At 43.3% G+C, this 130,011-nt stretch overlaps 3 protein-coding genes across 6 annotated transcripts; 2 read left to right on the top strand and 1 right to left on the bottom strand.

The window, feature by feature from the left end:
• The first annotated feature begins 44,904 nt into the window (after positions 1–44,904).
• Positions 44,905–57,449, top strand: ADRB1 (adrenoceptor beta 1). The gene is made up of 2 exons (XM_082765307.1): positions 44,905–46,285; positions 54,524–57,449. The coding sequence occupies exons 1-2, from the start codon at positions 44,984–44,986 to the stop codon at positions 54,578–54,580; spliced, it is 1,359 nt and encodes a 452-aa protein (XP_082621433.1). The 5' UTR covers positions 44,905–44,983; the 3' UTR covers positions 54,581–57,449.
• Positions 57,450–69,298: 11,849 nt separating this feature from the next.
• Positions 69,299–101,993, bottom strand: CCDC186 (coiled-coil domain containing 186). Of its 4 annotated transcripts, none has more exons than XM_082765303.1 (18): positions 101,926–101,990; positions 94,562–94,715; positions 92,878–92,928; positions 90,065–90,754; positions 87,604–87,730; positions 85,546–85,674; positions 84,605–84,817; positions 83,246–83,365; positions 82,619–82,723; positions 82,176–82,274; positions 81,310–81,396; positions 80,401–80,543; positions 78,245–78,500; positions 77,453–77,642; positions 76,274–76,354; positions 75,021–75,231; positions 73,751–73,970; positions 69,299–73,021 (listed from the first exon to the last, which is right to left on the bottom strand). In XM_082765303.1, exons 4-18 carry the CDS (start codon positions 90,748–90,750, stop codon positions 72,938–72,940), a joined length of 2,751 nt encoding a protein of 916 aa, XP_082621429.1. In that variant the 5' UTR covers positions 90,751–90,754; positions 92,878–92,928; positions 94,562–94,715; positions 101,926–101,990; the 3' UTR covers positions 69,299–72,937. The 4 variants fall into 4 exon arrangements, with proteins under 4 accessions (XP_082621429.1, XP_082621430.1, XP_082621431.1 ...); XM_082765304.1 differs by lacking the exon at positions 101,926–101,990 and adding an exon at positions 95,595–95,670; XM_082765305.1 differs by lacking the exon at positions 94,562–94,715 and having other exon boundaries at positions 101,926–101,993.
• A 1,629-nt stretch (positions 101,994–103,622) lies between these two features.
• TDRD1 (tudor domain containing 1) lies at positions 103,623–126,465 on the top strand (the record flags this gene model as incomplete). The annotated part of the gene is made up of 23 exons (XM_082764640.1): positions 103,623–103,675; positions 107,390–107,460; positions 107,643–107,787; positions 108,196–108,301; positions 109,414–109,474; positions 110,825–111,007; positions 111,698–111,841; positions 112,785–112,956; positions 114,107–114,178; positions 114,590–114,766; positions 115,949–116,056; positions 117,479–117,649; positions 119,054–119,302; positions 120,034–120,156; positions 120,848–120,958; positions 121,171–121,341; positions 121,881–122,123; positions 122,598–122,714; positions 122,937–123,047; positions 123,956–124,123; positions 124,409–124,624; positions 124,834–124,880; positions 126,373–126,465. Exons 2-23 carry the CDS (start codon positions 107,398–107,400, stop codon positions 126,463–126,465), a joined length of 3,051 nt encoding a protein of 1,016 aa, XP_082620766.1. The 5' UTR covers positions 103,623–103,675; positions 107,390–107,397.
• Between the last annotated feature and the right edge of the window lie 3,546 nt (positions 126,466–130,011).

Raw genomic sequence — 130,011 nt, 5'->3', positions numbered from 1 at the left:
AACTTTTGTTGGCTGGAAGACTTCCAGATAGGAAGCAAACAAGCATTGCATACCTTACACCTATTTAAGATCTATTATTAGTGGCCTCAATCTATTCTCAGCAGCCATGTGGCCACCCTCCAAGAAAATGCCATCATCGCTAACATATTTAGACTGACTTTGTAGAAAGGTAAAATACTGAGAAAAGCGTGAAACAGAAGTGTCTTTGAGTGAGTCCTTCCAGAACTAACTTGAAGCACCATTCTGAAGAGACAGTATCAGCCATTTTTACGCAGTGCTTTCCATTTGCAGGTGTGGTTAATCTTGAATAGCTGCTGCCAGGACTGGGCCTGTTCTGTGGATATGAGGACTATGCTTCTCTATCCCAAACCAGAAAGAATGTGCAGAAAGCAAAGATACACAAAATAATCCAGCCAACATGTTCAGGACTTTATTTATGTTGGGAAGGTGAGAGACAGAGCAGACTTTCTAGACTATTTCGGTAATTAAAATGATTTAACAACGTGGCTAGGCAACACAGCGTACGGACCTTAGGCTGTTCTGCCAGCTCATTGAAGTTGTCAACTGCAGCATCGCTTTCTGTGTGGTTACTAGATGTTCCTGGGGTTGAGCACTTCGGTCATGCTGCAGGATTCTAAAATGTTTCAGTTGGTTTTGCATTTGCCATTTAAAAAAAAAAAAAAAAAAAAAAGTATTAGGTATTTGCCCACGGAGAACATGATCGGATGACCACCTATACTTGCCTTTGTGGTCTATTCTAGAAGATGGACCTAGGAGGCAATGACAAGCCAGTGCTATCTGCATTATCGATTACAAAGAGAATTCCTCAAGACCCGCACGGTTCTGCAGCTCATGATAACTCAGGCGTGCCATTTGTAGCTGAAAAAGTTGACTTCCACTACTTGGAATGAGTGGGTAACAACCTGGGATTCTAATTTTTTTTTGAGACACATTACACAATGAATGATATTTTTCCAATCTACTGCAGAGTAGAACAGGAATTTTTTGTCCATATGCTAAGTGTCTCTCCAACTCTCGGGGTATGGAAAGTGAGGAATGACACTAATACTGGCAATTAGGAGTGAAGCATTCAAGCTAAAGTGTCAACAGAGCTGAATGAGAGAAGGATCTGTGGAAGTAGGTTTTCAACAAACAATTAATGTAACAGTGTTAGGTTAAATGCTAGGCATGTGCTTAAAATCAAACTCTAAGAACTACTTAGATGATTTCTTCCAAGTCCTGCACCTCACCTTGGGGACCTATAATCCCTGAACTGCAGGAATGTCAAACCCCGTAACAGCAGATACCTACCCCTGTAAATTATTGAGAATATCTAAAGGGGAAAGAGAGAGAAAAAACTTCTCTAAGACTTCTCTATACAATTGTAGAAAACAACAATGAAAGACAAAGAAGGGGACACTCTTCTCTCCTTGTTGACTGTACAGGAAAGTTAAATGCTTACAAAGGCCTTGTGTGGGGAAAGTAAATTCCCTTTCTTCACTTGGCCATGAGCAGCAGTGAAGACTTCTCACCATTCATTTGTCTACTTGAGTTTATAGAGCATGAATGTGTTTTGCTGAGAGGACAGGCATGTAACTGAGCAAAGGCTCATCTTTATCCAGCCAGGACTTCCACCCATAAGCCCTGTGGTGGAACAAGAGTGCTCAAGATCATTCAACTGTAAAATCATTTAGGTTGGAAAAGACCTCTAAGATCATCTGGTCCAACCTTTAGCTTAGCACTGCCCAGTCCACTATTATACCATGTCCCTAAGCACCACATCTACACGCTTTTTGAAGTGCTCCGGGGATGGTAACTCAACCACTTCCCTGGGCAGCCTGTTCCAATACTTCACAGCCCTTTCAGTGAATTTTTTTTTTTTTCCTAATATTCAACCTAAACATCCCTTGGTACAACTTAAGGCCATTTCCTTTTGTCTTATCACTAAGATGGGCTGCTGGGCTTTCCCTGCTGTCCTAGAAGGAAGGGAGGAACTAGCACCTCTGTGCCTTAGCCGTTCCAACACATATGTGTGCCTGTAGAAATTTCAGCAAAGGCGGAGATGGTGTTAAAGTTTTTCTGGGGTTGGGTGTTGCTGGGGTGCAAGCAATCCGAATTGCTCTCCAAGACTAGACGTAGACACCACCTGAGTAAGCAGACTGAATTTCACTCTTAACTGTGTGCTCTCATTTCACTGTTGTCCAAAGACCATTTTGAGCTTTTAAATCCTTGCCTTTAGAATATTTTCTTTTGATAACATACATGATTTAATAGCCTTTTAAAAAATAATAAGAAAGAAAACAAGAAAATTAAGAGCCCAAGTTCTGCACAGTAAGGTCAAATACTCAATTCCTTCTCCAAGCTGAGCTCATCATGCTTGGAAAACTCAGGACATAGCAGCATTGGTCCAGCTTTTCTTTAAAGTGTTTTAACCTGATGTCCAAAACAAAGCAGTAAATTAGATGAACCTGTCAGCTGAAATTCAATGTCCTTAGCTGAAACTTGGCATGTAGCTTTGCCAGCTCAGTTATAGATTTTTTTTTGATGACTATTTGGCTTATTATTTCTCTCTCTGCCTTTTTTTTAATTCCTCCTTCTTCTTTTCTGATTTAAAATGTACTTTCCATTACAATAGTTGAGTACAGCAAAACACCACCTTACTTACATCTCTAATGTAACCATTTTACTTAAATATTCTACACACTAGAGCCATTTTTTATTAAACCTACAGATTTCTTTCTTGCTTGCTGTCATTGGAGCATGCTTTTAAACATAGATTGTTTTGTTTCTGAGGTGCACAGAAATGAATTTAATGTGGAAATTCACTTTGCTCAAACGAGGCTAAACAAAGCATTAATAAAGGTACAAAAGCATATGAGCCTGAGCAATGCAGGGACACATAGTTCATTTCCATTGCTCAGTTCTGTAATTCTAGGACCTGTGAAATTAGTTTTTCCAGGTAGATCTTAGTTTAAACACTGAATAACAGTGTATTTTGAAAATTTAATTTTTAATCACTGCACACTTTAAGGGTTACTTCACATGAAAGTTAATAGTGCATTATTTAGAATTACCAAGGAAATTTTTATATAGTCAGTTTGTTCCCTTTCCTTTCTCATCTGGACCTTGTTGTGATGATATCAGCCCTTTAAAAAAGCTATTCTCTGCCTGCTTGTAACCTTTGAAATATTATATCCTTACTTTACTTGCAGGTCATTACCATCTTGAGAGGGGCCTAAGCTGCCCTGGAGAAGACAGCTTGAATTGTCAACCTATTCTCCATCCCCAGTTGATTGAGAGCAATGCAGATTGCCAGGAATTGTCAGAGGTGCTTAGAAATTTTAAAATTATTGCCCTTTTTCTGGATCCTAGAGTTGCTGTCTTGTTGCTAGCAATTCTAAGGAAGCCACAGTTCTCCAGCACTGAGAATGATATTTATCCTCTTTTCATGAATTTACCATGATTTCTTCCCAAACTTCTTTCAATATGAGTAAAAGAAGCAGAAACAAACAAAACCACCTAAACTGAGAAGCTTACTGGGAGTTAAAATAAGCTCAGGTAGCTTTCTAAATAAGGAGAAACTGAGCTGAAAAAAGATGGCTTTATTAAATTTTGCTTTAAGGCTTGACCTTAAGTTCTACAGGTCATATGAATACCAGCAAGATTTCCATAGATGTTTTATGTATGTGTCCTGTTGCTGACTTCCTTGTGTTCCTAATAAACCCCGTAGAGAATGCCATCAAACTCTTTCAAATGGTTACAAAGGAAGTTTGAATCTCCCAGCATCATGCATTTGAAAACTTTCCTGCAAATGATATTAATTTATAGACATAGTTTTATCTATACTCCTGTACAAAGTGAATCAGAACACTGTCCAATCCTTTCATACTTACAGTCATTTCTTAGTTAAAGTGGAATCTCAGTCTTATGACAGTGAGAATCCAGAGTAGATCCACTAAACACCATGGGATTATTAGAAGTTTGTGCACAAAGAATAGGAATCACCATAATGATGATGTGCATATATCTTAGTTTAAATACAGGTCTATCTTTCGTACCTATTTAAATAGCCCTTCAAACATCGATGTATCAAACTTGATATGTGCATGGGTATGGCTGTCTCAGAACGACATGCCTCAGGTACTGATGTACAGAGAGAGAAAATAATTTGCTTTCAAAGAGAAAGAATCTAACAGAATTCAGAGTTTTATTCTGAATTCTCAGCCCATGCTATTATTGTAACAGCTTCTTTTTTCTTGAAGCATGGAACAGAAGAAATATAACCTAATGCAGATTTTATCTTCTGTAGAGGAGCTATGAAATAGCAGCTCCACAAAATCCCTGTCCTTTGTGCAGTGGGAGTGACTCATTGGCAGTGTCAAGGGTTGTTTGCTCTTCTGATCTGCTCATTTACGGAGCTGCATCTAGAAGCCCGCTTGTTTATGCAGAATTCCTTCTCTATGTTTATTCTTTTCTCTTAAGAAGAGTGCTTTCTCCCCCTTGCTCTTCACTGCCGGGAGCTGGTACATGCCAGGGGCTGGCTGCGAGGTTGTACCCAGCTCCTGGTGGTGGCCCAGCACTCACCAAGGCTGCAGCAAGAACAGGCAGATGGTCCGTGTAGGTGGGCTGTTAAAGTGGTTTTTGAGAATATCAACATTTATTAGGACTAATATCAACTTCTGTTTTGGAAGTGGGACAGACTCACTCCTCCCGTTTTCAATCTGAAAGCCGTCTGTAACTTTCCAGAGTTAGTTCATGTTTCCCTGGAAGAGCATCCAGCACCTGCCCACTCCAGGGCTCCTCGCCCCTTCGTCTGTGTGCAGGTGAATGGCAGGCTCATCAAAAGGAGCAGGCCTTCTCTTGCTGTCCTTGAACAACACATAGACACAGAAGCTTAATTTTTTGTTTTTGCCATGAGACATTTTCTACATAAATCAAAGAGTTAAGGATGGAATGACCTGACTCCATCTTTTTGCTCTATCAGTCTTCCTAACAGGAAGTATGAATCCCCACGAGGAAAGAGCTACCTTCATGGCGTTTGTAGACGGTGATTATTCAAGATCAATTTTGATGAGTAAGATGCATCTCTAGTTACAACAGCAAAACAGATGCACTAGCAACAAGCAGAGCTTGAAAGGAGGAAGGGAAGCACCCTCTCTCCTCTTCAGACCAACTAAAATTGGTTAAATTGTTTTTATTTTATTACAGATCAGCCTAAACATTAGAAGCACAAATACTCATATGGTCTTTCTCCCTTCTTTCCATTAAAAGTCTGGGATAGCTATTACATGCTATTTCTATTCTGGCTATATTTCCATAGAGTTTTCAGTTGGAAACCTCATGCAGCACCAAGTTAATTTATTTCTCTGTTCACAGCTTCTTTGTTGTATATTTTCCTTGTCTGGTTATTCTAAAGTTTGAAAACAAGAAATCAACTTCCCATTATACCTCAGCGTTCCCAGCTGGCAGAGTGTAAAAGATGAGATGTCAAATCACAGGTAATGTACAGAGGTTTAAAAGGGGAACATTTTGAGCTACATCTTAGTGTCTCACATCTGAAAACTAATGATAAGGATGTTTATTTTCATGTAAGCTGACCAATGCTTCTTAGAGCATTTGGGAGCCCAGAGCACTGTCATCTTCTTTGTGTTGAGAATCCTCTAGGCAGTTTTTAACAGTTTATACAAAAACCCATGTCTTACTGATTTTTACCTTTTTTGTAAGACAGTGCATGTCTTTTATATACGTCTCTTCATAACTGCTACCTACCACTGTTCTACAACTTTAGTATTGAAGAAACCTAAAATGAAAAGTTGATGTTTAGGTTCAACATTATAATTAGAAGATGGGTAAAGTTAAGTGCCTGATATTCCAGAGACTCCATCTTTTTTTTTTTTTTTTTTTTTTTTTTTTCTTTTCTATTCTTTCCATGGTTACAGAAACTTTCAGGTGAACAGAACTTTCTAAAGCAAATTAGCTTAATGATGGTGCCGGCAGTAAGTACCCCATGCCCTGAGCTGTCCTACCAATCACCCTCTTCTCTGCCACATTGAATTATGACATACATACTATATAAAACATGGGATATTACAGGTCCATTTTGTTATGTTGTAGAGGGATGTCTGGGGAACCAATGGATGTATCTGTGAGCAACAGAAGGAAATGTTTGGAAAACTAGTTCAATTGTTTCTTCCTAATGATCCGTGAGTCCCTAAGGCTTGGTAGAATATCATGTGAGGCTCTTTGAAAGTATTAAGCCTAATGTTGGCCAGCTTCAATTTGCCATAAACAGATCTGTGCATCCATTGGAAAACACTTTACAAATAGATAAATAGAAAAAAAAAAAAAAAAAGAAAAAAAAAAGATGTGAAATAATGATATTTTTTTTCTTTTCTGCACTACATATTTGATTTCATTTTATTTAGCTTTACATTGGAAAGCCTTCTACTGAAAATATTTGTATAAGCTTTGACATAGTTTTCAACATTCTTGACTGACCCCAAGGAAACTCCAGAACATTTTTAAATGTATGCTCACAAATCAAATCTGTTCTTGAAACCTCTTTTGCTGCATCCTTCTGAATCAATGTAGCATAGGGTTTTTGACTTTTTTAAGGGATAACAGAAGGACACGTTTAAATTATGCATTACTGGTGAAGCAAGAGCTACTCTGAAAAAAAATAAATAAATAAAACACAAATGTTGACGCTTATTTGGATGGATCCTAAGCTGAGGTAAACTGAGAAAACTGATCAGAAGTCAGTACTCACATCAAAGGGAAATCTAAGTCTTACACTCTACTGTCAGATTTGAGGAGCCTGATATACAGGATGAAGGTGCATGTTGATACCATCATTTTAGAAACATTAAAACTAAGGTATAAAGAATTTGTAGGTTTTCCCCACAGAATTAAAAAGTGACAGTCAGAAACAGAGACCAGGAGTCTCTTTTTATAAGCTCACAGTACTTTCTGTTGTAAGAGTTGGACTGTTGAGGTTGGGCTTGTAAGCCCAGTTTTGCTAGACTTTTGCCTCTGTGAGTTTACAAGTGGGCTTGAGGAGCTTTCTAACATGAAACTTCTTAGCAAAGGAAAACTGTGGTGTTTGTATTGCATTATGCAGTTAGTCCCAGACTCCTTCATCCTCAGACAGCACAGTCCATACTTGCAAAAATTCAGATTTAGATAAATTTGTCTGAGTAACAAAATAACATGAGGATTAGGAATTGCCTATAAAATGTGAGCTTTGGTAATAAACCAGTATGTGTGGGAGTTCTGCTCTAAGGCAGCAGTGTGTCTTGAGGCAAGCAAACTCAGTGAATAAAACCTTCCCAGCATGGTATTAAAATCAAGTTCTTACTAATTTTGGCTTGGCTTCACATGCCTGCACTAGATGAGAGTACATTCATTTTCAATAGGCAGGGAGGCCGTTTCAGTAGTAATGGAAATGACGATACATTAGAGGACTTTGAGAAAGCAGAGACAAAGAGTGCAGGTCTGGGAGTTCTTTTGCATTTGAGCTGCTCTCCAGGAGTCCATCTGAGATGTTGCTGCCCCTTCTTGCTCCAGGTTTCGTGTTCAGCAGAGGTAGGAAATACAGATGCCCTGGAACGTCTTGTGACAGCCTCCCCAAGAAAGAGATTGAAGTTCATGGAAATTAGTAGAAAAGACCAATACAGCTCCCTCGTCTTCTTGCACAAAGGCTTTCATGTTTCTGAGCCTCATCCATCTGCTATCAATAAGGGCATTCCAGATAATGTGATTTTAAAGAGAAAAAAGATCTAAACAATTTGCTTTGGTATGCCAGAAACGGGCCTAATTATCAGGAGATTTGCTGGATATGTCTATAAACTGTTACAAGCTGAGCTAAACCCTTTTGAAAAGCCGTGTCTTATTCCCCTTTACTCTTCCTTACATCTAAGCCCCCTGACAAGCCATACATACTTTGTTAGTTAGCCCAGAGCTCTGCGATCTCCTGTTCTGATTTTGTTTTGAGGAAGGCAGTGCAGACACACAGGGTGTCCCAGGAGGCCAACCTCTTCACACCTCCTTCCCCAGGAATAACACCGCAGCCAATTACAGCAGCCCCAAAACCTGAGCAAAGAAAATCGTGGTAAAGAAGCGAGATCTCAAAATATCTGTTGTCTTTCATCAAGGGATTCAGGGAAGAGTGGAGGTGAGGGAGTGCGTGGAAGAGGAAGCACACCCGCTGTCTGCTCTGTGGGCGATGACGAGCATTAGCAGGAGCGCTGGCACATGACAGTGCAATTCGACCTGACGGTTTGTTCCAGCGGCTGTGGAAGTTGACGCCTATCATGTTCCCTCTGTGCTTTCCCTTAAAATGGAGTTTAAACTTCTGTTTGGCAATTTGTATTCACAGTGTGTGCCTGTCGGATTGAAGTGATGCTTCCCTACCAACCTTCTTCTGGTGACTCAATCAGTTTCCAAAGAGTTTAATTTAAGTAATTGTTCACATCCTTTTGTGTTGTAAAGAAAACCTGAGCGCTAGTGGAGGGGCTTCTTTCTCCCCAAGCTCTTAGCTAAGCAGAAACACCAGAGTGAGCACCTGATACAGCATTTCTCAAGTTCTGCCAGGAAGAAACGAAGTTTGAGAAGCATGAACTGTCCTGCGCCGTCTCAGTTGGGCATTGATTAAAAAGCCTGAATAAAACTCATCTTTGCACACCTGTGGTGCTGGCCATCAACTTGTGGGACCTCCTGCTCCCGTGTGGTCTCTTTAGGGTGGAGACCTGCGTTATCAAAGCTGAAGAGCTCAGGCTCCTGGTCCCTCACAAGTACATGTCCACAAAAGGGACTCTGTGGTCCCATTCTGCTCACTCATACTGCCATTACCTGAAATGTCTGGGTTTTGATTCACTGCATAGGACAAAATCTGATTACCACCTGTGTTTTCTTTACTGTTTTGTCTGACACCTTTTGTATAACCAGAAAGAACATTTCTACAGCACAAGGGTGTATGAAAGTGATGCTCAAGCTCAACCTCATGTAAGAAATCAGCCTGAATTTTGAAAGGTAGTTTCTTCACTGCCTCTATTGCTGCCTATCTCCCACTCTTTGCTCTTTTCTTCTAGAATTTGTGGTGCTACTCACCAGCCTGACCTGCCTCCCACGGGCTCCCTCTGTGTGGGGACACTGCCAGGAGTCTTCCAGCGAACTCGAGGCTCAGCAAAGTCTCTGGCCTGACTGCCTCAGCTGGAAACGCTTTCTGTGGGTTCAGCCTTGTATCTGTGATTTAATGCCGTGCTAATATTAAACATCTAACGTAATGCAATGTTGATCTAAACCAGGGAATAACCTAGGAGTAGGTATGTGAAAAGCTATGTTGTTGTTTTATTTTTTTTTTTTTTTCCATTTTCAAGCTGGAGACAGGATGTAAAGTAAGACTGGGAACAGTTTGTCTCCAGGGTCCCAGCAGGAACTTAGAAACTAGAGACAGAGGTCTCCTTTTCACAGCCTTTTGGTAGAGTATTTCATGAAACAGCAGGGACAGCAGCTGCACTCAACCTGCTTGGTCTTTACCACGTATTCAAAGGGAGCTGGAAATGACTGTCTATACCACCCATTGCACTTCTCAGGGGCCACAAGATACCATTGTTGATTTAATACAAAACCTTGCATTTCTACTGCTAAATAGAAATTTAGGGCATAAAGAAGACACTGTATTCCAGAAGACAGCATGGCAGAACAAACTAATGTCAGAAACCAAGTCAGAATGAACCCATGACCATTTCCCCATTTATATCCTCATTTATGTTTCAAAGAGCTTCTCAGATCAGAATAGGCAGGTTTTGCCTTATTTTCTCCTTCATTACAGAAAGCAGGTTGCAAAATAAATCAATACAAGTATTCAGAAATCAAGATCCACTTGAGATACGATCTTAAAATCTAAGATTGCTTCTGCGTTAGTTTGCATACATTGAGCTGAGTTTAAATTCCAGGTTCTTGTTAAGGCTTCTAGAGAAAATTGTGGGACTTCACAAGCCTTGGCACTCGTGTACTCCCAAATTGCTTGAGTTCGACAAATGACAGAAGTGGGACCCACTCATGGCTTTGAGTCTGCTTTTACCTTAGCCACCAGCCAAAGTTCGTGCTGCTTGGTGGTCTCGTTCAGACCTGTCTGTGATCCAAACAGTGAAAATGAGCACATTCCTCTCAGGAAAGAAGACATCAATTAAATTAAACTCCTTTGGTTTCTGCTGGAGAAAGGCACACGCTCAAGAAACCGCAAACCGTTCAACTCACTGTGATCTTATTTCTTTACTCAGAAAAACATTTTAGAACCAGCTACTTTCCTACAATGATGGACATTGGCCATACTTAATTTTTCATTTTAAATGTGAGCTACTAATTATAGACCCATCCCAGATTTCCTGGTCTGAACTTAGTGCTCTCTTTAAAATACGGCATGCATAACCAGCCAGCTTTTACGGCACAGCCAGGCTGGTTGGCTCTGGAGGATTGCCCCATGCCCTGCTCCTCTCCACTGCCTTGAACTGTTTTGGGATCTAGCTCCAAGCTGTGCTGTAGACCACACCTGAGACTGGGTGTTGATCTAGGGTCAAATTATGGGGCTGGCCACAGAACCCAGAACATAGAAATAAGCATCCTCCAGCTTTTATGCTAAGCTGGCCAGATCGGGCATTCTTACTGACTGAACAACGCTGTCAGTAATCTGAATCCTAATCAGGCAGAAACCTAATCAAAGTGCCTGATGGATGTGGACTGGAAGCAAACTGATTTGGCAAAAAACAACCTGTCAAGCCAAAATCAGTTTGCCATTATCTTCAATGGTAACGCTAAAAAATAAAGCTGCTGGTTTCCTAAACCCTACTGCAGTATTGTCTATTAGGTGTTTGGGGAAGTAGGTAAATGTTCCCACACACAGACACACAATATTTGTGGTGCCCTCAATTAAAAACCTATAAAATGCTATATGAAGCTGATATTAAAACCACCATTCTCCTGACACTCTCCAGAGGTACTTTCATGTTGTTTTAGAATTGTTTTTACATTGTTGAATAAAATTGAAATGTCACGTATTCTACACATGAGTTGATTTCCCCTATATTTATATTAAATACAAATACACCGATTTGCCAAGTAAGCTGTTGTGACTACTCATCTGTGTTGTGTTTGTCATCTGCATGAGAAGTTACCCAGGCAAACTATAGATATCCAGTCTGCAAAGGAAGGACTGATGGAGCTGTGCACCTTTTCTGCTTCATGATGGGTAGAAAGATATTGTTTTCATAGATAGTGTCATGTTGTGGTCTTTTAGCTATTGGGTAATTGGAATGAGATTGAGAAACCACTGTTATACAATAAAACCAAAGCAATAGTTCACTTTTCAAAAATGATATCAAACCCACAATGAATGAAAAGGATATTTGAAATTCCATTTAAAATCAGTAAATATATTTTCCAAATCCCCAAAAAAGGTAAGTAAAAATTACTGAGTTGATCACTTTCTGCATAGAGGCCTCAGGACAGTCATACTCCACAACATGGCACAACCAGGGGTGGTGTCAGTACCTAAGCTGACAGGGCAGAAAAGCTCCGTGAGACTGGGACAGCCTTCAAAGAGTCGTCAGAGCTGGTCTAGCTTAGGAGATGTTGTTGATCAACACTTAGTTTGTGTGGAGAAAAGAGCCCTGGTATACACAGCATTTTTAGAGGGAACACTTCCCATTGTTGATCTCCTGTGTGCTCCGGCTGCCAGTGACCTGCTGAGCATCATCTTTCCAAGCCTTTTTACCTTGGTTTCCTCAAACAGAAAGATCTAAGAGTGGCAAGGGCATATTTTTAAAGTAGTCGGTGAAAAGGCTTATTGCTGCCGTCTGTCTCTGCTCAACCTTTGCATAGCTTAACCTTCACCCATGTTCTGCACGTATTTCTGACGTCCTTTACTCTGTTGGAAAAAGCAGAAGTTTGTCACTCAGCCTACCCCAGCACTAAAAAAATAGTCAGAGGAAGGTGACTTAATTCTGGACAAAATAAAGCAGGAATGTTTCAGGGGAAAAAGCAAACATTTCATTCTAGGGTCAAGCCTCAGTGCTTCATTCACATTTAATCTCTACTTTTTTTGAAGAATTTAGTTCATTTAATGTTCTTCTTTAGAAGTTTAGTTTTAAATGCAATTTTAGAAAAAGAAATGCCTTTCTAAAATGTGAAATTTCATTTAGAAAACATTAAAAAAAAAAAAAAAGAAATTTTTGACTGTTTCCAAGAAGAAATATTCCCTTTAAGAAGCTGTCAAAGGAAAATCTGTTAACATTTAGAAAAAAATCCCTGATCAGCTTTTTTTAGCCATAAGGTACAACTGAATTGAGCTCAGCTTCACAGTCCCCTAAAAGTCATCTCATCCAGAAATAGTTGCCAACTACCTGATTCCTCAATCACCTTCTCCTCAAGTTTTCCATCTATCTTGTTTGATACTTTTCCCAACTTTATGCCAAAAGCAAAGGCAGGCTGTAGCACAAGGTGCATGCTGTTTCTTTTCCTTTCTCCCCTCATAAGCCTTTGCAAGCAGTGCACATGCAGACCCGCCATTGCCTAGCATGTCTCTTTGCTACCAGGGCTCAGATGTGCAAATTCAGCGTCTCACACCCCCAGCGGGCTGTAGGGTGAGGAAGGAAATTGGTTGGCACCAATTAGTGGAAGAGTGTTGCATTAGGCATCATGGAGACACAAACCCCTTGCTATCAGACTGAGCTAGGCACAATGGTCAGCTCAGGCTTCACTCATCTGTTGTAGCTGCCTGCCATGGGGAGTGCTTACAGGAGGGGAACAGGGCAGTACCATGGCAAAATGTTCTCTGAGCATCTGCAATGCTGCTCCTTTCCTCTGATGAACAATAGTTGAGTTAAAAAACCCAAGATATTGTATTTTTCTATTTTTAACTAGCAAGTACCTCAAAATGCAGAGAAAATTGCTCATGCTGATCCCCAGTGCAACCAGTGCCTTGCTATGGGGGCTGTGTGGACACACACAGTACAGTTTCAGTATATTTCTCATTAAGAAACAGCTAGATGCATGAGGTTGGCTTGAAATGCAAATTAAATTTGTGTGATTCACAGACATTAGTGACAGTTTTCTCTCAGCTCGACCTAAGTCTTTTCACTTGCTCAACTGAGCTGATTTTACCACAAAGACACTCAAAGTGAGCTACTGTCACCTGAAAACTTCAGAGCTAAATAATGGCTTTCCAGATACATTGTTCATGAAAGGAAAAAAGAGAGAAAGAGAGATTTTAGAGGAAGACACAGGATCTAATAGTGACTTGGATTTATATCTGAACCTAGTATCACTACAGAGCCCCCTGTTTGTCCACTTCTTTTCCTTCTGTTTGGCACATGTAAATGCTAAGAACCCCAAGATGTAAGAGCTAGTTTAGAAGTAAGCGTGGTACCCACACTTACAGTGGATTCTGATCTTGACTCCATCTAGCAATGACCAAACTGGTCAGGGTGCATCTGAGATGTAAAGGAGGAAAGGTAAGAGAAAAAAGATTGTGCATTTAAGAATGGTGAAGTACAAGAAAATACACAGGGAAAAATACACAGTTTTAGCTTTGTTAAAGCAACCAGAAAAGACAGAATTCAGCCAGGAACATGAGAACGTCAAAGGACTACATGACGATCAGGAAAAGCAAGCCCGTTGCTCCATGCTCTTATTCTGAGCAGCACCAAAAAAAAACATGTTCTCCAAGATGTTTACCCACAAGAACTAAAATATGTTATTTAACAAACTGATCAGCTGTTGGACAAACATACAAGATAGGGCTGGGAAATAAAAGAATGAAGGGAGAGGTTGCAAAGACGAGACCATTTTTTCCACAACACCTGGTTGTGTCACCCAGGTCACAGCACATTCAGTCACTTGCTATTTACTTTGCTAGAGGTAGAAGAGCAATCTCATTCCTGCTTTTGTTTGAAGTTGCTAAGTTATGAAACCACAAGTTCCATAGCAGACACGCAGATGAGTAGGCTTTGCTATGGCCTCAAAAGAGCCATGTAATGGTCATGAGGAACAGCAACTCCACGATGGCCTTTCCAGAAAATGTGAAGGAAAATGAAAGGTACAGCTACGCACTGCTGACATAGACAAGGCAGCACAGTTAACAGAATTTCCATCTGTAGGTGTATTTGTGCAGAGCAATTCGGATCATGGGAGCATGGAGACTTTGGAGATCTTTGAATGGAGACGTCTGTGGAGCCCAAGTCACAAAGCAGCCTTTTCACAGTTCTTGGAATTTTCTGTCACATAAATGTTGATTCAAAGTGAATTATTTTTCATAATAGCCCACAGGAAGAAGAAGGAGAAGGGTACATCATATATTTTAAAACCACTAGAAAATGTCAGGTAGATGTTTTATTATTTTCCTGGAAATTTCTGGAGAAACTCAGGAGTTATTTTTCATCTACGGATGTAGTTCCCTGTCTAAGAGGGAGCCAGGTGCTGCTTCCTTCAGAAACAGCCCAAAGAAAAAGCATGAAATGTTTGTCTTTTTAGAAGATTATTACCACCAAACAATCATATATTTTAAAAATATATTACAATTTAATAATTTTAATACTAATGTGCCTTTGCACCTTAATAGAATATTCTTTGCAGAAACCTTGCTGTTCCAGTACCTGGAGCAATAGTAAATATCTAAATTGGTACCCTTGTTTCACATTTACACTATCCATAGATCTGGCATGCACAGTGCTCTTCGCAGGCAATAAGAACTAAAATTCAGAAAAAGCAACAGCAACAATGACAAAAACACAAACGGAAACATCTGATGGTTCTGGGAAGACCTGAACATGCATTACATAAGTTGTTTTCTCTAGATCTTTTTCAGTCTCCCCATTTTTTTTTTTTTTTTGAATGGCTGAAGAGTTTTATCATGTAAGAAAGTTTCCTGATTATCTACTCAACATGTTATCGCCCTCCTTCAGAATGCTATTAGAGATGGATGGTTCACTTTTACAGTTCACTGGCATTTATTGCTCCTGCTGAGAGATTTCTGACAGCCTCACAATAATATAAGACCTGTGTGGAAGTTCAGCTAACATAAGACACAGCAATAGCAACTTTTAGCTGAGAAGAGCTTAACAAAGCCAGAGTTTTTCATATTTCAGAGCAATTGAACTTTCTATGACAAACTGCAGTTAGAGCTTTATCTAAAGCTTTGAGCAAGGCACCTTTCTGGCAAGTCCTGCTGTAAACACTCAAGTAATTCATTGATGCTATTCTTGTCTCTTGGTGTGAGTCACCAGGCATATTGGTCATACCTCTGCACACGGACAAAGGCAGAGGAGACAGAATACTGAATAACGTGTGTGTTTAAATTTAGTAAAATATTTTACTTCAGGCTGTTAGTCAGACTGGCTCCTTTGTTTTGACAGCAATGCCAGGAGGTATGTCCAATCTTTTGTAGCCCACTTCACAGGTGCAAAACAAGTGGCCACACCTGCCAGTGCAGCCAGTATGACTTTATATTCAACATCAATTAATTTAGACATCTAAGGAAGCACCTCATCTGCACCCATGTAGAACACAGACATTGTTGTTATCTGCCTTTTCTGGTCTGTGGAAGATACAACATCCTAAATATTGTGCCTTCATGCGCAACAGGTATGAAAGACACCCATCCTTTTCACAGTAACTAAAATTGCTCTTCAGCCCCTTCAGATTTTCTCCTGTTTGAAATTAAAAAAAAATACTCAATCTCTTGTATATTCATTGTCTCAGAAAGATGTATGCCTCTACACTAAACTCATAAATGCTTGGTTGCCTGAACCTTTATAAACATTGTCCTTTTGCCCACTGCAAAAGTGATTACTTCATTAGCTCAAGATATGCAACTAAAATAAATAAGATATACACTGAGATTGTTCTGATTTTGGCTGGACTCTCAGTATGCAGGATCCCTTTTACTCTGAGAAATGTACGATATTCTTTGCTGTTTGCAGAACTGGTGATAACTTACTCCACAGAGGACAGAAGGCTTACGTTGAACTCTATTTCAAAACATAGCTTAATCTTGGGGCACTATCTCAAATGGTCTCTCTTTCAGCTGAGGTTCAAGTTCATGTCCCTTTGATGCTGTAAATGGAGCATGCTGGGCTTGCTGACGCAGTATAAAACGTACTGTGTGCTTTTATAAGAACAAATTAACAAATTATCTGAGGGTTAGCGTACTCTGCTTTACATGCTGAAAATTCAAAGGTAATGGCTTTACACGCTGGTTTGTGTTATCTTTCCTGCCCAAGAACTTCATTCATTTGTGCTGTCATAATTGTTCCTTCTGATCTAGAACATCTGGTTATCTCAGTGAAGTTCATATACAAATGGACCACAGAGAACAAGTGAGAAACAGGATGCAAACCCGTCTCCCAGTGCTGATCCCCAGAGTAGCTATTTACATGGGAATTGAAGTGGACGTGATCCACTGGATGTGATCCTGGACAGCTCTGCTTGAACAGGGATTTGGACAGGAGGATCTCCAGAGTTCCCTTCCAACTTCAACTATATGAATAAAAGTAGCAAGATTGCTCTCAGCAGTATGTATGTTCTCTTACATTAACAAATATTGAAGATATGGGTGAAGTTTTATGTTGTATTTTGAAAATATTGAAGGAAAGACATAGGTATCCTTGCAGTTCTTTGCCCCTTTCAATCAGTCACTGGACCAGTTGAGGGTCGCTTCTTTCTTTTTCAAATTCTGACACATTTCTTAATTTTAATAGGAAAATGTTTTGAATATTTCAAGATTTGTCTTGTTCTTTTCTGCCTCCAGTCTCATCCTTTACCATATTTTTACATGGTAACCCTTCCCAGTAAAGGAAAAAGAATGTAAAACCTTTCTCTGTTCGCTGCCAGTGTCAGTACAACTACGGCATGATTACATCCCCAGGGCCAGTCAAGCAGATAAAAGAGTTGTTCAGCATGGGACTCTGTTCCAAGCCAGTTGCTTTGATACATACATTTCTGTTCATCCAAAGCTTTCTGCGTTGTATCTTCAGATCTCTTCAGGCTCTGTTTCTTCTTATAGATCATCTTCAGTGCTGTACATATAGTCTTCATCCAGGAAATATAGCACCACACACATAAGAAGCTTCTGAAATACTTTTTATGTGCCCATTTACAGTAGGTAGTGATTCTGGAATTATTTTTTTCTACTTCCAAAATTTCGCAGCGATGGGCAAGAAATTGTATCAAACATTGAGGTGTTGAGTTTTCAGCAATAAGCTAATTGCTGTGTGATCTTTTCTCCATGCCTCTAATGCTAAGAAGCTAAATGTTTCCCAGGTACCAAAAGAAAATATATGTTGCCCTTTGAAGAATTTTCATATGTGCAGCTGGTTAGACACAATGCTGAGTGAGGACTGAAAAACAAATTTTCTGTAGAATCTCTCTTAAAGACAGCACATATCTTGTTGGGGACTGAAATATTAGAATCCTAGTGAAATATCTGGTTCTCATATTAATAAAGTGATTCCTGTCATGTATCTTCCAGCCATAGGTGGCTTGCTTTTGTACAACTATAAAGTATTTTTTTCTTTCAGGTAAAAAAAATGCCTGTGGATGAAAATAGCATCACAGGCACATATGTTGAAAAGATCTAGACAATAACCTAGATGCATGGCAGAGTCATCAAAGATAAGAATCCTGTCTTTTCCTTCCAAGACAAGAAGGGGAGTGAACCAGAGATTGAAGCTTTCTGTGGTATTTAAGCAGGTATTTGAATCATAATGGGATTCTCTGCAGATGGCCTTTCCGAGGGCTATAGCTGAGCTTGCTTCTTTAAGGTTCTGTGAACACTTCTTTTTTTTTTCCAAGCCATTAGTTAGTCCTTCTGCTGTAAGCATCTGAACACTTCCTAGTTATTCTCTGGTCCTTGTCAGGCAAGGATTGTTATCTTTCTCCTTCAAGGAGAATTAAGGCACAGAGGAATTAATTTACTGCTCCAGGTGACCCCGGGAATCCAGGCAGGGGTGGGAATGGAGCCCACAGTTCTGTATTCAGTTTTCTGATCTAGATATTTTTAATGTTCCCAGGATTTTTTTTTTTCATGGTGCAGCAATGAAATCAAAAAGCAGTCACCCATAAGCAAGTTCCTGTGGAATCCTGGCATCTTGGACTACCCAAGTTTTACAATGGAAAAGAGGGCGATTTGGCTCTTTGTTCCGAGAGATTTGTGTGTATAAAATAATACATGGGTATTTGTGTGTTTCTTTCAACTGGAACCTTAAATAGCACAGCTTAGAACCTTAAATAGCACAGCTTAACACCCACCCAGTCTGGCTTGGTACTAATCTTTCAGCAGCACAGAATTTACTAGGAAAAACTTCTGCTTCCAGCAAGGTCAAGCTCACCGTGCAGTTACCCCAGGCTGAGAAGGGAATCCTTTGCCAGCCCTGTGGAAGAGGGCAGTAGGTTATTACAAGGAGTGATGCTGCAAGAAGCCTTCACTGTAAATATGCTGTAAATACATTCACAATCTTAAAAGGACTAAATTCACGGGTCTCATATGGGGGGGAGGTTGGTTCCTCCTCTGCTCTCGAGCTGCTCTAGCCTACCAGCCTGTGTAACCTCAGCCTCACAGACTTTCTTCTTCCACAGGCTTTGTCAGAGCCTGGGGAAGCATGTGTCACATCAAATAGATACCATTTGCCACCTATCTGCTCAAGTCAGACACTCTGGCTTTTGAACAGTGTGGATCCAATGTCATTCTCAAGGCATTAAAGAAAGTCACAAAGAATGGGAAACAGACAAACTCGTTTTATTCTTATTGCCTATCAGTGTCGTCTGACTGACTGACTGCATGGGAAATATACTTTGATAGGAAAATCAGAGGTTTCAGGTTCAGCAAATGCAAGTATTTGAATAATTTCTGCAGATCATATTTATTTCTCTTTCTTGTTTACGTTATGACACAATCTTTAATTACAAGGTCACTTCTTTCCACAAGGTTCCTTCCCCTGGGATGCAAAGCAACCATGACAGTGCTAGATATCTGAGAAATCCCGGTCAGCTGGCAGTGTTTAGGAAGAGATCGTGACAATACCCACACGGCTTTCACCAAAGAGATGCAGCTAAAAACATGACAGGTCATTCTGGCTAGCTTGAAAAGTGGGATGATGAGCAGCAAGGGTGAAAGGGTGACTGAGCAAGGGAAGCTGTGAGATGATGAGCAGCAAGAGCAAGCTCTGCTGTATTAAGGGTTGCAGGAGTGACTGCTTACCCACAGGGAAATGACAGAAGTGGGAACTGCACATTTGGGTAATGGGTAACTGCTCATGGTCTTAAGCCATGCCTGTTACAAACAGTAAGAAAAAAGTGCAAGAAACTCAAAAGCAATGAGACGATGATATGTCTTAGACAAAGTTACTGTCTGGGTAATCATCTGTACAGTCTGAGGTGACACTAGAGCTTGCAATTTTCCCTCTAACATCTTGGGATTTTACAGGACTGGTATAACCAGAGGTGATGGTGTTTATCCATGGGAAGGTCCAGCCAGCCTCTGAATCCCACCCGTGGCTGAAATTACAGCCTGTGGTAATGATTTCTCACCTATTAAATGCTCAGAAAGGTGAGTGAAAATTCATGCTGAAGTTGCTTCAGGTCTATGCCTTTTGAGAGCAAAAGTCATCCAACACGATGAGAAGATTCAGCAATAGATGCTGCTGGGGACAAACTGCCAAAAGCTTGTGGGGACTGAAAGGATCAAGCTACATGCCTGCACGCTGGTTATGTGTGAGGAACCATAACTGACAGCAGGTGAAGCCAGCTACAATTAAACAGTCTGTGAAGGGAGGAGAAGGCAGTCTCTGTCACATATGAGAGGAAAACAGATACTTTGGGTGTCAGGTAACTAGGGGTGAGAACAAACTTCTCTGTTGAATGTGCATGATGTAAGTGGATGAATACAAACACTTTTCCCGCAACCATGCATTCACAGCCCTCTTTTCTAATCTTTAATTGGGATATGTGTATAAGGGAATGAAGGGGCTTTATATCACCCTCTTGTGATGCTTTACTGCTACACAGAGCTCTGTGTGCATTAACCAGCTCTAAAAATTTCTCTGTAGCCTTTGCAATGGGCACAGAAGTTGTCAGCAGAAGACCTGGACCTGTGCTACAGCTGGGTTGAGTTAAAGGGGAACTGAGTGGTGGCAAGCTGGTGGGAAGACAACTGCTTTAGGGATGTGGCACGAGGACTGTGGCAAGGCCGTGCTGCCACTTGTGAGAGTTTCCTTGTATTTAATCTTCAGATCTTCAGCTCTGCCCCAGGCCAGCAGCCCCCAGCAGAGCTCACAAAGGGCGAGCTGAGGAGACGAGCTGTCCCTCGCTAGAAGAAAGGTCACCGAGACCTCCCTGCCTCTTGAAGGAGGGAGTAATTCCCATGGGACTGATTCCAGGTTTATTTCAACAGAACTTTTGCTAGGCCAAATGATCACTTTGGGTGTACAAATGCTGTTTATAGCCATCTCTGCTGTTCAGCAGGGGATGAGAAAAATAGCTGCAGCGATTGACCTGTTCTCTTAGTTTTTAATGCTGGCACCTCTCTGCGCTTCAGGGAGGCACATGAGAATTTAACATCCTCCATTTTTTTGGTTCTAATGTAATGCTTCTGACATGTAGTTTAAATATAAAGATTGCAACATTATTGTGCAAGGGGTATAATAGCACACTGGTGTACACAGGCATTCTGATTTCTGTGTGAAGGAGCAGTGACATTGCAAAGCTTTAAAAACCAGCTATTAGTGAAACAAATGATAATTTAACTCTGCAGAATGTGAAATCCATGCCATGAAGTACAGATTAGGTGTAGTAAATAATGGCTAGCTAACGGAAAGTAGTACTGCCAATTTTTTTTTCTATTATTATTTTTTTTCAGTGAGAGGAGAGAAGATGAAGACCAGAGAACCTCACAGGTTTTCCTGCCCTGCTCTGTGTTTCTGGTTTCTGTGCTCTTCTAAGAATTTGGCCAATTTGAAGATGCTGTATTAGCAACAGCCAGTTGGGTTTCTAATTAAGGTTTCTGAAGTATGTCCTGGACTTGCTGTAGCACTGTTCAGAGGACTCCAAATCCTCAGGCAGGGAATAAGTCCTGCCTCCGCCTACCTTCAGACTGCCCTTGTAAGCTTTTTCATTGTTGTTGTTTTCCTCTAGCACTTCTTTGGAGTAAACAGTGAAGAAAGGGCCAGAAGCAGTTTCCCACTCTCTGCCTCCATACTCATCTATTTCCCAGAGTAGAACTGAACAGATGCAGCTTCTGGCTCACAGCATCTTTGCAGCCTGTCAAGATTGCATTTAGCTGCTGTTCACAACTTCTGGGGCAGCGTAAGGTACACAGACTTCATTTTTCACCAGCTGCTGGGGATTTTTATAAATAGAACTGTACAGGAGGCTTACGCTCGCTGCCTTTCAAAGATCTTACCAGTTCAATCTAGCAGGATCCAGTGTCTGTTGCACAGTTAGCAGTCCCACTGACAAAAATTCAGCAGAAATCACAAGGTTAAATAAATAGTCTTCTGTGGAAGGGGGCTGACTACTTGTTTTCTAAAGTGTTATGATCCTTAATACCAAAGGTTCCCAGATCTAATGCACCAGCCACATTTCTCTAGGGGTGATAACTCAATTCAATTTGTTCTTGTCTTCCTGTTGAAAAATTGACTCAAGTCAGAAAATTCTTTGAGACAAAGACTTTCTTAATCCTTCTGTATTAAATACATCTTGTCCAATTGCCACTGCACATTTATAAAAAAATAAAATTAAAAAAAAAAAATCAAGGTACCAGCAACAGAAACCAACACTCTAAGAGAAATACGTGACTTGGGTTTTTGGTACTAACAGAAAGCTTACTACCCACATTATTGTTAATAAAACCACACATTTCTGCTTACATAAAGTACCACAGAAATAAAGACAGTGCAGCTGGAGGTGAGAGAGATCATTGACAAAGACTTTCAAAACCCAGTATTTCATCTGGTGGAAAACTTGTGTTGGTAATGAGAGTCTCCAGCTGGGGCTTGTGGTCCTATTCTTGTGGACTCCATGAACTTTTTGACCAAACCATTCTCAAAATGCTTAATAAGATCCCCGTTTCCATAGTGAGGATACAGACACATGCAGGCAGCCCACCATGCCCTACAACGTATAATGATGTATGTACTACAGCACCGCTTCACATGGAGACCCTGTACCAAGGTCCTCACCAACACTCCACAGCTCTCTGTGGTATCTCTCCATAGCTGTCAACATGTTTGCCCTATTCCAGTTCCCAAATTTTGTGCCTTAGTTTTGCAGTTTCTGTTGAGCAGTCCTTTTTTCTAAACTGACAGTACAGTTGTGCTTATTTTAGGGAAAAAGACAACACCTGGCATACTGATGATCAGGTAGCCTCGTGGCATTCAGGGTTAACACAGCCTCAGCATCCTCCTCTCCCTCTGTCACACAGGGGAGTCACCTCCAGTTACTGATGTGAGTTAGCCTGAAGGAAACATAGCGGATGCATTGCTTCAAGGAGCACAGCCCATTTAAGTCTAATGGCACCTAAAACAGATGGTTCCTTCTGCTTGTAAATTCTCTGATACCATTCCTGTTATTCTAAGCTGAAGTGGATCTTTTTTTATCACGGGTCAGCTGGAAAAAAAAAAAAAAAAAAAAAAAGGGAAAACACAATAGTAAGTGCCAATTCCTGTTTTTTCTCTCTCCTTCTCCACACAAGGCAGTCCAGAGGTTCAGATAAGCTGGGGGAAAAAAAAAAAAAAAAAAAAAAAGGAAAACAGGAACTCAATGGTCTGTCATTAAGGACTCCCAGCAGTTCCTTTTCTCCAAGCATCCCCCCACACAGTGGCAGCCTGTGCTGATGTGCTGAGAGGTCACTGTGCCAGAGCTTTCCATGGCCGCTGAAGTCCTGGGGCTTTGCCACACTTGTAACAGCTCCAGCACAACCTGTTGGCTCCTCCATGGCCACTGCTGCAGAGAAAATTGCCCCAGAGGTGAACTGGCACCTTTGTTTGAAAGCAATGTCTGTGTTCCCTTGCTGTGTCAGCCAGCCTTTAGGTCATGGGCTCTCTGAGCAACCTTGTACCACTTGCTCTTCTCTTCTGCTGCATGTCTCAGTTCCCATCATGACTATCTCCCAAGAACTTCAAATGAAAATTCTGCTTATTCTATCATTATAATTATTAATATTAATTATTAATATTAATCAGTATTAACAATCTTTATTATTATTATTATACTGCTATTCTATTCTAATTATAACCCTTCTCAAAACCTGCTTCAGCTGTTAAGCTTGTTTATCTGTGTTCTGGCCAGTGGCTGGTTGAACTTTCTCCTCTCACACCAACTTTTGTTGACTGTAGATACCTTAGTTTCCTTCTACGCACTCACAATATGTCAAAGAAGGTCCATTACTTCTCTCACTTATGTCTCACACACCAGGATATCTTTGAATTATCTTTATCCTAAAGGAAATGAAAAAAATAATTGTCTGGGTCATTTTAATGCCACTGCTGCCTAGGAAGACTGGTGCTGTTCCTGCAAGGCCCTTGATTTGAATAGCCTGAGTAGAGTGCTAAGCAGTACTATTTCTTTGACTCAAAATGTAGGACAAGGCTTTCTGGTGGTAATTTCCAGATGTTTAGGATGTTTAACTCCATCTGTCCCTGCCTTGTCTACAATATAAGACAGCAGAATTTGCCTGCATTGTGAATATCTCAAATGTTTTGAGAGTATTTCATTATTAATTATAGCAATGTTATCCAAGGAGTGTGTCTGGGAATAAAAATAGTCTCTCAAGTAGCTCTGACCAACATTCAGGAGGAACATGAAGCCAACTCCTTACTCGACTGGGCAATGAAAATAAATCAACATGACTGTGGTCCTTGGAAAGAGAAAGGAACCAGAATTTTGTCATCTTAGTAACATTATTAACAGTGGATTTATTCTAGAGGGTGGTAAAAGCCTGTGTGTATGTTTCTTCATTCCCATCTTCAGCAGATATCTTACTACTACTTGTTTGTTGACAGTGTGGCATGGATCACAGAGCCAAATGCCCCATGAATGTAAACGGGTGCTGCTTTGGGCACACCACGGGAGCCTCATTCTTTTGTACCCACAAGTATTTGGCACCACGAGTGCATGTGTGTGTGTGTTGCAAAATGCAAATAGTTCAGGTCCCCGTGTTCTGTCCCCTGCAAACACCATGGTAACTCCCAGTGGTGCCGAAGTCCCGTGTCCTTGTAGTGCACTACATGATGCTATAAACAGCTACGGAGAGCAAACAGATAATAGATAAATAGCTAATAGATATAAATAGCTTTAGGATTTGTCTGAACGAGGAGACAGTTTTATGGCATTTTAATATCTGTCAAGTCACAGGCATCTGCAAACAGCTGCTAAATATGGTTTTTTGCCACTCAAATATCCAGTTTAATAAGCTTCTGTTAGCACTGTGGTGATATTTCTGTGACAAAATTAATCAGGTCCTCTAGCTAACAAATCTAGGAAATCGGTTTTAAAAATCAGGTCAGTATGAACTTGTGAAAACAGACACAGGACAAGGAGAGCTTAATCCTGCCTTTCCCAGGAAAGACAGAGGCTTCTCAGACTCCTAGGAGAGATTCACTGGCTACCGAATACCTGCTGCCATAGTGCAATCAGCCTGCAGGCAGTCCAGCTTGCAGATGCCTCAGAGCGATTATCAGTCAAGCAAACTGAGGAGTTTCTCCAGTTGCAGGTTCCAGCTGGCCACAAACCAGCCTCTGCTACTGCAGCAGCCTCTGGCCGAGATGCTGGTGCAGGTTTCTGCACAGAAGCACCAAGTGTTTGTAGTGTAGATAGGGTGGGTGGGTGTATGCCCCAGCTCACCCCATAATCAATGCTAGTGAGCACGAACTAACACCCCTTTGGGTGTCTAGGGCCCCCAGCTCTAGAAGGGTGGTATTCAGGGGCTCTGGGCTTCTGCTACTACTGGGTCGAGTGGTATAGGCTACAGGTAGCATCTCTGGCAAGGCAGGTGCCAGTGGGGAGTGGTGGATTAAGCAAACCGCCCTGGCAGGCAGCACGCAGAAGGAGCTCCTGATGGTGGGACTCCGCAGAGCGTCAGGAGGCCTGCCAGCAACGTAAATGTTTTGCGAATTTGTCTCCGTTTTGCTTAACTGTCCATGAATAACAAACCGCAATAGATGGTGAAAGCTGAAATTTTTCATGTTGGCAACTCCAGCCAGAACATTTGGTTTCCAGTTGGAAATGGCTCTTCATTTAGAAATTTCATTCCACTTTATTCAAGAAAATAGATGTTAGAACATGCTACAATGCTTGACTCTGAAAAGAAATGTTTTCTTTACATCAAGTTCCAGAAACTTGCGGAGTGGGGAGCTGGAGGGCTTGTAATAATTTTTTTAAATAAACAAAACCATCAATCATTCAAAAAGGTTTCTTCCTGGCTCTTTCTCTGACTTCTGGTGGGATTTGGGGTATCTCAGTGCATTTACTAACTCTTTGTTTTGCCAGCTAAATTGGGAGTTGTAGCTACCCTTGCCTGTGTTTGTGTTCTAGCAGTGGTTTTCTGACTTCAGCTGGGCTCTGCTCTAACAAATACTGCAATGCTTCTGGTGACTGCGACACAGAGGAAGATGTTTTTCTTTCCCCTTTCTGTGTCTCACATCACACAGTTCCCCTTCTCCCATCTTGTCCTCCCAAGACCTCCAAACTTTCTCAGCTGCCTGACCTCACTAAAGCCATTGACAAGCCATGGATAAGAGGCTTCAGACACCGTGCATCTTTCTCTGCTTGCTGCTGCCTCCTGCAGAAGGCTGTATGAGGGAGCACGGACCAGTAGCTCCAAAAAGGCAAAGGCGCTTACCACGCTGATCCCCCTGCCCTGTCCCCAGAGCATCACCAACAGCCAGCCCTGCCAGATGGGATTGGGGCAGCACAGTCTGCCCCCATCCACAGCTCTCATGATAACCAGCGCAAGATGAGCCAGGACAGATTGTTCTCAGTGACAGGCTCTAACTTCTGCTATTCTCCAGTGCCAGCAATTACTTTAGCCAGAGCATGACCATATTCACACACGAGATTAGCCTTTTCCATGAATACCAGTACAATTTTCCCTGTAATCCTCTAGTTTCTTTCTTGTTAAGAGTCCTGAGAAAACTTCTGCTGGCACAAATTATCCTGACTCTACAGAAATCAACAGAGCTCTGATCATTTTTATTCCAAGTCAGGTTCTCCTACCACTTGGCAAGGAGACCCGCAGGGCATTAAGGTAACCTGATAGGAGAATTCAAGTCTTTGTCCCCACTCTTGGATCTGCTGTACTAAGAGGGAAAGTAGAATTAAGGGAGGGCGAGTGAAAGGGCAGTGTGTCTTTTAACAGAAGTTAATGCCATCCTAATGTCATCATCATCTGCAATTGTGGTAGATCTATCTTAATGGCAAGGAATTTGGAGTTGCGATTGCATTGACTCAGTTTTCATGACCTCAAGCAAATTCTCATCCAGTTTCTGCCTTTTTTTTTTTTTTTTTTTTTTTTTTTTGAGTAAAAGCAGTCAGGAAGTGGATAGAATACCACTTTCTTTTATTGGGTGTTTTGGGAAATGTGATTGATGGCCTAGATGGATAGTGTTATGGTTTGTGCTGTCACAGTAACTCTCCGAGCCTAACTCTCTGCAGTGCCGTGCATCACAGAAAACCTTGTCCAAAAAAATAGTGGGTTTGAATAGTGGGTTTGAATTAAAAAAAAATAAAAATTTAAAAAAAAAATCAAGATTAGTACTGGGAAGGATAGAGTTTCTTCTTGGAAGTTATTTCCTTTATATTTAGATATAATCCACCTTTTACCTTTTCCAGAAACATCTGTCTGTGTGTGTAAGATTTACGCTTCAGTCCCCTGCAGCAGTGTTCAAAAATGAGTTACCAAGTATCACTTCCTGATCACGTACAAATGGAGCTTGTATCTATGCCAAAATCATAATATGAACACTGGAACAAAAGTGCAAGACAAAGACAAAAGGCACACACCTGAAAGCCTTTAGCTAGCCTGTCCATCCACTGAGCTTCACTAGTCTGCTCTAATAAAGCTGAAGCTTTGTTTTCTGAGGACATTTATATTCCATTAGGAAAGTGCAAGCATCTCTGACAATAGCTTTGTGTCAGGCCACAATTGTTTGTATTCCTTCATGTTAATGCAGGCTATTAAAAGAAAAAGCCCGACCAATGCCCCTTGGGTTTGAGGAGAGCTGGGCAATTTAGAGGTAATGCTCACTTCCAGCCTCAAAGCTTTTTTAGACAGAGGGACTCCACCAAGAGAGACCACACCTGCTAAATTTACAGAGGCCACTGAAGTGAAAGGGGCTGCAAGTGTCTTGGCAATCAAAGTATAGAAGTATTTTGGCAATATTTGGAAAAAAAAAAAAAAAAGAAAAAAAAGGAAAAGCTAGTTCTGTAGGGAGTAGAGCAATGTAGAAACAATCAAACATAGGTGCAGAAAGGTGGGTAGACTGAATTGCAAGCTGGGCTCAATGATATTCCTTTGCAAAACAGGCAAGCAGCGTGGTGGGATGCCTGAGCTCAAGTTCAGAGGCATGGAGTAACCCTGCTGTGCATGGGACTGGGAACACCTGAGCTGCAGCAGCAGGTGCAACACGGGAGATTCAGACTTTGATTGCTGGCCTTTGATTGCTTGACTTGATTTTGGGCTTGAGTTGTCAGAACTAGCTGGGGTTAGAGCCAGTTGCATGCACACAACTTGTGCAGGATAATGGGTTGTGCAGAAGAGTGTGCTTTCCATGCACTTTCTCCAAGTGTCTTCATTTAAATTCATTGCCTAAAAGGCTGCACAACATGGAGAGGAAGGCAGCGCTCCAAGGAAAACATCCCTGACTGATCTTTAGTATCCTCAGTTAATCCCACCGCTCAAGGGGCCAACTCCAAGCTAGTGCCAGAGCGGGGATCAGTTCGCATCATCGGGGACTTTGGGTTCAGTCACGGGGCTTAAGCCAAAACAATAGATGCAACCACTAACTATGTCTTCTAGGAAATGTAGACATCTCTTACACATGCGAGTGTCCCTTATCACACCCATGAGACACGCAGGCCTAGAGAGCGCCGTATTGAGTCAGAGCAGTGCTCCTTCTAGTTAATCAGGTCGAGGCTGTTGTTGGACCACCCCTGTGCACTACTCCCCTGCAAAATCAGCTGCTTTCTCCAGAAAGGCACCTCCAGAGGTGGTTCCAGACACCGAAGAGTTGCAGAAGCACAGCAGAGCAGCAGTGCAGCCATGAATGGTTTGATCCAGGTAGAAGCCTTGCAGAAGCCTTATACAAAGAGTTACAGGGAACAATCCCTACAGATATCCTAAACTCCAAATATCACCTCATTTTCCAGGACTGAACCAAAATGATATTTCATGTTCTCTCATTCCTTACAGTGCTACAAACAGAGGAAAACTTTTTCTCTGAATAATCCTTTGTTTAAAAGAATGCTTTTTCATGCTTGCTAAGGATGTCTTCATTTTTCCTCATCATCCACAGAACTCTGAGACATGCACAGGAGGGAAGCACTTTAAGTAAATCACCCCAGCCTGACTTCAAAGGAAAGGGAGCTGAACAAGATGTGCCAAAGGGTTTAACATCTGCGCCATTCCTACAAAGCATTGTTTTGTCCTTCATACTTAGTGAGGAGACACCCATATGTGTTTTCCACTTTCATTGTGAAAGCAGGAAATGTTTAATTAAAATCAAGCTTAACCTACTTTGTTTTCTCTTCACGCAGAAGTCACATCAGTTGCCGAGAGGGAGGATCTGCAAGTCTTGGCACCCAAACCTTCTGACTAGGCTGAGGGACAGAGCTGACAGAGCTGTGAGGACGATGCCTGAGGCCCTGGGGCACAGCAACAAGCACAGTTGCACACCAGCAAGGCCAGAGCTTGGAGCATGCTGGGGAAACTCAACCCAGACAATTGCATTGGGCCTGATCCTGCCGTCATTTGTAGAGGGTGACAGAAAATAGGGAAGGCAAGAACCTTACTAGGAGACCTGGCCCATTTGTCTTCAGCCTGTCACCCTGAAGAGCAGATCTTACTATGTGGTGCCTTTCATTTGCTTTGAATGGCCATATAATAACACAAATCTTTATGTTAAGTGCTGGTAATGCAGAAAACAGTCCTACTATCATGGTCATTTTGCAAGGAAGTTTAGGGATAGTTTAGATTCTTTTCCCAGAGACAACTCAACTTCCAGTTACATATTTGAATAAATCTTCACTTTACCCAGGCTGCTTTTTGTTTGTTTGTTTGTTTCCTATCATTTAGATGAGGCCTTTAGTGGTTATTAGGAAAGCAGCCAGAAAATATAGCGCTAGCCATGATCCCATTATCAGAATACACCCCTGTCCATTGGAACGTAACCTTTGGCTCAAATAGCATATTAAGGTAGGCTAAAAATGCCTCATCAGTTACAAATGGAAAAACGAAGGTTAAGAAAGAGAAAAGTCATTCAAACTGCAGCACCTTGCAGTGAGCTGAGAGACAATGGATCACCTAAACCTATTGTCAAGTTTATGCATCCGAAGTGAGAAGAGGATGGATGGATTAGTCCTGTATGTCAGTGCAATGGCATTGGAGGTTTGTCTCAATCAGTTTAATACTACTTGTTTTTTTTCTCTTCCCTCCCATTTTGGCATCCTGACACCATCCCATCCAAACAATTGTTTGGCCCCTTCCTCCTGTTTTCCCCAGAGAAGGGGAAGTAAACTGAAGCTGGCATGAGCTCACGGAAGAACTCAGGTCAGGAGAGGAGTCTGAAGTACTGTTGCTCATGGAGTTGAAGTACAGCAGTGTTGTTTCCTCAGCTTTAGAGGCTTTAAAATGGCAAGCAGCAGAACACAGATCTGTTGTCATGACAATGAGTGTGATAAAAAATGGGGGTTTCTCTTCATGGCTAATGCTTTGAGAGAATGCTAACCAGGACAGCAATAAACACTTGATAGATTTCATTGTGTTGGAGAGCAAAGCAGTGTGGTGTTCAAAATCTAATTACAGCAGAGACATATTATCTGTTATTGATGAAAGGATACAAGCATTCCTATCTGTATTGATGGACACTAGCGCTCTCATGGACATGAGATAGCACCAAGGCACAGAAAAGGCTCTGTGTGGGCAGTTTCCATGGCCCAGCTTGGTCCTCATAGACTAACCCAAAGTCCTCCTAACTAAGTAACAGTCTCTACAGAAAATCAAAACCTAACCTACAGACTAAACCTAAACTATACCCTGTAGAATAAAATATAAAGGTTATTGTGTCACCACGCATATCCCCCGCCATGGATTGGATTATTGAACTTTCAGGAAAACAACATCAGAAGAGGTTCCTGGATAAAAATGATTACTTGGGTGAAAAGTATCACTTAGCTAGGCTTCAATATCCAACAATTACGTGTCTTCCAATTGGTAAGAGACTCCTTGATGTGCAAGACTCTCCAGAACCTATGCTATGCACAAGGGAAGATCAGTTGTGCAGGTCAGTGATGTCTGCCTGGTGAACAACCCAAATCTCTGCCCTACTTCAGCAGGGTACAGATAAACAGAGACAAATTGGGAAGACCAGACTTGAAAGCTGAGGACCTTCAGTCACATCTTGCCCTTTGTCTTCATTCATTCATCTTGTACACAGAAGCCGATCCAGCCAGACCTCAACTAACTCTTCTGCAAGGCTACAATGCCACGCTTCATCCATCCAACCAGGAAAAGTGCAATAAGTACCCCTGGGTCAAACGCATAGTACAGTCTAATACCTTGAGATTGGAAAAGAGGTGGAGAAGAAGTAGAAGAGGAGAACTCAACAAAAGTGCTAAGAAATACACATACTACATGTGAGGCCCTGCAAAGTGCTCTCTACATCTCTCACAAGCCCACCACATGATCACATACTTATCCAGGTTTTCTTTGCAGACTGTTGTTCTTCCTTGTTTTAGGTTGGGTAAGTTGAAACTGAATGGAAAAGAAGTGGCAGAAGTCCAACAGCCACAACATGATAGCCATGGATGCCAACTACTGCTAGAAACCAGTACTATGAAAAACTCAACTTATTCCTTATTTTACCTATTCTCCTGGTTAATTGGAGCAGTGGTTATGTCATGACTGCAAAACAAGCTGCCTCCAAATGTACAGTTCTCTGGCTAGATGATTCCTTTTTACTTTTCTCTTGTGTCCATGAACTATTTACCTTTGATCCTAAGGAAGCAGATAATTTTTTTTTTTTTTTGAACAAAGGCAAACTGATAGTAATAGACCTCTCAGGTCATAGGAGGGTTTTCTTTGTTTTCAAGTCAAAATCCACTGGCTCAGATCCAGACAGCTGTCTTGAGTTTCTGGATGTGGTTCTTGAGCAAGCTTTTAAAACTACTTCCAGCATTGCTTGATGAAGCTCGTATTTTTGAGCTGTAGAAGGAACACATATCAAATGATAAAAAAATAATGAGGCAAGCTGCCATATTTAATAAACCGAATGGGTCAAGCCTTCTGCTTTTACAATAAAAAAAATAAAATATATTAGCTAGTCTCCTGTAACTTCAGTGTTGTCTCTGTCTCTCTTAAGGCAGATGGCCCTTGCTATGTTGAATTTCACAAAGTAGGAATAGTCCATTCCTTTCTGTTTGAGTTCTTCTGTTCTGCTTTGTAATGATGGGGACCTACACTGCTTCTCTGAGACCACTCTGCAGCCTACCAGATCGCACTATCAGGATTTTTGTTTGATATTCCTCCTTCAGCTGGCCTAGATATGTTCAGGTGTCTTACTCAAAGCCATTCTTCAGGGTATCTCCCATTATGTTGCCAACCTCACTCCATTTCAGAGAAGTTCTTCTCCATCCATGCTCACTGCAGTCGTCTTCATCACTAAAACAGGGCTGATACCTCTCACATAGTGTTCATTTTCTTTCTCCTTACATTTTGTCTGAACACCTTTCCTTCCTATATTCCCGTGTAATTACCAATACATGTAGTCAGTCAGATTTTCAAAGCTAGGTCATGTTTTGAAGAGACTTTGAAGCCCAGCAGGGACTGTCATAGCTCACTTGCTGTGGTGGCTGCAATGGCTCATTTGGGCTTCTAGGCACTGTCCTGGCTCTTCTAATCTCAGTGCAAGGCTGGCTTTCACCTCTGGTGAAACCAGAATTTTCACACTGAAGACATACCTCACTTCCCCATGGACAACGCAAATGACCATTGGGGTCTTCCCTCCCAGTTTGCCCACAGAAGGAAGCCCTCCAGTTATTTTGACTCCTTTATTTGAAGTTTCTTTTTGTTTCCCAGCTGCCATTATGAAACACCTGATGATGCATATTCTTTGTAATGAAAGTACACTGCAATACCTAGCTCCTTGTACCAGTTTCTTGTACTAACAGAAAAGAAAAATAAAAATAAAATTTAAATTTAAATTGAAAAAAAAAAAAGACACCAACACAACCAAGCCTGAACTTACAATGTCCCAGTTACTAGCTTACCACTCATACTGGAGGGAAAAATATTCCCCCCAAAAATAGTACTATTTCTCCCTACTTTATCTCACATATAAGGAAATCTCTGGGAAGGTCTTTCCTCCTCTTTTTTCTTTTTTTTTTTTTTTTTTTTTTTTTTTTTAATGGAAATTAAAGCATGTTTCTCATCTGGCTGTTTTGTACATATAGTATTTTTGAAGCTCACTATCTCCAGACAGCAGGCCACTGCTCTTAAATGTATTTTTACTGCTCAGAGAAGAAGTGACACAAGGGTTAAGTGATTTGGCCAAGGCTGGGAGCACATAACCAAGTGGGGACTGTAAGTACAGGGCAACCAGGCTCCTTTCCTGTGCAGCCACATTGCTGTCTGCACTGCGATGATTTCATTCACCAAAACATAGTCATGGACAAAGAACGGGCTCTGCAAAAACAGCCCCTTATCTGCTCCCTGCCTGCCTCTTGTCCAAGTCATGTGTGATTAGTTTAGTGACACAAACACCCCTCTGGAGCCAGAGCAGCTGCAGGAGCAGGCTGTGCTCTGATACAGTTCATGCCTTTACAGCAGTGCAGCAGCAGTAGCTGCAGTATAACCGAGTCCAGGAGCTTCACTGTTTGTAGAGCTGGAAGGAAAATACACTTGATTGTAAGATAGCAAGTAAACCTGGCTGAGCCGGCAATTAAAAATAAACAAGTAAAAATAAAAATAAATAATAAGAATAAAAAACTGATTAGTAAAGATAATTGCAGTGAGTATGAAATAAAAATTAAGTGTGGGGAACAAATACAGGACAGGGAAATGTCATTCCCAGGAAATGTTTTAACTTGTCTTTTTTCCTTTGTTGATAGGAAGTAAAAGGGTTCAAAGTGCTTGGGGCTGGGGAGATTAGGAGTAGGTGGGTAGGTGGTAGCAGAGCCCCTGCCTGTCGTGACTCCAACTAAAACTCTTTTAAATAACTACTCCCATGAAAATTAAAACTGCAGGAAGCTCCTTTTCAATAGGTCTCTGCTGTGTGGATTCTTTAATATCTGCTGAGGTAGGAGCTCTGCAGCTGCCTTTCCCTACGCAAGACACTAGTAGGCTCTCTTCACTCTACCCAACTCCTGTTGCCATTAGCATATACAGGAACTTATTTTATTGGAAATCTCTTGTCCTCCATCAATTTTGGTTGAAGTTGGCCAACAGGCAGAAAGACATATATGTACACGTCACAGAGAGTTGAGTTTGTAGGTCTTGTTTCCCTGAGAAGACAGGCTAACAGCATGGGCACACTGTGCCTTCACCTACCATCCATCCCTAGCAGGGAGCATGGAACCCCCCCCTTTATGCTGATGGGGGTAGTTGTGCCATATCACTGGCCTCTTGTTGTGACCCCAAAGACTCAGAAACAAAGCAAAACTAAACTAAAACCAAAAACAACAACAAAGCAAACATCAAAGCACGTTTAAATCAGACCACCTCAGTTTTTCCATATATACAACTTCATGAGTTTCAGGCCAATACATTTCTTCCAGGAAGGGGATTTTTGCTCTGCTACAAAATATTGTTTGTTGTTAATTAGCATAAGACATTTCCCCAATACTGCCTTGATCCACAGTAACGGGGCTATAGATAGATCTTTTTTAATGCTACATCTTCTGATCTGGTAGGACAGTCAGACTATTAGAATGTTGCCATGGTATTTTTTCTATTTTTTTTTTTTTTTACTCATTTGTATTTGTGAAGAAACATTAAAAACTGAGACTAAAACTATTTTATATTTATGTAGCTTTTTAGCACACCAGAAAGCAACCCACCAGGTAACATATTATTCATTATCAATTATTTTAAAACTGAAATGGTTTAGCTGATGCAGCCTTCAGAATCATGCTTATATATTCAAGGGGCAAGTCATCAAACGTTTTGATGCAGTAAACAAATCATTAACCTTCCTGAAGAACAGGAAATATGTATTATGCTAAGGTTGTTCAAACTTCTGTAAAGCAGAGATTCACTGCCGAACACAACAAGGAAACTGAAAATCAATGACGAAGGCAGGAACTGGAGACTGTGACAAGGGACCCACTGGGTTTGATGAGTCATAGAGCAAAGATCCATCCATCTAACTTGGGCACTTAAATAAATCAGCTAAATCAGGAGACTGAGCTCCCTCACTAGTCAAAACTAGTCCAGAACTACTGCCTCTCTTTACTGCATATAGAAGAAGCCTAAACCCTAAAGTTCAACAATGCTCCTAACCTAGAGCCATTACTTAAGTGCTCAAAGTTATTTTAAAGTCTTATTAAAGTCTGGAGTCCAGCAGTGCCTGCTGCAAGTTAAGTGTCTCTTGCTGCAATATCTTTCTGTTCCTTCTTGTCCTACATCCAGCAGAGAACAGTTTATTCTGCTCCTCTTTGCAGGAACATTTTACACGGTCATCAGGCGTCCCCTTAGTGATCTCTTCAGAGTAAACAAACCCAGTCCTTTCAGTCTTTCCACTGAAGCCATGGTGTCAAGGCCCCAAGGCCCCTGGTCATTCTCAGCACTCACTTTTGGGATCGCTCCACTAGGCTCACATATTTCTGAAAGTTGGCACCCAAGCCTGGACACAGGCATTGCCAGCAAAGTAATGCCAGGCATTGATTTGCTAGACCTTCAGTAGAATAGAGGGATTATTTTACGTCTTCCATGTATTTCCTGCCCTGCTTGTGATGCTTGTGTTACAGTGGTCACCACTCTTTGCAGACCTTACAGCATGCCAGGATGCTTCGACCTTTTCACCAAGAGAAAAGCAAAGGCACCACCCCCTCTGCCCTACTCCCACAGGAATGTCTTTTCATGGCATGGTAACTGCTGCCAAGAGCAACAAGAGACAGAAGTGGGTATAAAGAGAGAACGAAAAGTTTAGTGGGATCAGCAGGCAGCATCCAACACACCAGACACAGGCTGAGATGCTGAAGCTGTGAGTCTGGCCCTACTTTGCAGCAGTGCTGGGTGCCAATGGGAAAGCCATTTATCCTGTCTGTCCCTTTGATTCCCCTCTTATTTAACTAACTGGCCTGGTTTAGGTCTGCAGGAGGGCACTTGTTTTACTCCTATCTCACCATTGACTCCCACTGTAATACAACCAGTAGCAGCGACTGAAGTAAAAAGCCGAGTGAGCAATGTCACCTGCTCAGCCCATTCTCCAAAAAAACACAAGAATAAATCTGCGATTTCAGAAACAATTGAAGGAGAGCTGCAGACCTGGAAAATAGGAAGATGCCCAGATGTTCTTGTCAGAAGCCCTCTCATGCCTTCCAGAAACACATCTCCTGGGCTGGAGACTCATCGGTGGGAGAACAAAGCAATGCCACACAACAGAGTCGTGGTGATCCGTGAGTTCTGCAGGCAGCACACGATGAACAGCAAATACACAAAGCAATTACGAAGGCAAAGAGTTCACAGGGAGCCCGTGGCCTGAAATATGTTTGCATAAACAAGCTCCCTGAATCATTATGAATAATTAAAGTATAAAAAAAAAAAAAAGAACCAAAACCTCATTCCTGGATAGACTTCAGAATAAAAGGATAAATAAATCATAAGGAACAAGGTGTTTAGTGAGTGAGAATAGCTACGTTAACTGGGAGCTCAGCAGTTCCAGATCCCGAGGCTGCGAGGAGCAGCCTGTGGTTACTGTCAAGAACAGCTCGAGCAGAGAGGGCTCTCACTAACAGCGCTGCTATTTAAAATAGTGATATTATTCAGGCTATAGGGGACCATTCAGATGAGGTCTGCAAAGTGGCACACAGCTATTCAGCTTCACAAAAGCCTTGTGAGGGCAGAGAGAATATTTATTAGATGCAATTACGGCATTGTTACTAATATGTTACAAAATTATTGGCAGATGTAAGTTTCTGCTACTCAGATGTGAGGGAGCCGTATGCATTAAGTGTAATAGCTAACAGAGAAAACTTAGGAAAAATAAATAAATAAATACATAAATAATTTCCCTTATTGTCCAAAGGCATTGTGCATAAACAGCAGCTGCATCAAGAACTACTTGGCAGGTGTCATTTGTGTCATTTGGTCATAAATGAATTTAGCTTGAAGCCACAGTGAGGTATCTGTAGATATTAAATATCTTGCCGATTTAAGAGGAGGTGGGAAAGGGAGGTCTAGTTAAGCTGAGTTAAAAATCAGGCCCTTAAAATGAGAATGGAGATCGAACTCGGGAATGACTCAGGAGTGTTTCATCAGGCTGAATACAACTAGGGGAGTGCAGGGCTGGCAGCGCCGTGCCGGATGCCTCCAGTAAAGCTCCAGTGAAATCCCTACAGCTTCGGTGGTTTACCCACACTGACTGCCTACCCATCTATCTCCATCTTTAATCAAAAATCTGTAACTCAGGCAAATATTCTCTGCAAAGCACGGGTAGAATGGTTAAGGTGTGGGGATGGACTGGGGCTGCCAGCACTGGGCTGACGTCTGGACCGGGCCCTGCTGCTTAGGGTTTTATGGGGTCCAGCACAGAGAGAGAAAATCAGATCCAAATTTCACAGCAAAGACTAGAGTCAGACTTCATTTCCAACACAGGATTTTAAACACAGGACAGTAATTTGGCTCATGAAAAACTCTGGGCCAAGCTATGATGAAAAGAGAAACGCTGAGACCAAAGCCAGACCCAGCTTTATTTCCAGTTATAGCTGTGCTTCAAGACCACAGCCATTTTGTTGAAAGATTTAGTTATATAGTGTTAAATTTTGGCCAGATTTTCAGAAGTAGAAAGCACATGTTTATCCACTTTTCCTCCAGGAAACAGGAAGGCTGAGCACTTCAGCTTACCATGCCAGGTATCTGCTGCTAGGTGCAGACCAAACAGATACTTCCCAATGGGAGGTACCTACACAGAGGATTTGACATCAGAAATATGCTATTACCTGCAGAGCCCGATTATCATATTAATTTGCTATTACAAATAAATAAACAAACTAGTGAACAGTGAAACATTTTTTTTTTCACTATCTCAGCATGATAAATAGAAGAAAAAATTGCATGCCTGGGTCCAAAACTATTGAAGAACAAAATGTGTGTATGTGACAAATAGCTTAATCCAAACCAGTAGTATCAAGGCCACCTAGAAAGAATTGGCAGAGGCTTCTAAAGCCAGTGAGAAGCAGTTAGTATAGGCAGACACATTGCTTTGGTCATTCGCTCCGACCCTTCCTTCTACTCAGAGCAGCAGTCAATAATGCAATTGCAGAAGTGTTCTGTCTATTTTAATGGCCACTTCAGACATAAACTAATATATATATATATATATATATTATCCATTTATATATATATATATATATATATTTTTTTTTTGCCAGTGATGATGTAACAGTTACTTTTTGCTTTTTATCACAATGTACAAAGACTTGGATCTTGTTAGTTGATTTAGGTGAATCTCTGAGATCTCTCATCCTTCATCTTTGGGCCACCCAGGTGATACTTGGAATTTTGGAGTCTTATAGAAATCTGGTATTTTTCCTTGTCACTGCTATGGGAGGGAGGATACGGGCACAAGAGGGTCCTGTTCACACCTCTCATGAACATCACTGCTCTGGTTCTGCGGCTCTGTTGAGAGTACCAGCCTTGCTCCAGTGACTAGAGCTAGCTGAACAGACTTGGCAGTATGAGGCTTTAATATTTCACTTAAGCCTTGAAGGAACTAACACCAGACCTCTTCACTAAAGTAAACATCACTCTAAATTTACTCGAGTCCGCATGGGCAAGACAAAGTGCTTGCATTACGGCTGCACTTTAGAGACTATAAAACGATGCTGAACTATGCACATCCTTTCTCTCACTTCACATTCATTTCATTATCACTTGTATATCTTGTCTGGTTGGATATGAGGCTGGCAACCGCTGTCTTAATTTTATGGCTCTTTAAACAGATAAGGGAGATAACAGCACAAGCCTTCTCCTGTGCATGCTTGGTAGCAATGCAATAAACAGATTTGTGGCAACTGGTGAGGAAAACCAAAACACGTGAATAGAGAGAATGGCACTGGTTCAAGTATCTTAAACACAGCACCTACGCTTGATCCCCCAGGGATGCAGTGCACTGGAATCCAACCTGGAGGAGCCTACAGCTTGGGGATGCTCTGCACTCCTCAGAAAGGTGGATTTCAGAAGCCTCATTTACAGCAAACATCTATGCACTGCTCTCTTTGGGGACAGACCCAGGCCACAGGAATGTGCTCAGAAGGAGCAGGTATAACAGGATTCAAGCATTTATGCTCTTCCACTTGTCAGAGGACTCCAGCAGCCTGCAAGTAAACAAGGGCAATGCATCAGTTGACAGCAGGCTACTTTACCCACAGCTCAGGTAGGCACAAGTCAACAGTTTAGTCTGTGACAACTGAGCCACAGCAGTTTCCACTCCATGCCATGCATTAACTATATCTAAGACTGATGTTAATGATGTTTAAACTCTCTTAGCAATTTCCAGAACTAAATGTCAAAAACATTTATCAGTGGACCAAAAAAACAGGTTAAGGAATCAAACAGCTCTGCAGAAATAGATGAAAGTTATTCCACAGATTTAAATGGAGGGATTTTTAGAATAGTTTTTAGCTTTTGGGCTGTCTGGAGTTAGATAATAGCAACCTCTCAGAGCTCTGCATGCCACACACCTAACATTAATTCATTGTACTGCTTCTTTCTCTTTTGACTAATCCTATGAATATTTGCACCAAATAAAAGCAGCCAGGGTCCACACTTTTTGGAGGGGAGCATCATTCATTATTTCAAATTAGCTTTGTTTTCTGCAATGTGTAGTAAAGACAGCACCCACCTGAGTATGTGACATGGCAGGTTGATGTTGTGCATTTGAGAGCTTGCTGAGAGGATGCACAGGACTACGGATGCATGCTAGCAGGGAAAATTACTGACCAAAAAATAAAATTTGCAAAATTTTAAATTTAAAAGCTAAAAATTAAAATTAAAAGCTTCAAAATGCACTCTTAATTCCACCAGAAAGGAACAACCATCTAACTTTTTCACATGTTGTGACAGTTCCAGCTATTCAGAGCTCTTTCCCAGGGTACTGCCTTAAGTTAGCATGAACTCCAATTGCCTTTTCTTGCTTTAAAAAAAATAAAAAAAAAACTGAGTATATTTTCTCCCAGTGGGAGCCGTAACTCATTTCCCTACAGGATCTAGCCTTGGTCCTACATCCAGAGACACTCTGCCAATGATACTGGGCTGCCCAGAAATCGAAATCTCTGCAAGCCACGCACACACCAGCACAGGCAGCTGGAGCTGGACCCACAGCCACTCTGCTCAGGTCAGTCTTTTGCCATCCAGAATACTGACAAGCCATTCAAATCAGTCTTGTTTCACGTCCCAGACATCAGCCTAGGTGCTGTAGTCCTCCGTGATGTGAAGAGGAAGGAAAAGGTTTCTTGGCATGGTTCATTTGGCTGGTTCACTAACCAGCACGCTGCTTGGCACTGAAACTCCACCACCGTGCCTTTCCAGTGCACCTCACATCCCCACACCTCAGCAGGTGCTTGTAAAAGATTAGCTTTTTGTTCCAATAACAATGTGAGGTGATGTTTCCTGAAGCATACAGCTTTCGTCCTACAGATGGGTAAGCTTCAGTACGGGGAAGTAAAGCAACTCCTTGTAGGCAGCATGTGTCGAAGCAGGAATAGACTAGGAGGAAGTCTCAGAGGACTCCTAGTCATCACTCCACTGCTCCGATCCCTCAACCACATTCCCTCTGTATAAACAGAGCCTCTGGCCACCACAGTGTTTTCTGGCCTGCTATAAAATGTTTTCCTACCCCTCTCTAAGGAATCGCTGGTGCTTAAAAAAGAGGCAGCCTTAGTCAGGCTTTTCTCACAGTGCCAGTGTCTCTGTCTAGGAGTCTGGATGTCAAAAAAAGTATAGGGAGATGGAGACAGTGAGACTTGGCAGATGGAGCAACTGAAGGCAATTTTTAGTTATAATCTGGATTAAGGACTGCATCAATATTGCTCCAGATTAATACGAGACCAGGTTGTGAATAAAAGGGGGATCAACTTTATGAAAATTACATCAATAGCAAAATTACCACTCTGCTTCCAGAAACACCAAAACAGGCGTGTTCTTAACAATGTTTGAACGTTGTTTTTGCCCAACAAGAATTCAGCTCTGCAGGGTGATTGGTGACACAACGGTAACACCACGTTGTGAGGCATCGGTCAACAACAGCAGGTGTGGGTCATGGAGGTACCAAAGTATCACTGAGAAAGATGAAAGATGAATTTCACCAGAGTCTTTTGGTCCATTCTGGGGGGACTGAATAGGGTTGAACTTCCTGGACAAGCTTAGCCTTTTCCTGCAGTCCGACTGTTTGGACAAGACAGATTTCAGGAGATGAGGAGGCCTCCATTTGGCTGTTCCTCAACATCTTTTTACCCGGAGAAAGACAGAAAGACAGAGCCATGGCACTTCTGGAATCACCTGGAGGTAACTAATAATTCATCAGTCTGTAAGAGGGTCTCCTGATGAAAATTTGGTCTACCAGGCTGAGTTACCATGGTGGAGCACTCCAGCATGGTAGGACGTATCTGTGTGTGTTCAGATTGGTTCAGAGCTTTTCAAAGTATTGTCATGCTTGGTCCTGCATACACTAACCAAGGCTCCAACAGGAGCTGGTAGGCATTCAGTAGCCTGGACCACCAAGCCAAGCTCAGCATGCTTGTACTGACCCAGCACACTCTACAAGACAGCATCCCTTGTGCTGTTGTGGTGTCACACCCATGGTATGGTGCTGGGAAGTACGTCCTCTCCTGGTATTCAATACCTTTGTCATCCATTTTCATGGCATTGTTCAAGTAAAAGCAACTACATGCAGTGTCTGGCGCGCTGTCACATGCCATCAGGAGATAATGTCACTGGAATTGCGTGTTGTCACAGGAAAACAGCCTCCCGCTGCTGCAGAAATGCCAAATTAAAGCCGAGGCATTTATGGAAAATAAACATCAAGTCAAAGCCAAGATGTTTATTTTAAAAACAAGAGACATGGATCTCGTGGCAACGTTCCATCGTGTCTCTATTCCTCTAATAACAAAAGTCCGATGTGAATCCAGCCAAGTGACAGTTTCTTCCTGGGACAGAACAGAGAGGGCCGAGCCCGATTACTTCATGCGAAGGCTTGCGGGGCTGTTTCTTGTTTGCTTGTCGTCTGCTCAGGTTTTAGTGAAACTGTCTGGATAACCAACACAAAACAGCTTCTCTGATGTATGTTCAGTTTACAAAGGGCTTTAGGAGTGCAGCAGGAAGAAAAAGTGAGAGCACATGCATTTTTTGTTTGCCTTTACATGGTCCTTCTGCCGAGAAGGAAGAAGGACAGGCCTGTGTAACTCCCTGACATCATGGGAGGCCTTCCAGGCATTTCACTGGGCTTTGGTGAATGCCTCAAAAGAACAAACAGTTAATATTTAAGATGATGTTATGCCATTAATGGTGGTGCTGTAATTTGATTGCAATGAGGGCGTAACTGGACCAAGGCTAGATGAGGAAGACAAGATCCTGCCAGGCCCCTTGTGCCCAGCACAACTCCACATCCCAGCGTCTGGCCCCCAGGAGCTTCTGCACTGTCCATGCCAGACTAATAGCCACAGAGAAACTGCCCCTCCACTTCATTCCTCCAGTAAATCTCCTTACATTCAGCTGGTTATCCAGTAGCAAGGATGACAGAGTTTATTTCCCTTTGCACAGGAAGAATTAAAGGATATTTGCCAAGACCCTAGTTGGTGAGATATGGTAGGAAGCCACGTTAAAGCTGAAAGTACGAGTTGGAAATGTCCAAATCTTGGGAAAGATGCTATCTGATCCAAAGCTGAGAATTTGAGCTTTGTCAAACCTAACCATAAAGACCCAAGCGATGAGATATCCTCTGCCAGTCCTGGAAACCCAGTGGGGGTTACGTCCTAGAAGCTCCTTTAGAGATTCATATCAAATTTTCCCTTTCATCATTCTACCCCTCATTAAACCTCCTTGTATTCATCTATGCCTCCCTCTCCCTGACAATTTTCTCTTCCTCGAGCTACATTAAGACATTATGCCTTCAGCATGCTAAAACAGTCTCTTCGCTCTCCTCACTGGCTAACCCCACCATCCTACTCCACACGTTCGTCACCCTTCTGCCAAATCTTCCCCTTCCAACCAACCACGCAGGCCAGGCAAGAGCATCCCCACATTACTACCAATTCTTTGGGTACTATTTTTATTTAAGTGACTTATTTATTTATTTATTTATTTATTTTTTCCCGGGGTAAAATAAATAAGTTGTTTGTTAAACCCGTGATCTGGAGAACAAGTAGAAACAGTCCCTTTTGGGTCTGGAAGTTCTTCTGACCTGACATCCCTAACTGAAAACAAAGATCTGTATCTGAAAAACAGAAATTTTTTTTTGATACAGATCTTTGTATTTGAAAACAAAGATCTGTATCAAAACCAAGTTAAGGAGCTGCCTGAAATTAAAAAAAAAAAAAAAAAAAAGCAAGGAAATTTTGTTTTAAAGGAGATTTCCAAAAGGTAGTGCTCTGAAAGGGGTTAAGCCTACAGTTAGTATTTGGCTGCTCTGTGCTGTAAGGGCCAGGGGGATGTTCTGTACAGAAATTGTAAAATTGCTTATTTTTTCCTTTGGAGATGCTTTGTTGCTTTGTTTCCCAAAGACATTTTGGCTCCGGCTCCGAGCTGGCATTCCAGATTGACGCTTGTTGAACCGACAAAGATACTGGGAAGCAACGCAAGATCAGGCTTCTTCTGGCTTATTGCATGCTTGTTTGTAATTTCCTTGGAGCTTATCTTCCCTTACAGTGGGATGGGGATCTCCACCTGGAGCTCTGTTAGGGGAGTTTGACAGGCAAAGAGCAGGCATTTGGTTGGGTTGTGGTGTTTATTGGCTATATCAGGACACCACAGCAATAAAGGGTATGAACAGACAACAGACGGACGATGCTCTGGGATCAGCAAACAAAACAGCTACGTGGTACCCCTATCGCTGCCTTCCACGAAATGTGTCATCTGGGGAAAAGACTGTAGGATTTTATCAGCTTTCAATCTGGTCGATTCTGTGCTAAAACGGAATATCCATCAGTGGGCATCACTGTAACTTACAGCAGCTCTGGAAAATATTCCCATCCAGGATCCTGCTGCTGTTCATTCAGTGTAAGGTCTGCCTCTGCCCATTAGGGCACCGTGCCCTTCCCACCCAAGGGGGCCCACCCCTGTCCACCAGACGAGTCACGGCAACGCTTCGGGATTTCCACGTGGGTTCCCACGGGGCCGGCGGGGAGCCAAGCGTCAGGTCCCCGCTGCTGCGTGGCCGCTGGCCAGGGTTAAGCAAACAGCGGGCAGAGAAATAAATCCTCTGCTCCCAGGTCGCGACCTTGTGGAGCAGGCATGAGCCTGGGGGGGGGGAGATTTTAAGGGTCCAGCTGGAAGGGTGCAGGGGTCTTAAATAAATGGGGTGGGGGGGGAATAAATATGCATGGAGGAGGAAATAAATATAAAGGAGGGGAATAAGTGTGTATATGTGGGGAATAAATATGGATATGGGGGGAATAAATACATATATAGGGGAATTAAAATATATAGGGTGAATATGTAAGTAATTGGAGGAATAGATATATATGGGGATAGATATATAACAGGGGAATAAATATATAAATGGGGGGATAAATATGTATAGGAGGAATAGGTATATATATGGGGAATGTATATATGGGGGAATAAATAAATATGGGGGAATAACATGTAAGAATAAACATATATATGGGGGAACATATATATGGGGGAATAAATATATGAATATGGGGGGATAAATGTATATATGGGGGAATATATATAAAGGGAATAAATATATGTAGGGGAATTGATTTATATATGGGGGAATTGATTTATATATGGGGGAATTAATATCTATATGGGGGAATTAATATCTATATGGGGAATATCTATACAGGGGGAAGAAATATCTGTATGGGGGAATAAATATCTACATGGGGGAAGAAATATCTACATGGGGGAATAAGTATCTATATGGGGGAATAAATATGCAAATGGAGGGAATAAATATCCATATGGGGGGCATGAACACGGATATGGGGGGGTGGATCTGTAGACGGGGGAAGACCCCCGTGCCGACCAGGGGTCTCGGGAGCACAGATCTCTACTTGGGAGGAATTAACCTGTGCACGGGGCATTAAATAATAAATTTATTTATAAATAAATAATTCAATAAACAAGCCCCTGCAGCCCCCCCCGTGCACCGCTCAACGCTCCCGCTCCGCGCCCAGCCCCGCGCCCCAGGGGCAGCGCCCGCAGCGCCGCACTCAGGCCCCGCCCCTCCCTCCTCCGATTGGCGGCCGTCCCCCGGGGGGGCGTGTCCCTCCCGCCCCCCTTCCCTCTGCCATTGGCGGCGGCGCGGCGAGGGGCGGGGCGCGGCGGCGCGGGGCCATGCGGTGGCCGGGGCGGCGGCGGCGGGGGCGCGTTCCTGCGGGGCGCGCGGCCATGGGCGAGGGGTGGCTGTCGGCGGAGTGCGGCCCGCAGGGGAACCGCTCGGCGGGGCGGCAGGAGGCCGGCGGCGGGGCCGTGTCGCAGCAGTGGGCGGTGGGGATGAGCCTGCTGATGGCGCTGCTGGTGCTGCTGACGGTGGCGGGCAACGTGCTGGTGATGGCGGCCATCGGGCGCACGCAGCGGCTGCAGACGCTGACCAACCTGTTCGTCACCTCGCTGGCCTGCGCCGACCTGGTGATGGGGCTGCTGGTGGTGCCCTTCGGGGCCACGCTGGTGGTGCGGGGCTCGTGGCTCTGGGGGTCGTTCCTCTGCGAGTGCTGGACCTCGCTGGACGTGCTGTGCGTGACGGCCAGCATCGAGACGCTGTGCGTCATCGCCATCGACCGCTACCTGGCCGTCACCTCGCCGTTCCGCTACCAGAGCCTGATGACCAGGGCGAGGGCCAAGGGCATCATCTGCACCGTCTGGGCCATCTCCGCCTTGGTGTCCTTCCTGCCCATCATGATGCACTGGTGGCGGGACGAGGACCCGCGGGCGCTGGAGTGCTACCAGGACCCCGGCTGCTGCGACTTCGTCACCAACAGGGCGTACGCCATCGCCTCGTCCGTCGTCTCCTTCTACATCCCCCTCCTCGTCATGATCTTCGTCTACCTGCGGGTGTACAGGGAGGCCAAGGAGCAGATCCGCAAGATCGACCGCTGCGAGGGGCGCTTCTATGGCGGCCAGGAGCAGCCGCCGGCCTCCCCGCTCGCCCACCACCAGCCCGTCCTGGGCAACGGGCGGGCCAGCAAGCGGAAGACCTCCCGCATCATGGCCATGAAGGAGCAGAAAGCCCTGAAGACGCTGGGCATCATCATGGGAGTGTTCACCCTCTGCTGGCTCCCCTTCTTCCTGGTGAACATCGTCAACGCCTTCGACAGGGACCTGGTGCCGGACTGGCTCTTCGTCTTCTTCAACTGGCTGGGCTACGCCAACTCCGCGTTCAACCCCATCATCTACTGCCGCAGCCCGGACTTTCGCAAGGCCTTCAAGAGGCTGCTCTGCTGCCCCCGCAAAGCGGACCGGCGGCTGCACGCCAGTGGCGGCCAGCTGGCCCCGCTCCCGGGGGGCTTCATCAGCACCCTCGGGTCCCCCGAGCACAGCCAGGGGGGCACCTGGACCGACTGCAACGGGGGCACGCGGGGCGGCAGCGAGTCCAGCCTGGAGGAGAGAAATAGCAAAACGTCCCGCTCGGAGTCCAAGGTATAGGGAGGGGGAGGCGGGCAGGGGGCGCGGGGCTCGCCGTGGCCAGGGGAAGAGCGGGGCAGGAGCCCGGTGGGGACGCTGACGGTGGGGACGCTGATGGGGACGCTGACGCCAGCCCAAGCTGCGCTTTGCCTTGGCGGGGAGAGAGAGAGCCCGTGTTTACTTACGACTAAAAAGCAGGTGAATTGCGTACGACATACCTCATCTGGAGCTAAAAGCAAGCAGGAAGCTCGCTGGCTGGAGGACAGAAAATAAAAACAGCCAGTCCCAAAGATAACCAGATTATATTTAGTGCTGAAAGAGACTTAGATGCGGCCGGGCTGGAGAAACCCTCTCCCGAGCCCGTCCCGTGGGCGAGCCTCCCCGCACGGCGCCGGCAGCCGGAGCCCGGGCAGGAGCAGCGGGAGCTTGGTGATGCAGCCAGGCAGGAGCAGGTCCCCGCTGTGCCAGGGGCCAGCAGGTGCCCCCCAGTTTTATTTCCGAGCCCTTTGGGACCGGTCCCACGCAGAAGTGGCCGAGGTCTGCCCGTGGGGCCGCACCGACCTGCCGGCCAGCCCCGCTCGCCGCGGGGAGGCTGCGCTCCCCTCCTCTGCTAGCTGGGATGGTGACAGAGTTAAGAACGGGGAGCACAGGTCTCTTTCTTTGGAAAGGGAAAAAAAATATTAAAATAACCCCAAACTCTTCTGCTTTTTTATTTCCACCCCCCCACACACACCCTCTGCATCAGCAACCAGTGAGTTGTTGTGCTTATCTCTGTGGCCAGACAATAGCAGTCAGGCTGGGAAACTTCTACCTCAAACTGTGCATATTGTACAGGGGAATAAACGGGCCGTGTTTATATTAAACAGCGTATTTATCTACCACTAGTAGTATTTTATGGAAAAGGGGGCCGGGGTGGGGGGGAGGTTAATGAGCCTTCTGCAGCTTGTTCGTTGTAATTACAGATGGACAGGGGGAAAAAAAAAAATCCTGGCAGCAACAAAAAATTACTGCACAATTTTGGAAAATGGCAACCAAGCTGTTTTTTGCACAGTATTAAGAATTGTAAAGTTTTTTGAAGATGTTCCTTGCACACACATACACACATGCAAATTGAAAATGAAACGGAGGTTTAAATAACACCAAACCTGAAACTGATTTCTGTTTTGGTCTGATCTGTTATAGTTTTATCGAGAGAGTGACTTTTTATATTATTTTATGAAGGTACTGTACATAGATCCGTATTATAAATTAAGATATCTTAAGGGACTTTTATTATTTTTATTTCCAAGTGCCCACGTGAACCTGCTGTTATTTTAGCACTTGTGTGACATTTCCATTTTCCTCTGTGTGTGTGTTTTATAACCTATTTATACTCTGGTGCAATTTACTACTGTGTAAGTAATTGGTGTATGTGCAATAAATACCATTGCAGCACAAGCAAGCGTGTCTGTATAGGTTTTGAAACAATACCTGCCTATAATGGGAAGACCAGCATTTGTTTTTCTTCAAAGATGGCTCGGGTTACCAATACAACTCTATCTAATGGCTTTTCCTGACACAGGATTGTAAAAAAGCGTGTTTGAAACCCAATAAGGTTGCATTCCTGTTGCGCCGAGGTCTGCCCACTTCCCTTAAAATTAATGGCTAAGTGACAAGGTGTTTCCAGGCTGATAATGCACGCGCTCCTTCTCCCCAGCCGCGCCGTTCGGGGTCGTGCTCACCTTTTTGTTGGGGTATGAGCTGGGATTTGGGGGACCAGAATAGTTAAGACTACAGCGAATTCTTGCTTTGAAAGTTAAACGGGGCCTTGAGTGGGAAGGGGTCTCGTGGTGCTCGCGCTGGGACCGCTGGTGTAGGGCTGAGCTTTGGGGTCCCTGGTGCAGAAGGTTGCCTTCCCCTACTGCTCTGTGCAGGCACGCCGTGCCTTCGTGGGTCCGTAACGTTTTCATTACTGCAATGAATACTCGGCAGCTCGAGCAATCAAAAGGCAGTGTAAAACACCTCCCGATGTCAGCGCAGAATGAAAGTGAGCCATTTTTAGCTTTATTAGACTCAGAAGCACAGTTAAATCACAAGTCAGCTCCCAGGAAGAGTGCTTCCCAAGGTGAGATCTGTAGGGCAGAGAGAGAGGCTGATTTGGTAACTGCGTGTGTTTTTTTTTTTTAAATCAAGTGATTTGTCTTTAGTAACTTCTAATAATGTATTTTAAGGAAAAAAAAAAAAGATAAGTTGTGCTCTTATGCAAGGAAAAAATAAAGGAACTGGGGAGGTGAATAATCCTTTCGAGTTGAATTAGCAGGGCTTTGGCTGCGAGCTGCAGGCAGGCAGGAGTTTCTCCCGTGTCAGGTGGGCTTCTCAAAATGCCACCGGGCTGGCAGGTTGGGTGCTCGGTTTGCTCTGCCACCGCAGGGTTTGTTGGTTTTGGACCCCACGGACCTGCTTTTTGTCTGTGATTCCAGCAAAGTCACCGGGACTCCACGTGCAGGGACCGTGGCACCTGATGCTGGTGACAGCAGGGAGGCGGCGGCTGCCTGCATCGGGGACAGGACGGGACGGGACACGACAGCAGCGTGCCCAGCACCAGCAGCAGCCCCGGCCCTTCCTCCCCGTGCACGTTGCTGGGTAGGGCAGGGCAGGATCTGGCCCCAGCAGGCAGCCCTCCTGTCCTTAGGCTTTAGCAGGTGATGAGAGTTTTGGCTCAACCGGGACTTCAGGTGGGAAATTTAGGGCCGGGATTTGCTCTGCTCATCCTGCCGAAGAGCTGCATGGGGTCACGCTTCCCCTGGCTGAGCACCACGGATTTACAGGTGTTGAAGGCAGGATGCGTGCTGCCCGTTGACCCCAGCAGGGCCCACTCGGTGACCTGGGAGCGCCTGGAGCCCACACATGGAAGCCGCAGCAGGCAGTGAAGCATGGGCAGCTGCTGGAAAGCCAGCGGTGTGGATCCCCCTTGGGACAGGCTGTCCTCCGCTGCCAGGCAAGAGGCAAACCTGCAGAGTGCTACGGGGCAGCCGACATGCTCTGGAGGCTTGCAGTGAACATACGTACGTCTGAGGAAACAGCCAGAGCCTGTCGGGACCAAAAATCATTCGAGCAGGGTGCCTGAGACGTGCGTGTGTCAGCGGCCGGATCCTCAAAGGCGCCGGTCGCTCTCTTGGCAGCGTTTGCGCAGCACGGCTGAGAAGCAGGCTGCAGCCCTCCGGGTGCCTAAATGGAAATAGCAGGTGGGACGCCCGCCTTCATTTCGTGGTGTCTTCGGGGGAGCCGAGGAAGAGGGGAGATGGATGTTCCCGAGGTCTGGATGCACCGACGGGCACCCGGCACAACAGCGTTCGGGCTGCAGGAGCGCCTCTCGAAAATTCACTGCTCTTAAAGCCTGGGACCCTGGCTGGTAGCTGCCTGCAGGCTCGCACCGAGCTGTAACTGATGAACCAATGAAACTAAGCGTGAAAAATGCGGCTTAAAATTAGGATCTTCGCGGTGCCCACAGCTCACACAGGATTTGACAGCATCAGCCATCGGTTGGTGATACAGCACGCTCTGCTGCTTCTGCAGGCAGCTGCTCTCCCTTCGGGGCACCCCTCTGTTTCCAAGTATCGGGACTACTTCTTCATCAGCTTTTTCTTTCTTGTTTTTTTTTTTTTAAATTTTTTTTTTGCTAAACCCTGTCTGAAGTTCACGTTTTATTAATAACTCTTAAGTGGCTATTTATTTTGCAAACCTTCCCCGTGCTGCACGCTTTCCTCATTTATTGTAATTTCCTGCCCAGCGGAGTGCACTCACTTCCTTTATGTAACGTATCAATTGCAGGGCTGGAAATCGCGCAGCTAGGAACTAAAGGAGCGCTTTCTTGAGGCCAAATGCGGTCAGGCATCATTGCCACTGGCAGCAGAACTTGACCTGATAATCTAATCTTTTCTGAGAGAGTATTTCCAGCAAAGTATTGTTACCAGCAGCAAATGACCTCTGGTAATGAAGCCGGAGCAATTAGTCCTACCCGAGGATGTCAAGAAAATGCGAACTGCTGAACAACAGTTACCACTGGATAGCTGGAATAATAAGTGTTTTGTTTGCTGGTGTGCGTTAGGTGATGTGTTGGGAAATAATTATCCTTTGACTAGCAGCCAGCTTTGTGCTAATCAGAAAGAAGCCGTGTTCTGTTTGAAGGATTATGCCTAAAAATAGTTCTGCTACAGCCACATCAATGGGTGAAATGAAGCAAATGCGCAGAGACATACACACCTTCTGCATATTTCACTCGGAGTCCTCAAAACTCTTTGTTCAGTGGGAACTTTCTGTTTGATCGTGGCAGAGGCACTAATGCGACCTCCCGGGATCGCGCTCAGCGTGCGCTCCCCGAGGAGCATTACCCCATGCACCACTGACTCGCTTTCAGGGCCTGCCAAATTCCGAAACGCCCAAGGAGGAAGCGAGGAGTCCTCCTCTGCGTGTAAACAATCGGGCAGAGTGTAAGATCAACACCGTTTGCAATAACGGCCTCACCGAAGAAATCGATCTGCTTTTTGTTTGCGGGGCTGCTGTGCCCCTTTATTTGCCTGCCCGCCCGAGAGGAGCCGCCGTGGTTCCCCCTCCGGCCAGGGGCTGTTGGACGGGGCTGGAAAAAGTGACTGGGATGAAGAAATGGTGAGAAAGGCGATGCTGGCATCAAATCTGGAGCGGTCATTTGCAAACAGTAAATACAGAGACAGCAACACTGCAATATAGTTTTGTGGGGAAGGCTGGCTGCTCTGGGTAGGGTGCACCAGGTGGGCGCACCGCAGAAACGCGGGGTAAGGAGTGGAGGAGCAAAGACTCTTTCCCTACACGCCTGTGCCACCGAGGGACTGGCAGCTGAAACATGCCCCAGACATTCCTGAAAGTTTTTGACTCTTTTTGGGCAGCAGCAGGAAACCAGACCGAACCTGAGCAGCTTCTCGGCAGCCGTGCAGCTCCCTGGCAGCCCGCGGCACTGGGGGGACCTGCTCCTGGGGACCACGTCTCCTCCCCAGGAGGCTCCAGCTTTGCCTCCAGCTTTACAGGACCTGGAGACCTCACACAGCCCGGGCTGGCATCTGGAGCCACAGCCTTGGTCCCACAGAGGGACAGCCCCATGGCACCGTGATGGTGGCACCTCGGCGGGTTGGGCTTGCCGAAAAGCAGAGCGTTGGTGCTCGTTACGTAAAGCACCCACGGCTCCGCCGGCACTCCGAGGCACTCTCCCTGCCATCTCCTCATCCCACAGCTCGCTGCAGGCCCCTTCACGTTGCCGTGTGTCTGCCCTGCCCCAGTGCCCTGCAGCAGCCGCCTGGAGCCCTGCCCAGGCAGGAGCCCAGGGCCCAGCCCTGGTGTGGCCGTGCCCGGCCCTGGCCGTGGGATGCTCGGCGCTCCGGGGCCCGGCTGCCCCACGGGAAATGTCCCAGCCTCGAGGTTCAACCCAAGGGAGAATCCCTACAGGCTTCTGACATCGCCGCAGGGAGCGGCGTGTTGTGGGCATAGTGGTGTGCCTCTCCTCCCCAAGCCCGTGTAAGATCCAAATCCCGTCACCCTTAATGAGATTAAATTGGGATTTCCTCCCGGCTCGGTGCTCCTGCCATCAGCCGCTCTTCTGCGCCTCCAGGCAGCGATGTACCTCTGCGTGCCCAGCCCTGTGTCTCTCTCAGAGCCCTGCTGTTTAGTCTCCTTACCAAAATTAGTTTGATGATTAGTCCTAAGCTCGTCGGCACGATGCTTTGAGAGGTAGATGTATGTGAATTCAGCAGAGAGGCGGGCAGAGCCGCTAAGGGGCTCAAAATCTCAGCAGCTGCTGGGTGAATAAATCCTACAGCTAGAAACAAGCCAAATGTTGAGGGCAGGGAGAGTGCTGGAGACCCCTCGGGGCTGTCAGTCGTGCTTCCTCCAGCCGGGACCAGAGAAAACAAACAATTTGCAATGTGGTCAGATTTCTTTAAAGCGCTTTGTGGTCAAAACTTCTCGAGTGCTTCTCGAGCAGAAGGGATTCCCGCTCCTTCCCGGCTCTCCTCGCCGCTGCGGCCGGTGGGGAGGCGAAGCCGTGGTGGGAGGTGGGACCTCGGAGGTGTTCCTGCCGGGGTGGGAGGGCGAGCGCGGTGACACGAAGGTGTGTGCCAGCCTACGTCCCCGCGCGGCGTCACCGAACCAGGCATTGTGCTCGCGAGGGAGGGGCGCTTCCTCTTGGACGGCAGCAGGTAAATTGGGAGACGTCCCACAAAGCTCCCATTGTTTAGCCGCCCGGCCGCTGTCCGAGCCCGGCTTTCAAGGAGGGATGTGTTGTTTGTCTGCTCTTCCCCTAATGACTCGCTTGGGAGCCTTCAAATGAGGTCTCCGTCAGCTCGCTTACGCCACTGAGGGCAGTGCCCTCGCCGAGCAGAGCGGTGGGGAGCCCTCATCACAGCCCGGACCGAGCTCCACGGGCACCACTGCAGGCTCCTGTCCCCGGTCTGGGGCAGCCAAAAACCCCGTTGATCCCATCTGCTTGCAAATCAGTCCTACCTGGCTTCAGGAAGGTGGCTGCAGAAGTGGAGCTCAGGTGGCCCCCACTGAGGGTCCCTCCACGGCCACCCTGCTGGCACCTCGCCCTTGTCCATGGCCACCCCAGCCGGGGTGATGGCAGCACTGCCTAGCCCACAGGAGGTAGGATAAAAAAGTGCATCAAAATGCTCCCAGCACCGGCAGGAATCAATAGGATTGCACAAAATATTCAGGTTTTTGGAGCTTTGATGTAATAACATTGGGTGCGAGGCAGCTGCAGTAACTGCTGGTCACACCAGCTACTATGACAGTGCTTCAAACCCCCTCCAGAGCGTCTAGGGAGAGCTTTTGTTCCTCTTTCGCTGCCTGCTGGTTGCCAGTGAGCTGGGAGGAGGGTGAGCACATGTCTGCGGTTTTCAGCACCGGCCCGTCCAAGGGGAGCTGGTGCCCGGCGCCCGTGGCAAGTCCCTGCCTGGCCGGGCCCTGCTGCCTCTGCAGCAGCCGGGACAACGGGCTCGTCTGGGGGCGAAGCAGCCTTTCCGGGAAAGATTTATTTCAGCTGGGCCACGTGGGTTGCATGAGCACGGGCGATGGCACGAAGGAAATGGGAAGGTGCGGAGTGACGGGGCTGAGATCATCTGTTTTGGTGGCGGCCCAGATTTCCATCTGCTGGGTGGGATCACAGGCCGCGTCTCTGGTGCTGCTGCAGGAGCCGGGATGCAGAGCAGCACCCACGGCCTCTTCTTCTGCCTGCCCGGGGTGCAGGTGCAGTTACACGGCACAGAAGAGCTCATCAGGTGCTGGCAGAGCCCTGGAGCAGGGGAGTTGGAGGAGAACCTGGTGGCAGCACCACGCCGTCCCCAGCTGCAAGGGGGTGGCACGGCACCAAGCCACGGGCAGTGGGTACGTAACTCCCCGTTATCCTGTGCACGCTGCTCATGCAGGAGCAAGGAACGCAACGATAAAAAGGCCGGGGTAATTGCAGCGCTGGATGGTTTCCATTAATACATTTCACGTTATATAACGCTGCCATCACGCCCCAACATCTCAGGTGCCTTTCAGGAACGCTCGTACATCACCGTAATTGAGCGAGGAGCACGGCGGAGCAGGCTGGGCGTCGGTCAGATGCTTTTTCGCTACACCAAATGTGCTTGTGCTCCTGCACGGCTTGGATCTCTTTGATTTTGCGTGATGAGGCACCCCGTAAATGCACCGGTTGGTGTTGTCAAATGCATGCCTTTAACACGGGGAGCAGATAACGCGCTCGGTGGCCCCCGCGGGGTCTGTCCCAGCGCCTGTCTCCAGATAAAGCCCCTGGAAGGAGAACAGTGGCGCTGCGAATTCCCTGTGACCTCCACTCTTTGGTGCTGCGCCTCCAAAGAGAAAAATTATCATTGTCGGCATGGCTCAACCTCCCTTTGAAACGCGGTTATTTTTTACTCAGACGTTCCAAGTATTTTGTGTGTGATATCAGTGAGAAACTTGAAACCCCCTTTGAGGAGCAAAAGATTTCCTGCAGCCCTGCTATTAAAGAAAATGGATAGATCAAGTAGGAAAGTTCAATGACTTAACTTAGCATTAAATAAGAAAGAGAATAATGAATGGGATTTGGCGTGCCTGTTTTCCCTCTGCAGGGAGCAGCCAGGGTAATGGATTTGCATTGCCTTCTGCTGCTGTTCATCCGTTTAGGTGAGTCCAAAACACTGCTGCAGGTTTGGGTTTTAATTTTTTGCTCTTGTTTCTCTGCTCGCTTGGTGCAACTTCCAGTGTACGGAGCCTCACAGCAGATGGGTTTGCCACCATCAGCAGCATCCTGACCGGTGAGGAAGACACCCCTGCCTCCAGAGACGACTCGTGGCCTGCTGCATGGCCATGGCCAACTGTATTTGACACTCGGGGGCTGCAAGTGGGCAATTCCTCGCTTAGGGTGGACGCTAGTTTCCTTGTATTATGAGCTCAGCCTTTGACGTCCTTCAGGAGAGACATGATTTCCCTGCTGGGTTCACCAAAAAGCAGTTGGGTGTGCAGCCCACCCCGCTTTGTTTCTGGGCCTTGCCGAGCGCGCCGTAGTGATTTTATTGGGGAAGGAAGGGAGGTGGTGGAGGAGGAAACTATCACAAAGCCATAGAACATAAACAGCTTTCTCCTGTGAGCTCCAAACACTGCTCGGCAAGGCAGAGGTTAACGCCAGGGGGAGAACGGGGGACTTATTAGGGCACAGACGTAAATAGCAGCCCGGGAAGGGATGCAGGGCTGAACCCAGACGGGGCAGGCGCCCTGAGCTTGATGAAAGCCCTCTGCTCTGCTGCCCTCTGGGTCCAGACCTGGGTCCTCCCTGCAGCATCCCAAAGCAGGGGGTACCCCACAGGAACCCCACATAACCAGCCAGCTGTTCAAAGGCAAGCCCAAAACGTGCTCAGGTCACCCAAAGGCTTTCTAGGGGGCCACGAACCTCTGCAGCTCCCACCTGCCCCTTCCTGCCCCAAACCTTCCCCAGGTCCAGCAGCGCCTGCCCGAGCCGGGAGCTGCTCCCTGCCCGCTCGGATGGTCAGAGCAGGATTTCCTTTTTCCTACCAGCCTCGGTGCCGCGGGCTTTCAGGTTTGTTTTTCGTTCGAATGGGAAACGCATAATGAGAAACTGTTTAAACAACTCATGGTACAAGGAAACTCGCTGGGGTAGAGCACTGCGTTGGAGCTCGTTCCCAAGGAAATGATGCACTTTCCAAAGGCGCTCCTCTCGAGCCCTGCAGTTCAAGTTGCAGGATACCCACAGATCCCCTCCAGTGCTGCCCGCAGCCCTCATCCAGGTCTGGGCACGGCACACGAGGGGGGCAGGACTGTGCCAGCACCACCAGCAGGTGACAAAGCCTCGTGCTGGACCCATCCGGAGTCAGGGCAGATCTCTGCACGCAGCGGGATGCTCGGCGAGGTGTAGGCTGGGCTGGTGATCAGGCGCCGGGCAGCGTTACACAAGCCCCCTGCCAACGGATACGTTAAGATACACACAAATGTTAGCAAGGGCGTTTCCTCTGCTGTATTTTAAACCACCCACGTCCGCTGTGGGGACCACGCCGACGCCACGTGCCCGCCTGCCCCTGCCCCAGGCTGCAAGCAGGGCATGGTCGAGTGCCCGAGCCCTGGGGGGGTCTGGCTGTCAGCGCTGCCCCAACTCCCGGGTCTTCAGGTCGGTGGGTCTGGACATCCCGGTGCTGCTGAAGGAAAAGCCCAGGAAGCACTAAAGCCCTGGAGGAATTATCTCATGCTATTTCCAGCCCTGCTTTTTAGATACAAAGGGTTTCAGATCAGATGTGTTGTTTTGTTTCTGAAGCTTATCTGCGCGAATAGCTGACTGCTTATCCAAACAGAACAGAAACCTTCAAACCTTCCGAGGTCCATCCATCACCAACCTTATCTCCCCATGTCGCTGCGTGGCTCCCAGCTGCTGAGAGCCTCCCGCTCCCCAAAACTCCCCTCTCCCCACCATCTCTCCTCTCTGGGGGGCTTCACAGCATTACCCACAGTCTCCTCCTTAGCTCCTGTCACTCCAGCGACAACCTCTGCAGCCTCATCTGTGGTTCTCTACTGCTGCCCGTCACCTCTGTCCCCCATGCACGTCCCCTCGCAGCCTCACCACTGCTGGCAAAAAGTCTCGAATCACACCCCAAAATGTCTTGGGACCGCTTGGTAGCTGAGCTCAGTGCCTGAGCCCCTGTGAGTGCTTAGGGGCAGATGCCAGCGTGAGCAGTCCCGTGGGTTCCCGGCCATGTGAAACAGCTGCACAGACGGTGTCGGGCTGAATTTATACACTGCTTTGCTCCCCTGCTCAGGGGAGCCTTCACGGTGCGTTGTACTGGGGTCACGGAGCATTTTGTGCTTTCAAGTTGAGCTGGCACAAGAAACGCTCTGCAGTCCCACAGCCCTGGCAAAGCCCTGGCCAAGAACAACAGGGTGAAGACATCGGGAAGGGCTGCCCACCCGCAGCACCGGGAGCTAAACGGGGCTGGCACTGGGTGGAGAGCAGATTTAAGCAGGCTGCAGCCTCAAAGCCTGCACACAAGGACAGGGGGCAGAAGTCTCTGCTGCTTGGTGTCATTTGGGCTTGGTTCTGCAGGAGCTTTGGCATCAAGGTGAGGTGCCCTTTCCTGACAGACATTGGTTTCTGTGCCCCTTTTCACGTGATAATCTGTCCCAGTGGATTCTGCTCTCCTCTGTGTGGTTTTATTTTGCTTCTGTTTTGATGGCAAGGAGGGTAAAAGTAATGCCCATCTCGTATATAACAATAGCCAGACTATTGGTGACTCGATATTGACTGAATAGTAAGAGGATAAATGCATTTTTATACTGTGGTGTATGATAAGCTATTTATAAATATTACATCACTTCTGGGTCATTTTCAGGGTCTAAAATAAAGTCTTAATTTAAACTCAATTTTTCAGTGTTGACAGATATGATAAATACATTTTTGTTCCAATAAAACCTAATTTCAACAATGTTCTGCAAAATTCATTGTGAGCTAAGGATTATTCCTGTTTTGTTTTGTTTTTTTTATACTTTTTTTTGCTTTGCTTGTCTCCATCCCCCAGTGATTAGTTTAATGCTACATTTCAGTATAGAAAAAACCATCTGTGACTGCAGTGATCTGTTGGCCAAAGGCTGCTTAGGCAATGGGAGGATGCTCTTGAGAAGAGCTACAGAGAGGATTCCAAAAGAAAGCCAAAGGAGTGGGAACAGCGGGACAGATTCCACGTCTCGAAGGTGAGGTCAAACAGAAGACCTCATCTACAGGAGCATTGCATTTCTGTTGCCTGAGCTCCCCACCCAAGTTTTGAGTCTCTCCAAAATGTCTCTGGACCTTCTCTGGTTTCCCTGCTTTCCCACGTAAACAGCTGTGAGGAAGATCTCTTTTTTTTTGGAGTCAAACATATTCATTTCCAGTAAAATGTCATCTTTTTACATCAGCTTCTATTGGTTGCAGGTGTAATTGCAGCAAAACAGAGTTACCATGGAGGTTGCTCAGGCTGCTTTCATGGGGACACCTAGAGGACGGCATCCAGTGCGGCCAGCTACCATCAGCCTGTCAGTGGGAAGAGGTGCTGGAGGGCAACTTTCTCTTTTTTCTTGGTTATGGTTGGCTTCTGCCATCAAGACTGAGCAAACAGGATTATTACAACAGCGAGTGGGGAGGTGAGGTTACTGGAACTGCGTGTCCATGGCCCTGTGGGCGCTGCTCCAAAAGCTTGGCCGAGCTGTCTGCACCAAAAGGCTTCTCCAGCCAGCTCCTGCCCAGCACCCCGGTGCTGGACCCCAGCTGCAAAGCCCTGTCCTTGTGGAAAAAGGCCTCCCATGGCCCCTGCTCTCCTGTGGGGCTTTAGGAGTCGAACAGGGGCTGCTGGTGTATGGTGACCCTGAGTAGACCTCAATGCACTGCCAGGCTTGGCTGTGAATCCCCAGGGTGCTGCACTCAGCCACTCCCCCCACTCCTCCTCCACCTCTCCCAGCGACCAGCCTGCGCCCTGGTGACACTCCTCGCTATTCAAAGCCAAGACCCCTCGGTTCCTGTTTTGCCCTCTTGCGTCTACTGATAACCCCTGGCTCCCCTGCCATTCCCTTCTCCACCGGCGAAAGGGGAAGCACGAGGCTTGCAGCATCAGCCTTTCTGCGCTTCCCGTGTGCTCCCCTCACTGCTGTGCTTCAGGACTCAGTTGACACCTCACTTCAGAAATAGCAAAGCGACTGAGCCTGGCTTCATGGCTTTGAGGCAATCTTGGCCTGAAGCTGTTTGAAATAATGTGTTGCAAAATAAGCAAATGTGTCCAGAGCTGTAGGAATAGGAACAAGCCACACGCAGACCAGCCAGGCTGTTAAAGCCCCAGCTTGTAGCCATGCTGATAAGGCAGTTTCCGAGAAACTGCCCAGCCCTTCACTTCTAGAAACTCTCTCTTCCCAGGTCAATAACCTTGTATGGGCCGAGTCCTGCTGTCATCCTACGAGCAAACACGGTCAAGGCAGGGCTTTCCGTCAGAGATACCAGAGGAAAGGGAACCCGTGTTGCTACAAAAGGGTCCAGAAACTCGCTGGTGTAGAAACTGGCAATTCTGGTAGGTTAAGAAGTGCAAGATAAGGCGTGGTGTGGCTCCACTCCTTTTCATCCAGGTGCCTGCTCTGCCAGGGGATGGAGGAGGGTACTGAGCTCCTCCCTGCCCACATTTGGCTGCCACGCAGCTGGGCCTGGAGCCCTTTGCAAGGTCCTGCCAGGAGCCCCCGGTCATCCCTGAAGGTGGGGCTTGGCACTTCGACTCGCCCCGTTCTTTGGCTCCCAGGTTTTGTGGGGATTTTTAAAAATACCTCGTGCAGGTGTGCGAGTTGACACAACAAAGCATGCAGCGCTTTAGAGTCCATCCAGCTTGTATGTAAACACTCCTGGTCCCTTTTTAAAACTCTTAGCGGTTGTTTTATAAACACCAAATCCTTGCCTAATTTCCAAGCCACACACCATCGGCTTGGTGGCCCTGCGCTGCGTCCCAAGGGACGATCCCGGGTGTCTTCAGAGCCGTGCTGTGCGGGATGGCACCAGAGCCAGGCTGAGGCTACCACCTGCTGGAGCTTTCTGATGGACTTGCTGCTCCGAGGACTTCCACCTCCATGTGCTGACCACACCGGAGGCTGTCCGGGGAGCCACAGAGCAGGGCTGCGCTTCTGAGCAGAGCTAAATTGCCAGGGTTTTGCTGAACCAGGGCCCCTTACATTTCCCTGCTGGATCGTGCTTCTACCAAAAAAAGAAATGACTCTTCCAAGCGTCCTTAAGAAGTGGGGATAAAATTTGTTCATGGGTGGGCACCTGAGTTGGCATGGATCCCCCCTGGCATCCTGGACACCCCCACGGCCTGCTGCAGGCAGTGCTCCCAACAGGCTGGGCAGCCCCGTGGGGCCGCTGCTCGTGTGAGGGTGCAGGACATGGCCCATGTGCTTCAGACAACCCAGGGCCATGTTTGTCCCACTCAAGGAGCTCCTGCAGCCCACCCTGCCTCCTGCAGCCTCGAGATTAAGGGATTTGGCATCTGCTTCCAACGGGCAAACGCAGGGATCCTGCAGGGCTGAACCCAGCTGCTGCCGGCTTGCCCAGTGGAGGCTCACGGTGCTGTAGGCGTAATTTCCTGATTGTAATTTCCATTTTTTGATGGACCTGCTCTTCTGAGGTGCCCCAAGCCTCGGCAGGTCACACTAGCTCGCACCTGCGGCACATCAGCCCTGGCTGCCCCATGAGCCAGGTCCCAGGAAGGTCACTGGAAGGACTCCAGTGGCCTCAAATAGGAGTTGACTCACGCCCCAGGAGCTCAAAACAAAATGCCTCTGCATATTAAAAAAATATTATGGAAACTGTATCGTTCATGCACAAAAGCCACACTTCAAACTTTATCGTATAAAATACATAATGTTATAAATGGAAAGGAAAATTGCATAAGGCCTGGCGTGTGTTAAAATTGTTGGCCTGTGAGAACGTCCCTTCCCATAAACACAGCTGTGTCCTGGGGTCTGGCGCACATGCAGGCGCCTGAAGCTGGAAAACTTGGGGCCTGCCTGCACTCCTTCAAGGCAGTCATTTCCCCGTAGCAATAGTTCATCCCTGGGCTCATCCCTTGTCTTGTCGAGCATGACACAGAACAAGGGATGAGGCTGGAGCTGCAGTGATGTGCAGGTACGCTGTGGGACCTCCCCAGGGCTGTGGCAGTGCCAGGGTGCTGCAGAGATGGGGCCTCGGAGCACCCAACCCGTGGGCTCTTGGCTGGTTCAGCATGCACAGCAGATGCAATTCTTAGGGATAAAAATAAAAATAAAAAAATTAATCCAGGCATTAACCAGCAATTTGTCATACAGCTTCTAAAGCCAGCTTGTGATGCTGTCAAGCGTGCAGTGAAAAGTGATGGATAGCTTTTCCCTTTGGCTTTTCTGAGGTTCTTCAGCACTGGAAGCAGGTGAACACCACCGAGGCAGTTTGCTGCTCAGCATATGGGATAAACCACGATGAATGTTTCAGCTTCTCACTTCAAGTATCTCTCTGACCAGTGCTTCCCTCCCCAGCCAGGAGCCCTCACAGACTGGGGTGTAAGGAGCTGACTGGGGCCTCTGCAGAAGCATGGTCTGTCCCCTCACAGCCACCCCTCGGTGGGCTGGGCCTGAAGCACTCTCCATTTCTCTCTCCTCTGTGCCTCTCACCACCACCCCCACTGTGGCAGAGTGGTCCCACCACACTCCCCAGAAGCTGGGCCTGAACGCAAGCACATTTGAGGCCCAAGTGACAGAACCTTCCTGCACCACCTGCCTTCTACTGCAATCAAATTACCCCATTTTCCCTCACGCCACGTTCACCTCACTGACACAAACAAGGCTTGGGTGAGCCGATGGCACTGTGCAGGCTCCACACGCCCATGGAGCATGGCAGCAGTGAGGACTGGCAGCCCTCAGGCTCTGCTGCCCCACTATTATGGGTTGGCAGTGGAATGTGGCTCGCCAAACTGGGCTATACTGGTTTCCTGCTGGAGCGTGTTCTCCTAGATGACATCAGGAGACATCCAGCTGCAATGACTAAGCTCTTCTTATATTTCGAAAATGCAGCTAACAAATACTTCTTGAACATAAACAAGTGTTTTGTCTTCAGAAATGAGCAAACCATCAGCCTGGGAGTTTTTGTGTACGGGACACTGCTCCCCAAAGACCAGGCATCAGGCAGCAACTCAAGCATCTTGCCCGCCGCCCAGCTGGCCTCTCCTCCTTCCATGGATTTGGAGCGAGCTCTTGACTGCGGAGTAATGGTGTGTGAGTGCTCCCTTTCATTTTTCACTCTTCTTTTTTGGAAGGTGGAACATTTTACAGTTGACAGCACCACGCTAAACCCATATGAGGCAAGCAACTATTTTTAACCAGACAGAGACTATCTGAGAGTCTACTGCTGAATCATTTTAAACAAGGAAGAAATCATAGGATCCAAAAGTGGTGCTGGTAGGAGGGGGTGGGAATGCTTCTATCATACTCTTCTTCCAGCAACAGTTGAGCTACTTTGGTTACATGATGACGACTATCTCCAAGACACAGCACCTAGGGGGTCACCTTCAGTTGTGGCTGCCTTTTACACAACGCTTGTGCTTCGTGAGAGAGGTGGGTGATCAAGTTAGAGCAGCATGAGGGGCTGCCTGAGCTCACTAACCCCCCTTCGCATCCCATTACATGCCTAAAACACAAAGTGCAGCTATTCAGATCATAAGAGGTTTGTTCACAGCAACAGGTGGGGAGCTGCTCTGCAACTAGACCACCCTTTTCTAAGAAAAATAAATAGAATAAAGGGAATGAATGACTTCTACAGAGCATATGCTGCCCAGCTCACTGTTGGGGTCTGTGGGCCCTTGGAAAGAGGCCTGCAGCTCCATGGGGCTCAGGGAGGTGCTGTGGTGTGCCTCTGCCTTGGGGACAGCACAGCTTGGTGTCATGGCCTGACAAAACCACAGTCTGCCTTGACTGAAACTGATCCACCCAACGACAAGGGACAGCGTTATCAGTCCTCTGATTTCTGTGCTTTCCCAGGGGACGTTCCTGCTGCTGTTCACCTTCCTCAAAGGACAGAAGACAGGCAAGCTCCCGCAGGGTTTGCTCTGTCAGTTCTCCCCAGAACTGCCCTGTCCCTTTGCTGGAGGAAAGGCACCGTGCAGCAGTGCTGCCGAGTGGCACCCAGACTGCTCCCGCCTACAGGCCACACGTGGCTTGTCCTGTCCCCAGGTCTGTAGCCTTGAGTAATGGGGCCTGACACGTGTGTTTTTCCAGAGCACAATCTCTTCAGATCAAATTAATTCTGCGATTTCCATCTGCTTCCTCTTTGACACAAATGATGAAGACTTCCTGAAGCTAACGGCCAAAACTTGCTCAAAGCTGGGTCATTAAAATCAATCTTTTGTTCTTGGGCACTTTCTGCGGCCTGATTACTCTAGGTGTCAGCTCTCCCTTTTTATCCACAGACCTGTAGGGCCTGAAGTAGTGGGCAAAGGGGATGGGATGAGCAGGGCAGGCAGGGAGTGAAGAGGTTCATCTGTGGGGCTGAGCCTGCCTGGAGGCTCATGTGGAGATCTCCTTGCCAGGCTCCGTTGAGATGCCACCTGGGCCTCCCCCTGCACATGGGGTGAGGACACTTTTGTGGCTCCAGACCATGGCCCTGGGCCTGGGGTCACCACAAAGTGACCTCGGATGAGGCCATCTCCATGCTCTGCTGTCCCAGTGGGCGCCTCCCAGGCATCTCTGAGGAAGTGGCCACTGAGGGCTGTGGTTAAGCCACCAGACGAGCTGCCCTTCCCCATCTGAGGGGTGCTCTATAAAGAGATTTGCATTCAAGCCCTAGTCACGCTGCATCCTGTAGGACTTCTTTGCATTAAGAGGAACTGAGATTTTGTTGGGAACGTCTTGTATTGTGCATGCTTTTCCCCTCTCCCACTTATCAGGGGTTGCATCAGGCTGCTTGTATTGAAGTCCAGGGTACAGATAAAGCTGTGAAGCATGAGTAATAAAAGCTGCTCATCAATAGACACCCCAAAACCACATCCTACTAATAAAAGGAGTTGGGTGAATAAAATGCCTTTTATTCTCTGAATAAGAAATTTTCATTCCTCGCTTTTTAGCAAAATATAAGGTTGGGTCTAAGCCAGGATGTTCATATCTTGGTGTGGATCTACATTTGCATTTTCTCATGTCTAGTTCTATTACCTGACTGCATTGCAAGTGTAAGTAGAGCTGGCACCACTAAATTATCACAGCCTTTAGAAGGCATGGAGCAGATGTCTGGAGAACATAAACCGCATCTGTCTCCCAAATGCGCTGCAGCCACCAGCACTTACCTTACAGGCGGGACCTCCCCTTTTGGAGATCTCAAAGCCCTTGCAAGTGTTTCAAAAGGGAAGGATGCTATCAGCCCTTATGCAGCTTTTTGTCCAAGCAAGACGCAGCATCCTGGTGCTGAACTGCAGCTTTTTTGGCTTCCCTTGCTCACCAGATGGGTCTGCTCTGGTGGGAGTTTTAGGTGCGGTGGATTTTAAACAATGAGTTAAAAATTCACAAACCTGAGCATGCAGCCCTCATGCTTACTTCAGTATCGCCCCTTGGAGAAAGACTGGCTGGTGCTTTTGGTAAGGTCGAGGTCCATCGGGGTGCATTGCCATGACTTGTGTCTGCTCCTGTGTTAGCAGGTCCACAGACTCACCCCTTTTGCTTGCAGATTGCAGGTATCCCTGTTACACTAATGCTGCCGGTATTTTCCTTCTTGATTGTTCAGCATGCCATTGCCACTATTAGCAGCATTTGGGTTATGACATCGCATCATTTTAACCATGTTTTTCTTGGCTGCAGTTCTGATTTTCTTGGCACTGCAATCAGGGAATCTTTGCAGCCATGCACACTTGCTAGCTGCACACTCCGTTTCCCCTTTCGTGCACCTTGCGCTTGCCTCTGCAAATCCAAGCTTTGCAAAGCAGTTATTTTGCAATTCTTTCCTTGCTTGTTCACAAAGGCTAATGCAATTTCTCTTCCCCTTTAATTTTCGCACGTCACTACTTATCTTGGATTAAAGTTGTCCTCATACTCTGTACAAGAAATCTTTAAACTTTCCTTTTTGATAGTGGTGCCTCGCAGATCCAGGCGAGGATCGGGAACAATTTATGCTGGTTCTGCACAGGCAATGCCCATCCCTCCCAGCCCCCAAGTGCTTGTGATCTAACCTTCACACAGGACAACAGATGGATACAGACAGGCAAACAGGAGCACCAGGAAACGATGATGCAGCATTACCCAGCATGATAGATGTACGTGCCTGGCATATGAACTGCTTTCAGACCTTTGTCAGCAGCAGTGCAATGGGATTTCAGAAGAACTATAACTAGATAATTTTGAGGCGTTATTTCTCTTGTGTTTTTCTTCACTGCATCCACCAATTTAGTGTGCTGTTTTGCTTGTCCTGCGCTGGATATACACCTTTCTAACAGAGGAATTTGGGATTGCGTTTTTCCCTCAGCAATTCAGCAAAGCCTATTCCTTGCCCCTGGCAGTTCTGCCTCTGCCTTCCTACAGCATTACTACGGGCTCTTGCTGGGTCCTCCCATTTTTCATCCTCAATATTAGAACACTACTTGCCTTTTCTTGTAAGAGCTGACAGTCAAATCATCAGTACAGTGTTGGCTATTTTCTTATATTACAAATTATATTTCTTACCATCGCTTTTGGTAAAACAAAACCAAAACATCCCCTCCCCCCCATCCCCTCCCTCCTCACCCCCAGCAACAATCTTTTTCTCCTTTAAACCCATTAGAAATCCTATAAAGACCTTGATCGTGATATCTGTATCCTTTTTTTCTCCTTCCCTACCTACATATTTCCATTTGCATGTCCCAGCTCTGCAGGGGGCTGCATGTGTCCCCGTCCCCTCTTTCCCGTGCTGGGGGCCTTGTCCTTGTCCCGGCACCACGGGGATGGAGCTGGGCTGTGGGTGCCAAGATGGTGCCAGCCTTGCCTCTGCTTTCGAGGGACAGACAGCGAACGATGCCTTCAGGACCAGAAGGACACGGGGCAGGAGGGTGGCTGGAGGCGGTGTCATAGGATCTAGGATGAAACAGGAAAAAATCAGCCTGGCCATTTCTCTGAGAGAAAGCGCTGCTGGAAGCACTTCCCCACAAAAGTGATTGCTGAGCTGCATTGCCAAAAACAGTCAGTCCCTTCTGTTTCTTTTTCACATATCTCCACTTCGAAGTGGATGTTTGGGATGCCCGGGGTTCAGCAAGGAGAAGCTCACTCCGATGGTACTGCCGGCTGCACGCCAGGCCCAGGCAGGCGAGGCCCCTGGCTGCTGCTCTGGGCCTGCCTTCCTTATAACACAGCTCCTTTTCCCCTATCTCTTAGCTTTTCACCAGCTAGCCTCATCCCTGCCCCTTTTTCTCTCCCCGTGCTTCCCTGCTTATCTGGAGCAGTGCCCCTCGCCCAGAGCCAGGCAGGAAGCCGGGTCTGGCCCTGCCCGCACCACTTCTGCTCAGCTTCTGCCCTGCTGCTTTTCCAGAAACCAGAAGCAACGGGGCCTAATCCGAGCTCGCTGCCTGCCTTCTGAAACCTTTTAAGGGCACAAAACCACACTGAAATCGTGAATTGCTTTTTGGAAGTAGGATGGTTTCAGAAATGAAGGTTCTCTAAGGGCCTAGCCTCCCCGTGCCATGCCTGGGTCCTGCATTCACAAGCAGGAAGGCCCCACAGACAGAAGCCTCCGTCCCTGCTCCGTCCTGGCACCACAACATGGGGTTTTGCACTTCCCAAGGAGCAGATCTTCACGGCCTGGGCACGCAAAGCCAGTCTCTCCCCAGAGAAACCATCACCAAAGCCATGTAGCTGGAAGACCGGGGTTTTTCCAGCCTGTGGGGCTGGTGACTCAGAGCCGGTGGAAGTGCCTCGCTTCCTCGCTCGCCCGTCCAAGCCTGCCTTCCCTGCCAGAAACCTCCCTCGGCACTTGGTGCTGAACTCCCCGATTGGGGTGGGAGGGTTGTTTTGTGTTTTGCTTCCAGTGTTTGCTCCAGTACACAATTAAACGCGAGTCCCTCCATTTACTGCTCTCTGGAGGAACGGCGCTGGCTCACGTGCCCCAGTCTTTGGGGACAATTCTATTGTTTCAGCTACTGCCAAAGCCAAGGAAAAATAAATCACGCTCTCCTTCAGTGTGATGGGAGGGAACTCGCCTGCCAACGTGCCTCAGCAGGGCTTGCAGTTGCCCAAGCTTTTTATTTAGTGAGGGACACATCACAGCCGGTTTGGCATTACAAGGTGACCACCAGGTACTGGCTCTGTCGCTAACCCAAGCAAGGTCAAATCCGTTTGAAACAGTTGAATGGTCTTTCATTGTCAACAAGCAGCCTTGGAGGACTGCAAGGAAAGTCTAAGAGAGGGAAGTTGTTTGACGTAATTCAAGTAACAACAACAAAAAGTAATCTAGGAGCCTCGTGCTACGGGCTTACTGCCAAATCCATCACATCCCTATTCCAAGGGCTTCACCTACCTTAGGAGCAAGAGCAACTTGATGCAAGCGGTGGTTTGCCAGGTCCTGGTTCAGAGATGCACCTACGCTTCTGAAGTGCCAATGCAGAAGTTATTCACTGCCAGCATCCACCTGTCTTGATGCATTTGTTATTGGGATTGTGCGGCCCAAGCTACACGACTTCAGACCAGCGTAGTACAAGCCACTTACACCTTTAATGGGTTACAGCTCTAAGGTCAAACTCAAATGTTTTTGTCTCTGGCTTGCCAAAGTTTCCAGGGGGCCATTTGGAGAGCCACAAAACAGGTTTAGGCTGACCAGTACTAAGCTTGTCCTTCTCAGCCCCGTGACCTTACCATAACCACAAGCCGTAACCATACGCTGCTTTTACCTGCAGCACCTATGTAAGGGATTCTTACCTCCTTCCTCCCCCCTGTGCCACGCACTGACTGGAGTTAAATTCAGATTTAGTAAAAAAAATGCTTCCTTCAAGGCATTTTTAACTGGCTGCTTCTATAGTGCAGCCTCACAAACACTGCTGTCAGATTGCGTGGGCCGCTCCTTCCAGCAGTGAGGCAAGAACAGTCGGCAGCAAGGCACAAAGCCACTCTGAAACCACAGGCACATTTACCTCTGACTGACCAGAGCTTGAAAAACAGTGCCCTAAATTCACACCTTGCTTCAAGACATCTGTCTTCAAAGGCAGCACCTGTTCCTGAATGCCTGCAGGTTGGACACCCCAGGACAGCATTTAAGGACATGCCAGTGACCCCAAAAGGGAAGGCCATGCCTGCAAGGCTGTGCTCACCTACCTAATGTCAAACACACCAGCATCTTGTTAGAGAGCAGACTTCTCAGGGATTTTGTGTGCTGCTTTCCTACACTCTGGATTATTTTCTAAATAGAAACTCCGTTAAGTAGCCCATTGGCATTCAAGACCAGAATTAGTTGAGGCTTTTAGTCAGTGAGGTGCTCCACTTGGGGCATTACAGCAGCCCTGAGATCAGCTGCACACAGTGAAGAGCCCTGCAACACCTGAAGGCTGGAGATTTCCTGCATGTAGGGCATCCATCAGAGCAGAACAGTCATAAACATATCTAACAGCATATTTGTACAGGGTACGAGAACAACTTGTTCATCAGCACTCACTCTTCTACAAGAAGTTACTGTATGCATGCAAAACTCTTGCAAAATCTGGCACAGACCCATTGTGGTTTAATGTAAAATAGCCTAAAAACAACCGCAACAACAAACCCCAACCCTGTCTCTCTATTAAAAACCCTTAAAATAGGGCAGGGAGAGAAAAATAGCAGCGCGGATTTCCTCTTTCACAGTCGGCTAGAGCAGCAGACTGCTAGCTCTGGGGTGTGTATTTATTGCCCAATGGCTCCGGTACCAGACTGGCTTGCTGCAGGGCTGAGTGCTTAACAGTGCTGCGGGAACCTTTCCTCTGCTAGTTGTGCCCGTCCAAAACACAGATCTGCAAAACAGGGGTGAGAAGTTTGCCAAGTGGCTACTTGCAACTACCACCCAAACTACAATTTCTATTTGAGGAAGTTTTGCTTCAAGCTGATGTTTCCAAGTAGTGCCGCTGCTAAGTATTTAGGAGCACAAATAAATCCTGGCTTTTCGCTTCATCTGTCAGCAAAAGCTGCATCTGCTCCCAGTGGAAAAGGCTGGAAGAAAGACAGTGGACTGCAAACAACTCCAGCAAAGGGCAATGCAGATAACAGCAACCAGAAACCACACTGGGAACCCTCACCCTACTCCCAGAAAGCCAGGGCTAGTTTGCCATTAAAATTCCAACAGAAAATAGCACCCTCCCTTCTGTCACTTAGCATTCCCTGGGAGATACTAGGATAAACTCCTTAAGTTATCCTATTCTTGTCTTCTTCCCCTTTCTCAGTCTCCGTGCAACTAGTTTGAAAAGGCAGCACAGCCTCTGCAGATCTGATTCCTGGACTTTTACTAAAAGAGTAGCCACAACAGCCTGCAATCTGACAGCATCACTTAAAAAATTAAAAAAAAAAAAAAAAAAAGAGCTAGTATGCAGTCATACTGCTGTTATGCACCTGTATAGCTGAATAAATAAACCAGAGCAGCAGACAGATGTACAGCATGACCAAGGGAATGGGGCCTTTGCTATTGCGATTGTCAAATTCACATTGCACAAGGAAAAAGAGGACTCAAGCATTCGGGCCACTTACTGGAACTGCTAAGAGCTCACAGCAGCATTTAATTGCAGCACACCTATTGCCTGTCTTCAGGATGGAGCAGTCTCAGCCCAGTCTCCCAGAGATGAAGTACAGACATGCCCAGCTCTGCTTTTCCCTGGCTTTGCTGTTAGTCTGGCTGCCAGCACCTGCGGTACGCAGCAAGGACACCACTGCCACCTACCTCGTGCTCGGATGGTGCAGTAGAAAAATGCAGCCACGCAGGTACCTGTGCGACCTGGCGTCAGGCAGCAGCACGTAGGCACAAACCACAGACCCACAGCAGACTTTCACTCATTTGTGGGTTTATTATTTCAAAGTACAATATATACATAATGTATAGCGATATCTTCAAAAACTTTATACAGAAACAAGTATCTACAAAATTAAATCAATAGACACTCTGTATATTCGGACACCGTACATACATATATTGGAAGATTTAACATAGCTTCAGTTTGAACATGGAAACAGGAAGGAAATGCCATCCGTCTTGGAAAAGCTGTAAATGCCACCCAACTCCCTCTGCAGCTCAGCTGTCTGCCTCCTGAAGGGTTTCAGGTGGCTGGGGAGACACGATCAGTCTGATTTCTAGTGCCACCTACCGTTGGTATTTCCCATCACATCGGCAGCTGGAAGGGGCAAAGCCCATTCCTAGAGGGCAGTCAGGCCCTGCACTCTGAACCACCTCCTAGGTTCCTGCAGGGTCCCTGCAGCACGCAGGCAAACAGCTTTACACTCAGTTCAGTGGAAGCCAGAGATCTGATCTGTTATTGTCTTGTTTAGTTATGAACTAAACTACTGTGATGAAAGCTATTTCAAAAGACTAACTTCAGTTTTAGCAGCTGGAGAGACTGTAGGTGTTGCCAGCAACAAGTTAAGAAGATGAGAGGGTATCTGAGAACAAACTGACCTCCACTGCATTCTGGAGACTGAAATTAAAAATATTGCACAAGCCTACGAAGCAGAAAGCCAGTGATTTCTACAGGAAAAAAAATAATTCTTTATTTCAGAGGATCTAGCTTTAGACAATGACAGCACAGGATTTTACAGAGGGTAGAAAAGCACCGGCAGCCTTCCTGTAGGGTCTCTGAGAACATCTGGATGTGAGATGTTTGGATTAAAAGAGCACCCTGAGTGTTCAGGATTCAGATGTTTTAGCCTGTGGGATACAACTAGCTACCAGCTAGGAACTTGCGGAAGAGCCTGTGGCAATCACACATCTAATGGACACTGAGATTCAGTGACAGGTACGTGAGCTCACTGCTCCAGGCTGCCTTCAAAATTAGTTTGTCAGTTCATCAGCAAAATTTATTTTATCTGGAGACAGTTTTCAATCTCTTGCTGATAACATAAAAAGTCTTCAGAACAAGGGTAAGTGAAATGTAATAAACCAAGCCTTGCACCCACTGGTGTTCAATGGTGGGAACCATCCCACAGGAGCACCTTTCCACAGGAGTTCTTGTTAATGTGTTCTATCTAATGTGTTGTTAAGTTCTATCTCTAACAGGTATGCTTAAAATAAAGCCTCCTGATGACTTTAGTCTACGTGAATACCATGCACAATAAGCAAAGTGAAATTTCAACAGCTTTGTGTGTCTCCATAACTGGGGGGGGGAAGTCTGGGAAGTTTTTAGTGCTACAGAGAGGAAAGCAGCATTTCCAGCAGGGCAGGAGGGCAACTAACTAGGTTTCTCAAATAACTTAAACGGAGAAACAACCATGCCAAAAAGAAATAAGAATTTCCACAATGTCATTGCACTTATTCCATCTGCACCACGCCTCTCCTTCATTCACATTGTACACCTGGAGAACATATATTAAATGATTACAATATTAACATCGTATCTAAAATACTGGAGTCATTCAGCTGAACACCTGAAAATATCCAGAGATCTGGTACGTTAAAGCATGAAAACGCCAACATACAAAAGCTAAGCTATGTCTCGACATGCAAATTGGTCTTTCTCAATACTTTCCTTCAGCAGAAGGTCTAGCTCAGTCATGACCAACTGCCTGTTTGCTCGGGGTTAAATCTCAGCTTCCCAGAAGTTGGGGACCATCTGTTTCAGCAGAGGCAGGTATTTCCCTCTCCACATCACTTAAGCAACAACAAAGCAGAGGTAGTCCCATGACTGCGCTGGTCAAAATTCCCTAACGTTTTGAATAAACATTGTTCTCAGGAGTTTAAAAAAAATATACATATATGTATAAAACCCACCCAGATTAAAGGCTCACAGCTTCTACGACGCTCATCAGGGTTTTCATCACTCGTTTTCACCATCCCTTTCCAAACTCTTCACTGACACTGAAGGGACCGGCTATCCAAAGACCCCCTGAAGCTCTCTGGACCACAAACCAGGTCTTGATCCTGTAAAGTACTTTCAGAAGTGCCTATCCCACTGTCCTGCACCCAACTATTCAAACAAACCAGATCGGGCCCTTCTGCTCAGTTTGGTTCATCACAATGCCCGAGTGACTCAGTGGCACATGAAAATGGAGTACATGCCCCTAAGTCACCTGGATGCTTTCATAAACTCTCCTCCTTGTACGCTCCAGCATACAGATGTACACTGTATCTTTTTTTCATGATGATAGGAAGTTCAAGTATTTAAGAAAAACCCAACACATGTATTTACAGTCTGAACTGGTAAATACATTTTGGTCAGAAGGCAATAAACACACTGATAATGCATTTACTGCTGGAATAGACTTTTCAGATCCTGGGAATTACTTATCTTGGAATTAAAATGTGAACGTGATGTGAAACTAAGAACTTGTCACCTTGATCCTCTTCTGCTGTCACCCTCTCAGACACTGAGGGATTAAACAACAATTCTCAGTTCATGCCATTTTAACCATCTTAATTCTTCACAACAGTAAAATTAAGGAGTCACACATGTTTCTATGCCACTTTTACAGTCCAACTAACAGAATGAAATCCCATTTAGATATATTTTCTATTTCTTACCACCACTTTCATGGGCTGGTCTATTCAAAGCTAACTAGAGAACTTAGTAAGCTTCTATTTGTCTCTGAAAATTTTTCATTCATCTGAAAACAGATGTAAGCACAATGTCTATCTGTACATATGTAACAGTGGTCAGTTTAACTCTTATTTTTTTTTTTTTTAAATGTTGTTAGTTATAAAAAAAGACAAAGTTTTATTAACCAATTTTCAAAGATCAGACTTCTTTAGACCATACACCTAAAGATCAGGGGTTTACAAGATTTGCTGAATTGATGTTTGTTTCTGTTGCACATACTCAATAATTGATTCAGAAAGTTCCTTAATCCCTTAGTTTTACTGTTGTTTCATTTCTTTTGAATAAATTGACCCAATAAATGCTAATCCAAAGCAGAAAATAAGCAATGTCATAGTCATCACTTAAAAATTTTGTGACAAAGCATTTTTCCATGCATTTGTCAAAAATGCTCGATCAACCTAATCATTAGAAGTAATATGCAAGAAAGGAAATAGTATCTGAAAGCCCTTAAAGCTCAGTAGCACTGGATATGTTCAACAGCAATTAAAACATAATTGATTTATTTTTTCAAGCTCTGTCATTAAAAGACTGATTAATGATACAGTGTAGAAATGAAAATCTCACTGCAACTCACTGAAAACATAGTATGCACTGCAAAGCATCTCTATGTCAATTCAAATAAAAGTTTTAGATAAATGTAGTGTGTAGGAAAGTTCAGCAACACCTCAGGCTGGTATTGGGTAGACAGAACCACACTGATGCCAAACCCTGTATCTCTCTCATGAGTAAGAGCAGCCTGTATGACTACAGGCCGTGTATACAAAATACTGGATGCTTGTGCTGGCAGGCAATCAAATTTCTGGAAAAATGTAGAAAAACAGTGGTCTGTAGCACCTGCCTTTTCCGCATCTTCATATCAGTTATTCCACAGAAGCTTTAGTTATGTCTGCTTTATTCTCTGTTCCAGTTCATGCTTGTGTTTAATAAGTCGTTCTATTTCTGTTCCTAGAGTTTGAAGGTTTTCCTTTGGGAGAAAGAAAGGATGGGTTAAGTTAGAGAGAGAAAACAAACCAAATCAGCACAAAATGCACTAATAAGTCAAAATTAGTGTTTATGTCAGCAGATTGATACTTTCAAGTATCCCGAACAAATGCAAATGATTAGACTGAGGTAGAGAAAACCAAGCTCATTTCAGTAAAGGATGCAAACCTTTGAGCAAGTCTTTTTTGCAGTTACTAAGATGGTTACTTCTTAAGTTACTTCTACAGGCTGTCTCTACAAAGTGCAGTGTTTAAGGGGAACGATAATCCCAGGAAGAGATATCCAGCTCCTGCATAACGTAGCAGTTCAGGTAGCAGGCTGCACAACTCTTCCCAGCCGGCTGTCATTTCCTCACAGCAGACCCGCTGCCCCAGTGGCTCAACTTGGTACCCAGCAACTGGCACAGGACCAGGCACGCAGAGCCCAAGCAGCCCCCACATGACAGAGGGAAGGTGCAAAGGCTTTTTCTCTGCCGAACAGTCAGCCCTACGTTTACTGCTGAGAACCAGCCCTCTACTACAGCACATCACAGGGTCCCGAAAGAAATTCAGAATGGATCACATTACAGCACTCTTTGATTAACCAATGCTATCAGTATCAGCAATTCGCAGGGAGCTGACTTCCAAAAAGCCTCCTCCCTTTAACAGCACACATCTCTTTGAAGAGAGTATCTCAGAACTAGGAGAGCATGCAGAACAAAAGGCATACTCACTTTCAGTGTAATATTTTTCAGTAATGTATCTTCTAACACAGCCTGCAGCTTTCTGTTTATCTCTAAGGAGAGTTCTAACGTGAGACCGCTGTCTGCAGGATGAGATGTATACAGAGATGCCATGATCCCACCTCGTCTACTCAAGTGTACTTTGTTGAAGTCAGAGGCCTCTGAGGACAGCGTGCCAGCTTCTTCCCGCAAAATGTAACTCTGAATAATTCTGGGCAAAAATTAAAAAGACATCACAGCGTTACAAGGTAGTTAAGAACAGACACTGACATAACTTCACATTCCTGACATACAATAATTTTAATTCCAAGCAGTACTGTATTAGGCAGTAAAGTAAATGCCTGCAAAGCCTGTGACAGCAGAAAACCTAAGGTACCACAGATGCTATAGTAGGCGATAGAAAGCTGGGACACTAAAATGCACAAGTTTTACATACTTTAAAGTACTTTGAGAAAGTAATATTGCTACTGAAGCAAAAAAGGTTACAAAAAGATGCCTCTATTTTTCTGTGCTAAAAGAAAGACCTACTAGACAATACCATTTAGCCCAAAAGCTGAAATACTGGGCAAGTTCAACTACTGTGCAATCTCAACTTGGCATATGAAGTATGATGCAGTCTTCAGATTTAAAATCACCTCAGTGTCCCACTGAACCTGTCTCAGCACACAGGACAGATCTGTTACGGAAGTGTGGTAGCATATGCTCAAACTGGAAAGAGCACTACAGATCAAGTAAGCCATGAGAGCAAGTTGGACAGAGAGCAAGTTGGACAGTAGGACAATGACCTGTACATGTAGGTACTACACTCAAACTTGCTCAGAGATCTCACGCATGCAAGAAGTGTTGTTTAAACCAGCTTTTTTAGAAGCAACTCTCATTGCATGCTTTATTTATTATTTGCCTGACTCAAGACCCTGGGGTTCTATTTGCAGCACTGCTGACAGTTCTCAGTAGCAACTGAGGATCAAGTGGTATCAACCCATGTTCTCAACCCATGTATCTCAACACCAAGTGTGAGACAATTGGGGAGCAATATTCTGCCTTTTTAAAACCAGCACCCACAGTTGAATTCATCTGTTTTTGAATGGTCATTGAAGCAACGCTGTTCATTTAAGTCATAACTTCAACAAATCATTTCAACATTAAGTTGAGAATAGCAGTAGAACTACACTAAGCTTTTATAAAGAAATAGAGCCTCGTGCATACTTCAGTATGTGTATACCCAACATCAAAAACTGTACCAACCAAACTCAGAACATACTTAGTTTTTTTCCTGATTTCCTCCACAAGGTGTTTAATGTGATCCTCCATAAACTCCATCTTTTCATTTTTTCGAGCATGTGCTTTCTGTAGCCTCAGGATTCTTTCAACCAGGATAGACTTGTCCACCTCTGGGAAGCTGTCCACAGCCACTGAAGATCCAGTGTTCTCAGGTGACCGATCCTCATTGCTGCTGCGCGCGTTCAGGGACCCTGCCAACACATTCAGATTTTAAAGCTCTTTTTACTTTTGCCACAAATAAAACGTCTCCACCAGTGCAGCGCGTTCATTACATTTTAGTAGCTTAGGATATTTTCTTCAGAATGTCAGTTTCCCTTACACGTGAGTGGGTTTCTACAATAAGGAGTTTTTACACCATTTAAATGCGTGCTGGAGCAGTGTGTAGTCCCCTAGTTATGGGCATAATTCCATTAGCATCACTGTACGTACATGAGTAACACTTAGCCCTGCAGAAGTACTGTCATATTCATTAATATTACTTTGTACAAGACTGAGCTGATTTTCAAACAAATCTATTCTACAGTCTGCTAAAATCACAACCATGAGAACTGCGTACAGGCTGACAGGAGCCCTACATTGTAAACCACCTACAGCGCTGTTCACTTAGAGCTTGAAGTATTTTTTTTTCTTTCTGTTCACCTCTTACTTATACAGAAAGATTGCAAAATACTTCAGCATACCTAACCCAATTTAAAACCCAATGATACTGAGGAAGAAAACAGCTGTTGTTTTCAGCATTAAAGATAACCGTTCTACTTCTAACTGGATAGAAAGTAATGAATTCTACACAAACACACTGATGCCTCTAAACATGCTAATTGATTTTTATCAGTTAAACAGTTGCAACTGTCAATAAGGCAATTAAACAATCTTGGAAGCTGCTGCTAATTTTTGTTTTGCCACAGCTGCATTTAAGAGGGTTCTCTGGAAACTGCAGTCCTCTGAGCTTCCTCCAAACATAAAAGCAACAACAACAACAAAAGTCTTGCATTTAAGAAGACCCAAAGCATGTAAACATCAAGCTTTAATCTTGTAATAAGGATAAGCACCTTTAACTGCATTCAGCCAAGTGCATTTTGGTGTTTAAAGGCTATTTTGTCAGGCTGAATGGGAAACTGCCCACACACTGCATACGCACAAACCACAGAAAGAGCAAGACTGAGAGCAGCACACCATGGCAACCTTATTAAGATCGAAGGATTGTTTTGGCAGCCCTGCTATTAGCTATATTACCTGATGAACTGGAACGACTCCCCATGCTGCTGACTTCTTTGTCATAATTACCGTTTTCCATCTGATCCAATTTCCTGCGTGCTAAAAGTATAATAAAGTGATTGTTACCAACAGGAGATTAAAAACCAAGACCCAGTGTGATACAACAAACACTCTAATCCTCTGACCTCCGATAATTAACGTGGCTTGACTACTTAAAGACAATGGTAGCAACTAAAATCTGATGGGGAAAAGACAAAACAAGAACCAAAATAGCTCCCTTCTCTCCCTGCACTCAGCCATGAAGTACCTGGATGCAACATCTGCTAAGACCCTGCAACAATTTCCAGCTGAAGTAATGTCATCCACAGGATTATCTGGGAACAACAAGACTTGAATTTGATTTTGCCTTTGATTGGGACTGCTGGGGAAATAACCACTGAATGACAGAACAGCAGCTCCGTTCTGCGATCTCATGACTATCACTAGTGGGAGCTGAGAGCACTACTTGTGCCAGAAGCACCACTCATTCAGTAGGGATGAAAAGGGAAAATGCACAGCTGTTCATGTATGTACAAAGAGACAAATAACTTCTCTTGCACAATGTCAGTAAGAGTTCTTCTTTCAAATACATTTCAAAGAAGCCTGAATACATTCAAATCTATCTGCATTCAGAACATATGTGCTATCAAGTATTTAATGATTTCTATCTGTTGCCAAAATTAATCATCAGTCTCTCAACATCCATCCATCCTTAATAATTAAACTGCTCTGTTTAACATACTAAGCAGTAGCTCTCACCAATAACTCCTGATACAGTCAGGAGCTAGGAAACTTCTGGCAGCTTTTGCCTATACTCAGACCAGGATCTGTACCTACCCACAGTGACATTTAGGTAGTCCCATACAGGACAACAAAGGCAAAGTTCTCAAAATAAAACTTTCAGTTTATAACTAAGCCCATTTCAAGAGTTTTGTTTAGTTTTGTTTAAGGCTGACAATTGAGACTAGGGCCTGTTCGTTGCCACTGCAGTTTTCTCAAGTCTTAACTTGCTCGCTCACTCTTTTGGGACAGGGAGAGTGAGAAGGGCTAAGCTCAAACAGCGCGCATACACTGACAGAAGCCTTCGTCTCTGCCAGACTCTGTGAAGGGGCTTACAGACTGGGCTGACTTATTATTATATCTGAAATGAATTTCAACCTAGCTGAAGCTGTTTCGTGAGATCTTTCAGGTTTGCTGCATGCTTGCGCTTCTGGGTAGTCAGTTCATCTTTCAGCTCATCCACGTGGGTCTTCAGCGCTGTTAGTTCTTTCTGCTCTGAAGCCAGCTGAGCCTGCAGCGTCTCAACCTCTAGCTTTCGCTGATCCTCCTCCTTCTGCAACTTGGTGGCCTGAAATTATAGTTTGGTTTTAAGTCATATACCACAAGGATTCCTGCCTAACCACACTGCACACTCAACAGTTCTATCTCTGTACTTTGCTTTCTACATGAGAATCTCTTGCATTTTAAATTTGTTAAGCTAGAAACTAGCATTGCAACTGAATACATAGCACAGTGTGATGCTGCAGTAAGATTCCTGAATTCTAAAACATCCACACAATGCAGTACAGCACGTAGAGCTGTGCAGTACAGGTACGTTAATTTTTGTTTTGTTTTTACAGCAATCATTGAAAATTAAATTATGTTTATCTTACATTTATAAAGACTACCTAAGAAACAGTAATACAATTCACAAATTACAATCTTTTGGTTGTTTCAATGTCAGTTGCATGGAGAGTAACTCTGTCCTGCACCACAGAAAGAACAACGCAGGGACACCCCCATCACATTTCAGTGCCATGTGCCTTGGATTTCTGTCTTCTTAAAAAGAGAGGTGTTCCAGACTGGCAAACTCAACAACAAGTTGCAGTTAGGTGAGGAAAAACACATGGTGGAATTCACGTTCCCCAAACATTTTAGTAACGCATGAACAAAGCTGCATGCTGTACTCACCAGGTCATCTTTAGCCTGTCGAACACATTCCACCTGATTCTGCAGCTCTCTTTCGCTGTAAGAAAGCTTATCCACCTGGCTCTGTAAGGAATTGTTTTCAGACTGAAGCTGCGCATTCTTACTGGTTAATTTTTCAGTGAATATCAATAGCTCAGATTCTCTTTTCCGACTACCTTCAATGTCCTTCTGGAGATCAGCAATAAGAGAATTGAGACCATCTACTTCTTCCTTTAAAGCATTGATATCTTGTTCATCTCTGCCAAAAGAATTGCGTATTATTAGGAATAACCTGAGCTTGAAGACATCAGATATGAAACCTTACTGAAATAAAAGTGTTTGGGCCCAGACCAGGCAATGCCCAGGAACACTTAGTGACCCTCGTGCACCACTGGATTGTTTTAAAAATGAAGGGAGCTTGCAGATTCCATTTCATGACAAGCTGCAATGCCGACATGACACAGAAATGAAGTGACCAGCTGTCTGTACTCAACTGCACGTGCTTCAGTACAGGGTGTCAGAAACAAGACTGTAGATTAAGAGGACAGCCTGCAAATGCAATATTCTTGTATTTCCCTTTTCCAAATACATTGTTTCATTATGAGAGAAGCCATTTCTACTTAACAGTCAAGGTCAAACCGAGCAAAGCTAAATCTGTAGACCATCCTAAAAAGAGATTTCCAACTGATCCTTGCATTTCTCCAAAAAGCAAATCCTGCAACACTGGAGGTAATCAGTATCCAACTCAGTGTTATCCAGCATCCAACCTAAAATAATCTTTCCTGCAAAATCCCATTTATTTTTGTCCTTGCTCCAGCACACAAAGACTAGCTGAACATTCCCTTTATAATACCTTTTTACATATTTAAAGATGTTTCACCTCAATCTTTCAGGTTCCTTCTAGAAATAAGAAACCTGCTTCCTCAACCCTTTTCTCATAAAGAAAATAGATGAGATTTTGCATGAATTAAGACAAAATTCTTATTTTCTTGGAAGCAAGTGAAAAAAGGCAGCAAATTTATTTTCAGAGAGAGTTTCAGAGAGAACAGGAATTTACTGATCCAAGTTTTCAATCTCTTTCTAAGATTCCACAACCCTGTCAAACATCCTAGGGAGTACTGAAAACACGTCAGTCATTTTAAGAGAGAAATAAAAGACTATAGGAAAATTGATGCAGTGGTAGTGAGCACTGTGCAGAGAAGATGTTAAAAAAAACACCTCAATCCAAGTTTAACAGGAAAAATGGAGACATGTTTAAGGACATCTCAACTACTGAGAAGAAAAAATAACTGGAAAAACACATTTGTAGTTTTCACACTGATCACAGAGTTCATTTTAATTCATTTAACAAGATCCCAAGAGAAAAAAAAAAAAAGCTGTTGCTGACTGAAGTCTATGCTTCAGTTGTCTCTAGCAGATCACAGTTTCCCTAGGAAAGCTAATGAGACAGTGCCAATGCAGCTGACCAGCATGCAATCACAGCAATATTTTTCAATGAGAAATAAGAATTCTTTAGAAGCACAGGAGGGACAAGTGAGTGGCTCTTTGTATCCAAAAGTTGTCTACCTCCATTGTATTTGCTTAGAATCAGTGAAGTGGATGGCATTTCTGTATTCTAGTTCATATGCACCATACAAAAACAGAAATATGCTCAGCAACTCCTAAACTGTCCACGAACCCAACTCCTTTCCAAGATTTTATATCCCTCACGTTCTTAAATGAGGAAACTTTGGACAGCAGAATGAGTACTAATCCATCAGAAATACAAGTGCTCCCAACTATCTGCATATGGCACCTATCAAAGATATAAAACCTTTTCTGTTAAATACTTTAATCCATCCATCACACTTTTGAAGTGATGGATCTTTCAATAAAGCAAACACCGGGCAGGCTTCTACAAGACATAACTTCTTATAGGGTACACTTAAAAGTGAACACTTTGGTTAGATTTACGAGACTAAATCCATTAATTTTATTAAAAGCTATTAAGGTCATCTCTATTACTAGTGAGATTGATTCACCATAGAAATAAACACTTGAGTTAGGACAAGGATTCTGCATGTTATTGACGTTTTAAAGCATTTTGTAATTTCAATAAAGAAAAACTTTCCAAATACCAGAAAATCTGTCACATCATTCCTCAAAGTGCATAGCTGTACCTCTGATGTTGATCCTGCAGACGATCGACAGTTTTGACTTTGTCCAGCAAACTCTGAATTTCAGTTTTCTGTCTGTTAATGATCTCTTTATACTTGGATAACTCATCTTCTGTTCTTAAGCGCTCATCCTCTAGACACTTCACCTGAATCAGAAAAATCAAACTATTTATTTCCCCAAGCTTTGGAGATGAATTATTCTGATCTTCTGATCAGATGTCTAACGTTTTGTACAAAACATTTTTATTACTTTTTGATGATTTTAGCTCAGAGTGGTAATATCCTGTTTTTCACACAAAACACAGTCAGAAAAAATAGATAAAACAGTACATGCAAAAAATACCAAATTATGCAAGTGTGATTAACATTAGTCTTGTCCAAAGACTCAAACTAATGCACCAGGATTCAAAGACTTCAAAGACATCTTTTTTCCAATTACAAAACCAAATACAGTCATGTCTTCATCCATTTTTCTAAGGCCCTACTGAGATCTGGGTTGAAGGAACAGCAGGCTAATTTACAGACAGTTCAGAAGTTACAGATAGCATAACCTCCTTAACAGACATCAAATGTGTGATGTCTACAAACCTAGCTTCACAGACAAGAAATGTTTACAGATATTTTTCATTTTCCAAAGTTACTAAACTCAGGAGATCTTCACTAAATATGTTTCTCCTAACTTTTCAGTCAAATGAGTTGCATAACATAGAACAAAACATTGTACTATGGACCAACTGATTCACTAAGAAAGGTTACCCAGAGTCAGTTACATGCTCCTTCTGATCTCATGCAAGCCAGTCTCTAATCACCGTATTTATTCGAAGAACTAAAATTACAAACAAAAAATTGAATATAGTCTTATTCAAAAAGCCAGTACTACACACTGTGCTCTCCTACAATCCAACACGTTACCTTTGTCCTCAGTGTTCGAAGTTCATCCATGCCTTCTTTAAATGTTCTCTTCAAGTCTTCCAGTTCTTTTATTTTTGCATGATGCACCTTGTTAAAGAGCGAGAAGTTCATTAAGAAATCTACATTGACACTGGCATTCCCTAGGATATCAAACAAAATCTAGGCAAATGCAGGCCAACACAACAGCTGAGAGGGCTGGGCTTAAAATAAAACAGGTACTTTAAAAGGTTTGTTTCGCTTATATAGAGATTGGTAAACAGCCACTACAAACAAAAGCAAAAGCCTAGGGGGAAAAAAGCTAGATTTTTTTTTTTTTTTAAAGAAGCAAGGACAGAAATAGGATTGCACTTTTCAGTTTTAGTTGTACAAATTGACAACAGCCCCTGGGGAAAGTTCTACGTTCTGACACTTGCTTAACTGAAGATGAAACATGCACACGTGAGCAGGTACTCATCAGAGAATCTAGTTTTTGGGATAACAAATTTCTACAGAGAATGGAAGCTATCCCTGACTCATAGCTTAGCGAAATACTGGTCAAAGAAAGACAGCCTTGCCTTAGAATTTGCACTCTAAATTATGAAAACATTCACACTGATAAATGAAAGAGCAATTATGGGAAAAGCATGATACAATGAGAACAATTCTGTTTTTAAGAAATTAGTCCAGGGTAGTATCTAAAAACATCCTCCCATAAGCAGAGTTGGAGGCAGACACCTGGAATGGAGTATTAGGACAAGAAGAAAAATGTTTGGCAAGAACTGTAAGCAGCTTAAAAAAAATCTCAAGTTAGAAACTCGTAGCATTCATAACTACCAGGTTAACTGGTAGCCAGGCAACTGTGCTGCCTTCATACACCAAATACTTACCTCCAGATGATCAGACTTCTCCTGCATTTGTTTTTCTAGTTCTCCTTTAGTTACTCTGAGCTTTGCATCCAATTCATTTGATTTAATTTCTTCCGACTCCTAAAAGGATAGAAGATACAAGGAGAGTTTTAGTTTTAGATCCCCCTTTCCCGTTTTATGAGCACCTATACAGCTTTTCACATCACTGAAGAACTTTCCTATAGGCATGTATCCAATAATTCTGAAAAGGTGAAGACAGAGTTGCACACCAGATGCTAATCAAGACAAACTTTTTCCTTTCTGATTATCAACTTTCCAAGCAAAGCAATCAGTGATTGATCATCTCAACATTGTAGCTCACACAGGATAATTCTTCCCTGTTATGGCTTAAGATAGAAATGGGGGGGCGAGGGGTGTAAAATAAGATCCTGGACACTAATTCCACCTCCTGAGAAAGTGTTTACCTGATAGGTTTTTATCATTTCTTGACAGTTTTTCCTTATCTGGTCTGTTTCTTCTTTTGCTTGAGTTAATTTTGTTGTTGCATCTTTGAGGCGCTCTTTTGATTCCTACAGGAACAGGAATGAATAACGGTTAAACCTACTTACATAACATCATTTAGAAAAAAAACAATTCTTATGACAGAAGTTTCCTACTTCAGTTTGAAAAGAACCAACAACAAAAATGTCCGGTATTTTTTCCTTTCTTACTTCCCTTCAGCTATTACTTTATGTAATTTTGTTTGTTCCAAAATCACAAAAAAAAGGACTCCTTGGTTATGTGCCGTAGATGATAGATCACATTAAATCTATCACAGAAAAAGTGAATTAAAAAGACAGTTAAATCTATCATACAAAATCCAAATAAAAGTTGATGATCAGATTAAACAGAACCCTCTGCATTTCCCTCCTCGCATCCTTTTATCATTACCAGCTCAGTAACAGTATCTAAAAGCACTATTCCAACTTCTGCGGCAGGTGTTCAAATTCAGAACACTTTAAGAATAGATTTTAGTACTATTTAAAGAGAGAACAGTATCGCAACTACATTCCTCTGACTGTAGTCTAATGTCATGGTAGCGTTTTACTAACCCTGTGCGAATCCATTTCAGTTTTCAATTTGTTCTGAGCCCATTTCACTTTGATAACATGAGAATTGATTTCTTCTTTCAGTTTTTCTATTTCTTTGTTGAGTCGAGTGGCTTCAGCATCCTAAAAAAAAAAAATCATAAATTTTATTTTATGGATATAAATCATCCAGTGCTTCTTGCAACACACAAAATAGAGCTCTGGTCTACAATAAAAATCTCCTGAGTAAGCTGCACAGGCCCTTTTTTGTTCTTTTTTTGGCAACAGGATGAGGAAACACAGGTTCAAACAGTAGTTATGTATTACACAAGGCTACAGAGAGAAGTCCTGACACTGACAGAACGGTAATACCAGCTATAAACGTGCAGGGTGAGCACTGGCAGCAACAACATACGTAGGTCAAACCACCAGCCTGTAAGTCAGCATCAAGTCAGGACATTAAGAAAAGGACACTGCTGGCCCAAACTTCTGTACCAGCATCCACAGACAGAGCATCAACCCACACCTCCAAACTGCTTCTGAAATGATAGGTTCAACTGCTAAATATAGGTTTACTGAAGCACCGTGTGAGGGCAGTACGGTTCCTGCAAGGCTCTAGTGTAATCATGAGGTGTTCTGAGGTTTTTTAGTAGGTTAACTTTTGTTTAGCAAACCTGAAGCCACGTTCCCACTTCCTGCTCACGTGAGAAACACTGAAGTGATTTTTTGCTTCAGCAGCATATTTTTTCTGACTTTAAATCGTATTTTTCTGCTTCTTTTGTCAACTGTGCACAGTAAAATTCATCAGAAGAGACCCAAATCAGCAAGAACCCTACTACTTCATCAATTTTCAGGTCTTCCACATGAAGTAGTTGCAAAACAGTACAGAAACACCTGGGTAATTTAGGAGCCTGATGGGAATTTTACTGGCTTCTAAAACTGAATGGCAATTTACTTATTTATTTGAATCAGGCCTGAAAAATCCTATTGCCATACTACCAATTTTCATAAGTACAAGAGAATGAAGACAGAAAAATTGCAATAAAGACTGCAATAACTTAATGCCATTACAGCCTTTTAAAAATTCAAAAAAAAAAAGTTAGAAACTCCCTCAAAAAAACATGGACCTGCAATAAGTGCTCTTTTCTTTTTTATTACAGAAAATAAATTAGGGAAATATTAAACGGAACTTGAAAAAGATAACGAGAACTCAGTTAATACTTCCCCCTCCCTCAGAGGAAAGGGTTTTTTCCACAGATATACATCAAAACAAAACAAAAACATTCTTCTTTCCCCAAGTACATTAGCAAACAAGTGTTGTTAAGTTTGCTCTGATAGCGCTTTTCATCATTCACTCAAGTCACACAGCAATACTCAGAGCACCTTAGTTTCATAGAGCTGGTGTAATCTTCCTTTTTCCTGAGAAAGCTGTTTGATTTTATTAGTATGCTTTTCAATTTCTTTGTTTGCATCTCGCACTCTTCTCTCAAGTATCTCCTTTTCCTTTCGGAGGTCAAGTGACTCTTTCTCCCCTCGGACATATTTCATCACCATTGTTTCCTTTTCATGGCGTGCTTCTTCGCATTTCTTATTTGCCTTGAAAAATATTTAAATATGAAATACAAGGGTGATTCATTCTGGTTTGCTTTTGTAAGACACTACTCTAAAGACATCCAATATAGAAGCATATCAAAGCAGGGCTCAATAGCACCAGTTCTGCAAACCCTAGCATTAGATCCCCACATAAGTGTCACCAGAGCCCAGTTGATTCAACTGGAATTACTTGTAACAGTAAATGCATCTATGCAGCTGCAGCTTCACAGCTAAACATCTCACATGAATTACCACCACACAAGTAATTCTGAATACAGATTATTTCAGAAGGAAAGAGTTATATTTGATAAGGTTTGGTCACAAAATACTTTTGCAAAAACCCAGTATCAATCCACTGTCTTCCCTTGTCCATGTGCCAAACTCAGCATCATTCAGTGGCTTATTTTTCAGATGGACTTCCCCCCAACCCCATCATTAATACATTTTGTTTCATCTAAGAAAATAAAAAGAATCAGAAACTGAGCTTTAGAGTTCACATAGAGAAAATACTTGGCATAATGTATTAGGAAGGAAAAAAAAAAAATCTCAACTCTCAGTAATACGAGAGAAAAATAAAAGCTTTGTGAAAAATATTTCATCTGATAAATTAGGGTATGTAAGAGCCACTGCTAGCTTTTACCCTGCTTCTGAGCCAAAACCAGGCTGCATGTTTCCTACAGGGATCAAGTTAATTCATGAAATGTTCTGTAATTAAAGGTTTTCTGTCTTACCTGTTCCATTCGATAGGCCATCTCTTTATGCAACTGTTGAATAGCATTTTTGGCTGCTGCATCTTGGGTTAAAAGTTTGTCTTTACCAGCTTTCACTTCTTTAATAAGCTCTTCTATTCTTGCTTCTAGCTAGAAGACAACATTATGATATAATTATAGGAAAAATAAGACTTTGATCATGTTTTGTACAGGCAGGAACATTTCACACAAATTATATGCTTCAACAGATCTTTACCTGTACTTTACACTTGTCAAGCTGCAACTATCCATATCAACATCTAGCTTTGTACTCAAGTACGAGCATGAAAGATGTCAATTTTCATCTTCAGTGAGACAACTGCATCAAATGGAGTAGAACAGGAGGCACAGTAGTTTATTACAGAAAAAAAATTAAATTGACAGCAAATGCTGAGATGCCAGAGCAGAGCTGGCTGCTGGCTGAAGTTGCTTCTTTCACCCTTTTCTTTGCTGCTACCCCTGTGCCACCACCTCCAGCCTGCACTGCGCTGGCAAAGTCGTCACGCATCCGTGCTGAACTGGACTGGGAATTAATTCGCTGAAAAACAACTCAGCAAATACAAAGGTGGTGCTTAGTCACCGTGCTGGCACGTTTCCTTAGGCACTCAGTGAACTAGGTGAGACCTGATCCAGCTGAAGAATAACCACCAGCTGGAACACCTCCCCGGGCAGGCTCGCTGCGCAGCCACACAGGCGCAGTCCAAGAGGAAGCAGCACTCGCACAAGGACAACAAGCTGTGATGCTGCCCAAAGGCTCCTCAAACTGTGCCTTAAGGACAACGCTCTCATTACAGGGCAAAGCCATTTCACCGATGCCTGCCTTTCTTTGTGGGGAAGAAGGGTGTAAAAGTGTAAAGATGCCGGTGTCAGTACCTCACTTCTGTGCAATCCAAGCCACAACACAAAGCAAGAACAAGCTAAAACACTTGTTGCCACACAGTGAATTTGATCACACCCTCTTCGGTTTTGCAAGCCAAATCATTGCCTAGCATGCAAAACATTTGTTTTTATTTATTTTTAAACGTGCAAGCATGCATATAACCACTTTACTTGCAGCTGTGAGTGCTACCAAGCTTTCATTTCCTTGAAAGCTACCAGGACACATTAATTCAGAAATCATCATGTTAAAAACACTCATTTCAAAAATGAGAAAACAAAACCCAACAACTCAGGTGTTTCACACTTCATTGTATCCCACAAGTCCAGCTGCTACCAAACTGCAAGTGTTACACCACAGCAGTATTTCTGAAACCACCTCCAAACATCCTTATCTGCAATCTTACTCGTGGGACTAGAAACCAACATGTGCCTCCCTCACAAAATGTTGTAACAGAGCACGAGTGACACCCGAAGCGATACCTTTCCCTCCCACACTAAAGCCAGCCTGCACAACTGCGAACTCCATGCTCCTCTTTGGCCTGTCATGGTCCTGAACCATTCACTGGCCAAATGCCTGCATATAGGAACTGCTAATACCAAAATAGCGTGTAAGGCCACAGTTAACACGCTCTAACCTTTATACATGTTCCACATACCCATTAGCACTTACAAGTCCAACTACAGCCATTCACTGCCAGACGCAGTAGTTAACAGAAGATAAATATTACTTTTAAAAAATGAGTCATGATAAAACACTTTCCTAAGATTCCCCTTCAATCTACATACACTAAATAAATCATCCTAAGAGACTGAACTTGCCATTTTGCAAAAAGGCCTACAAGGCCTTTAGCATACGCAGCCTCCAGCAGGAAGACAACCTTGGCACACACAACCAACCCACCTATCAAGGCAACTCAAACTGGAACTGCTCGAACACCTAAAATGAATTTCTGAATTCAGATCACTTAACCATAGACATTAAGCACTTCCAGCCAGTTAACATTTCTTGGCATGGAAGAATGGATTTATCCTCACAAAATACTCAGCATACACAAGCATGGGCACTCCTGCCTTCTCCCCTACGCTACCACACATTCTGTCAAACAGGGGCATCATGTACAGGTGAGATACCAGCTGCCACTTCTGTTCAGTTGTCTGTACCTGTTTGATGATGTTGAGGTGCTGCTTTTCTGTTTCTGTTCGCTTTTTCAGTTCATCTTTTAAGGTGTCCTTTTCTGAGCAAATGTCCAAAATCAGTTCTTGATGTTTTTTATTTTCTTTAATCAATCTGTAAAGAAAAAGAAACAAGCTGCAAGGTACTTCAGTACTGTATTTTTGATTTATTTATTTTGAGATACATGTTTCTTCCTTCTTGACTGTAAATCCTATTGCAATTAGAGCCAGGAACACTACTGAACTCCACCAAAGCCTTACCAAAAAAAAGTACATTGTGCCTGTGAAGCTTAACTCTAAACCAGCCAGCAGCAACTTTCTGATGAGAACACTGCTTACTTTCAGCATTTTGGGGTTTCTACCATCCCTGATGATGTGAGATATTTCATGCCTCTAAGCTACTCCAGAACTAGCAGTGAGTTCTGTAAAGGTTAACAATTTTAAGTTACTTTTGTACACAGAAACTTCCAATGACAGAGCTCCCCAGTCAAAGCTCTGAAAGCACAGACAGTGTGTTCATTTCCTGGATTGGCACAAACTCTCACAGCAGCCTTTGAAGTCCACAACCTGCTAAGAAATAGGACTTAGAAAATCTGGGTTCCACGTAACTACAACAGCATCCGTGGTCGTAGCCCTTGTAAGTTAAAATGTTTAGCTACGGTCTGTTCCTTTGCAGCTGTTTGAAGCCTGAGTTGAAGCTGACACCTTGACAATACTAGATTTAGCCTGACCTTCTAGCAGTGCAATATGTGAAACTCAGAAGTCATATTGTCAGAGCTGCTGAGTCTCAAATGTACTTAAATGGTTAAAGACACAGTTAGGTAGCGGGTATTTCCAAAAGCACCTAGGCAAGTTAGGCCACCAACCGCACGAATTTGCGTGCGGTATGTATTTACCTGAACAAGATATTTAAATACCCTTTTAGATATGTACTTTCATCTTTAGCTTCTCTCCTTCAAAAAGTATTTCCTAAATAAACAAGGCTTCCAAATTACAAAAACTTCAATACCACCAGTGAAAGCAAGCTTAGGTTAAAGAACAGTTCTGAAGCAAGGAATATTCCAAGATTACAAATGCTCAAAGGGAGCTGAGATTCACACAATCGCTGCTCACTTACCTAGCACAGATCTGCTCATAGAAGACAGCTGGATTACTTCCAGAGCAACGTTACAGGAAATTCTTTTGATCATAAACAAAGGGACAAAAATCAGCCCAACCCAGAACGCCCTTTGGACTAAACAAAGTATTCCACAGCAGCTTTGCACTCTTGAGGTGAGCACCCAAAATTCAAAGGGGTGCGGCTGGCAAAGAAAGAGACTGAAGGTATGTTTATATAAAACAAATCTGCGTGTATATGTAATAAATACATATATCTACATACACATTTGTATCTAAGTAATTGGTCCACTGTTGAAAATACTGATCTGCCTTTGAATTTACTGTAAACAAACATGTAAAACCCAACTGACTTGTTCACCTACCATTTTCTGGAGTTAGAACCATCTACACACCACTACATTCAGATTCTCATTCCTCCTCCATAATTACTAAACGCCTAATCACACATACCCAAGCCTTCCTGTCATCAGCTCACTTTCCTCACGTTTATATTTTGTCAGAGGTTACCTAGTGAGGTGCAAGAGAATGCTTTCCCTACTCTACTTTTTGGGAGTTTCTCCCTCCCTGTGATGTCCTGAAGAACAGGGCACTCATTTCCATCTCTGCAAACAGGAATAAAATTAAAGTTACACACTGTTTCGTTAATAAAAAACCTTTTTGAAGAGGTAACAGAACACTAAAAGCCAAGTGGAGAATCAAAAAAAATAAAAATCAATCAGTGAACTGGCTTTTGACAAGCATGCTTCATGTAGCAGATGGTAGAACTACTAAGCCCAGCTGAATACAGCAAAGTTTAAGCATTTCAAAAGCCCTCCTGTACCATTTCAAACACAAAGAACAGCTCTCAACCAACTAGAACTTTCTGGATTATGAGAAAAGACTGAATTATGATATTGCACAAACAAGAAGCAACTTCAAACTCAAATCAAACACAACTAGTGAGAGTTTGTAATTACAATGGTTCATTTCTTCGAAGACATACAGAGACAGAATGAATCTTGGACTATTTTTAAATACTGTAAAAGCGATGGTGATATAAGTAATTCTAGGCACTGGCAAGCTATTCGACTGAACAGTTGGCCATTCAGTTCCTGCCAAATCCCACAAGAATTCAGAGATCTAAGCACACATTTTTATTTAAAAGTGCATTCCACACGTAATAATAATTCCTCATTTACTGACCTTTTTTTAAGGAAGTTCTTCATCTGTCCTTAAAACAACTCACAAGACATTATTTGTTTCATACCACAATGTTGTGTTCACGTAATACACATCTGAAACTTTTCAGTACACACCTCCATAGCCGTAATGAGAATACTAAAATACTCACTTTTTTATAGTTTGCTCCTGCTCCAGGTATTTATCTTGCACGCATTTTTCAAACACAGCCAAGGCATGTTCACCTTTCCTCACACCGTTTGGACATTTGTGTTCTTTGGAAAAATCTGTAGATAGGAGTTCAGACTCTATTTCCTTCAGCAAATCGTCCTGCGAGGAAGTCTGATGCATCGTGGAAATAAGCTTCTTTGTGCAGTCTGTGTCGTAAGGGCTTTCCGTGTAGATTTTATCACTGGATTTTTTCACAAAGTCAGATTCCTCCCTTAGCTCCTTCAGTATTTCCATTAATGATTGTTCGGCCTGATTAGTTTTTGGATCTTGTTCAAATTCTTCGCTAGATAAACGCCCTGGCTTCGTGGAGCCCTCGACCTTACTTTCAGAGCAGGTACTGGCAGCGCAGTCCGCCCCTCCGCTGTCGTCAAGCGCCGGCTGCTGCTCCCGTCTTTCTGCCAGGTCCCCACCGCTGCTCAGGTCAGTGGCTGATGGATCCTGGGCTGAGGGCAACAACCTCGATTCCATGTCCAGCATGCCAGCTCCAGCACAAGCAATGCTTGAGCAGTCCTTTGCTCCAGGTGTTTCATCTGTCCTCCTATTTTCTGGGCACGTGGAAGAGGCATTGCCCGACAGATTGACTGGCTCCGGCGTGCCTTGCTTTTCTGGGACATATTCCTCCATCATTTTCCTTCAGAAAGGTAAAAGAATTCATATTAGACAACGTATTATATTCAAAATCAAAATTAAAGATAAAGAAAGAGGAAAGAAAGACTACTGGAAAGTAAAATTCAAAGGGCAAAAATATCTAGATACAGAAGCTATGCAGAGTTTGTTGTTTTTCCAGCCTTTTACATCAATTCTCCGAGTTTTTCTGAAGGAGGGTGATAAATCAAGGAAAGCAAACACGAAGGAGTGGGACAGTAAATGCCAACGCAATCAAAAAAAGAGATTTTTTTTAGGATTAAAAATTCTGATTTTAAACCAGAAAAAGTTCAAGTAATCACCTCTGAAAAACATTTCAGATATAACAAAAACACCTAAGAATCGTGTGCTTTTTAGCTTTCATTGTCCCACACACAATTTGAAAGTAACAATGTGTCTTCACTCACTCCTTTTTATAACACAGGGCAACTCCCTCACCCAGCCAGGGAGAAAATACTTCCTTACTGTCATGTCCTCACCCATTACCCATACAACAAGACGTATCCATACCCAGCAACCCAAAAGAAAAAGGGTGCTGAGGGTGAGATTCTCTTCCCCCATCTGCTAGCAAGCAGCAGAAATCTCTTGCTGGATGAGCACAGATGGTCTGAGGCAGGTTTCCTCTCCCAAAGTAGCTTGCAGAGCAAACGTTTGAGGAGTTGAAAAGCTATGCAGAAAGTGTTCTTCTAGAAGGACACCGTACTGTGATCCAAATAGCTAGAACATTTATGGAACAGCCTGGATATGAAGTTGGATCTTCTTTTTCAGGACTCCCAGATGGTCAGGTGTCTGCAAAGCCTGCTGGCATTTTTATCGAGCACAAGAAGCTCTTATCATACCCTGTCCATTAGGGGAAATTCATTACAGCAGTCATAACTTTTGGATGTAACCCTGCCGCCCGTACTGGATAAATTAGACTATTTATAAACAGGAGTCAATTTTTTCCATTTAGGAATTCAGCTTTGCTTTTCCAACAATTATCTCAAAGGAAGCAGTAACTCTGCCATCTTGCAATATCAGGCATGTTTTCATACTTCTCATTTCATTCAGCCTTCTCATTTGTTTAGCTTTTTCTCACCCATTTCACACAATTGGAGTTGTTCAGCTACACGCTCCAGACTCTGCACTTGAACTCAGACCGAGAGGAAGCCCTCTGTGCCACTTGGCTCAACTCCTCCAAAGTCCCTGCCTTATTAACCAACACTTAGTCCCATGGCTTACCCTGTTAAAACAGAGGGACACACGAATCCCATTATGTCTGTGACTAATTGCTACCACTACACACCAATAGGTATTAAAAAAAAAACACAGAAGGAAAAAAAAAGGTCGCCTCAGCTCAGCTGTTTCTATCAGAAAATACTATCAAAAAAGACCCACCTGAAAACACTGCCAGGTAACCTCTAGGAGGAAAATAGAAAGGGAAACTAAACCTAAGGCTGTGTATGAAAGAGAACATGCTATGGCAACAGTAACAAATCAGCCAATGACAATTCTATCTCTTTAAGTAACAAACAGACCTCTTTTCCTTTTTGGTTTCAAAACAAAAAACTAAACACCACAGTCTCTAAAACAGTACAAGTCAATAGGAACCAGAAGACAAACCGTAACTAAAGCTACAAATCAGAAAGAGGGTGAATGGCAGACTTGTTACACAACATACACTGTGAAACTTTAACAAGGATTCCCAGTTTACAAGCAAATCTTCTCTGACTTGAATAAAATTCCTGATCCCCCTTGGCTTCAATTATTTATGTTTAGGTCAATACCAGAGCCAATGAATCCATCCGCTTAGTTTGTCCAGCCAAAACAACTGCTCTTTTGGTAGCTAGCTACATTTTGATAACTGCTAGTAATCAAAGTTCAAGATGTTCTTATGTTAGTCTAAAAAAATAAATGGAACAACCCCTACTTAAGATCTAAATTGGCAAGCAAAGAAAATGAATACAGCTGCAAAAAAAAAAAGCATTGAGCTCGACAGTAGCAGAACACCAGCTTCTACTTAATTAAAAAGCTGTTAAAAATAATGATTGAGACTGGTGCATTTAACACAGTCAATAACCGTCAGATCTGCAAACAATGCTGCTGTTCAGAGGGAAGGCAGGAATTCACCTCCTAGTATCTTGTCACGGGCAGCTTACAATCCACACGCTCAGCAGACGCCTGTTAAAAAAAAAAAAGAAGAAAAAAAAGGCTGTTAGGATAAAGCTGAGGTGCAACTTTTTCCATAGCAGTTCCTGCAGCTTAAGTCCTTGCTGAGACTTTCTCTGGAATGATCAGAGGGAAATTTTGGCTCAATTTAAGCCTTTTCTAAAGTACTTTAGAAAGTGTTATAACCCCCCCCAAGATGTGAAGCTGTTTGATGTATTGCTGCCTCAGAGCTGCCCATCGCAGCCCAGAGGCTGCAGTTAACTCCCACAGGAGAACAAGTGGTAAAAGCAGATCTGGGAGCTTCCACATTGGTCACCACACCTAAACCTCAAGGCCAGTCAGCAAAGTGGATGGTATTTTTCCTCACACAAGAGCAACAAGTGAAAAATAAAGGTCTGTTAGGCTGTTCTTTGGGAAGAACACTGATTTTTCACATTGCTGCGTTACTTCCTTCTGTAAATAAGACTGAATTAATATTGGAGACACACAGGGAGTTTGAAGTGTCTGTACAAATCTGTTAAAGCTTGAAGAGTAAATTCTGAGGATTCAGTGTTCCCTGCAGACTTGCTCTACATCTCAGTGGTGCCCAGAATGTAATTTCCTACATTAAGAATGTTCCCAGCCCGATTCCAATATCCTGGATTCTACATCTATCTGCCCAAATCGATCCCAACCTGTTCCTGCCCTGAACAGATGTTTTCTTTCCTCCTGCTGCCACTGCACCGTACTAGTTTTAAAATAGAAATAAAATCTTATCCTAGGATCAGAATTTTATCTTCAGAAATATCCAGCCACAGAAATCAGGTGGAGTAGCTGTCAATGCAAATTCACCTTAATATTCAAACGTGTCTCTTGCATATCCAAAGTTTGTCACGTCCACCCCAGGCAAGTAAATAGAGCAGATACCTCGTTTGTAAGGCCACAGACAGAAAACTGCAGTAACAACAGCAAAGAAAAGGCTCCTGCTTGGTAAGCAGAACTGTGTGTGTGAAAGTAGCTTAAAAAGACTGACACTGCCAGCCTGGCCCCAGCCAGCTGAAACAAAATATGATAATATTCCCTTGTTTCACATCAAGCATACGAATACAGCAGGTCCCAAATACACCTGACACATATTTGACAGCAGCTCAATCTTTTTCCAGGTTCCAACTACACTTTCTATCACCCTACCTACCCTAAACGACTCTTCCAAAGGTCAGGGAAATAATTAAGTTGCGGTACCACTTCCTTATGCCCCAGCCCAACCACCAGGGCAGGCCTGCACCTTCCTGGGTAGGAACTGTCAGGTGAGCACAGGGAGGGGAGCTCGGCCCCAGCGTGCCTGCCTCGCACCCCCAGCACCCTCAGGTACCTCAGGAGCCTGCTGGGCACTGGCATGGTGCAGGGAAGGCTTCCTGCAGCCAGGCCATAAGGTTTCTGCTGCTGTGGCAGAGCCAGTTTGCAGCCTTTTCTCCTACTGCTGTAACTTAAATGTGCTTGTCTGCCAAATTGCTGCAGCAAAACTGATGGGAATCAAACTCTGGAAGATTTTGGGGGCCTGCAGGTACAGCGAATGGCCAGCACAACTTTTTTATGGGAGTGTCTCTCAGACACATACATGAAAGAAAGCAAAGAGTCAGGAAACCAGCAGCGTTTCTTCACTCACTGTGTTTGGACCAGAACAGAAGCATCCTCTCTAAACTGCTAATCAAACGGCAGAAACACGAACAGAGGTGACAGTCACTCGAGCTCTTCGGCTAAGCACTGATACAAGACAGGTATTGATCCAGGAGGAGCATCAAAAGCCTTGCTACACGATCCTGTAAAATACCAAAAAAAGAAAAAAAAATATTCCTTGTAGCTACCTTCAGCAGCAGGCACTCTAACACGTTGTTAAGCCCTGGCCTCGGCAGCTATCTGTAGATAAGAGGTGAGAGCACAAGGAAACGCTTGCAGAATTAAGGCTTGTAATGGTAAAACTTACAAAGGAAAAAACTTACAGGTTGCTGGAATTTATTTGGATTACATCCCTTTATGTTCTACTATCTGCAAGTAGCCTATCTCAAGGTTTAAAGTGACTTAAAAATTAAGTCAAATAATGTTTAATATTTAGCTACCCTAACAGTACAGACCTGATCTGTAAAGTACCAGCCAGTAAGATCAAGGTCTTAACTCGTCCTATGAGATCCAGCTGCTGAGTGGACGAGTCGAGCAACTCTTTATCATGCAAGATTTGCTCTCGTTCTTGCAAGACGAGTAAACACCACACTGCAGCATGTTAGCTGGATTTCTGGAATAAAAAGGTCTAATTATGGTACTATACCCTTGCTGTGATGATGTATTAGGGTAGCACAGTACCTGTTTATTATGTTATTTTTACAGGGAACTGAAAAAGGAATTCCCAGAAAAGCCAGCAGTATCATCTCTGAACAGTACTTTGACTGTTTATTAATCCAAGATTTACCAGTCCACATTAAATAACTGTTTAAGGAAGCAGGTGATCAGCCATTAATATTTAGTTCCTGATCTACAACCATAGCAATCACCTGCGGCAATAAGAAGCCAATGAGCAGTTAGAAGATGTCACCTCTTTTAATACATCTTCCAACTCAAATTCTGATTTTCATACTGATATATATTCCAAAAAATTAGGTTGAGAATTAATTTTCATATGCAGTAACAAAAATAAATGTAATTACTGTTGTTTAAGGATCACGCTTCCAAATATACTATGAGATGATGATGAATGCACAGGTGCCAGAACACAAGCCAGCAAGGGACAGCTTCTACAAGCAGACCTCAAGAAACCAGAGTACAAATAAAAGTATTTCAAACAATAGCTACACTGAACCACCAGACTAACTCCTCTGTTCACCTTCACTAGAAGAACTCTGAAGATTTAGGAATTTTTCTGTATGAGCAGAGAGCTAAGACCTATCACATTCATCTCAAACTTGCAGCTTTTCTCCCTCCTGCTCTCTGCTTTTCTTTCGCCTTTCTGCCTATCGCCAATTCAAAAGCGCAAGAAGATGCAGCAATACAGGTGGGAAGGCAGAGGGAGGAAAACCAGCAGCAGTCCTTCATTCCCATACGTGCTTTAACAATAAATTCTCATTTCAGGGGCCAGTCACTGAGCACAAAAAAAGCAGGTTCTCCAACACTCGATCCTCCCTTTTCCTCTGCCAAAAAGACCGTACACCCTACTTTTTAAGATGCTCTTGACACATTTAGCTGTCCATCCGGTTACCCACTCAGAAATCTTCAGCCCCGTTCCAACACCGCTACTTTCCAGCCACCAGAAGTTAATTCATGATGCAAGCAATTCCCTGTGTGCTTCCCACTGCCTGCACTGCTCTCAGCAGGACCACAAAACCCTCCCCTCCCCTGTTATTACAGGCATGCCTTCAGAATCTGGTGCATTTTAATTCAATATCATGCCATTTCAAACCGCCTGCCTTTTCAATCTTACGGAACACAAACACGATCCTTTTAGACCCTGGACTACAAAGACTTCCTAAGCAGATGCACCGTTAATGCCAGCATTCAATTTCACGAAGCCGGGAGTTTGAACCATGCCTCACGTACGCTGTAAACAGCGGAGAAGAACAAAGAGGCTTCAGGCAATTTCAAAACACATCTGACGACTCATTAGATGACAGAAGTACGGGAAGCGTTTCCTGAAGCTGGACTGTTGAGAAAAAATCACTGGCAATATGGGAAAAAAATGAAAATGTGCATCTTGTCATCAAGTAACTATCACATTTGGGCTTTTACCAGACACAGAGTGAAGTGACAGAAGCGTGGCACTGCCAGGACATGGGCTGGCTGTTCAGGGCAGTCCCAGGAGACAAAAATTGCTGCTGTAATAGAAAAAGAATGTATTTAAGCTGCAGAGCTTAGCTATACAGTAGAGAAGCAGGACAAGGAAGGGAAGAAAGGAAGTAACGCTTCAGGAGTGTGTACATAACAACAAAGACTTGCTCAAACCAGAGGGGATTTTGAGAAGCAGTGAAGAGCATTGAGATACATGCCTTGGAGTGAAAGAGAAGTAACCGTCCTGTTAGCAAGAAGTTAACACCATAAATGCAGCTCACCAAACACCAGACATATTCAGCCGTGTGTTAAACAACGTAGAGATCAGTTGCAGCCAATTATGTTTGTTCCTTCCAACAATGAGGGGTTTGCAATAGCTTTGCATAGATGTTCTCCCCTCATAGCTGTATTATGAGACCTTGGAGGCACACCTCTGGCAAAGAGAGCACCATCTCCTTTCCACCAAGGAGGCAGGGATACAATCCACAAACCCAGGCAACCACAGCTCTCACATCAGCAGCTACCACCACACGTGCTCTTCACCTCTGGAAATGTGAAAAGCATCTAGATAGGCTTTATAGTATCCGAGACAAGCTTGTTTTTAAAGTACAATGTAACCTACAAAGCCATCCTCTTTCCTCTTATCTGTCACAGCAGAGCACTCAAACTTCCTGCAAGCAGTGGACTGAAGTCCAATGACTAAAGCTGCAGTAGCGGCACGATGCGTTTCGGAGTAGGCGTGGGACAAGGAAAGAAAAGATGAAGCACTCTGTGGCTCATCAGCAGATGACACCACCAGGCAGCGGGGTCCTCAGCACCATGACCAGGCAAACAGAGAGCAGAAACACCCGGTGACACCACCACCAGCAGCCCACATTCCAGAGGGATTCATACAGTCACGCTGAAACTGCAGCCTGTGCTGTATCTAGATACAGAAACACCGCTCACCTCCACACGGCATGTGGAGAGAAAACCCCTACCTACAGGACAGGCCCCTTGAAACTGCTCCAGAGCAGCTCTCTGCCCTGGGATTAGAGATCCTTGCTTCATGATCCGTTCTTAAACTCTTCGCTGGACCAAGAGCTTACAAAATAGCTGCTGTTATTATTTAGTTTGTTTTTCAAGATGGCACCATCCCAAAGTAATAGCCACCAGACTCACCAGAAAATCTTTTGTCGTGGGCAGGGACACCCCCCTATTACTGTATCCCAACAGAATAATAAGTGCTACTTTCTTTAACCAGATAACCCTAAAACAAAGACATTAAAGTCACCATTAGCAACCAGACAACTCTCAGAATCCCAAAAATTGCTATTTCTTTTTAGTTTGGGTTTAATTTCCAATCTATTACACTTGGGTAAGAAACGAAGCCGTAGGACAGCTCGTGTGCTCTCATACACAGAATGAATCTCCAAGCAGACTGCTAAGGAAATAACTGATGCTGTGGCAGGACAATTTTTTCCCTTCATATAGTAGCGCTGCTCATTTTAAAAGCTCCGATGCAGCTCTTCAAGAACTTTTCACATCTTTACTAGACAACAATTGTTTAATTTGGATAATTAGTCAGCACTAATTGAGTGCCAACCTGTCATCACAAGAACTCTCGTTAAAAGTTTTATGTGACAGTATGACTAAAAATAAAACGGAAGAAAAATTTTACAGCTTGTGTTAGCAGACAGCTGCAGTGTAATCCTAGTCATACTTTCACCTAGACTAATCTGAACAGACCAAACCTATCTTTGTCCAAGTCACGTATGTTTTTTTTGTTTGTTTTAATTATTTCCCTAAAGCAAATATCTTCAGCTATTGTCTACTGCTCATCACACTGATTAGCAAAGCCAACTTCCCTGTTGTTTCCAGTTAGCAGCCAGCGTACCTGTACTGGGCACAGCATCTTTCACAAGAACTCCATCTACAATCATTTTCCTAGTCTAAACAGTGCGTCTCCAGGTAACACTGCAAAAGAGGGAAAATCAACTCCAAGAGATAATTGTTTTCAACTGGAAATTCTAAGGAAAAGATGATTCACTGAAATAAATTCTGGTTTACAAAACCAGACATGAGAAGTATCTCTACCGTATCGCTGTTATGTAGAGGTGCAGATCAAAGATTTCAGCCAAGAACAGCGTCAGAGGAGATTCAGTTCCTAACTACTGCCTGCATGCCATACAGAACAGAGAGAAAGGCCAAGAGGCCTCGTACACTGATGGCCTTGTATTTAGATGGCACATGTAGGAAGCAGAAGAAAACCACCCGAGTGCCACCTACACCAGCTCTCCCAACACTAATTCATTTTCACCCTAGACCAAAGACTGGATATAGCTCTATGCTAGCCGAAACAAAGGGTTACAGGGGTACCAGCGCAGACAGGACACGCGCAAGAGGTAAAGCTGGCTGCGTGCTGGGACGCCAAGCTCTCCAGCCCAGCCATAACTCGACACAGTTCCCGATTCAGCTCACACAAAGACCTGCATTGATGCAAGTGCTGGGAGAGCAGGGCGTGGAAGCGTGCACATACACAGATCCTTTCTAGATTTCCTTGCTTGTCTCGGTTTAATACTTTAGCTTGCTTTTCTCTTTTTTTAAATCTTACTTTATACACACGCACTGATTGCATAGCCCCATGGCAGTCCTAAGGTGCAAAGCTCATCATCACTATCAATTTTTTCAACGTGAGTCAAGTGCTGTAGAAGACAAGGCTTACTCATACTTTAACTTTGCTTTTTCTCTGCTTATGTCACAAGTCAAACAGTTGAGCAACACCGTATGAATTCCTTCACGGCATCACCAGGTTTCCTACCCGTGTCTTGCAAGCGGTTAGTATCACGATCACATTAACTCTGCACACAGAGCCAAGTAACGGCACAACTCCAAAATAAAGTTTATCAGTTAAGGTTTAACAAGTAGAACTGGACTTGTTCCCCATAACACAAGGCATCAGGTACTCAGAGTATTGCTTTTTTTTGTCATTCTAGGCCCAAGGTCAGAAGCCCGTGTCTCAGGGAAAACCACATAGGAGCAAAGCATCCCTTTTACTTTGAGCTTCAAGTGAGACATACGGGATTATGCACAGACCCACAATCATCTGTGGGCAAGCCTCTTCAGCACACAACTCCTACTCTTCTAAGTAAGGAAAGCTGGTCTCACCTACACTGCTCAGCGACTGCTGCAATACCACCAACAGCACCAGCACAGCCATTCAGGATTTTAGCATCATGTGTTCAATTCTGCTCAAAAAGGCGAATAGCAGCCAGTTTAGTCACCACTACTGCCTCATTTGCGTTCACCTTCTCACCTGTGCAGAGCAGAATGCTTTAAGGGAGGAGAAGAAATCCCACTGATGACTGAGATCACAGCCTGGACAAAGCATATATTCTATGACAGGTCTCCATCGTTAACCAGTTAGAAGTTTCATCCATACGATAAAAATTAGAGCACAGGCAGCCCTTTTTACAAAGCTGTAGTGTCATGCAATCAAATTAGTAAGCTACTGGTCTTGGCTTATTTGGCATCGAAGATACCAGCATATTGGCAATCAAAGGCTGTTTTCAAATGTTCTTTCCAGAACATACACCAGGGTTGTGAAACTCCAACCAAGGCGTTTCTGTCTGCCTGACCTCTGTATACTGAAGAACACCATTCACGAGGACAGTGAGGCACTGCTGTTCTCTAACCTGATCCTCCTACGGAGCTTCTCCAGAACCCCTGAGGGCAAAAAAACAAACAGGGAAAAAAAAAGTTGATCTTTTGCAGACCTGAATGAGTCAACTGAGAGCTCTAAAGAAGACGGACTTCTGTTAATTAATAAGAGGTATTATGTAACATTTGCACATTAAAAACATCAGTGTTCTGTGTGCTTCTTGAAGACAGGATCATTTTCTTCTACATCTCTACTCTTCTGAGACTGTTTTGTTTCTGATGAGATTTTTGTTTCAGCTGGAGGCAGCAGGGTCTCAGTCTATAGTCTGAAGGTAAGCTATCCATAAGGACTACTGATTTAACACACTGCCTTTTACCTAATAACAACAGAGCCTAGCCAGAAAAGAACTTGCTTTTTTCCATACCTCTTTAAAAAGCCAGCTTCAGGAAATTCAATATTAGCCTAGGGAAACGATAAGCAACATACCTATTAATTAGGACCAAAGAAACCATTCTCTCTGTTTGGTTCCTCAGTCCTCTTCTCAACACTTTGAAATACTGAACTTTGCAATCCTAATAAACATCTGTCAACCATACCAAATCAAGTAAGTTTTAAAACAACAGAGAATATTGTTTTAAAGCCAAGGCAAGAAAGGACGATTGAAGAATTCCAGAAAAAGACGAGAAGGGCTCAGAGGCAATAAGGATCAAGTTTACGTTTCACCCCCCTCTAAACTGGATGACGTTTCAAGGGGACTGCCTTCTCTCCTGATGCCTCTTCAGAATTTCAATTTCTCCTGCTTTTAGAGCTCAGCCACCCCCTCCTGAAGCCAATGGCACCGCAAGCATTCATTGCAGTCGCTGATTGCATTTCCTTCTCAATATGAAAGAGCAGCTGTTTTCCATGCTGTTTCGACAATTTCCTTGTACAGCAAAACACAGCAGGACGCCAGTCACATGTGGCTTTTTTAGCACGTTCTGCCTGTCACATTTTAACTTCTGGAAAGTTTACACCATAAACCAAGCCAACAACAAAGCTGGAGGACCCTACCCCTAACCCTACACGCAGGTTTCAGCCCCACAGGAGACCCTCCCGCGGTGTGCACGGTCTGGCTGGAAGCACCCTCACACCAGACCCACCTGGGCAGCCGATTTGGCAGTCCAGGAGCCCCAAACCCACACCCCAAAACCCAACCCATAGCAGCTCCCTGCTCACCCACCCAGCAGGGGCTTCAACCACCCCCCCGCAGGAACGAGGACACCCTAACGCTAGAAAACAACCTTCGCACTGATCCACCACAACGCTAATTTTTGTCAGGGGATTATTTAGGGGCGTAGCGAGCCCCCCAGCACCCCCAGACACGGGGACGAGCCGCCTCACGGCATGGAGACCTCAACGGGGCGCTCCCACACCCCGCTTTAGGGTCGCCCCGCACCGAGCCCCACCACCACGGGGACACCCCCCCGAGCCCAGCCCCGGCCCCCTCGGGCTCCCTTAGGGCTGAAAGGGCCGGCAGCGAGCGGACACCCACCCGCCCCTTTCCCCTTTTCCCCCTTCCCCGCTCCCGGCCGCCTCACCGTGCGGGGCCGGCGGGCAGGGCGGCAGCTCCCCCATGGCCGCGGCCTGACACATCAGCCAAGATGGCGGCGCGGGCGGAGCCATGGCGGAGCCGGCCCGCAGTGGGCGGGAGACGCGCAAGGGGGGACGCGGGGACGGCCCCTGAGGGGCCGAGCCTGAGGTGTTGTGGCATTCCCACAGCAATGGGGAATGCCTCTCCTGTCTACCAAGGTGGTTGTGTGGCACGAAGTAATCCTCACCCCTTCGTCATGAAGGGAACGGTGCCTCGCTTTTCTGTCGCGGTGCAATAGGACGGGTTAGGGTGTTCCGGGGTCTGGCCCCGGCGAGCGTCTGCCAGGACTTCACCGCTTCTTTGCTGAGGGGGTTAAAAAGTAAATAAAAAAATAAATGAAATTTGCCCCGCAGCAAAAGCCTTGATTGCATCTAGTGGTGAGAGAAGCAAGTGCTCCGCGGAACACAGTTGGGAATCCAGAGGACAATATAAATGCCTTTTTTTTATCTAATAAAAAATAAATTGATAGAAGTACTTTAGCAGACACTGTAAGTGATACCAGCTGCATTTACTGTAGCAGCTTGGCTGCCCCAAGCCATGGCATCTGTGCCCTAGGAACTCCTTAAACGTAAGGAGCCACTTGGAGCAACTGGGTCAGGAGGGACCTCAGGAGCATGTGGTCCAACACCCGCCCCTTGGCAGGGCTGACTTTGCCACCTTACACATACTTTTGTTTTTTTTTTAGCAGTGATGAAATCAGGTTAAGAAAATTGAGGCTCTGCTCTCCCAGGGAGGCAGGCAAAAAGGACTTTTGTAGGCAGATGGACTCTCCACAGCACATAGGCTCAGGTACTTCTGACTCTCTTTTAATACCAATGCTGAAGCCAAATTTTCACCTAAACACCATCTTCTCCCCAGCAGGCAGCTACAGATACTTTGTGAATGATAATGTCAAGACCACAGGTCAAGCCCCTTACCCAAACTGTCTGCATTCAAATTAAATAAGAACAACCAAATGACTGCAGCTCTTAGGTAGCCAGCAACAGCTCTCATTCGGCACCACAAATGGTGTGGATGACAATTTCTGAGCGAGAGAACTTACCTTCTAAAAGACAGTCATATGCACAGACTCCCTTTCTGCTGCAGACATAAGCTCTGCATTGCAGAGGCAGAAGCAGAATTTGGCCTGTTTTTTCAGAAAGTCACAGTTGGAGCTTTTGCCTCTTGTTTTGTTGTCTTCTAAGAAAATAGAAGAATATATTCATGTAACTGCTCAATTTCTAGCTCATGTTTTTTAATTATATAGCTTTTTATAGCTCTGCCTACTGCAGGGGCTTATGATCCTCCGTTTTTCCCTTCAGCTGTATAAGTGTCAGCATCCCCACTGTAGGGGTAAATAAACAAGGAGGTGGCTGAAGCAGCAGAAGTGCTTAACACCCCATACTCTTCCTCACTCCTCCAGACCACTGGCACTGGAGAGTCATGGCTGGCAACACTAAGGAGGAGCCAGGAGGAGGGCCCCATCCTCTGCAGTCATTAGCAGGCTGCTCTGTTGTAATGTAATTACTGCAAGCTGATTTAATTTCACATCATGCCTTTCATATAATGGCAAGATGACCTAAAGAGTTATTATTTTCTTCATTAAGAATTGCTTTCATTAACTACCTATTTTACTCTAAGTAAGCATGGCTTGCCATGGGTCTTCGGGAGCACCACCCATGAAGCCCCAGGAAGCCTGCCTTCTCTCCCCGCGTCAGGTAAGTACAGCATTGCAGCTGAAGCTGCAGTCCTGGTGCCAAGGCCTGCCCACCATTGTTGTGTCTAATTTATGCACGGAATCGTTCAATCCTAAGCATGACTGTAATTACACAAGTGCTCTGAGTAAGTCATACCTGGAAAAGACTATTTTCATTGTATGCTGCTCAGACTGCCCTTTGTTGAGCATGTAGCACAGTGGTGTCCCAGCTAGTTCCTAAGCACTTGGATCCTACAAATTAGAGCTAATGACACACTGGTACAGTATTACAAAACCTGCATGCAGGCAAGCCCAAAGCTCTGACTAATATTTGCAGGCAAAGCACATCGACCTCCAGCAGCTATTGCGATGTTGCTCCTGTTCAGACTCTGTGCTAACAGCACTCCCCCCAGCTACCTCTAGCACTCCTTTGCATTTATCTTTTTCCATTGTTGAAGCCAGACCTGTTCTTTTTCTTTTCAGAATTAGTTTTCACTGCTGTCATTTTGTGCCCTTTCTGGTTGCAGTATCCTAAGGCATGGAACGTCCCAAATGACCGAGTAACATTTAAGAAACAAAAACAATGAAATGAACATTCGTTGTGGCTCAGTCATTCTTTGACACTTTTAACTGCAAGAAAACTTCATGCCAGTTCACGTGCTGATAAAGTTCTGTCTCCAGTGGGATAGTTGATTCTCCTTTTCATTGCACCCCCTTGGTATTCTTCCAGCTCAGTCTATAATGTTAATTAGTGTCATTCCAAAAGACTGTTCAGACTAGCAGCATTGCTTTGATTCATCCTTGGGGGTGGAAATGGTAAGCCTGCTAAAGGTACTAAAAATATCTGGATATGTTAAATACAAAGATAGTATAAACTTTTTGTGAGAGAGAGATTTGAATGCCAAGGAAGCATTTCTTAATGCCTCAGTTATTAGTGCTTCTTAGGCACTAATTTCTGGGCTAACCTTAGGGACAGAGGAACATGGTGTGGGGAGGTAATGGAGGCCCCATTGTGATTGCCCCAACTCTCTGCAACCCTGCTGTGCATGCTCTGCTGCAAAATGGTGGCCAATTTGGCCATTTTCCTGAAATATCACATTCTCCTGCCAAATTTATCATCAGCCACTCCACCGTAGCCAGCTTCTGCTGCTTGCCACAGTGGGCTGAAGTTCACAGGAGCCAGGAGAGTTGCTTCTCTGACTTGGGTAGGTCGCAGCCCACACAACTTGTAAGAATAAACTCTGTACCTGATCTTACACATCTTAGCAGTGGGCACAGCAGCCTAAGCACCAGGAGAGCCACGGTTCACTTATTCTTGGTGAATATTTAACCGTACGGCACTGGGATCACTGGCGTGCTCTGCAGGGTCAGGACATCAGGGAGCACCTCATCTGGGACACGAGGAAAGGGGAGATGGATGAAGCACCACATCTTCTAGGCCACAGGGGAAAATCCCAACACTTTAAACCAGAAGTTTATTGATTATTGAGCTTCACAGCTCTCAGAGGGAGGGAGGGCGCCCGCCCCCACAGGGCTTCCCCGGTCATCACCAGCTTCAGCCCCCCCTACAGCCATGTGTCCCGTAGGGCCGGGCCGGACCCTTCCGGGGGAGGAGCGCCGTATCTGAGGAGGAGGAGGAGAAGGAAGAGGAGGAGGAAGAGGAAGAGGAGGGAGAAGCAGCCGGGGCGTCTTCGTTTGCCCGTGGCCATCGAGCGAGGCCCAGCAGCTGCGTGGCACAGCCCGGGGGGCGCAGGGCAGCCCCGGCCCCTCGCAGCACTCCGGGGGTCGGGGTGAGAGCCGGTGTCCTCGCCTGGCCCCAGACGGGTGTCTTGGGGCTAAAAAGGCTAAATTCTGTCCCCAGTTAAAGTAGTGCCTGCTGGTTCCATGTGGTTTCAGTTTTGAGAGTTAGTGGTTTGCTTGATTGCCATGTAAATGGGTATGCACAAAGGCAGCTCTGCTTTATTTGCAAGTACATTGTAACTTAATTTCCTCAGTATAATGTAGTAGGAGGATCTCTTTATAGCTAAAATAGGTGTATGGTGTGTTAATGTTTGGAAAGCAGGTGTTAGAAATTCCTTTTGGCAACATCCCGTAGCCTGATGGTGCTGGTCCAGAAGCTGGCACTCCTCAGGGCTCTGCTGCGGGGCCCTCACGGGGGGCCCTGCCCCCATTATGGGGGGGTTTCAGCTGGTGCTACAAGTAGACATCACGTACTGGAGCGAGTGGTTTGGTTAGCTCGTCACCTTGTTTCTGCTTCTCAGCGAATGCCACTCGTAAAGGACTGCTTCTTACTTACCTTTGGTCAGAAGTGTTTGTTGTTAATACCTTTAGCACAATCTATTACTTCTTAGCACAAGCTATTACTTCTTAGTGTGCAAACTGGTGGTGAATTATCCTTCCAAAAGTGATCTTTAAGTATAACTTCAGAATATGGCTTTAAAATATTCAACTTTTCAATTTGTGTCCTTGCCTGAATTGATTTCTTAAATCTATGCTTCTTTAGTCACCTGGCATGCAGTCGCCTTTTGTCATACTGGGACATGAACTCTGACACGATGGCCCAGCCCCTTCACGCGAAGTACAGCGGTAATAAAGTTCCAGGTTATGGTTAAAGCAGAGGAGAGCCACTTTTCTGTTGCAAAGTCCTCAGTTTGGAGGCTGAACTTGTGAAATACATAACAAAAATGAGTATTTTGTGAAGCAATTACACACTTTTTTTGGTCAAATGTGTGTGTGTTTTTTTTTTTTTTTTTTTTTTTTTTTTAAAAAAAAAGGTACAAAAAGCGTTATTTTAAACTGCAGCACAAGAGTGGATGACTGCAATAAAAAGAGATTTTGTCCAAAGCTTGACAAAGGTATTTTAACTTTCTCTGTATATGCGTAATCATTATAAGGATCATCAGTAAAAGTTTGGCTTATAAATGCAAATAATTCCTAATTATTCAGACTTGGATGGCTAGGAAGGCCTTAGATACTAGGGAATTTGGTGCAATTGTGTGGTGGGAATTGGAGGCTTCAGTTATTGTTCTCAGTTATTCCAAAATGGGGGGGAGAGGGAAAGGATTGCTACTGGGAGATCTGAGGTAACTCAGTATGCATCCATCTGGAGGGTTCATTAAGTGTGATTAATTTGTTTCCAGGTAGAAAAAGGGCCACACAAGCTTTATATTGGCTTGGTGGAAAATTGAGACTAAAAAGCCTGTTGGACTGGAACAAGTTCAAAAAGGCATGTGTGGTCTACAACTGAAACCACATCTTTTTTTGTAGATGAATGAGTTACCCAGGAGTAAAAAATGTAGTTCTGAATATGTTGGTATGCAGGTTTATCAAATAACTTTTACAAGACAAGCGTTCAGATACAGAATAAACTTGGGAAATCACAAGGCTTATAAGGCACTCAATTGAAAATAAAATCTGTTTAAGTTGTTTCAGAGTATTCTTGGTTTTGAGTACTTGATTTATGGATGGTAATCATTAAGGCCTCTATTGAGTGATAGGACCAGAGCAGTGAAACTCTTGCTCAAGTAATACTGAGGGTAGGGTTTGAATGAATATGGCATCAGAATGATAAGAAGTGACTAGCAGAATATGTAATGTTCCTATAGCATCTCCGTTTGCTCACGTGTGCTAGCAGAACAGTAGAAACAGAAGGCTTTTGCGTTTTCCTGTAAATACTCCATAACACGGGCACACATTAGTATTGTTAAGACCACTTTGCAAATATTTCTTCTCTTAGGAAGTTCCATGGAAGGCACAACGAGTAGAAGAAAGTTGCCACAGACAGCTGGAACTGATAAAGGAAATACTGTGAGTTATTGCACTTTATAATTGCCTCACATACTCTGAGTGTTTCTAGATAGCAGAGTGATCAGCATAAATTGATCATCTCTTTCAAGAACTTTGGAACTTCTGTCACGTTTCGATGCATTAGAATATTTCTATCCAACTGGGTTGCTTTTTCTGGTAAGAATCACCTTAGATTTTTACAGGTGTCGCATTCTGATCTGATTGAGGAGCCAAAGAAGTTGCAATATTCCTATGAGAACGCTTTCTCTATTGGCTATGATAGGAGTCTCTTTAATTCGCTAGTATCACCTCCTCAAACGAAAACTTGCCATCGTTGTGGTCTGTTTGGTAAGTTGCTGTTATTCTGTAGTCTGTGATGCATGATGTATTTGCCAGTGAAGCAGGATCATAAGAATTACTCAAAAATGCCTTAACATAGAAATGTATTTTATTTGTCATATGCAAATGTAGTGACTATTCATAACGTAATTGGATTTACAGAACTGATAAAATGAAGAGAGCGTCTCTTTCTTAATCATTGTTTTTTTTTTTTTTTTTTTACTTAAGTATAGAAGGAATTTTGGGCAACTGGAGCAGTAATAGGTATTTACAGATGAATAAAAACACTTATTTGTATCTGCTTAGAACTGTAGTAAGACCCGCTACTAAGCAGTTATTTAATAATACGTGGAATTAGTATCTTAACAGCTGTTGTCTTTTCCCATAAAGATATTTCTTTGACTTTTTTTTTTTTAGGATCCCTCAGATGTTCACAATGTAGGCAAATAAACTATTGCTCTGTAGATTGTCAGAAGGAAGACTGGCCATCCCATAGAGTTGTGTGTGAGCCAGTTAAACAGAAGTAAGTTTGTTAAAAGCTCTGTTAAATAATATTTACAGAAATATGATAATATCCCTCTTAATACAACTTAAATTACCATGCCAGGGCACTATTACAGTAAAATATGTTGCTTATTCTTAGGCTAGTATTATGTCAGGATGACTTGGTAGTGTTTAGTGTTCTTAAGTGTGAATTAAGTCAACAGAAATTAGTTAGTATTAGGATGATGTGAGCATGCAGTAAGAATACCAGTTCATCATCTGTGTTACTGCTGTTGGTGATGTAGGGAATGGAGGACAAATAAGTCTGTACTTTTCAGCAGTGGCACAATTAATGGAGTGTTTTTAACAGACTCTAAAGAGGGAAACTTTAAATGTAACTGTAGCATCGTTGAGTTTTATGGATATTTTATTTTTCATCAGCACAGTTGCAATTAGAAGATGTTGTTTCAGCCAGTTCAGTGCTCTAGCTACTCTTTGTCATTTTTTGACATGCCAGTAGAGATGGTCAAGAGATCACTGTCTAGTCTCATTCAGCGAAATGAAGCTCCATTAGGTTATGGTACTGTACAAATTGCCTGGCTTTGGAGAAGTTTTGGAAATCTGAGCATTTAGACTGACTCTAGTAAAGGGTGATGATAGCAATTTTTCAGTGAGCCTGCAACCAGGTGTCCATAATTAGTTCACAAGAGACATGTCTTTTCCCAAGTTTTGCTACAGTCTCTGAATCATGGGTGTGGGAGAAGGGGATTCAGTCTGGTATGTTATCTGGTTTTTACCTGTGTGTTCAACTGAAATAAAGATTTATCTTTTTTTTTCCTGGTTTTGCAGTTTTTAAGGCTTATTTGGGATTGCAATGTTAGCAGAATGCCACAACAATGTGAGGTTTCTTCTCCAGTTTAACCAAAATTGAATAGTTTTTGTTGATGGAATCAAGAAAAGCGTACCAGATGTTATGTGACACAGAACTAACAAATTTCTTCTGTGTTTTCGTGGAGGAGGCATAAGGGTTGAGACAAACCTCATATTGTTAACACAACTTTTCTGTTTTATTTGCAAGTAGGTGTTATGAAATGAATGTTCCTTGTCTGGTCTTTGATTCTCCAAAGTTGACACGTTTTTCTTTGATTACAGTTCAAGTAATAACAATGGAGGCAAGATACCTGCTAAAACAAAGACAGGACTTTACCTTAAGGTATAGAATATGATTTTTGCTATGTATTGAATAAAGTTACTGTAAGCTAGTTGCAGGATATGATTTAACCTGTACAGGGAAGGAGCAAATTCCAGAGATAATCATCTGCTCATTTTAGAAAGATCAGTGCTTCTAAGCAAAAGTAACTATGAGAAACATTCAAGAGTACGTTACTTCTAGAGCTATTAGCAAGACTGTCAATAAACTTGATTTCTGTTTGAAATAAAAACATTTGTGATTTGTGTTGCGAGAGAAATATCTTAGGAAGGATACAGATGTAGCTTGTACAGTTCTGAAAAACTCTGGTGTGTTCTTGTTTTCTACCTATATCCATGAGCTAAAGCTGGGAGTCTTGCAAATATTGGAGAAATACATGTCATGTAGTCGTGTACATTAACAGATGCAGATGAACTCTTGCTTCTTTGCTGTAACAGGATTTAAACATGATGCAGCTCTCATTCATAGCATTTTGATCTTATTTTCAGTCAAACATTTCTTTCTGTGGACTTCCTAAGAACAGTTTTGCAGGAGATCATTTTGCTATCATTTTGTTCAGTCATATCTTTAACTTCTTGAAGCAATTTAGAAAGTACTTCAGCACTTGTTTTTCATCCTCAGTGTCTCTGTGTCTCTGTTGATAATGTTATTTAGTTGTATAACAACTATTTATTGTATGAACTAAACATAACTATTATAAATATAAAATATAACTATTATAAATATTACTATTTATATTATGGTTATTTCCAAGAGTAATACAAAGCCTTTGAGTTCCAATGAGGAGTTCTTAACAAAAGCACATTTGTAGGTACTGGCTGAGATGATAAAATGTTCTTTTTGCATTTATCATTACACAAAGATGCAGCTGAACAACTCCAGTCTAAACATAACTTGTAGCTCTTTTAAATAGGGTAATTCAATGTCTGTGGATTCCCTCAAGACAGAAGAGCAGTGCAAGAAAATAATGTTGTCAGATCTCCAGAGTCTAGGTCTCAAAAAAGCTATGGAAGTACAGGTACTTTAATTTTGGAAGAATACAAGAGGTGTTTGAAGCATTGTTAAGTGCGTATAGCTATATGTTACCTCAGCAATTTGTATCATTTTGTTTGCCTGTAAAATGCCTTTATTTTTATCAAGATAAATAAATGCAAAGGGAGGGAATAATGGGGAGAGATTTGTTTCTGTGATGGTGAACATCACTGTCTCCTTGTTCTGAGCGGATACTACTGCTAGATTCAAAACAAAAGAACAGCAGCAGGTGTAGGGTGAAATGCATTTACTGAAATGCACGCTGGTGCTGATTAATGGACTATGGGGTGTTCTTACATCGTTGTTATGTTCTCTCTTCAGGGTACAGTAACAGAATTCAGGAGTCCAAGTGAATTTTATATGCAGATGAGTTCTCCAGAAGTTTTAGACCAGATCAGTAAACTTTCAGTGAAACTGCAAGACTGTTATGCTAACACAGTTATTCAGGAGCATTATGTTGCTATCAAAGGAGAGGTCTGTGTTGCAAGGAATTCTTTGGATCAGGTAAGATTTGATTGTCCATAAAACAACACTTTTATGTTGAGCTTATCATGTCTTTGCAGGTTTTGCTTTTATGTCTCTACCGGTGAAAGCTGCTAATTAGAGATCTGTTTATTGTATTGAAATTGTGATAGTTAGCAACTTTATAATGCCTGGAACTCAAATTTAAGGCACTCTTTTTTTTTTTTCCATCTAAAAAGTTTACTTGCATATATTTTTACGCACTTAAACCGTGTAGGAATGGTTTGTCCTAGTGTTTCTTGAAGGCTGTGGGAGTTTGTAACAAACAAACAAAATTTCTTTAGTTAGTTTGGAGTATACCTCTACTTATTTAAGTTATTTAATTTCTTACCTAGTTGCTAATCACTTTTTTTGTAGTCACCTCTAGTTCTCATTTCCCTTCCCATCCCATTATTTGTATTTCTTCCTCTTTTTTCCTCCTCCATTGTTAGCAAATTTGTGATTCTCTGTAGGAGAGCCCAGATCCATAGGAGAATAATTATCTTCGCAGCAGTCAACGTTGATGTGTTATGTTCATCTGATTTGCTTTAACATTGCTTGGTTGCCTTTGTTTAAAAACAAACCTGGTGAAATAAAGTAAGTTTTGAAGTGTGTGTTTTAGCGAGGAGTGCAGTAATTGTGGTGGTTTGTTATGCTGTGTTCTTACTAAGAGTATTATTTATTCCTATACAGATGTGGAATAGAGCACTGGTTAAAGATGTGGATACATCACAAAAGAAAGCACAAGTATTCTATATAGATTATGGAAAGGAAGAAAATATTCCACTTTCCTGGATTAAAGCTCTACACAAAGACATTGAACTGCTTCCTCCATGTGTGAGTTCTATTTTCCTAACAGTAGTTAAGATTTAAAATGAGTAGCTCTGAAATAAGTATAGCTCTTGTCTCAGTATAACTGCCATTATCGCAGTGTTTTGTGTTCAGAGAAAGTGATGCATAAAAACTGCTGTGTTACACAGGGGTTCATGTCCTGAAATGTTCTGTAGGACTGAGGAAGGCCACCCTTTTTTTCGTTATTTTCCTTAGTCGTGGAATTCTTACTTTCTGAGCTGGTAAAATAACTGTGGGATGGTTGGGTTCACATTTCCCTTTGTGCTGGAAGGGGTAAGGGGGTGCAGTCTGCTTGAGTAATTGAATCTGGTTTTATGCAGTGGTGAAAATGACTTAGAATTTGGGCAAACCTTGTTTGCAGTATTGACAGCTCTTGGTCTGAGCTGCAAGATTGTAATGGTAGCTGTTCATCATCCAACTGATTTCACTGTGTGAATATCTCCCATTACAAAATAAATGGTCTAGCTTTAATCCACAGGTCAAAATAGTATGTTTGACTTGATACAAAGAAGAATAAAGAAGCGTTCTTTCAACCAGTGGGTGCTCTGAGTACCAGCTGTTGGAACAGTCTTTCATAGTATGTTCACATGACTCCACTGGGTTTGTAGTAGATCTTGACAGCTTTCTGAGCCTTGTCTTAAAACCCGCAGTGTCTACTGCAGGCAAGTTACAACATACACCTGTGGTCAGACATAATGTGACCTCGTAGTCCTGAGGAAATGCAGTGTACAGTTTGAACGTAACTTCCTATTTTTTTTTTTAAACTGTTTTGCAAAGAAGTTAGTTGAATTGAGGGCGGTTCAGATTTCAGCAGCAGCTTTTACTCTTACAAACCAGATGATATTTTGGAGGGCCTTAATTATTTATTTGTATTTTTAAAGGGCAAATAATCCTCAACCTTCCTTGTTTTAATGGTAATTCTTTCCAGGCAATTAAGTGTTCCTTTGCTAATTATGAACCAAAACAAAGAGGATGGAATGAAGGCGACGACATCTTTTCTTCCCAGCTCATGGGAAAGACCTGTTCAGTAATTGTTGTTGACATATTACAAGAGGAAATGATGTCAAGATTTGCTGTAGATGTTGTTCTTCCAAATTTTTGTAAGTGTTTGTTGTGGGGCTGGAAATGGGCTAGGGGGGAGGTGGGGAACACAAATGTTAAGTCTTTCATACTCACTTCCCCTCTCCACAACACTCCCCAAGACCCTTGGAGGAGGATTTTTTCTTTTTTTGCTTCCCTCCCACCCCTTGATTTTATTTTTTTATATATTTTTAATTATAGAGGCTATTTTAAAGTGTCCATACCCGAAATACCTAAATGTTTAATGACCTTAAAATTGAGACTGAATTGATATTTTCAGTTGAGCTTTAAGGGTTTGATTGTAGAACCAGATCAATACGGAAAAAGTGTACCTGCTGTCATTAGAGGGCTGTTTGTAATCTGGCCACAGAGCAAGAACAGTATAGTGATGAGATAATATTCTTTTCGTTAATTTGCAGCCCCAGAAACTTTGAAGAAAGTGATTGTTCATTTTCTTAACTTAACAACTGATAAAATTCCTCACATGCAGGAAGCTTATCTTCATGCCATAGTCCCTGCAGTCTGTGGAGTGATGGTTCACCTTATTCCTGTGCAAATGCCACTGCTTGTGGACCGTGCTGGGCATATTTCACATCCAGTTGCTTTTTACTACGTTGACAAGCTAATATAACTTATCAGCCTCTTGCAGAGAAGATCCCAGCAATCTCTTGGTCATGGAATAGACACATGCAGCATTTCTTGACCTTACAAGCAATTTAAATATCTGTACTCAGGTTTTCATTTTAAAAGGATTATATTGGAAACTTGAAATACTGATTTTTGTGCTTCTGAAATGGAATAGTAATTACTGAGAAACTCAGGATTTCTTTGTAAATCCTGTGTACTTGGTGTTGCAAATTCAGACACAGGCTGTGAAGAATTGAAAAGTTCCAATCACTTTTCAGCCAAGTATTAACTAATAGTGTCTACAAGAAAATAGTGACTGTGAGTGTTTCATTGAGTCAAACGTTCTTGGAGCTATGCATGTTGTCAGGAAGCTTAAACACTTGAGTTACTCTGAAGCCACTTGGGTCTCCCATTCTAAGTGTATTAATTGCTTGATAAATAACATGATAGTAACATAGGACAGATTCAGAAGATGGTTCTTAAATGAATCTGAACTATGACTACCTTGTATGCTAAACTGCTTTGCTTCTTGCATCTGTTTAGATAAACTGCCTTTAGAAATGGGGTCTGATTTAACTCCAGAGAGTAATACTGAAGGAACAGACTCTCCAAAAGGTGAGTGAGCAAACCATACTTTCTAAGTAGATTGTGGAGTCTTAGATTCTCACATATGAGGTGATGCTTTATATGTAGTTTACATATTCTAGCTGTTCATTAACTTTACCTCCTACTCAAGCATTGGCCAGTGAAGCTTCCTTCAGTGACACTGGCACCTGTGCTTTTTAATAATATAAAATGCTTGTTGAGTGAGGATGTGTCTATTAATTTCGTGGATAAAATGTAAGGAGCCTTCAAAGTCCAAAGAGTATAGCAAAACGAATAAACTGCTTCACAATGTTTTAATTCTGTAGTTTAATTTAGCATAATTTTTATAAATATCTCTGAATCCTATCTGGGGAGGTCGCACATTGCAAAGTCATCCAGCTTTTGTTCGGTGACATCTTTTTCCTTTTCTTTATTGTACAGTGTCGGAAAACCATTCTCTGGAATGTAAAGAAAAAACACCTGAAGATAAAGATCCGCTTTGCTACGGAAAATCAGTAGCAGAGTACGTCTCTGTGTGTATTGGAGACGCGTTCCCTGGTGTGGTTTCCCATATTCAAAATCCAGACGACTTCTTCTGTCAGCAGATGCGCAATGGCTGTAAGTGACTTGTTGAAGCTAGGCTGTGAGGTATTTAGCATGATTTTTTGTCTTCAGTAGAGAGCCTCTAGAGGGAGGCATTGCTGGTCTGATAGTTTCTCCTTGTAACGGAGATTTCCTGTGGCTTTAGGCTCTGCCTGTATTAAGAGCCATGGTGCTGTAAAGCATGTTTTTGGCAGCATTAGCTGTTCACCTCCAAATTAACGGACGATGCTATCATTTGTTGCCAGTCTGAGTAGTCTAAACTAGAAAGATGGTGTTTGTATGGATTATAGCAATCTTGTTGAGTGAATCTGTATATTTAAACAATAAATGTGTTCTCTTAAATGTTAAACATGTTATCACAGGTATTCAGAAGTGTGTGTCAGGTTCTAATTATTCCTTTTTGTTCCTATAATGCCTGTAATGCTATGCCACTGGGGAGAAGTTGCCTTTTAGGCTGGGTGTGTGGACTGAGCTGCTTTGTTATGTAGCATGGGGAGAATATTTGCACTTCAGAAAGGAGAGAAGGCTGGATTCAATTCCCAACCCCTGTTTTGTTGTCTTCTGATACAGTAGAGTAACAAGTAACAGTTACAGTGGATCAGGATGCTAGGCTAGAAGGAGCTGTGGTGCATCTCACACAATGCCCTTAAACAGATGCTTGGGGGAGAGAGAGCAGAGTAAGTTTGTGGGATGTGTCTTCCTAGCACTCTGTGAGTGTACAGTTATTTTCAGATAAAGTGGCTTTTACAGCTGGATGGGATTTGGCATGCTTACGTTACTAATCCTTAGTGGTTTTCTCTTTTATACTTACCCAGTCTTTCTCTGAATTCTGGGTAGACCCATAGCTTACGCTTCCTTTGGCAAAAAGTAACTCTAGACATCTACCTGTTGTTTGAAGAGCTGTCTTCCTTTTGCTTCTTTGCAGCGTGATTCCACTATCAGTGTTCCAATTCCTACTGGCTTCAGTTATGTTACTGTACTGAAAGAGTCTGACTGGCTTTCCCTGTCTGTTCTCTTTACCATAGTGATTTCTCAGTTGTGCAAGTCTTAGTTTGATCACTTTTTTTATTATTACATTTAACATTACATGAAATAACCTCCGTTATGTTACAGTCTGTTCTTTCTGGCTCTGAACTTAAGATTTATGTACTTAATTATCAAGCAGTGTATTTTCCACAACGTGTATTTTAATACCAGGTCTTCTTGCTGAGCTTCAGTTGTGTCTTGAAGAACACTGTAACAGACTTCCGAGCAATCCAGATTTCCGTCCTGCTTCAGGAGATTTGTGCTGTGCCCAGTTCACAGGTAAAAGTGAAAGTACGGCTCTGAATTTGTCAGTTTAACTTACTGCCAAATTTAAACGCGTTTTACAATTATGTTTAGAAATGTCTTATACAGGCTATTTCATTTGTCTAGTTTTAGCTGTGCGCAGCACTTCGTAGTGATTTTTTAATTTAAATTGAAGAGTATTTGATAGATGTCATCATCATTTACTGATATTTTAAAAAGAATCATAAAATGGCCCAATTGTTAAACAAACAACACTGCATTAGTTTGCTGGGTAAAGGACCTTTTAAGGAGACCATGAAGAAATGAATTTAATGCTGCTAAGTGCTATTTCCTGTGGCTGGAAATGAGCATAGTCTTGAAATTTCACACTCCAAAAAGGTAAAAAAAAGAAACAGATTATATATAACATTGTTGCCCTGATAGTGTTCTTCACAACACTTTATGTAGCAAAGCGCTGGTAATTATGCACAGTATGTTCATAACTTAGTTTCTGTGTGACAGGCATCACTGTCAAGTTTCTACAAGTCCTATTACAATGTGACATCTTGTTTAAACCTAAACTAGTATTCTGCATAAAGCTGTGTTATGTGCCTGGAGCTGTCAGGTCTATATGAAACATACCTTTTATTTGTAAGAATATGAGGTCCTGTTTGCCTGAGAGCAGGAGGGTAAAAAAGAATCTCCTCCCTACGGATATTTCTTCTTTTCATTCACCTTTTTAAAACAGACAAAAAAAAAATGCTGCTCTTGTACCTTTTTCTCGCCAGAAATGTTGCTGTTATAACCTCTTTACGTAATCTATGAGCATTCCTGGTCATTTAATTTCCTGTATGTTTTTGCTTCTTTTAATAAATTAGCTGTTAAACTGAAATAAACTTTTTTTTAAAAAAAAAAAGTTGGTGCTGCCAATAAGCTGTCCTGGTGTTTGAGTGGGCACTGGTTTCAGGTGCTTAACTGGGGAAAACCATCAGTTCAGTACTTCAGCTGTCTTGATAAATTTGAGAGAGAGAGCTTTTATTTCTGCTTCTGAAATCTTTGAGTAGAATTAAAATATATAAATTATATTAGATCATGTTATGTGGCCTTTGAACTGCATGCCATTTCTGTCTGCTGAGGTCCTGTTGTGTTTCTTGTTTTTAAATACTGAACTTAATTATATTATGTGGGGGTAGTACTTATTTTTTTTTTCCCTTGCACTATGCCTTTGTGTGTTGGGGCTTCTTAATGGAAAGAATGTTTGTAACATTTAACTGCCATGAGGAATGATGGTGGTAGGTGTCTTCTACAGGGTTTTGTCAAGGTTAGCATGAACTGTAATGCTGCTGTTTCAAGTCATGTTGAGGTTGCCAAAGTGTGTAAAGTTTTTCTGTCCAAAAAAACATTCTGTTCTTGGAAGCAAGTATCTAGTATAAAGAATGCCTGCATGTTCATTTCTAGAAGACAATATTTGGTATCGTGCTGCTGTTATAACGTATACTTCTGAAGATACTGTTCTGGTGGGATACATAGATTATGGGAATTCTGAAGTTCTTCAGCCAACCAGACTTCGTCCTATGACTCCAAAATTAATGAACTTGCCAGCTCAAGCCATAAGATGTACCTTGGCAGGTAGGAAACAAACTATGAGCTGTTTCTTTCTGGATAGAGGCAAAATAAGTGGGTTTGTCCAGTTACCATGTGTGCAGTTCTTGGATTGAAGGGTGGCGATACCAGTAGTGAATTCTTAATTAACTGTTGTAGCATATTTACAAAACATGAAGAATTATTTCCTTATCTATTCAGATGCTCAGAAAACTGTTATGTTAGCATACCTATTCTTAGGTTTGCGTGTGCTTTTTTTTTTTTTCTAAGTAAAATTCAGTTACCTGCTGGATTTGTGGAGTTCTTAAATCTATTGTGGCTTTAACACTGCAGGAGAAGGTAAAATTTCATGTTGTATTTTGAAATGCTGAGCTATATCTGTTCCCCTCCCCGGGACTAATCTGATGGAATCAGTCATAGGCTCAGTTGGCAGTCTGCAAAGTTGAAGAGGTCTCTGACACTTGCTAGTTTATCCTCCTGTCTCAAGCCAGGATCATGATCTTTTGTTTTGATGCATATGTTTAACTTGCTGCTGGAAATTGTTTGTTCCCAATTTGTTCCCATCACTGTGCAAGACAGTCTATCCCTGTGCTTCAGTATTCTTGCCTTAGAATATTTGATTTCTATCCTTTCTTTACAATACTTGATGTTTAACCTCTTATTTCAGGCTTTTTTTTTTTTTTTTTTTTTATTTGATAAAGGTCAGAGCAGTGTTCTGGCTTCTTGCTTTGTAGGAAAACATAAGACAGAGGCAGAGATGGAACCAATGCATATAGGATGTGACCTAAAGAAATCACCTCTCTGGGACAATGGGACAAGTTGTGATATCTGTAACTGTTAACAACTACTCTAGGACTGAGAGACAGAACATGGGGGTACAAAGAAAACAACAAAACATAACAATCACATTAGTTGTTCGCTGATTTGGTCAGGCTTCTGCTGTCCTGTCACTCTAAAGTTCTGGTTATAACTTACATTTTTGGAAGTAAATTTAGTAGTGTAAAGAGTAACCATTTCAGGAAGGAAAAAGCTTATAGTAGCAGATCCATCTTTCACACAGTTGTTCCAATGTTTCAAAGTTGTTTCACAATGTTGTTCCAAATACACTCAAAACTATAGCTGTATTCATGAGACCCACAGTCTGACACATCTTAGTTGTTCAGACTAAGGAAGCATTAAATCCGAATTCACACTTCTTGTGTAATAGGCTACTAGCTAATTGCATAATACAACTCAGACAAGAGAGAGCCCATAACAAAGTCCTACAGAAACAGTATCTGAATAATTGGTTTTGGAATATTGTTGCAAGCCTGAGGAGTGAGGGATGTTTACTGGTATATCTGTTGTTTCAAACGGTGTTGTTTTACCCTTCCACGTATTGTTCAGATGTGGACTGCCCTCTGAATCTTTCCATGCTATTTGACTTTTCAGGTGTAAAGCCACTAACGGGAGCCTGGTCCTCAGAAGCTATTTCTCTTATGAAGCAATTAGTGAAAGACAAAGTGCTGACAGTGAAAGTGGTGGATAAAGAGAGTTACAGGTCTGTGGTGGAGCTTGTGGATGTATCCGTTATTCCGGAAATAAATATATCGAGCTATCTCTTACAGAAAAACTGTGCAGCTAAGAAGTCAAGGGTGGCCTTGCCAGCAACTGAAATAAGCAATGTTAAGCAAGCGAATGGTGAGTACAAGCACATCCTGCTCAAGTGGTAGTATTTAACCTCCTCCCAGTCTGGATCATGAAGTCTAGCTTCTACAGCTCTGAAGCCTAGCCATCGTGACTTTGCCGTGAAGAAATCGTGTGTTTGTGTACGTGTGTGCACGTACATAGAAAAGTTGCAATTGTTTACTTGTAAAAGATCATACAAGAATTTCATTTGCTTTGGTCAGAAGTCTTAACATTTCTAGCTGAAGTAGGATATGACTAGCTGATACCTGCCTGTTTCTATGCCCTTGCCCTTTAGCTCATCTTTGTCTATGGTTTACATCTGAAGCCATATGTTCAGTCTTCCAAAAGCTGTTTGACTGCAGTAGCCTGTGTAACTTCAGCAATAAAGGGATTAGTGGCCTAAACTGCCTTTCGTGCATTTAGTGACCAAAGCTTTCACATGAGAGATAGGTAGGGGACTAAGGAACCAACTTAGAACCAACTACAATTCCACAGAGTCCCTCATGCTCAGGTTGCTGCTGTCTAGTCTGAAACTTGTGATCACTGCTCCCCAGATACCTATGGCTTGCTCTTCTCTGTAGTGAAGCAACTGGCACATTTCTCTTTTATTACAAAAAGGTTCTCACCAGTAATTAATCTGGATTACTTATTATGAGAAACTATAGTACACAAAGCATGAACATACAGGATGTGATTTTTTTTCTCTATAAAAATTAATTTCTCTACTTCTCTCTCCTCTCTAGAGGACACAGCAAACAAAAAAAAGTGGGGATGGAATAAATTAACTCTTCAACAAACAGTAGATGTGATAGTGTGTACACTGTACAACCCTGGAGAATTCTACTGTCAGATTTCAAATAACAGTGGTAAGTTTCTTCAGCTTTTGTCTTCCTGCATAGTTTCTTTGCTTCCTGGTCTGTTGGTTGTTATAGTTCAAATGCGTTGCTGTTTCAAGTGAGTTTATAGCATGGAGTCTTACCTCTGAATTTTTGTATGTAAGAGCAAAGAGTACGAGTAAAATGATGAAATTGAATCAGGACACGTAGTGGCTCTGAGAATGAAATGTGAAAATGTTGAAGTTAAGCAATTGAATAGTATTGAAGGGTGCTCGGTGGTAGATAAATCTCTTACCTCATGTGAACTGATGCATGCAACTAAAAAATCTGGCAGTACAGTTATTGGAGGTTCTGTTAATCAGAATGGATCACTGCTAATTTTGGCAACCCATGTCAGAGCTGATACACCTCTTTCACAGATGGTTAGACTTGTGGAAGAGGCCCAGACCTCAAAGGCTCCTATACAGCAATTTGCAGACAAACTTTGTGGCTACTTCTTTATTTGTCAGTAAAGATCAGCTTTCTCGCTTCTTGATAAATTAGTCTGCCTGGTAAGTTAACTAGTTAATTCAGTGTCAACAGTTTTTTCAGATAAAATACTAAATTTCACTGAAATCTTCCATTAACTCTTCTTTAAATGTAAACTATACCACAGAAGTATTGATAATGTTCAATCCAACTTACTCTATTGATCTTGTCTTTAATTCTTCTTCTTCTTCAGAGTTACGTGCTCTAAACTTACTTAATAAATCATTGTCTGAATACTGCTGGAAAACTCCTCCAAACGTTTTTAAGCCGGAGAGTGGAGAACCTTGCTGTGCTTTTTTCTCTGGTACGTGGCAGACTTAAAATATTTCAGTTTTACAGGGTGAAATAAGGTGCAAAAAACTCCACCCTAACTGATAGTTTATATTGGTAGAAGATAGCAAAGAATTGGTTATATGTATTTATTTATTTTTTTTGCTAGTAAATAAATATGTGTGTGTATATCTGCTGGTAAATGCACTAGATGTGTGAAATCATTTTTTCTTTTTTTTAAATCAGGTGATGGTAACTGGTATCGTGCTTTGGTGCAAAATGTTACTTCAGATGGAATTGTTAAAGTATGCTTTATGGACTACGGAAATGTTGAGGAAGTACCAGTGGATAAAATACGGCAGATTCCATCCTCGTTCCTACAGCTGCCATTTCAAGGAATTAAATGCTGGCTTTCAGGTGGATCTTCTTAGGAGTTCTCTCCTTATAAGTGTTACTGTGTGTAGAAACTTGTTGCTTGTAGGGAAGGAGGCGATGGCATGGTATACTTCACAGAACTGTTTTATTATAAATGTCTGTCTTGTTTCCAGACTCTGGAAATAATATGCCTCGTTTCATCAAGGTGTATTCTGCCTTTTTGTCTCTTAAGACACTATAGTTTTCTGCTCCCTCTATAAAGCAGTCTTATACGGTGTTTTCATAAACAGTCCTCAGTGTAATTTGTGCTAAGGGTTAGGGATTTACTTGGTAGAGTATTGTGAGATGTAGAAAATAAAACTTGGGAGTCCTGAGGAAATGTTTCCTTTCTGAGGAAAGGAAGAAGACCAGCTAACAAGTCTGAAGTACATTGTGTATTCCCAAGGTAGCAAAAGTAGCCTCGGTATTTCAAGTTGTGTTTTAAAAAAATAAATAGAAATTAGATCTTTAAAGGAAAATACAATGTAGGAGAAAGTCAGTCAGTTAATGGAGTAATCTTGAACAGATCTCTTCCTCCATAGGTATAAAGCCTGCTAACGGCAAATGGATTCCGGAAGCAACAGAAAGATTTCACGCATTCTCTGCAGGGATGAAGCTTCAAGCCAAAGTAACTTCCCTTTCCAGAGACGGGGCAGGTGTAGAGCTTATTAATAATTCCACAGGTTATCCAAAAGTGATCAATGAGATACTAACTTCTGAAAAATTGGCTGTAAGGGAAGAGCTACAAGACAAAAGTAGTCTTCCAAATAAGTCTGACAATAAAGGTAACTAAATGAATATTAACTTTTGGGTTGAACAGGAATTTTCAACTTTCCAGCCTTTAACCATAGATAATATTAAACTCAAAACTTAGTATGTCTACTATTATTGTGAGGTTTTCATAGTTGAACACAAGTGCCCAGCAGGTGGCAAAAAAAAAAAGTATAAATCTGTGTTTGTTTTGAATGTTATTTGAATGTTTGACAGTGGACATTTGTAAGCTTGCTGCATGATGAAAACTTTTTCCATGTTTACTTTCCAGTATCTTATTTCTCCAAAGTGTTTTTTAATTATCAGCTTTCCTATCTATTAGATAATGAACACCAAATTAAGCAGAATTATCTTGGGTTATAGTTCTCTTCTTGAAATGAAGACATGTGATTGTCTTTAAAATTCAAAAGTGTGTTCTGTAACATACTTAAAACATGTACGTGCTTGGAAAAAAACAGCATGAAGCACTTTCTTGCTCTTTCTCTTAGAAACCTCAGTTGGGCGCTGGAAGCCAATAGAATTGGCTATGGATGAAACCATACCTGTCTGTGTAACAGAAGTTGTAAGCCCAGATTTGTTCTATGCTATTCCAGTTCAAAGTAAAGGTAAGAAACAGTGTTCTCTGCTCCTAATACCAGTAAGAAGTTATTGCTGCAAGCTGGTTAATAAAATGATTGCCAGTAGTAAACTGAACTACATAGAAACATAGTTTGGATTGGACAAAAGTACAAACATATTTTAAAAAAAAAAAAAAAAAGGCTAAAAGTGGGGGCAGGGGAGCTTAAGAATAAGCTTGCTCTTCATTACATTCATTCTTTTCCCTGTAGATCACGACAAACTACTTAAGCAGATGATTGAACTAGATGACTACTGCAAATCTTGTAAGATGCAGTCATTCACACCAAAACTGGGCGAAGCCTGTTGTGCCAGGTTTTCGGGTGAGGGAATCTATCTATCTTATATTGCCTTAACCAGTAGATTGTGGAATATGTTGTGCACTGCAAAATGTATGGAACCTGAAGAGCAAAGAATAGCTAGTTACTGCTTAAACTGAAATTTACTTGTACTGCCCTGCATCTTGGGGACACTAAATTTATAGCAGAGCAATAGTGCCATTGCATCTATACAGACCCACTTCTGTTTGGTAGGTGGCTGGATGTTTTCTGTTTTGTTGCTTTCTGTGTGCGTGGGTAGGTGCCACTGGCTGTAACAACTAATAATTCAGCCTTGTTAGGTTAACAAGTGGTTAGTGAACTGTAATTCAAGTCAAAGGTATTTTTAACTGTTAGGAACCTTCATTTATTGCCTTAATCTCTTAGAAGAGGGCATTCTCTGTTGATGCATTAGCTCACATTTAAAAAAATATGTGTTGAGTAATATTAAACGTTGACTGTGTGAATTGCTACAGGAAATCTAGCTAAACACTGAACAGCCTTAACTTGGAAAATACTATTAAAATAAACACAATGCTAGATCAGATAACAGCTCATGGAAAACGGCATAGATGAATTAAAAAATACTAGACGGAGAACACCAAGCATATGCTAAATGAATGTGTTGGAAAACAGATAAAGGAGCTAGCAATGTGGTGTGTAGATGTCCCAAAAGAGTAGCGTAGTAAAAATCGTATCTGTGTGATTTGGGCAAAATTCTGAAAGAAACACTTAAGTCAGTATAAATACTGCAATCAGAAACTTTTCTCTTGTTCTTCTGTGGGTTTTTATCTTGTCAAGTGGCCTTTGCTATATACCAGAGTACTTAAAAATTCCTGGGAAACTATAGAGCCGAACATCTTTGTTATAATTTATTATAATCCATCTGATTCTGCTTGTTTTGACCTTTTCAGGTAATGGGCGTTGGTACAGAGCTCTTGTTCTAAAAGTTTCTCGGTCCACAGTGAAAGTACTGTATGCAGACTGTGGGAACACAGAGACTTTACCGGTTTCACATGTCCTGCCAATCACCGATTCCTACTTAAAGTTTCCTTTTCAAACAATTACATGTTCACTTGCAGGTAACAAAAAAAAACACAAAACAAAACAAAAGTTCAATATAAATCTGCATCTATCCTGATGATAGCTTTCATTCCTTAATAAAGACAAACATAATATGTTGAAATAGTATAATGGTTAATACCCTGAAGGCTTTTTCGGAAAACATTCTTAACTAGCTGTAAAATCTTAAATATTTACTATGAAAATTTAGTGTTACAGTTTCAGAAGCTGTGATGACATTATATGTAAGATGAAGTGATACACTCTTCATAGAACAAATTTGATTGTACTTCTCTTTCTTCCAGGAATAAAGAAAGCTGAGTGCTCTCCGTTGTTACTTGACAAGTTGAAAGAAATGTTGTTGAATAAATATGTCACAATTACAGTGAAGGGAATTAATGAAAATGTGAACTTGGTAAAAGTGGAGAAACAGTGTGAAAATGGTAGTCTGAATATAGTTGACAAACTAGTAACAGAAGGTTTAATCTGCAAAGCTGAGAACTCAGATATTGTGCATCAAGGTACTTATTTTTACAGACTTCGTAATTTAAATTTAATTTGAAGAATTAATTAGGAATTAAGAATTCATTTGATACGTGGGGTGCCTGAGTGACTTGTTCTTCTGAAAATTTTGGGGAATTCCATGTACCAACTTTCACACATAAGCACCACTTTCCTAGTTTATCTAGATCATTCATTTACTTTGTGGTTTGTTTTTCTTTTTTTGTAGGCAATGAAAGTGAGACCAGATGTTGCTGCACAGAATTAAAAATGCAAGTAAGATTCAGTCCAAACAATACTTTAAGTTTTTTCCAGAATTTAAAAGAAACCCTATGTGGGCAGCAATTGGGAGCAGGGAGATAATAGTTAACTGAAACACTGAAGATACGCGAAGTAAATATCCCGGTACTTTACTCAGTTTTTGTGCATGGTAATAATCAAAACATCCCGAAACTGAGGAGATATTGCGTATATATCACTCTGTGTGTTCTGCCACATATCCAGCTCTTCCCCCCCTCCCTCCCATAGAGTTCAAGGGCTCAGGGATACTACTTTTGTCTACTATGTAAAGAAAGTTTCAGTGTTTTGCATAGACTGTATCATTTTATCCAAGGGCAATGGGATTGTTTTCAGTAACAAAGCTGTGTTTTGCTGTGGATGCAACTTGGCAGACAGCTGTGCATATTGTAAGTCCTATGCTACCTGAAATACATGTAGGAGATGAGTCACATAGGTATGAGAATCTGAGAATGTTGGAACGTGTAACTGTTTGCTAGTTTCAAAATCTTTTCCTCTTTATTTTCAGGGAAAAAAAGTCTTTTATAGAAATAGTGTTTGTGTAATTTTTGAAAGCTTTCTGGTTTTGGCAATGCTAATCTTTAACTTAGGCCACTCATGAAATACTAGAAACAACTCTAGATTACTCAAAGTGATGTAAAGTGCATCTTTTCTGGTATATCAGCCTTTTCTGAAGTGAGGGTCTTTGTCAAAGGAATAAACAAAACTTGGAATTCTAAAGGCAAACACCTTTGCAAAGGTGTTTTGATTTTTTTTTCAGCCAGGGGCATCTAGGCCAGAAGAAAAACATGCACTACAATATTTTGGAGGGAAGAAGAGAGCACTTCTGGCAGTTCAGGGTCTTGCTGTTTCAAAGGCAGCTTAGTTACCAGCAGTTTAGTAGCAGAAAGATAAAATAACTACACTCTGGAAGAGCATAGTAAATTTCCCTGTCCCAGTGTAGGCTCTTGAAGCTCCCTTTCCCTTCCTCTGTGTTGTATCTCTTTCGATCTTTCAGTTCTTCGGGATTTGTTTTCTCTCTAATCTCACGTGACTTCACTTTGGTTACCTTTTTGTCATCCTTCATTCCAAAAAGTTTGGCTCAAAGTCCCATGACATGAAGAGAAAACAGAAAATTTCCTGATCTTTTAAGTTATACTGAGATAGATGTGTGTAAATAACAAAAATTTAACAACCTGACCTATGCCTTAATTTGAGTATTCCGTCGATTTTGGTCTTGAAATTTTCTTTAAAAAAAAAAACAAAAAAAACACATCAAGTTGGCTAGAATTCTATTGGCTTCCTCCCTGAAGATTTTACAGAATATACTGTTCCTTTCTGTAGTGACTTAGTATGGGACTTGGCTGAGTTTGTAGTTTTAGGATATACAAATTAAATTATAACAATTGTAAGTTACGATTGTAATGTAAATTACAAATTTAAGCTTCAAGTTATAGAAGTGTGTTTCTAATACTTCCTGCTTATTCCACAGCTTAAAAAACATGAACAGATTCTTCTCTTCCTTCTAAACAAATACGGGAATCCAGATGGGTTCAGTGAAATGAAAAAACTGTTGGACTGCTAAGTCTCTGACGCGCTGTTTCATTTGTATGTATACCAGGTTCCTGCAATTGTATTCATCGTACTAAAAATGAGAGTCACTTAGAAGAAATTCTGCTGCCTAAATAACTGTATCAATTTTTATGCTTGGACTGTTATTAGGAAATAAGTATGTAACTTGAATGTTTTCAAATCTGCAAGCTAAATTTTTCTGTTCTTTTTTTTTTTTGGGTACCAGTGTTGGTAAGCTTTTTTTTTTTTTTTACTTGGCTATTGAACGCGCATAACTTTATGGAGTGGTCATTGCACTTTGAATATATTATGAAAAATGAGATTTGGATTTAATGTAATCTAAAGCTTGCTTCAACTTTGGTACTGTTAATTTTACTTTCTTTTACCTCCCTTACTTTAATTTGCTGCCTTATGTTGATTACAGTCTTCTGTCAACATAATTTCCTGTCTGTGAAGTTAGACTGAAAATTTTCTCATAAACTCATTTTCAGTATTGTTAAAGGATGAATCTTGTCTTAGGCTGCATGTAGGTAGTTCTCTAATCAGTAAACGCTTCAGTGTGCACAAGTCTCTGTTTACACTTACGCTGTGTAATTTGCACCTGTGAATATTTTGGAGTTGTACGAGATCTTTATTCTGTCTCTTACAGGTAGCTGCATTGTCAAGATTTCAACCCTGTCATTTTTTTTCCACACTAATAGAGAAGTCCTTTTCTGGGATGTGATAGCCCATTTGTAATTTGATTCAGGAATTCTTAAATGTAGTATTGTCATTGCTGACTGATCTTGCGGCATGTTACTATGGTTGTGAAATCATTTTAAAGCACATTTATAAAGCACAGTAGATACTTGCTTATTAAAACTGCAGGGATACATTTTTTTTCTCTTGATGTAAATGTGTTAAACTCTGCCTCTGTTCAAAGTAGAAGGATGTTGATATTAAATTTCTTTGTGAAAGTAAAGTGTTTGTTTGGCATAGTGTTTTATTACATTCAAGTTGCCTCAGATATTTTTCCTGCCTCTTTAGGAAATCTTTCCATTGTAGTTTAATTACAGACGGTGCAGAAACGAACTCACTCTTCCATCTGGCTCTTAGCTCTAGGATGAGTAGCTGCAACAGCGCGACTCTGAAATTAAATCTAGCGCACTGTGTCCTCTGCCTCATGGAACTCACCGGAAGCCGGGTGCAGGGCAGGGAGGGCTGGGGAAGGAGGAGCCCCCGGAGGTGAAGCCCCAGCTTGGGGGGAAATCGGGGTGGGGAGGCCAAGGGGCTGCCATGACCCCAAAATGGGGTGCCGGAGAGCCCGGCGCCGAGGGGAGGCCGTGAGCGGGAGCCGTGCGGCGTGGCTGGGCCAGGCTCGCCGGGCACTTGCGGTTGTGGTATTCAGCCACCTAGCATGGCAAAACCACCACTCAGACATTAAAGTGTGGCTTGGAAATTGTGGAAATGGCTTAATGGGGGCTTCTGCTAACTCGCCTGCTGTTTTACATGTTTAATTTTGAAGTTGTGGTTTGAGGCTTGTCTTTTTTAACAACCAGCTTGACTTTCCTTGGTGTTTTAAGGACAGATTCTTACTGCTGAGGGATAAAACAGAACCAGGTCTTCCTACTGATGTGCAGAGGAAAGCCACAAGGATGCGGGGAGCCTGGCCCTCTCCCACTTCCTCTGGGAACCATTTGCACCTTCTCTCGGTGCAGGTAAATCGCTTGCTGACCCACCTCAGGTGGGGATGCTTCTGGCTGGGATGATGCAGAGCAGACCCCTGTGGTGATTTTACTCAGGTGGGCAGCCGAGCTCTACCACAACTTTTCTCTCACTGCACCTCTCCTCAAAGAGGAAGGCGGAGAAAATACAACACAGAGAACTCGAGGTTTGAGATGAGAAAGGTTTAATTAAAGGGAAAGGGAATGGGGAGAAAAAGAAACAACAAGTCCGCACGGAAGCACAGAGAGAGGGAAAAAAATTATTCTTTGCTTCCCATCAACGAGCAATGTTCAGCCACATCCTGGGAAGCAGGGCCTCAAAACGTGTAGTGGTTGTTCAGGAGGAACAGCCCCCTCCCCCACGAAAGCCCCCCCCTTTTTATCACTGGAGTGATACCAGTGCCGTTCCCTTTTTCTCCCCAAAGCTTTTCTTCCTGGCATCTGCATTTGTGTGAGCAAATGCTCAGTGCTTGAGGTGCTCAGGCAGGCCCTGGCTCCCAGGGGTGGCCTCAGATGTGACATCCAGCAGCGGGTGAAAAGGATGAGGCATTCCTGGGAACGTTCCTGCTGCTCTAGCCACAGGCAATGTCAATAGCATGAGCGCGGCTGTCAGAACAAACTGCACAGTAAGTTTAGCACGAGCTCCTGGGTCAGAAAAGTGTCTTTTGTTCTGCATCTCGTGGTTGTTGCAGGACCCGATCTGTAATACATAGCTTTTGACTGTGCCCCGTGTGAGCGGTGCTACAAGATCAAGGTCTGTGTGCAGGAGCCCGTCTTTCCCTGGGGAAAAGAGCTTGTCAAAACCCTTACTCAGTGCAAAACCAAGGGTTTTGCGTAAACAAGCTGGTTTTGTCAAGCAAAACCAGCCTCCCCCTGCATCTCTGGCTCCTATTTCTCCCTGTTAGCTGTCCCCAAGGGGCAGAGGGGACACCTGGAGCTCCCCATGGATATGGGAAACTATGGAGTTCCCCATGGAGTTCCCCATAGATGCGTCCCACCTGCCTCCAACATCTTAGCAAGCCTTAGGAGATGAAGCAATGAGAATTGCATCACTTGCAGATAATTCCTTACCTTGGACAGCAAATCCACCTTTGGGAGGAAACTTCCAGCCTCCAGGAAATCTCCTTGGTGCAGGTAGGGCAGCGGGTTCCCTTCGGCGAGCTGGTGCCACGTCCCCTCCAGCAGACTGGCGCTGAAGGAAGGCACCGTGTTACAACTGTGCTGTCAGGGTGTCGGCAGCTTGTTAAGGTCATACTTTGATGAATATGCAGCACAATCCTTTCTGCCTTCTCTCCTGCTGTTAAATAAAAGGAGGACAGTTAGAAAAATGAGCTGGAAGTTGCCTTTTGTTGCAAGCCAGGTCTCAGCGTAGTGGGTTTACGTGGCAAGGTTTTGGTAGCAGGGGGCCATGAAAAGGGCTGGTATTTAATTAAAGCAGCTGTGACAGGTACTTTTACCCATCTTTCTTCTTCTCCCAGCACTATTTATTTAATGTATTGTTTGCTGCAGAGATGAGCAACACGCTTATTTGTCTTGAACTATGCAACAAAAATCTGGTTTTGCAATGAGGGAGACCAAAACTCAGCCTGAATCTGGTCAGAATTGCTCTGGTGAGTGTACCCAGCACTCTCACTGGAGAAAAATTAGATATACACATCTTAAATAGAAAGACGAGGCCTCTGCCAGACAAGCTTGGTCTAAATCTGGGTATGTACGAAAGCATCGCTGAAGTCCACCTACAGATGATAGCAGCCTTTCTGATTTCACAGAAAAAAATGAGCAGAACATTGACTTTGCTGGACATTTGCACATAAAAGCATTTCCATCCTCAGAAAACACGAAGCACGGAAGAGCCT

The sequence above is a fragment of the Aythya marila genome (genome assembly GCF_965140915.1).
Source record: "Aythya marila genome assembly, chromosome: 7".
Classification (NCBI taxonomy): domain Eukaryota; kingdom Metazoa; phylum Chordata; class Aves; order Anseriformes; family Anatidae; genus Aythya; species Aythya marila.
This window is presented reverse-complemented; position numbering and strand designations above follow the sequence as displayed.

Excerpts from the sequence above, each read along its gene's own strand:
- CCDC186 (XM_082765305.1), bottom strand. The coding sequence starts at position 90,750 with ATGATGGAGGAATATGTCCCAGAAAAGCAAGGCACGCCGGAGCCAGTC. Across the intron at positions 83,366-84,604 it reads ACCAGCTCTATGAAACTAAG|GATGCTGAAGCCACTCGACT; the intron begins GTGCTCTGAGTA and ends TTTTTTTTTTAG. Across the intron at positions 78,501-80,400 it reads CTGCAGGATCAACATCAGAG|AGATGAACAAGATATCAATG; the intron begins GTACAGCTATGC and ends TTCTTTTGGCAG.
- ADRB1 (XM_082765307.1), top strand. The coding sequence starts at position 44,984 with ATGCGGTGGCCGGGGCGGCGGCGGCGGGGGCGCGTTCCTGCGGGGCGC. Across the intron at positions 46,286-54,523 it reads CGTCCCGCTCGGAGTCCAAG|TGTACGGAGCCTCACAGCAG; the intron begins GTATAGGGAGGG and ends TGCAACTTCCAG.